General features: G+C 30.3%; 2 protein-coding genes across 4 annotated transcripts; one reads left to right on the top strand and one right to left on the bottom strand.

The window, feature by feature from the left end:
• The first annotated feature begins 6,732 nt into the window (after nt 1–6,732).
• On the top strand, nt 6,733–16,769 carry Sap30 (SIN3-associated polypeptide 30). 2 transcript variants are annotated; one of them, XM_043045927.3, is made up of 6 exons: nt 6,733–6,869; nt 8,755–8,935; nt 10,013–10,135; nt 11,743–11,841; nt 14,299–14,456; nt 16,204–16,769. In XM_043045927.3, exons 2-5 carry the CDS (start codon nt 8,768–8,770, stop codon nt 14,422–14,424), a joined length of 516 nt encoding a protein of 171 aa, XP_042901861.1. In that variant the 5' UTR covers nt 6,733–6,869; nt 8,755–8,767; the 3' UTR covers nt 14,425–14,456; nt 16,204–16,769. The 2 variants fall into 2 exon arrangements, with proteins under 2 accessions (XP_042901861.1, XP_015909445.1); XM_016053959.4 differs by having other exon boundaries at nt 14,299–16,769.
• A 4,476-nt stretch (nt 16,770–21,245) lies between these two features.
• LOC107440893 (calcitonin gene-related peptide type 1 receptor) lies at nt 21,246–100,762 on the bottom strand. Of its 2 annotated transcripts, none has more exons than XM_087165628.1 (15): nt 100,599–100,762; nt 53,316–53,463; nt 49,676–49,830; nt 48,265–48,452; nt 45,850–45,975; nt 42,301–42,395; nt 39,213–39,304; nt 36,961–37,111; nt 35,863–36,013; nt 34,912–34,972; nt 33,601–33,667; nt 28,896–28,981; nt 26,472–26,610; nt 24,943–24,984; nt 21,246–23,882 (listed from the first exon to the last, which is right to left on the bottom strand). In XM_087165628.1, exons 2-15 carry the CDS (start codon nt 53,346–53,348, stop codon nt 23,661–23,663), a joined length of 1,608 nt encoding a protein of 535 aa, XP_087021754.1. In that variant the 5' UTR covers nt 53,349–53,463; nt 100,599–100,762; the 3' UTR covers nt 21,246–23,660. The 2 variants fall into 2 exon arrangements, with proteins under 2 accessions (XP_087021754.1, XP_087021753.1); XM_087165627.1 differs by lacking the exon at nt 100,599–100,762 and adding an exon at nt 64,098–64,263.
• Nucleotides 100,763–101,512: the final 750 nt, after the last annotated feature.

The raw sequence follows: 101,512 nt of genomic DNA, 5'->3' as shown, positions 1-101,512 counted from the left end.
AAATAAACCATAAATTAGACTTTGTATTTTCTACAAAGTATAGCATCAAACTTTCCATTTAAATAGTAATTTTTTCTTTAAGCATACAGCAAGCAACAATTTTATGTGCAACATTTATATATAACAATGTATTTCTAACTTACAAAGCATTTCTAAGCACTTATGGATTTTTAAAAGAATGTATACTGCATTTTACGGCCCACCGTTACTCTTATAAACTGCAATAATAAAAGTATATATAATACTTCAATTTAGCAGCTTTCTGTAAACATACTTTTATGAATAAGACATTTATTACATGTTCAGCATATCGTAGATCATAGGAGTTAATCTGTCACAAAATTTATTACATTTCTAAAGAAATTATCCTGATATAAATTAGATAATATATGAGCTAGGCATTTTCGTAACTTGTTAAGAATATATAGAAGAGTTTTCTGATGTAGTTTATCATTTGTATGACAATCACGTTCATCAATTGTATATATGTATTTTTTATAGTTGTGATTTTTGTCACAATATTTATCCTTGTACAGATATGTAATTAGAATAATGCTTGGATACAAGTTTTGATTGCCGAGTGATAGTTGTTTAAGTATAAAAATAAAATACTTAGATTAAATGCATTTTGTTTTATTTAACTAAGCCTCTATTTTACATACTGTTTTCTTTCAAAGATGAAATCTCCCACAATTGTCATCTTTCTGCTTTGTGAATTCTCATAGAGGACAAATCTGAAGTTTGTCCATTTTCCCTTCACAAAATTTGAAAGGGTAGCAAAATAACTAAAGTTGAGAATATCAAGAGTTAGCATCATTGAGTAGAAAAATCACATATGTTTTTCAATAATCTAGGTATCTTTTGCTATCATAAAGTTAACCGAAGCTAATGGTATTTATCTTTGCATTATTTATTTTTAATTTTTTGAAGGTAATTAACTTCTCCCCCTAATATTATTTTCCTTTATTATTATTGAAAGTTGAAGAATTAAAACTTGAGTGTTTTAATAATTTTATGTAATATAAAGTAATCATAAAGGTAATAATAAAGTACTTTATATATTACCTTTTGCAACATTTTGTGATATATTTCGTTACTCCTACAATACAATTTTCAAACGATAAATAAGTTACATATCTTCTGCTGAAATATTCAATAATGCTCTTCATCTACCAAACATGGTTTTTAGGGAATTATTCCAGATTTTGAAAAATTCTAATAATTTAGTTAATAGATGTTGTTAGTATCCCACTGTTTTCCAATATTTGGAAATCTAATGTACTCTTTTTGCCTCTAATGAGGCTGCCAAAACAGTGAGTTCTTTCTAAATCTAGCAACCATGTCACCTTTTTTTTAACACTGCATCTATAAATAACTAAAACAAATTTTCACTTCAAATATGAGCTCAGAAATTATCTGTTTGAAAATATCGCCTCGTAGAATAAGCTGTAGTAAGCCACTGTATTCTTGCTGACCGTAAGTAGAGAAGATCAAGAGTTCGAGGTTGTTTACATTTATATTGAAATGTCAAACAAAAGAAGCAAATGTAGATTTTTAAAAATTAAAAAACTTTAAAAAGAGTAATAAAGACAGTTCCCTATTTTAAATTGTTATGTGTTTTCATCAGCAAGTAAAATTGCTTCCATTTATTTCTTATTGAGACATACAATCAAGAATTTACGTCATCAGTTTGGTTGATATGAAGTGAATTTAAAACTACCTCAAAATAAGATTAGGTATAAATAAAATGTGACTTTATACCCCTCCATAAATACCTCACTATCTTTAGTTGAAATAAGGAAAAAAAATTTATACCTCGTAAATACCTCACTCTCTTTAGTTGAAAAAAGCAAAAAAATTTTATACCTCATAAATACCTCTTTTGGTTACAAGTGCCAGGAAAACAATCTGGTATACCTTAGAAATCACCTCATCAGCAGGGGCGTACGCAAGGGGGGGTTTAGGGGTTTAAACCTCCCCCCCCCCTTGAGCTCAGACAAAGTGAATTTACAAAATAATGCAGACAGAAATAAAAATTTCAGTAGAAATTATGCTGGCTATTATTTTTTAAGACTATATATTTTTATTTGTCTTATGCCTACTTTTTTTCTCACGGTATTTCTCAGAATACTGAAAAAACATTTACTATTATAGGGTTGTACTTGTGAAACCAAATTCACGTGATACTGTTACGGGCGAGCTCCGATCGCTGGTTCCTTTCTGTCCTGCCAGTCGCGATAGTTTTCGACAGTGCCGTTCCTGGGGTGGCAAACGCCTGCGTGCAAGAATAATTTTGTGCGCCCCTATATACTATGTATATAGTTGAATTTGGCGCCCCTTAAATTGGGCGCCTACGTGCGGGGCATTCGCTGCATACCGCCAGGAACGGCACTGGTTTTCGAAACTGGCTGGCATTCGCGAGGTCTGGAATCCTAGACGTTCTGTCGTCTTTGAGACAATTCGAAAATTTTGTAGATGCGGTAAAAAAAATTATATGAAAGGGGGAACGGAGTACAGTGGAGTTAGTTAGTCAAACTAAGAGTTATCTCTGCCGATTGTCTGTCTTTCGGAGCTTGTATCTAAATCTGTTTTGTTTTGGAGACACTGTGCTCGTTGAAGTTATTCATTCCAGCTCGAAACTTTGAGATCGTAGCTTAGCGGATATTTCTGTGCCAATATATATGTATATGTTTTTGCTGTTCTTGGATCTTTAGGATGTCAAAACGCAAGAATTTAACAATTTTTAATTACTTTGAGAAAAAATCACGACCTGAAATTAGTGACGTGACAGCATCTAGTACCAATGTAAGTTTTTCTGTTGAACAGAAATGTAATACTTCCGTTGAAGAAAACGTTTCTAGCGTAACAGAATCTGATGAATGTGAAAGTGGCCCTTAAAGTGTTACTTCCCACCCATATGACATTAGACTTTTTTCAGAAGATAATACATGCGAGGATAAAAAACTGGATATACTTAAAAATGTTTGGGAACCCAATCCAGCATTTGTTTTTCCTGAAAAAGGAAAAAGAAAATTGAAATTTCAGTGCAAATGGCTTTATCGCTGGAAATGGCTTGCATATTCAGAGGCTAAGGGTGGTGCTTTTTGCAAACATTGTGTACTTTTCGCCCCAAGTGGTGCCGGTTCTGGAAAGCAACCTTTAGGCCAACTGTGCAATGTAAAATTTGACAACTGGAAAAATGCTGTAGAGCGATTTTCTGAACACGAGAAATGTCTTTATCACAAAAAATCGATCGAAACTGCTGGAACATTAAACGATATTTTACTTGGAAAGATGAAACCTGTGGATGAACAAGTTGACAGTGCAGCAAGCAGAAGAAAATTGGAAAATAGAAAAAACATTACTCCAATCATTGAAACCATCCTATTTTGTGGAAATCAAGGTCTCGCTCTAAGAGGACATAAGGATTCGGGAATAATTGCTGAACAACCAGGTGAAGAGAACGACGGAAATTTTCGGGCATTGCTTCGTTTCCGGAGTAAGAACGATTCGACTCTTAAGAACATTTTAGAGTCAAGCAGAAAAAATGCTCAATATACCAGCCCTCGATTTCAGAACGAAGTTATTGAGGTTTGCAATATTTTAATCCTGCAAAAACTAGTCAGCAAGATTAATGATGCAACTTGCTTTTCCATTCTTGCAGATGAAGCAACTGATATTGCAGGTATAGAGCAATTATCGTTATGCTTTCGATATGTCGATTTCCATGCAAATCCCTAGAATAACATGAAGACAGAGAAATCGCGATAATTTTCCCTCATCGACACCGGAAACATATTTCAGAGTTAGTATTTTTATTCCATTTATAGAAAATTTTATAACACAATTAGACTTAAGATTTGTATCGCATCGTGATATTTTGACAGGATTTCAGTGTCTTCTACCTGCTGATCCTTTCATTTGCCAACCTTCAAATATAAAGGCTTTTGAAGCATTAGTGGAATTTTACGCTCAAGATTTGGATACCTGTAAAGAAAGCCTTAAGTCTGAACTAAAACTCTGGTATAAAAGATTAAAAAGGATTAGTGAAGACGGAGGTAGTGTTCCAGAAACTGCGGCGGATGCTCTTGGAATGTGCAATAAAGATATAACACCAAACATTTTCAAACTCCTAGAAATATTGGTCGTTCTACCTGTTTCAACGAGTGCAAACGAAAGATCCTTTTCGACTTTACGCCGTTTGAAGACTTATTTACGCAACTCAACGGGAAATAATAGAATGAATGGATTGGCGCTCTTAAGCATTCATAGAAAATTTACCCAAGCTGTAGAAGACATTTTAAACGAACTTGCAAAAAACCCCGTCGTTTGGATATTACTATATAAATCAAGAAATTTTTAGCGTGTTTGTATACTGGTTTAATTCCCTATTTGTAGGTAAGTTATTTTTTGGTTAAATTCATTGATTTTCTATGGAATATTCACATTTATACGATTATTATTATTGTTACAGTATGAGTAGTTTTTTCTGGCTTGATTTATTCCTACTTCTTAATAAAAATAAAATATTTTACCTCTTATTATAAAAAAATTATATTCTTAAACTTAAAAAATAAAAACAAAATTTAACTAAACAATGCTGTCTAAATAAAAAGTCAAAATTGTCTAGCTGTCTAAATTAGGGAAATAATAGTGCTTTATTACATACTCAAATTTCTTTTAGTAATTTTTGAAAATTATGAACCCACCCCCCTTGAAAAAATTCTGCGTACGCCACTGCTCATCAGTCTATAGTTGACAAAAAGTTAATTTAAAACAACCTCAAAATGAGCTTAGGTATAAATAAAATTACTTCATACATCTCAATAAATACCCCACTCTCTTTAGTTGATATAAGGTAAATTTTTTTATACCTCAGATATACCTTTTTTGTTATAAGTATCAGAAAAACAACCTGTATACCTTGAAAATCACCTCATCAGTCTAGTTGATTTGAAGTGAATTCTAAACAACCTCAAAATGAGCTGACGTGTATGCGAAACAATTACATCCTTTACGAGGTATAATTTTTATGGTTGTTTTCTCAGCAACCTCAAATATACCTTAACTTTTCATGGGTACTCGAGCTCGGAGCTTTGCAGATTCCTTGAGAAAGGTTTGCTGGATTCCATTGGAGGAGGTTTACTGGAATCCCTTGGACGGGACTCTTTTGGACCTTCCTGTTGACGTTTGGGTTCATTTTTGGAGCTCACGAAGCGTTTGACTGAAGTGTCTCGAGCAATGTTCAATTTACGTTTTAACCGGCTCCGACTGTCTTGACCATGGGAATTCTTTGGGGTTTGACTCGATGAAGAGCCACCATGACGATAGAGCGAGGCTAAGGTTTCACGGACACTGGAGATTTGGCAGGAGGTGATGTTGGAGAGATGGGTTCAAACAATTGCTCCGTGAGCGACCGGGTCAGTGGAGAAATAGGTTGCGGCAGAGTGTACACATGGTGTTTGGAGACGGAGGTGCAGCAATGTCCATGTCAGTCAATTCTCATTCTTCATCAGAGGAGGAAGAGTTTTCAAAATCCAATAATTCAGACATGCCTGAATTGCTTCTCAAAAACTGGATGCTCTGACTTTGAATAGCAGCTCTTTATATACCGCTTGGGCTGGATATTACGTCATTCTGTCGTCATAAACTGGTTCTTTCGGAGATATACCATAATTTCTTTATTTTTATTGTTTTTGTTAAGTTACGTCGCACTAGAGCTGCACAATGGGCTATTGGCTACGGTCTGGGAAACATCCCGGAGGATGATCCGAAGACATGTCATCACAATTTTGATCCTCTACGGAGGGGATGGCAACTCCGCTTCGGTAGCCCAATGACCTGCGCGCGAAGTCGAGCACTTTACGGTAGCACAGTTTAACGAGGACCAATACCGCACACCCTCGGTCCCTACGCAGACTGACCACCCACCCGCACACTGACCGTAGCCAGTGATGCTTGACTTCGGTGATCTGCTGGGAACCGTGTCTTAACGATCAGTCCACTGCGGGACATTTCTTTATTAATATTTGAGTATAAAAAGTTAATTAATCATTAAAGTTGCGTGTAATGTTTGCGTTTGAAAAATGACAAAAAAGAGTTTTTCGATAAAAAGATAATTGAAAGCTTGAAAATGGACCTTGTTGACTGTTTTAATTCTTCAATTTAATAAATTTTCCCTGGAAAATTACAAAAACATGTCATTTGATAAACTGAAAATTTGAAAATTTGCATCCTACGTGTTGACTGGGAGTATTACAATTTTTCAGTTGCATTTATTTTTTAAATAATGGATTGTTATTTTCTGAACCCGCATGGAAAAATGTTTTTTCAAGTTTGTGAAAATTACAAAGCAAAATGAATCACTCGAGTGGGCACAGATGTAATGGGTAACAGCATGTGCGTGGTTCATTCATTTTTAGTCATTCATGTTTTGCGTTTGTGAGTTTTTTTTTTTTTTTTTTGAAGGGGTCATGGTGCTTAGATATTTTTTCTAGTGACTGTAGTTGACATTAGTGATCGCCAACGAGAGCATCTTATGCAAAAGATCTTACTACTCTTACTCTTTCAAAATTTCTCAGTGTGAGTTCAGTATCTGGCTCTGTTGACGCACCTGTAAAAATTTGCTCGACTATTTTTAAATGCAGTAAGAATATCCATTAAAAAATTTGCCATGAATACTTTTCGGCTACCGCAGTTCAGTACAATTTTTTCTGAAGTGAAGAGTAACAAATATTAACTGTGACCGTAGCAATTTTTGTTTATCCGATTTTTTTCTTATATTTTTTTGACAATCTTGTAAATAAATCGGTGAAATCAGGAAAGCTCTTCAAGTTCAGAGAGAATTATTGTATCTAGTCTTTATAGTTGTAAGTATATTTATTTCAATTGTTTAGTTTTGTAGTGTATTACTGAATGTGATTTTAAACGATATTTTTTTAAGTAAATTTGCAAATGACAGTTTATAACTTGAATTCTATATACGGAATGTCCCCTGCACTCTTTCATTTGATTTCTTTATCTTTGTAAGTTTAACGGTTTTACTTCGTAAATACGCAAGAATCATTTGTATTCAAGAATCTCAAGTTACATTTTCAAAATTATTTATATTATGATTATAAGACAAATGATGAAAATTTAAATCAGGTCAGTTAGCTAGATCTGCAAAAAAGATATTACATTATCAGTTTGAATTTAATATCGCAACTAATTTATTATTGGTAACTTATCTTTTGAATCTGCCTTTAATTCAGTGAGAAATCATATCCAAATTTAAGGCAGACTCGTCAAAAAGCTGTATATTTATTTACTCTAGTTTTTTATATTATGTCAAGTATAATATTAGGCATTTGTTTCAATTTTAAATCCTTTTAAAATGACATGAAATCGGTTTATTTTTTTTTATTTTGAATATTTTGTTTATGAATGACTTTTTTTTAAAAATATTGTTTTGCTGTCCAAATTTTGAATTGCTGTCCAAAGTGCTGAAATTTTGAAAATAGAAAAAGTTCGTAAATTCTGATTACGCATATTAGTAATAGATGATATATTCCCTACATATTAGAGCAATGATAATTAATATTTAAAATACGAAGATAAAGTTAAAACTAATTTTAAATCAGAGTAGGGGCATTAATTTTGTGTAGTATAGGTTGAAATAAATTAAGCACTATTATTTTGTTAAATTTTTTTTTTAAGATTTTGTTCTTTTAATCATAATTTTTATTTTTACAAATTACTAAGCTATTACACAATTATGAAATATCTTGATTACATTAGCATTCTTTATTTTTTATAAATGGTTAATTTCTACCATTTTACTATAATTATTTTTTTTTTGGATCCTAATTTTTATTCTGCTTTGAAAAATAAATTTTTCATGCTAATTATGTGCTAACCACACGTTTTAGTTCATGTGTATTTTGTTCCTAACTTTTTCATACTTTGCTTAACATATTAAAGCCTGTTATTTTTGTCTACTTCTTGTGCCAGACCTATTCCTAAGCTAAAGGTATCATGCCAAAGTTGGTGTTATCCTTTTAGTAGTAATCATAACTATTTATTTTAACTTTTATAAGATAACCTTAATAAAATTGGTACCTAAGGTATACATAAGGTATCTATCTATGGTCATACATAAGGTATCTATTACCACTTACTTATAGGTATACTTATTTCAATTTATTATTATCTATTAACACTTTAACAGTAGTTCAGTATGGATGGTGTTTTCAATATAAATGTAAACAACGTCAATCTTGAGCTCTTGATCTGCTCTACTTCCAGTTAGAAAGTACGCAGCTGCTTATTACAGCTTATTCTGCATTGCGATATTTTCAAACAGATAATTTAGTTTTTAATAAAAGAAGTAACTTATACAATTTCTTATCTCAAATCTGCTTTTTTTACAAATACATCTGTAACAAATACATCTATATAAGAAATACTACTCAAAAGAGTCTCAAATCACGATAATCACGTTTTGAGCCAAATGGCTTCATAACACACCAAAAACAGTAACCCGGAATTATAGGCCACAAAGAACTTGTTGCGCTCTCTAGTGTAGAAAACACTGTCCATTAACAAAACACCACAATTGATTAAAAAGTACTTTAAGTATTCATTAAATTAATTAAGTATTAATTAAAAGTACACAATTAATTAAAAGTACACATTTAATTAAAAGTAAATTTTTTACAGCCTCCATAAGAAATAAGTATTTTTTTGTAATGGAGTACATTTTTATTATTTTAGATGAATAGCTGAGATGAATGGTTTTAGTACTGAAGAGGAAACACCAAGCAGCCATAACCAAATTTGTTGCCTCTTAGATGAAGGGGACAGATGTACTCAGCCTGCTGGAAATGCAAGTTATAATAAAAGAATACAAAAAACTGTTGCACAGAAGAAGTTGAAATTAAGCATTGATCCAAATGTAAGACAGGCTGTGAACCCTTGGTTTGGACACTAAAAATCTTAACAGAATTAGTATTATAATAATATATTTAGAAATTAAATTGGCTTGTACTTAGTAAAAATATTCTTACATTCGCATAGTGGTAAAGTTTGAAATTTTCTCTTTCAAAATTGAAGTTTTACAATATTTTTATCTTAACTTAGTGTAAAAATATTATTAATTATGTTCAAGTAAATATTTTTTTATGTAATAATTGATGTTTATATTTGTATTCATAGCTTTTTAATGATTGCTTTTTCCATTTGTTAAGTTTTTTGTTTCTTTTTTTAAATTAGCCTTAAAGATTTTAATGTGCATAATGCCCAAGTTGCTGTTTTGAGTTATAAAGGAAAAGCTTGTGTCTTGGGAGATAATTTTAAAATATTCAGATAAAGATATATTAGTTATACCATATGATAGGATTGTTTCAGATATTATCTACTTATTTATTTTCTGAAAAACATTTAGTTGATATTTAACTCTTAGAAGATGTTTATTTACAAAACAGCTGTTCTGTTATCAAATTAAATTTTTCTATATAATATTTACTAAAAAAATTGCTCTTAGACACTTCTATAACATTTGGGAAAAAAAATTTAAAAATTATTTAATACTTTATGTTATAAATTTTCTTACTAGGAAATTTTTTATATTAAATTAGTTAATCATTTATTAAATTTTCTTTGATTTTGATTGTTTTTTTATTATGAAATGAAGCTAAATGAATTATAATTATATTATTAATTATGTATTTTAATCTCAAAGTAAAATTTTTCAACTTCTAAGTACTTTTGATAAAACTTGAAGTGTTTTCATAAACATTAAATTAAAAAACGGTTTAAATGTAAAAGTTTTAATTTGTTAACATTTAAAATTGACTTAGGTACATATAAAAAACTGTGAGAATTTATTACTATAAGCATAAGAATGTCGACAATAATTGTTGCATTTATTTAAACTGTGTAACTAGCAACCTGGTTATATTTTAAAACTTTTTAACTTTTATTCGATGCAACCAAGCTTTAATTATTATTATTTTTTCCCGTTTACTTTCAGGCTCGTCATATCTACATTTGTGAATACCATAAGAATGTCATCCAAAGTATTAGAAATAAACGGAAATCTATTAAAACTGAGGATGATGGTGCAATGAATGACCAAGATATGGACATACCAGAAGTAAGAAATGTGCTTATTTCTAAAAAAGAAAACTAATAAGATTTTGTGTTTTTTTATTTTATTATATCTTTAGAATTGTAAAATGTATAAAAAAAACTTAATTGAGCATCAGATGCTATTTAAGCTTGTTGTTAAGTTTATTTTTTTAGGTTAATTGCCGTGGTTTAAAATTAAAACATTCATCATGAGGTTTTCAGTAGCCTCAGTGCTTTAATTTTTTATAGAACTCAGTTTTTTTGTGTGAAGTGCTTAAACGAATTTTTTTTTTTGTGTTATAAATTATTTATGAACTGATCCAGCTTTTTAAATAATTTTAGCATTATAACGTAACTTTTAGTTCATTTGTAAAATTTTCTACTTAAAATAATTTCTTAGCAAGAAATCTAACTTTTTTTTCTTCAAAAAATTAATTGTTTTCAATAGCTTAAATAATTTAATAAAAAAGCCAAGTGTAGCTGTCATCAGTTTTTATAAGGAATTTATTTGTTAAAATTTATAGTTGTTTAACATAATTTATTTTTACATATAATCAATTTTTCAGTTAAGAATAATTTTTAAAGCAACAAAAAAGAATACTTAACATAATTTTAAGATTCTATTGGTTTAAAGATATCTTGATGATGCCTTCATATTGAGCTGATTAGGAAATTTTTTGTTTCTTTTCTTCTTGATAAATTTTGGTTGTATACCTATACCTGCACAGGTATGGGTAACAGTAGTAACATGCATATGTTATTGCTCTCTAACTACATTGAATACAAAAAATGTTAAAACTAATATGGAACCTATACTTATTCTGAAATTAACCATTATTGTCTTTGAAAATCTACATGAGAAACTCCAAAATAACTATCTTTCTAATTAAATATAAAAGATGCATAATTTATAATATGAACTTTACTAATGTATCTTTTTAATGAAAAGGAAATCAAGAATCAAATAAGAAATTGATAATCACCAAAGAAATTTTATTAACTGTCAACTTTCTGAAAATTTAAAGTTTTAAACAGTGAATTTAATTGTGAGCCATGTAGGTATTGCTAATTAGCAATACCTACATGAAATGTATCAAAAAAAAATAGTTTGATGTAAATAAAAAATTCTTTTCATGAAATTCCATATTTTTGAAAAGCAATCTATTGTTTATTATGAAATGTTTTATTTTGGTTAGATTTAGTCATCAAATATCAGTATAAACTAATATGCACCATACCTTATTTTCTTTTTTAACTGATATCAACTCTGTTTTTTTTTTTAAAAAAATGAAAGATTTTTTAATTTTTTTAAAAATTTCTCATTAATATGTGGATATAGTTTTTCACCCATAAAGAATTTTTAATTTGGTTTCAATAAAAGAATGCTCTAATATGTCGAATTTTACAAGCTATCTTTCTCTAAATTAGTAAGAATTCTATTGAATTTTTCTTTTAAAGGAATTTCAAAAAAGTTTCCTCTTCAATGAAATAAACATCATGTTTAACATTTATGTTGTAATTTTGTCAATTAAATGGAGAACTGTTTCAATGATATTTTAAACTAATTTCAAATAACTTGTACTGTGATAATTTAAAAATAATAAAATTTTGTTTCCATTATTACCAATGAAGGTTGATTTATATCAATTGCAAGTGAGTGCTCTTAGAAGATATAAAAGACATTATAAAATTCAAACTCGACAAGGAGTTAATAAAGCTCAGCTTGCAGAGGTAAGTTTTTATAGATTTTAATATTTTTATTGTATTATCTTTTATTTCAAATTCAAAATACTTTACTTATTTAAAGGTAAATAAATATTTGAAACTACAATGTAATTAAAATAGGAAACATGGTATGGAAGTAGAAATTATCAATTTGGTTTAAAACATCATTTTGAAAATTCCATCTTTTTTTGAAAAATTCCATCTTTTCATATTTTATAGGAACATGGAAAATTATAAGTATATTAGTAGCGTTACATCAGTTTTGGAAAATAATTTACTAAAAATTAATTAATTAATAAAATTTAAAAAAAAAAAATAAATTTGTTCATGTTTAAAGTAGTTCATGTTGTCATTTCAGAAATTTTTTTATACATGGAAAATTATAAGTATATTAGTAGCGTTACATCAGTTTTGGAAAATAATTTACTAAAAATTAATTAATTAATAAAATTTTAAAAAAATAATAAATTTGTTCATGTTTAAAGTAGTTCGTGTTGTCATTTCAGAAATTTTTTTATACATGGAAAATTATAAGTATATTAGTAGCGTTACATCAGTTTTGGAAAATAATTTACTAAAAATTAATTAATTAGTAAAATTTAAAAAAAATAATAAATTTGTTCATGTTTAAAGTAGTTCATGTTGTCATTTCAGAAATTTTTTTATACATGGAAAATTATAAGTATATTAGTAGCGTTACATCAGTTTTGGAAAATAATTTACTAAAAATTAATTAATTAATAAAATTTTAAAAAAATAATAAATTTGTTCATGTTTAAAGTAGTTCATGTTGTCATTTCAGAAATTTTTTTAATAAAAATTATACAATATACACATACATTTTCTATTATCTATATCTGTTATCTATTTGCATTTTCTAATCTTAAATTTTTGTTATGAATATGTAAATTTGTAACTTCTAAATATCTCATAATAAAAACAACTGATTAATTTAAAAAATAAAATAAAGTAATACGGAAAGAAATTTTTTAGTTTAGACGTTATTCAAAAAAGTATTCTTACTTTCGTTGTTCTATTTTTTATTATTTTTTAAATTCTGCGGATGATTGACCGTGTAAAGCTAGGCACAGATGGCGCTAGGAGGTAAAATTCATCTCAAGACTTCAGGGTTACTACTTCTGATTGATTTTTACACCTAAACTTTAAAAGGCATGCCATCTACTTTTATTATACTAATAATGTTTACAATATAATACATTCTTTCTATTTAAATTTCAACGAAAAAAACAGCAAATAAATTCGGAAGACTTCGCAAGCATGCAACCCAAAAATTATCAATCGGGGATATTCTACACAAATATATCATAATAAAGAATAACACTCAAAACATGGGAAATTTTACACTTTATTTTTGTTTTGATATTAACTTTTGTAAATTTACTTTAGGATCTCAACCAGTTAGAATTTGTAAATTACGAGAAACTCTTATGAATTGTAAAATTATATGTAAATTTAATCACAAATTGCAATTATAAAACAAATATTAAGCCTGTTCTTACATGGCCTCGTAAGTATACATCGGATGTTTTCTGTATTTCTTCCGTTTTTAGAAAGCGTGTTATTGCTTGCATTCAGTCAACCATTCGTTCAAGCAAACAAAAAATTGCTGAAAAGTAACTAACTAATGGGAAAAAACTGAGTTAGTGAACGAATAAGAGAAAATTCCTAACAAAATAATTGGTAATAGTTCACTGTTTTGGTTTCTTATTTTCATTTTCATTACAAAAGAATAAACAGTTTTAAGTTCTTTAAAAAGCATTCATCAGAGAAAAGTCAACAAAAGTATTTGCTTGTAAAATTTAGCAGCACACTTCTTCAACTGTTGAAATGCAAATAATATCAATTTCTTAGAACAACTTAAGAGAGTATTGAAGAAATAACTACCCATATTGAAAAAATATGAATATGGGTGATCTTTTCTCAGGAAAATATGCTTTTTTACATTCACACCCATGGGGTGAAGGAAAACTCCATTCAAATTAGGGTACAAAAGGGTTTATGTTATTTCTAGTAATGCCCCTCCCCCCCACTCAACATATTCAATTCTTTCATTTGACTGCTGTAATGTTGCAATTATCAACACTATAGCAAAACAAAAATCTGCGTTTTTTAATTTGTTCCGGTTTTTTGCAAAGTACTTCTTTTTCCACAAATTTTATGTTCCTGTATTATAAAATCTCATTTTAAACCTTTGCCTATTAAATTTAATATGTGTTACGTTTTTACTCAAAACATAAGTTTTATGGCTTGCTAAATTAAAAAAAAAAATGTTATAAAGATGTATTGTCATGTATAGCGAAAGATGTTATTTGGCATGTTGTTGAAATTTTCTTTTAAAACTTTGATAAAGTGGGAAAGCCAAGTGGAAGTCCTGTTTATGCCTTATTGCTAGATAAATTTTGTTATAAAAAAATTCAAAATTGATTTTTGTTTCTTTTTCAGACTCTTTCACGCCATTTCAAAACTATTCCTGTGATGGAAAAAGAAGCAATTACTTATTTTATTTACATGGTAAAGACTAATAAAAATAAACTGGATCAGAAAAATGGAGAATCTTCAGGAATTTAGTAGTCTCCCATCTATCAGGAACAGCATTTAAAGTTTGTCATTTTCATCAATGTTCTTCAACCTATTGTTTTTCTTTCCAGTTTATATTTATTTCACCTAACTCTGTTCACAAAATAAATCTTTCATCCATGAAGTTTAATCATTGTATTTAAAAAACGCATTTGCATTTTTTCGATTTCAGGTATTCAATGATTTAATGAAATTTATTGTGCAAGGATGAACCTATGTTATATTTAATAATGTGTGCTCTCGTTAATTAGAATTATAAGTGAAGCACATACAATGAGAAATATATTTAGAATTAATAGTCAAAATTATACATTTTAGTTTACCGTGTGATAAAATATTTGTTTATTTTTACTATTTAGTAAAATCACAAGAAACATACAGATTTTCTTCGAATAATGGCAAATTGAACATGTAACAACGACATAGAGTTAATTGGTAAAGACTGTATCAATAGAGTAAATTAAGTAAATATTCAGTCATAAATTTGATTTTAAGAATGTTTATTTTTTCTTTGTTGATAATTCTGGAATGTATTAGCATTAAATAGTTTTTGAAAACTGCAAAATTTTATTTCTGGACAAAAGATTTTATGTAATTATTTTTCACATATTTTTCTTAAAATAAATTCTTAGATATATTAACTCATAATTTTACAAATTTTTATTTTGCTATTACAGTGCAAAGAAAAAATATATACTGTTCCAAGAAAGTAACAATGTAAATAAGTTACTATTATTATTTATCAAATATTGATTTTTAAGCTAACTAATGCAGGTTCTTGTGCCAATTCCTTCCATTCTTTAAAAATTGCAATTCAAATAAATGCATGAATTAACATACTAAAGAATATCAATGAGTTCTATACTCTAGGATAAAAATATATTGGTAAGAAATTCTTATATATATATTTTTTAATATTAAATTTGATGTTTATTATGAAATTGCCCTCAACTGTGTAAAAATCTAATCATTACATCATAAGTTATCTAGAGGGATTAGTTCTTCATAATATATTCTTGTACGTAGTGTTTTTAAAATATTGCAAGATAAAGTTTATTATGACAATGGGAACAAAAAGCTTATAGTGACATTAAAATTTTACAATGGTATAAGTTTTAACGACAGAGATATAAAACTGACCCTACATATAAATTTGTAAACGGACATATTTTTTAATTAAAGTCATGTATAATTTTTTTTAAAATTAAAAATCTCCCCATATAGCTTTGATTGATGTCTGGGGGAAAAAAACCTTTCTTTTTTTTGACTGTTGACAGTCTACCCTACTTAAAAATGGCTATGATTTATATATGGTTTTGTACTCACAAATGCTAGTATTTAACTTAATGTTATAAATTTGGTTTTTATATTAGGTTTGCTCACAGCATTTTGATCATCAAATGTTTAGGTGCATATTTGTCAAAAGATAAATAAAAAAATTTAGGAAAAAACAACAACTATTAGAACTGAATAGGTTTAAATATTATTGACATTAATGTACAAAAATGCACTGTGAAATTACATATATATTACAGTGAAAAACTGTGCTGTATGACTTGTTATGACTTAAAATATTGTATTATGTTGAAATTTTTTTATCTTAGGTCTTGTGTGAGAACAATTGTCTTTTTTTAATTTTTTGATTAGGCACTGAACTTGTCTGATCTAGAAAATCATGTCTATAAAAATTCAATGACAAAATTTTCTTGCTCTTTTCCTGCTAGCAAATTTGTCTATGCTTACAGTAGTTATATATAGTGCGACTTTCAGGAGAACTCCTCCAGGCATAAGTCTCGCGTCGTGGCAAGTACCGTGGTTATGAGGAAAAGTCACTTCAAATAGGGGTGTGGTGTGAATAGTTTTGTCTTGATCAGTGTGAGTAAACTAATCAACACCTTCATTCCTCCATTAGAAATGTGCTCTCGCTTGTTACCATAGCAATAGGCATCACCAGATTTTTTGAGGAGTTCTCCTCAAGGCCGCACTGTATTTCACTCTTGAAATATTTTTTTTAATCATGTTTACAAACTTGAAATGAATTAGTTCATAATATAATATTTGTTTGTGTTGATCTTGTATTTAGAAGCTAACAATGTTTGATTATCAATTTAGTTACCAAGATAGACTATCATTGTTTAATCATATTGTGTAACATTTCTTATTACTTTAAGCAAAACATTGTTTAAAATTCTGATTACTTTACATTCAACTGTTTCAAAATGACAGATATTGTGTCATTTTGAAATCCTGTTTGTCGAACACTCTTTGATGCTTGTGAAGCGACTAGTTCTAGGATGAGTATTTTTTTACTCTTGATATCGTCAAAAATAAATAAATCAAAATAATCTGAATAAAGAAATATTTATTTTGTGTAAAGCAACATTTGATGCCTCCCATCATATGTTATGAACATGAAATATTCATAACATTAAATGAAATGTTATGAATGAATGTCACATTAAATGGTGTCTCATTCAAGTAATCAAATTAAAATTCTTTATGTCACTTTTCTTGCATCAATCATTAAGTACCACTGCAATTTTATTAAAATACAAGATATTAATGTGAAAATGTTTAAAATTTATTTAAATAATTGTATGTTATAACAGTTTCTTTTAAATAGGGGTGCACAACCTCTTATAGGAGAAGACCACAGAAATTTTTCTGGGGTCTCTGGGACTGCAGAGAATTTAATGTTTTAACAAGTAATCTAAGTTATTCATTATTATTCAGTCATTAAGTACCACTGCAATTTTGTTAAAATACAAGATATTAATGTTAAAACGTTTAAAACTTGTTTAAATAATTGTATATTCTAACTGTTTCTTCTAAATCGGATGCGCAACCTCTTATAGAAGAAAACCACAAAATTTTTTGGGCTCTCTGGGATTGTAAGGAATTTAGTATTTTAACAACTAATCTAAGTTATTACCTTAATATGGTTTGTCTTAAGGAATACAAGGCAGCACGTAACAAATTATATTTAATTTTTGAAAAGTATAATATTTTTTTAAGTTAAAATTTTATAAATGTGAAGGGGTTTACACTTTTTCTTTTATTTTTAATAAAAAATCAGTTAAGTTGCGGGAAGATTTTACCTTTCTTTGTAAAAAATTAATCTTATTATTTTTTAATTGTTTATAAATTTTTTATATCTTTAATTTTTAATAAGTTCTTAAATTACAGTTATTTTGAGTGTTTTTCAAATCTCGCCCCATCTAATTTCTTCTTTTTCGAACTAAATTCTGGTGGTGAAGTGAGAACATGAATCATTAAGGTTAGATACCTGGCTGTCATTACTGTAGCTCTTGTATGTGCTAACTACAGGGGAAAAAAATAATTTTAATTTTTTGAAGAAAATGTTCCCTATAAAAATTGAAAGATTTTTAAACCTTTTGACATCTTGAATTGTTTCCCCTACATTCTGTAGTTTTAATGCTATAATTATTATTATAGTTAACCACTTTAAGATCATAACTCTTAATATTATAACACGTGTCTTCAGTTTCTTGAAAATAGTTTGATAAAAAAGCAAGAAAGTTTAAAAGAAGCTTCTAATTATGTTGTATTTCATTTAAATTTCGAATTAAAGGGATCAACACTCTTGATAGCATGTTGTGCACCCCTACTTTTTAACAGACTTTTGTAAGAATAGGACATTCCAAAAACAACTGAGTAATTAAATATCATAATCTAACTGAAGTATTAAGTAATGGTCATTTTTACCTTCAGCTTTTGAAATTATTATCATCAAAGTAGCTGGTGTAAATTGACTGTCATAAAATTTAGTTATATTGCTCCCTTTTTAACATCTGAGCTGTTTTTTTTTTTTTTTTTTGGATTGCCTCATAACATGCATTTTAGTTTTTAATAAAAGTCATAGTAGAAACTTTAATTGCATGCTTTAATAATTATTTTTTAAGAGCTTTTATGATGCTTTGCATAGGAAAGAAAGGCAACTCTTTAAATTTTCTAAGACATCTGAATTGAAATTCACAAATACTTTTCTTTTAAGTGTAATTTTGAAAAATTTTATAGTTGATGATTCAGCTTTAATTTGCTTTATTTAGTTTCATGAAATTTTAAAATTGTATTTTTTTATAAGCTAATGTTTTGAATTTTATCCTTTGTCTCAGTATTTATGTTAAAAATATCAAATGCAAATGTAAGAAACTTATTCTATTTTATATATATCTACATAAATTAAAGCAGAAAAACTAAGAATTTTAAGTGTATATTAATTTCATTAGTTTTCTGCTAATTTATTTTGCTCCAAAAATTTTCGCTTATTTAAGCCTCTGCATTTGGTATTTCATCACCATTGCAAATCATTCATTAATCACTGTTGTATCTCAATATTTAATAACCAACCATTTCATTTCACGATTACCAGTCATTGTGTGGAAATTAAACATAAATTATGCTAAGTCTTTTAAATTTTTTAGTATTTATTCTTGTTTAATTTGCAGCTATTTAAAGTTCTAAGATCGCTTAATATTGACTTGCTATTATTTTTCTCCTTTCATTTGTAAATATTTAAGAAGAATTTTTAGTTGTATTAAAATATTCAATACATTCTCTTTATTGATAAATAAAAGAAGTGTTTCATATATTTTATTTCTTGAATGCATGTTTTTAAAATTTATTAATTATAAATTAATAAAATTATTAATTTATAAATTAATTAATAATTTTATTAATAATTAAAATATTACTTCTTTTATTTAATTGTTACCTCACAAATGTTTTGTTATGTGTGTATTGAACTAATTTTAAACTATTGTCACTATTACAACTTATGAAACTGTGCTGATTTTGTAAAACTACATTATTAAATTACTTTCATAAAATTATTGTCTATGTCTTATTTTTTATTATTAAAGCTAAATTTTCTGAAACAGGATAACTTATCCTTTTTTAGTGTTTCAATTTACCTTTAGTAATTGATCATTCTTTATTAAAAAACAACAACACTAGATTTGGTTTGTAGTTAAATTTATTTTTTATGTTTCTGCTTGATGGGTTGCATTACTCAGTATCAATCAGTATTCGATATCCGAATAAATAAATTACATCTGTATATCGAGTGAAAGATGATTCAGTATCAGTAAACATCCACAGAAGGGATTTAGATCGATAGGTTCTGAAGTCTTTCTTTTACCTATAAAAGCTTTATCCACTCCTAGAAGTTTAATTTGAAATTATTTGTTGTTATTATACAGTGTTTTAGTTAGTTACGTTTGTGTTGTGTGTTTTTACTTCTCAAATGTTGATCTTAAAGAAAATTGTGATTGCTGTCTGTCCTAACAAAAATTATTAATTAAAAACTTATTATTTTTATTTATAAGATTTTTTTTGTAAATTATTTTGCTGATTTTCGGATTATATATTAATATTCTGTTATTTTATTAGCAGTCAAATTCATCTGTTCATTTTTTTATTTCCTCGTTCCAGCCATTTACTATTTATTCATTTATTTACTCTACATTACTAACAATATTAGATATTGTTAGGTAAATTATATGACAGATGTCGTAATCACGACTGACTTACAAATCATTCATTGCTGAATAACCTTATGCATATTATTCATTAATAAAAAATGACATATTATTCATTAATGTCGATGACGTATTGTTCATCCTCTAATGCCGTAGAGAATGAAGTATTATTCATTAATGAAAAATATTAAACGTGTCTTGATGTAATCCATGATTTCTCCGAAGAGAACAATCTATGGATGGTTGGCCGTGTAAAGCTAAGTACAGGTGGCTCTCCGATTTATTTTAACGCTTAAACTTAAAAACACATTCTCAGTCAATATTAATATGTTGTAGTGTTTACAATATAACACGTTCTTTCATTTTAATTTTAGCTTAATCCGTTTAATTTTAGCAGAAAACGAATTAGGACCACAAATATGCTACGATGCTACCCAAATAATAGCGAACAACGATATTTTACACTAATATATCCAAATTTCACGCTTTATTTATGTTGTGATATTAGTTTTCCTAAATTTTTTTAAGGCTTGCCACATTTAAAAATTTATAAATTACTAATCGTCTATCTCTTAAGAATGGTAAAAATTACTCGTTAATTTAAACACAGATTAGAATAATGAAATTTCCTAGAACATCAAGCCTGTTAATGCATCGTCTCTTAAACGTAACATAAGCGGAGCGATACACCGGAAGTTTTCCATGTTTCTTCCGATTTTAGGAAGCTTGTTATTGTTTTTATTCAGTCGTCCATTGTTAAAAAAAAAAAAAAAAACATTACCACCATCTTTAAAATTTTTAGTTTTATATATTATGGAAGCAGCAAATTAAATTCGTGTTATTGTTTACAATTGGTTTATTGAAGATTATCCTGCTTTATTAAATGATGAAGTTCAAAAGTTAAGATAAAAATCGGATGTGTAAATGCGTGGCATTTTCTCAGTGGAATACTTTGCTATTTTAAACGAGAAAAGAAGAAATTTTTAATAATCTAATGAAAAATGCTGATAGAGGTACTATTTAAGTTTTTTTTTGTTTTTTTTTTTAAATATTGATAATATGTAGGCAAGTATTACGAAACACCTAGATATTTTACTTATTTTGAACAGGTATTTTGAACTTTTATTTTTGTATCATAGCGATTTTTTTCTCTCCAAAATAACAGTTCCAACCCAATAGTGAACTGATGGTTTATTATTAATTTTATTTAAGTAACATGCATGTTTGTTTTTAATTCTCATAAATTATTTTCCATCTAGTTTTGTTTTTGAAGTACAATATTTATTTACAAAAAGAATGTTGTGCAGAAACATAGAACAGTTTTCTTTATTCAAAAAATGAATTTACATTCTTATGAATATTATTGGTGATATACATCAGTAATAATAATGGTCCTGCAGAGTTAGTTCTAAGTCTGCTTTTCGATCAAATGGTAGCTGATAAATGGTTTTCTATATTCAAATAAAAAGAGAAAATAGCATACTTTTTTTTCAAAACTGAGAAAATAATTGTTTTGTTTTTTTCATGCATAAAAACAAATTTAATAGGCAATCAAATTTTTAACGCATCGTTTTGAATTGCATTTCTCATCTATAATGGTGCTTTTTTAATACATCTTTAATTAACAAATAAAATGACTAATGGAATTTTTGTTCTAAAAATAAGCTTCTTAGGCCTATTTCAAGTATGTTATAATAATCGGTGCTACCTTTGGATTAAATTACGATATTAAATTAAAATATTTATGAATAAATAGCCATATCCTTTTTTTCAATTTTTTTTTTTAACTCCAAAATATGGTCCTAATACTTCAATAAAAATAGCAAACAAAGGTTTTGATAATTATGCTTGCCATTTTTACATTTTGCGATTTTCACCGTAATTTGGAAACTAATAATTTCATTCAAATATTTTTCATCCTTTAAAACTGAATTACCTGAGGAATATTTCATAAAATTTTTTTTTAAAAAATGCTGGGTTCACTAAAATGGAAAGTGGACGAGCGTGATTGAGTTAGAAATATAGTAACGATATTGGCTAACTTTCGTGGTTATGAATGACAGTAAAAGAGTATAACTAATTAACAACTTCGCATGTGAGCATTTAAAGTGAAAATAAAGTCATGCTAAGAAGGATGCTTCCAGAACAGAGCAATGTGCGCTAATATGCTATTTAGTGACGGGATATGATGGTTACAGGTTTGTCAAATTTGTTGTCAAATGTTATATTCATGGTGAACACTGTTTGGGACAAATGTGGTATGAAATGAATTAGCCTAAATCAATTTTACATCAGCTAAGACTCATAGCAACTAAATGCCATTATTTCCCATACATTCATACCTGTCGTTGATGAAATGATTAGAGGTAATCGAAGATTTACGATTGGTAACACCTGTGTTGCACTTTGATATAAATAAAGGAAGTGTGCAATCACCTTTTCAAATTCGTATTATTTAACTTCGACGAGTTGGAGGTAAAGCTTAGTGGATTTCCTTTTATGGGCGGGGAAAGTTAAAACGCATGAAATATGAGAGCGAGTGAATTGGTGAAACTAATATGTAAAAAGTAGAAAAATGTTCATTTGGAAAAAACACAATTCCGTGGGAAGGGACGACGATGAAATGTTAAATAGGCTGTCTATATTTGCTTTCCCTCGATTCTCCGTTTCTTTCACTTCGACTTTCTTTATCTTCTGCCTCTGAATCGCTAGAACAAACTCTACGGGTGCGCTTGAGTCTCACTTTGTTGACGCCAACTCGTGATGGGAGATCTATACTATTTTTAGTTCCCGTGCTTCTCTTTCCTGATTCACCTTCTTAGTACGATTTTATATGCTCTCACGTGAACTGATTAATCTGTTACACACAAACCGAGATACTTTTAAGTTACTTTATAACGTGGAATGGTGGTGGTTTTATGGTTTCAGTATTTCTGATGCTTTGTCCACTTTTCGTTTGAACAACCCTTTTATAGTGATTATCATATGCATGTTATGTCGAACGAATCGTAACTGTAACCAAGAACATTTTTTTGAAAAAGACTTCTCTTACAGAGAGTCAAAGCCTAAAAGTAAGCAGAAAGTGTTTTTCATTTCACCATCACTAGAAATGAAAACGTTTTAAAAGATGTATGTTTACATTCTTTAGGCATCGTGGTGGTTAAAATAGCTTTGAATTAGACTTATCAAACTATGAATCAAATATTAAAACAAATATCCAGTTACCATAAGAAAAGAAAAAATAGTGTGACAACTGTGCTTTAACTCTCTGATTCTTGACCTCCTAACTCAGTCTGGAATATATTTTCACGCAAAACAACCGGATTTTTATACTATTCAATGGAGAAATACTGTTTTGTACAATTTTACTCAAGTAACTGGCAACGTATTTTATAACCATCCAGGGTGGTACTGTTATTGTACCGCAATTCATATCCTGCATTCTTTTTTTTTTCAAGACAAGATTTTTTACGCCAAATAATCTAATAGAATTTATAAAAATTAACACTAAATAGAAAAATCGGCATAGCAACCATTTTTCTATGAACAAGGTAATGACCTGTATTTTTAGTGTTATTACCACTTACATTGGTAAAAACATCCACCTGAAAGATAAGCAGTGACTTTTGCTTATGTTATTAGTAGTTCCATTATTAGAGTCACTGCAATGATATTGTAGCAGAATAATCTTTTGAAAAGTGCACAAAAAGATTTCGTAAAATAAAATCATTTTCTTCCGTTGTCCTGAGTTTCAATTCTGTTCCCTTTGTGGACGTCTCTCAATTTGTGCATCTCTCCATTTCGTATTTTGTGATGATTGTTGTGCTGACTGTCGTTAATGGACGAAACAGTTGTTGACCACCTTCTCGTATTCATGCTGTTTTTTCTCTGACGGAATTCATTGGTCAGTTTGTATCTAGCGTAAGTGCGCTTTATCAAAATTATAACCTGAAAAAAATTTAAAAAGATAACTTTACTTGAATGAAACTTTAAAATACGCCAAAACGCTAATATTGCTACCACTAAGAAAATTATTTCTCAATGGCCGTACAAGTTGGCAGCTATGCATATATATTTGAGCGATATATTAGTAACGCAAATCTTCTAATTTGGATCTGTAAATCATGGAATAATTTATCTGTCCAAAATTAGGTGGTTGCAATTATATGAACTTACCCACTTAATTTAAATTATGTACAATCAGTCCTTTTATTATAGAACTTATCACATGCCACTGCAATATTAAAATTTCGGGAATTAATAGGTTAACGAAATAATAATACTTAAGATACACTATATGCCAAGTTTCATCCCAAATTGAATTCCTCAAGTCGTGTCAGTTTCTTGCAAGGCAAATCTGAATAATTAAATCGAGTTACTACGACTATTTTTTTAAAATTTATTTAAAATGTAAACCGTAGAATTGACTTTAAAACTATATTAATATCCCTTCCTATACAGTTGGATGAAAGTTAAAAAAATTTCTAAAATTGTTCCGATAACTCCAAGGTTTTATAAATATTTTTGTTCGTGTCATTTTTTTATCTAGTGGTAGATTAAAACATTATATTTCTTTTTCGTCTTACAATATATGGATGCCAATCAATCCGCTTTCTGCAAATAATTCAATAAGGTAGTAGATTTAAAAGCTGAAGTTTGCTGAATTCAGATAAATTTCTACAAGATTCATTGCTGAAACAAAGTAGCATTTTGAGCATGAGTTCTTTCAATGAAGTAGTAAGCAAAATAACTTTAAATCAATTTTACTAATTCGAGAACCACACATGAAAGTATAAATTGTACAATTGTTGAAAAGATTTTCTCACAAAGTAGAACAAATTGACATCTCTGCAAACATATATATTTTTTCGGTAAGAAATAAAAAAAAAATTATCTAGTAGTTTTATAAAAATCTAAATATCGAACCTTTTGATAATGGCAACATGTGGTTACCACTGTTAACAGAAGAAGTGCTTAACAAAGGAAAGGTATTGAAATAAATACTTACTTCACCATTCATGAAACAAAATATAATCGACACCAGAAAACCCTGAAAGAGATATTTTATAAATTTCATTGGATACAAAATATAAAATAAATACTAGGAGGCTTCGCCCCCTGCTCGCTAGCGCTGGTGGTAGTAGATTGCATGGTTCCTATTTAATTTTTGGATTTATAAACTTAATTTAAAATAATTTTTACCAACACTGCAAAATATAATTTAAACATGTACGTCAAAATATGATAAACATACCCAAATGTGTTCTATCTGTTACAAACTAAAATATATATTTCTGTGAATGACTGCCATTCTATTTACAACCACCTGGAAAAATCATCCTCGAATAGTTTAGAAGTTGGTAGGTATGCTAACGGTTTAAACCAAATAGTTATTCATTTCCGAATTTGAATATTTTTTTTGAACACAAGTTTTGAAGGATGGAATTATGTGCTGTTTTAACGAAATTAAGGAACAAGTCTGTAAAACTTCGACAGTTATGAAAATATCGACAAAAAATATATATGAAACATATATATACGATATGCTGTTCTCTACTGAAACCTATACTGTATACCTTTTAAATAAAATAAAAAAAATCATTGTTTTTAATCGGAAATCTATGCTTTCTATCAAAAATAACTTCGTGAGCGAATTCGGAGCACCTTTAAGGATAGAATCTTAACACTAGGTTTACGGGAAGCGTCATTTTGACGCATTTCGAATTTTATAAGGAAAATTACAAAACCCGTTTGCAATTTTATTTTATCTCTTGTAATGACTTTTATCCATTGATCGAGGTAAATATATATTGAAGTCTATTTTCTTCAACAGAGTTGAAATATTGAAGTTCTCTTTGTGGTATACCTATCTCTACGGATATGCATCAATTAGACGCGATCGTAATTTAGACAAAATTTTGAGTAAATATGAAATTATCACATCAATAATAAAAAGGAATGTACCGACAATACTTCGATCCGTTATCTCAAATGAAACAAGCGGTAAACAACTGTTGCCGATAAGCAATAATAGAAAGAACAAAAGCACAATGTCAATTGGTGTCAGTTTTGAAGGTTTCAGTTGCTTAGTTCGGGTATTGAAAAATAAAATACTAGAATATTTCATAATTATATATCTCATATAATTACATTGCTTTCTAAGAGCAGAGATGCCAACTGCTCCGGACACGCTAAAAAATTAACAAAACGGTAAATAACTACTAAATAATCTTTGCAAATATAAAATGGTGAATTATATAAGCCTACGAATTATTTAGAAATAGTGGTGGATAAAAATCTACTGAATTGAATTTATTAAACCAAGAATCACAATTGATAAACTGCTACTTTAAAATATATATTTACTGTCCTGAGCAAGTTGGCATCTCTGTAAGTGCTGTTATATGTATTCGTTCATGCGTCAAATTGACGCGTGTTCGTAGAGATAGGTACATAAAAAACGTCCGTAAACCTAGTGTTAAGAAGCAGAGAGGTAACTTATACTTTTTTTGTGCGTATATATTCATAAATGTTCACCTGTAGTCCATCCATAGCGTTGTTAAAGAAGGTGTATGCTTGCAATAAAGCACAGTTACCATATTGTGGTCTGTAGACGATGAGACAGAAATGCAGTCCAAAAAGTGGGACTAGGACTAGAGTTGCCCGCACCGCTTTTCTAGAACAGGAATAAGAAAAATTTACGAACATTTAAATCAGTAAAACATAAAATTATGGTGGTAGAGTTTTTTGCAATTCAATCCTTTCCTCAGTTAAATTATTTTAGCTAGAAACAATATTTTTACGTCTTCTCTTTCGATTGGTCCAAAAATTACTAGAAATTTTTTGTCGCAATTTTACGCACAATTGAACTGCTCCGGACACGCCAAAATTATTAGAAAAACGGTAGATAACAACAATGTAAATTTTACAAATATTTAATCATTTTTGCTAGCTTTTCAAAAGGTATAGCATGACATAAGTATTAAAATCACGGTAAAATTTGCGACTTTAGAATAGAATTGTTCCCAAATTATTCAAGAGACAACAAAATTTTTTAAAATTCATTTTTTGCATATGATTCATAACATTTCTGACTACCACGAAGTTTATTCAAATTAAATAATTTATGTAAACTTCATGTTAGACACAACATTTGGGCTGTTAGCTTCGCTTGATGCATTTGATTTAAACTCCTGATTACCGTTGAGTGTTTCCTCGTTTGAGAACGGTTCTTTCTTTTTAAAATGATAAAAAGTATTAGCACAGAACTTTTTTTTTTGCTTATTTTTATCGTCGAGGCATAAAATATGCAAGGCTGCCAACTACGCTTGCGGCGTAATATTTGATAGAGTTGTAGACAATTAAAAGATAAAGCTTTCAGAATGTATGGTAATTTTGCCAACATTTTAAAAGTCACACCTTAAGAAAACTGGAAGACTGTTAAACTTCTAATTAAAAATTAATAGTTATTGTAAGTATGCGGTGCGTTTACTTATAAAAAGCAACAATAAACGCATGACTTAAATGTTACTAATTCATACTCCAATTTAGTCTGAGACTTTGGCAACACACGAGACAAATCTACATAAAGATTATACATTTATGCTGTGACAATTAACATAAATTGCATACTACATATAACTTACATTAAAAATATCGTTGTTGTCGTTGCCCATTAAGGCAGAAGAGTGCGATTGCTCTTGTTTTCCAGTGGTGCCATCTACGTACAAGAATTTAGATCCTGCCCCACCCATGCGTTATATTCATTTATAGGGCGGACCCATTCATACAATTCATTCATTCGTCCACAGAACGTAATTTTGACCTGAACCAGAAAATGATCGATTTCCAATTCAGTACCCCTAGAAGTATAACTTGTTATGGGAACATAGTGGACTTTGTGACCCGATAGATTTAACGTGCACCATTCAGCATTTACTACAAGGGGAGTCTTCGGCCGGCTGGATTCGAACCCCCGTTCTCACGAGCGTGAGTACAGCACCCTGCCACCCAGGCTATCTCGTCCAAAAATATCATTCTAGATAGATATTAAACTATTTATAATTTATTTTAACGCAATGCAATCGAGTTGCGTAAAAGTAATTTTTTTAAGTTTCTGTAATCCATACAAAAGTTTAAAAAGTGGTAGCAAAACTACTACGCTCCCGCTCTGTTTTTCAAAGAAATTAACCATTCGTGATCACCGCGAACATAAATGATTCAGTATATATGTCAAGTACTATAATCGTTCGTCGTAAATTGCTTTTTAAAACTGAAATTATAGCTATAGTGATAAGTTTGCTCAAACTTTTATGAAATCTAGCCTACCAGTTTTGAAAAATCTTTATCTATAACAGTTGTAACATTTTTTTGGAAAAGTTGCGTCATGCAATGCGTTAACTACATAACAGAAATGATTACGTGTAATATTTTATATTGATATGCATATAATGCTACATGTAAAATGGGAAGGTGATTGGCCCCTTTAGCCTTCAAATGTATTTCATAGGAGTTTTATAGTTTTTAGAAATTTTTTTTCTCTCTTTTTTAGGATTAACCCTTTCGCGCCGACTGTCACAAATACGTGACAGCAAAAAACCGTATCAATCAGGGTAAAAAGATAAAACTGGTAATCAAAGTATTTCTTTAGCAGTTTATTTGTGGGCGGAGTTATAATTTTTTGATTTATTTAATTCACCATTACTTTGTTCAAAATAAAACTATTTAGTTATACTTTGAATTAACATTGATTATATATATGATTAAACTAACAATAATTAAAATAAAAGCAAAGTAAGTCTGTCAAATTAGTAACGACTACATTTAAGTTACCGTTTTTTATTTAATTGCAACTTGATTCTGATTTTGTACGAATGCTTTTCTGAATCACCCGTCCCCAAGGGGTTAAAGCTGTAATACGATAGCTCAAATTTTACATAAAATAATTTTAAACAATCTTACCTATACTGACTGGGCTCTCGGGCATGTGTAGCACGTAATTTAGTCACCAATACTCTGATGATGTTGCAAAGGAACACGATATTTACCTAATTCAAAAGATTGTTTCAATCAGTTTTTGATAACTATGAGAACATAGAACAGCATAATACGATTTTCTTATGAAGGTCAAAATTATTCTTTTTAATCTAAGTATTTCCATAATTTTTTATTTTAATATAGACTCATAAAAATATTAGAGGAGAAGGTGTAAAAATGGGCACAGGTGTAAATATGGGCACCCCTCCCTAGTAGCTATGGGGGGTACTGAAGACTGGCGGCAAGGACTGTATATGGCGCCAGTTGCTAATATAAGATTGTACAGCGCAGTTGGAACCATTCTTTCAAGTAGTGTGGATGCAGCGTGAGTTATTGTGCAAATTGGTGTGTATTCTGGACTGCAAACTTTTGAGAGTTATGTGAAATCGTTTTCTTTTCATGTACTTATGTATAGTTAAAAATAATTTCACAGTTATATCCGGAAAGCGGAGATCTTAAGCTATTTTTTGAAGCACACCTTTAGTCACGCACGCTTTTAGGTTACATATGATAGTGGCCATCCTTCTTAGGTGGGGTTGGTGTAAATATGGGCCCCCATTTAAAGGGTGCCCATAATTACACCAACTTTTTTTAGTGGAGTTTAGCACATCAGGCTCTAGTTATGCCAATTGATAAGGCAGTTGAAATACCTCAATGTTCCCCGGGAACTTCAAGTGCAATTTCTTCGTTCGACATTATCTCCTGTTCCCAACATTAAGAAGAGAACCACTACTCGTGGACGCAAAGCAGCAAGGTCCAGCCTCATTACCGGATTACCATACAAGGATCAGTTGACCAAGATGCTTGACAAAAGTGCTCTCAAGAAGACGTCCTTGAGTTTTCCCGGGATAAGAGACCGGCCAGGGGGCAGGGTGGAAAGACGAAAGGCCTTTAAAAAAAGAAAATTCGGCCCACGCAACGATATGATTCATCATCGAACTCATCAGACTACGATGACCCTCCCCTTATCTACAGCGATGATGATACCAATGTAATAAATGTCAACGGTGGGGATAAACCAGACTCAAGCGATGTAACTTGCAGTTTTTGTGATGGAAAGTTCTCTGAAGACACTCGGGGAGAGGTGTGGGGGAGATGTGTTATGTGCCAAATGTGTGCACTGTGCCGGGACTGAAAGAGTCAGTTATGTTTGCGATTTCTGTAAATAATTTTTTTTTCAAGTAATAAATAAATTCTCTACCATTTTATATTGTTTTATCCTGTTTTTAAACTATTTTTGATGACTTTTTTGAAGAGGGCCCATATTTACACCCCATTTTTTCTGGTGCTTTTTTAAAAGATTTTTGAAAACCGTCATTTTTGAAATGAAATAATTGATGTTAATCATTGTTTTGCCTTCTCTCATTTAGGAAACTTGTTATAGTTGTTAATGAAAGATAAAAATCTTGAAATTTTCAAACTGAAAGTAACTTTATCAAAAAAACAAAAGAGGGTGCCCATATTTACACCTTTTCCTCTAATAAAGACACATTAAATTTTGATATTAAACACTTTGACCAATTTTAGAATAAGTAAAAAAAAAATTGAGCTTCGAAGTTTACATGTGTTTCAGATTAATAATCATTAACACGTTGAATACCATGGGGGGACCGCCGAAGCCAAGATTATTAGAAATAGATAATTCGAGTAAATTTTTCTATATTATTATCGTCACTAGAGTGGTTTGAAGAAATTAATGCAATATAGAACACACTTTTACTTTACTTTTATTTACAAAAATTGGGCACCTGGGCCTCTTAGCGGCCCCTATCCCATACATCTAGAAATTTACAGAAAATTTATAATAATAACATTTTGAATTTAGCAGTCGATGTGGTAGCCAATAGAAAAACAAGCACTTTGCTTGAGTAAATATAACATTTGAATATCTGATTCATCGAATCTAAGTTGACATATATAAATATAAACATAATTTGACATATATATACGTAAGTTGACATAAATAAATTTTAACATAAATTGATACATATTTCACTAATTAAATTTCAATATTTTAACTAGCACATATTTAATTATGACATACATTGAAGTTCATTCGAATACATTGTGGTAGCCATAAAAAAAAAATCAAGCCGTTCGCTTGTGAAATAATAAAACAATGAAAAATTCAAAATGACAAACTGACGTTTTTACATAACATTAGAAATATTGATTGTAGACTTTAATTTAAAATAAAGATATAACATGATTTGATATGTATAGAACACACACAAAAAAAGTTTTATTTATATACACAGAGATGCCAACTTGCTCCGGACAGCGAATAAATATTTTCAAGTGGTAGTTTATTAATTGTGATTCTTGGTTTAATAAATTCAATTTAGTAGATTTTTATCCCCCACTATTTCTAAATAATTCGTAGGCTTATATAATTCACCACTTTATACTACAGTACTTATGTAATGCTATACCTCTTAAAAAACAAGCAAAAATAGTCAAATATTTGCAAAATTTACTTTGTAATTATTTACTGTTTTTTTAAAATAATTTTGGCGTGTCCGGAGCAGTTGGCATCTCTGGTAGACTCGTAAAAACTAAACCTTTCGGAATTTTTTGTAATTTTGAGAAAAATTTTAAAGCCTCTCCAAAGTGACGTTTCATATTAACTTTTGAATCATTGACATGTAGTGGTATGGAAAATAACTTTAAATTAAATTTGCAAATCAAAGAATCATTCATTAAATTGAAAACTTAGCTACCACTAAAAAAATTTCCTTAAAAAGCGTGGAAAGTTGTAAGCCCTGCATTTCGGTGAATATCAAGATGTATTATTATATCAAAGTGTATTATTATATCACTATACCAAGCAAATTATGACAATGAAATAATTGCCTTCATGAAAAAGACACCTGTTACAAAAATTAACATTTCTATAGATTCTATTAACATGAAATAAGTTAAGTATTTTGCTTTTATTTAAAGTTTAAAATTTGAAGCTAAGTCATGAATAACATTTATGTTTTAATGCAATGAAGTAATTATGTGCTTATTTAACATAAACGCCATGAATATGTTTGAATTAACGAACGTTGATTTGAATTTAGCCACTGCGTCAGTTCACAAAATGAAACTCGATCTCTTTCAAAAGAAATAGTGCTTCAAAAGTAACTGAAATAATTGAAGTAACCAATAGAAAATTTTAAAGAAGAAAACAATTAAAATGTAAAAATGACAATCGAAGCTAACGTTGTCAGGGGGTACAAGCTCCGGTACTCATAAAAACACAAAACCTTTTCCATCGAGTGAGCACGATAAATGTCTAAAAATTGCTCTCTTTGTACCCCCAAAGGTTTTGTAAAAAGTTTGGGTAAAGATACAGTTTGGGTAAAGATTTTCAGAAAGTTGTTTGCTTTGGTTTGAAATAGGACTATTTTTAAGTAAGTTTTTTCAACAATGTTTTCCTTTTGTAATTAGTTTATGTAATTTACTTTTGTATTTTGTACTTCTTTTCCCTTTTCCTGGAATTTTTGCAAAACCTTTGGGGGTACAGAGAGAGTAATTTTTAGACACTTGTCGTGCTCTTTGATAGAAAAGGTTTTGTGTTTTGATGGATTTCGAAGCTGGTACCCCGTGACGACGTCAGCTACGGTTGTCATTTTTATATTTTCATTGTTTTCTTCTTTAAAATTTTCCATTGGCTTCAATTTTCGTATGGAATTTCTGCTGCATATTGCGCAACTTTCCTTTGGAATGGCAGTATTTATTGCTTTATACATGATTTTTGCCTTTTCTTTTTATTACTATAATTGATGTAAACTATAGAGTATGAACATTAACGTCAAATTTTCCAGAATTAGATCAGAGCTGCAAACCACTACGCTTTTTGAAAAATATTTATTTTAGATAGTGCTATACAATTTAAAAACAAAAAGCTTGTAGAACTTTTAGCATTTTACTAGTATTTGAATAGACTCACCATGTAAAATCTGGTATAAAGTGGAGTTTCATATGAGCTTTTTAATCATTTACATGTAATGGTGTGAAATATGATTTTAAATCAAATTTGCAAGACAAAGAATTATACATTAAAAAAAAACATAAACTTATCGACAACTAGAAGGTATTATCCCAAAAACAGTAGAAAAATCAGCAGCCCTGTAAATTTACCGTGATGTGCTAAAATTGTTCATTTTCCAGACTTTTTCTTATTAAAAGTGGTGGCAAAATGTTTGTTTTACTATTTTATCTTGGTTGAACAAATTTGATTTCTTATGATTTTGATCAGCACTACTTATAAATAGTTGAAATAAATATTTGAAAGTCTTAACAATAATCTTTTAAAATATTAAGTGCTTGAAAAATTTCAAAAATTCTTTGCACGCCTTGTATGGCTACTATTACAGAAATCTTAAACAGAAAGCACACACACACACAAAAAAAAAAAAAAAAAAAAAAGAAGAAAAACTGCAGCCGTGAATTAAGCTTCTGACATAGTGTGACGCAGAAAAACGAATAAACGTTATAATTCGTTACATATAGTAACAATTTTACTTTATTTTTTTAAAAAAAATCTAAGGAATATTCTTTTTTAAGTCACCTTTGTATAATTTTTTAATTAAAAACGCATCATTGAAATAATTTATTATTAAATGAACACAAGTGCGCTTACTATTAAACTGAGTAAATTTGGAGCATACATAATCCACTCATATGGCTCAGCATGCTGTATCCAACACCTGAAGTTAAAAAAAAAATGAAATTAATACATAAAAATTAAAATACAAAAAAACAGCAACATAATGTTAATAATTTAAGTAATTGTTTACACAACAATTAAAAATTTTATGAATAGCAGAGATAGTATTTTTATTTATAATCATTGTTTTTTTTTTATTTTTAGGACAGAACTTTAATGTTTAAAGGTCTAGCAGTCTAAAATTCTCAGTATATTTCTTTTAAATAAACAATATGTATTCGTGGTCATAAATATATTAAAATATCAATTTAGTTTGTTTAATTTCTGTCATCACTTTTTGCAATTTGTTTCCCCGGGAATGATTTTGCGATTTTTTTCTCAAACAATTTATTTCAGAGCTGCTAACGACTACACTTTTAGCAACATATTTTATAGAGTTGGTAAACAATTAAAAGCTAAAGCTTTCAGAATTTTGTCAAATTTCGGTAACATTTTTAAAGTTTAAATACTAAAGAACCGGTAGAAAGTATCTTTCTGTATGAATTTCTGAATCTCACATGTAGTGGTGTAGAAAAAAACTTCAAATTTACTAAACAAAGAATCATACATTTAAACATAAAATTTACCTCCAGAAGAAATTTTGCCTCAAAGTGTCGAAAGTTCGCAGTTCTAATGTAGTATAAGCCATAGCGTATTAATATAATTTGAGACAGATGTTTGATGTACTAGTATCGAAAGAGATATTTGGCATACTCCACTATATGTACGCTTAGGTATAAACCTACAGTGACCCTGAACTTAACATTTCAGTCTCCTTTCAGTTACAATTTTTGATTTTATTTTATAACTGTCGTTAAACAGCTGACAAACCTTTTTGTTTAAGACTATCGGTGTACAGCTCCGTAGCCTTGTAATTTTGAACCCAATCCAGAAGACAAGGGAACTGTGACTCAAGCATTGGGACAAACTAGCCTTTATGGAGAGCTATTTGATGGAACTAGATAGCATTTGCTTTACATAGTGAGGAAAATCCACGAAAACCCCTGACGGTTCACCCGACTTCAAGGTCCATGATCCATCAACCACAAAAGGGATTTTGCGTCAGTATTGCGGTCGGTTCGAACCGGGAGCAGAATTCATATCAACCAGCCACCGCTGGGATTCGAATCTTATTGGCAGGCGACAGCTCTATTCCCTGAGCCACAGCGTCTTTTTCGGTTGAAAATTTAGAATAATTAATTTAAAAGTTTAGGATGCAACAGATATTACTAGTTAAGTACTTACTTGTCATCTGCTAAAGTGGCACGTATTATGGCATAGATACCTACAGGAACAACTGGAAATACTGAAAATAAATAAAAACATAATTGGATAATGATGTTTGAATTTTTACATTAGAACTGTTTGTACACCGGAAAAAAGTTATAAAAATGATAATAAGATTCTTTTTCTTTACAGCTGTTTTCGCAAGGTACCTACGTCCATGATTATCAAGATCTCTTAACAATTATTTTCCATCTTAGGAAATAGACATGTATATGCAGAGCTGCCAACTACAACGCTTTTTGAGAAATATTTGACAGAGTGGTACTCAAACAAAAAATTTGCAGAATTTTTGGCATTTTGCCTACATTTTAATAATCTCACTATGAAAGAACTAGAACTTGAATTAAAGTTGATTACGGAGACCTTGTCCGCGAAGCGAACACCTTACTCCTCTTCATCTGAAATTTTGCCCATGGGCAGCTAAAATAATGGCTGTAAAAGTTGTAGAAGGTGTTGACTGGAGATGTGAGCAGTCATGGCGGAGGTGATGTGTTGCATCTAGGACTTGGTTTCAGGTACTAGAGATCGGAGTAGTTTCACTAGCTCCTGGTTCTTTCGTAACTCCTGCATCTCTCTAAAGATTTGCAGAAAATGATTGGCTGTGTCGGCGGCACTCCTGTGGCTGCCTTTTTTTCTCAGTAGGTTTCCTCTTGGATCTTGCATCACGAACCAAAACACAGGCTGGGTGCTCACTGCGGCAGTTGATACAGGTGATTGAGAAAACTAGTACAAAGTACAGTTTCATATGAACTTTTGAATCATACGCGTGAAACAAAAGTATAAACAATTTAAAAATAATAGTAAGCTACCCATGTTATTATGTAGTAATAAAGCTACCCATAAATCTTAAAAAAAAGCTTATAAGTTGGCTGTAATGTGAGACAGATTTAAAACTGAAACATAACAAACCCCATCCAATAATGTAGAACATGATGAAACTCTTCTGTTCAGCAAAAGTGGCTGCAATCAGTTTTTGCAAATAGAAACCTTCACAAAACATCCACATGTAGTTCGTTGAGCGGAAATACTTTGTTAAAGTGAATATGATTTTGCACAATGACTAAAAAGAAATACAACAATATATCAGTTTTTGGAAAAAAGGAAAAGTAGAAAAATAAATATTTCTGACATAGTATAAATTTTTTTTTTATCACATTGTATTAAACGCAGTGGAGAATTGACTGATTTCAAAATTAAAAATCTTGGAAACAATAAGGTGATAGAGAGATGAAACAAACGGTATGCTTATTGAGAGAGCCGTAAAAATTTTACGTAGAATTTTGTGATATTAAGTTTCTTATAGATAGCACAACGCTAACCAGACAGATTTAATTTTAGCGTTGAAATATGAAAAATTACCGTGCTTATTTGAACACTGTTAGATTACAGCCCTATAGCGTTTGTGTTCTTTTCAAGAACTTTGCCCTATGCATAGCGTCATTTGCTGCCTACTCACTAACACCATCTGCTGGTAACTAAATTACAAAATTGGAGTAATTATGACGATTTATGTTTAGATAATATTTAATGAAGATAGAGAATAATAATCAAAAGTGGAAAAAATACCATAGGCTCAATAACAAACCATTTTGCCAAATCACAAACAGTTTCCTCCAGGGTTAAAATCACCATAGGCCAAAACTGTTATCCGAAATTTGGAAAGTCTTTCAGAATATATTTAAATATTGACTCAATCTTTTTATTTAATAACTATTTAAAGATTCTTGAAAAAAAAATATATACATTAAACTTGATAAAAACATATTTCAAGCCTCGGGACGAGTTTTTTAAAAATGGCGCTGGACATAATTATCTCACTAAACCATATAGGAACAAAATAATTTTTTAATTGTTTTTCTGTGTTTTTCAACTGAACAAGGGCTTAAAACCCAGCTTTGTCATGAACACGCAAGCCTGCGTGTGTGTAATAAATCAAATAATATAATTGTTTTAATTATCGAAATGACTGCATAGAAAACAATGCTTAAAAAGTTTCATGATACTCACGCTGTTTTGTTCAATGTATGTTTCATATGAAGGACTCCTTTTCAATTCATCTTTCACGATGAGTAACTTGAATAAGATCATGAACAGAGCATTTAAAAGTTGAGAAAAGAAAAAGTGTTTATGCATTTTGATGCGAGGTACTTGAAGTTGTCTGCAAGAGAAACAATCAAACCTCTTAAAATATATATTAGAGCTTTTTACGAATGAGTATAAATTATGCGTTTATACTTTATGTATGAATTATTCTGTATAGATATAATTCGGTCCTCGTCTTCGATCTGACATTCCCCAAAATATTTGAATGCACAAAAAATGCTTCAGGTGATATATAAACTTTTTAATTAACCTTTTGAAATATTTTAGTAATTTTCATAAATTACAAAAGAGTTAAAATAATTTGATTGGAAAGAAATGCAATCGATTTCGGTGGTCAAATGCAACAAACACTTTGTATAGCTGGAAATGAGATTGCTGACAGTTTGGCCAAAGCAGGTACTGAAGAGGCCATTACGACTGTCGCTGCTCTTACTTACTCGGAGCTTTTTTCTAAATGTAAGGCAAAGAATATGGCCATTTGAATGGTCCCGCCAGTACACTCATGGTATCAGAGTAGGTGCCCAGGGGGCGCTATGGCTTGGGGCAGCAATAGACGAGAACAAACTGCCACTACTCGTTTCCTCAGTGGACATCTGTCATCAATGACATATAACGATGGTAATAAACACTTCGAAATCTGCACTAAGTGTTCTGCTGCCCAGGCCTCCCCTGACCACATTTTATCTTGTCTGGGACTTACCAGGCAGGACCTGGTTCAAGCTCCCCCGCTGTTGCTAGACTTTCTCAGAGTGAACGAGCTCATGGACCTGATCTAGCTCTGCTGGTCATGGGGATGAGAACAACAACAACAATACTTTGTTGCATTTGATCACCGAATTATGTATATATGCAGCCTATATTTATGAGTAAATATATTTTCTTATGACATACATTCTAAATAAATTCAGATGTCATTTAACTGAAAAAGTTTTAGTTTTTTTTTCGTTATGAGTTATTCTGCGAGAAAATGGACTTAAAAGTGATTGAACTGAAAAATGACAAAGAGGTTTGTGGGTTATGCATTTGCTTACGTTACATCACAAAAGCACTGGCTGCGGTCAGTAAGCGGGTGGGTGACCACTTTGATTAGTCTGCATAGGGCCCGAGAGTGCGTGGTATCGGTCCTCTTTTAACTGTTCTACCGTTAAGTGTTCGACTTCGCGCGCAGGTCGTCACGCTACCAAAGCAAAGGTGTCATCTCCTCTGCAGAGGATCAAAATTGCGATGGTATGTTTTCGGATCCTCCTCAGGGATGTTCCCCAGAGAGAGAAAAATACTTAAGACTTATTTCTATCACCACTGCTAATTTCAAAATAAAAGTTGCGCGAATGACCAATTCATAATAGATTTGTTATAATAAAATGTAAAAAAAAGTACTGTCATTGTCACCCACTCTGAACTGTCGATTTGCAGTCAGAGGCAGTAGATCTGCTCTCCGACACGGGGTTTTTAGAGTCCGTGATAACCATTTAAAAAAAGAACTGAAAAGTTTAATCGCTTTTCATCTTAACTGAGCAGTGGAGATATTCTTTCCTTCTTTTAAAGTTATAAATAAACAATTTTGAATAGAATTAAAATATTTTGAAAACAAACTTTTTATTTTGATACTAAACACCGACAATATTTCTGTCACTTTTTCATCAAAATAAAAATTCACATAAAATATACATTTAGAAACTGGGAATTTGATTGGTGCATTTAAACTAGAATGATCAAACCAAATTCAGACGGAATGTTTCTTAAGTTTGCAAAAATCGTGAATAGTTTTTTATTCTTCAAGATTTTAGCTTTTTTATTGTAGTTTAATTTTCTGAAGTAAATATTTAAAATATTGATAAAAAATTATTATTAAACGATTAACAACCGTAACGTAAAACAATGCACTTCTCAAAAGTTGAAGAAATTTGAAGTAAGCTCCAAAAGCTCTTCATCGCGGAACAAACCAAATGATGCATTTCTCGAACAACTGTTGTTTAGGAATTTATTGTTATAGATTTTTGAATACAGTATTTTGAGCCGCGATGGCTCAGGGGATAGAGCGTTCGCCTTCGAATGAGGTGAACTGGAGTTCGATCCTGGAGTACTGATTTAATAATTAATCTATAATATCAAAACTCATATTCAAATAAGTGAAAAATTAAATTATAAGAACTCACTTAAAAGTCATAAATACGATCAATGAGGGAACAATGGCAATCACTGAAATTATGTACATTGTGACGTGAAATTCTAAATGCATGGCATATTCCTAGAATTAAAGAGTATATAAATTACTTTTAAATGTATCAGGCATAATTTTAATGAAAAATTATTCTGTAAAAAGTCTGATGTATCTGATGAGTATCTGATGATGTATCTGAAAAGTCTGATGAGTACGAAATCTGATGAAAATTATTTAATTTTGGATAGTCATAAAAATAATAACAGTTCAAAAAATAAATGTTTAACAAGCTAGTTGAAAGCATATTTGAATTTCCCGTTCCCATATAGGTCTTCTTAATCAAGAATGTGCAACAGGGGAGAGTTGGACGAAATCAGGTAAAAGTATAAAACAGGGACTGGGTATTTTTGACTAAAACTGCTACTATATTTATCGGAAATCAAATGAGACTAGTTTAGGGAGAAAGCTTGACGAAGCAGCTTAGCTACTTGAACGTCAATAGATACATTAGATGAGAGGATTAACGTGTCAATCTCATGATCGACTGAACGGGGTCCGGAATTCACAAAATTTCCATCATTCCTGGAACCGGAGGATTCTCCTGCACACCGGTCGGACATTCTCTTGCACACCGGTCGGATATTTAGTTAATGATGTTTGGAGATGAATGAAAAACAGAGTAGGCTATCCGCTTGTCGATGTTAAAACAGGTTTTACACCACCCTTAAATTATGCTAAGCATTTTTTTCCCATGTCAAGTTGCACTATCGGATAAAACCTCAGATTTTTTACAGTTGGACATAATCAAGTACCCTATTTTATCCGATTCGGAAAATGTGCGACGAGGAGAATGGGTGTGAGAGAGATTTTCCTTGACTGCCGACAGGATTCAAACCTCTAGGACCCGTTGTCGGTCGTGAGAATTTCATGAAACTGAAAGGCCGCATGGCTGTGAGTGAAGTCACCATTCCAGTGCAGTTTGGATCCTGACGATGTAAACCCAGACGATTTGCTTGTCGTATCAAGTCGAATCGCGAAACTAGGCAAAGTAGTGCCAACTGTCAAGGAGTGAGGTAGTTTCGATGCCTGTTCGAGTGTCCGTAGTCACCCATGTGAAGGAGAGTGTGTAAGAGAGATGTTCGTTGGGGAAGGAACCTGAACTAACTAAGGACCTGTGGGCCGTAGAAGGATGCTCTAAACATCACGAAAAATGGGTGTTCACCTTCACCCATGGTGAATTAGGAAGCTTTATGTAATGGTCACTGCAAGTGTTCCTGACTTGTTGCATATTTGTTGTTTGAATAAAAATATAGATCAAGAGCCTCCGATTATAATGTATGAAATTATTAAGCACCCGAGTGTTAATATAAGAAAATGCAGGTCTTCATATTCGTTTTAATTCTAAACTTTTAAGCCAAATTTCTTTTACTTTTTTTCTATATCCATTTGTAATGTAATAAATTAATTTTTCTGCATTTTTTAAATTTAAAAATAATTTCGTATCCAAAGAGATTAATAATTTATATACACTACCGGTCAAAAGTTTGCGAAAATTTTGAAATCTACAAAAAAAAGTTCTAAATTCAAATGTTCATAGAACTGCGAAAAATCATTCAAATGGCATGAAAATTTGATATGTTCTAAGGTGAACTCTCTACAGTTAGTTACATATGATCAAATTGCAATACTTTGTTTTTTGCGAACTGAATCCAGCTTCTCATCATGAGTTGTTTCTATGGTGAAAAAAGTTGTTAAGTTTGAACACTTGCCAAACTTGCAAAAAAAATTTTTTTTGTACTTTCTGTTAATAGAAAATAGTTATTTGAACAGTTCTATGTAAGTCCTGAAAATTTCAAATCGATTTGATTTTTTTTGACGAAGTTATAGAATTTTGAAAAACATGTGTACTTTTCTCGATTTTTAAGCATTCCACATTTGCGGTCCTTTGGTCTATACATCTTCGACCAAAGAACTTTTTAATTTTAATGTTTTCTATATTTTCAAATAATTAATATTGATTATAAAACAAATATTCTTATTTATTATTGTAATTATTGTTACTACAAGGAACTTATTATGAATATAATTAAAACAATATCTCATAGATGTCACATTTCATCTAAAATTTGTTTGTTCTTGCAAACGATGCTCTGATATTTGAATCGAAGTCAGTTATGGGACATTTTACAACAGGAATGGAACTCTATATCACTTGAAGTGATTAATGGTTTATTAGAACGAATGCTATGCATATGTAAGGCTATAATAAAAGCAAAAGGTGGATGGTTCGAGGAATCTAAGATTTAAATGTTAATTTATTTAATTACAAAATACGAATAAGAATATGTTAAATATTTGACCTGTTGTAAATAAAATAGTTTAATAAAAATGCAAATTTTTTATACTATTGTTATTATTTTTTTAGAATTATTTATGTAATTATTGTTATAACTTTTTAATTTAATGTAATATAAAGTAAAAATATCAGAACAAAACTAATACAGGTAAGCAATAAATATAAACAATAAATATAAACAATAATAATTACAATAATGAATAAGAGTATTTGTTTTATGATAAATATTAATTATTTGAAAATATAGAAACATAAAAATTAAAAAGTTCTTTGATAGAAGATGTATAGACCAGAAGACTGCATATGTGGAATGCTGAAAAATCGAGAGAAGTACACATGTTTTTCAAAATTCTATAACTTCGTTAAAAAAAATCGAATCGATTTGAAATTTTGAGGGCTTACATAGAACTGTTCAAATAACTATTTTCTATTAACAGAAAGTACAAAAAATATTTTTTGCAAGTTTGGCAAGTGTTCAAACTTAACAACTTTTTTCACCATAAAAACAATCCGTGATGAAAAGCTGGATTCAGTTCGCAAAAAACAAAGTATTGCAATTTGATCATATGTAACTAACAGTAGAGGGTTCACTTCAGAACATATCAAATTTTCATGCCATTTGAATGATTTTTCGCAGTTCTATGAACATTTGAATTTAGGCCTTTTCTTTGCAGATTTAAAAATTTTCGCAAACTTTTGACCGGTAGTGTATAAAAAAAATACGTACTCCCTTTTTGCTGCAAGTTTGAAAATTTGTCCATTCTCGAGAATGTTCATTCGTGTACCATGTTCCATTTCGTGAGCACTCCTTCAGAGCATATTCTGAAAAGAAAATATTCATTTTGAAACAAGGGAAAAGAAATTATTTTCTTATAAACAACAGTAAGACCTCAATTTTCGGAGTTAATTCAAATTGAAAAAATGTCGGCTAATCAAAATATATGACATTATTAGCATCTTTCATCAATCTATTTCCATCAATCAACACTGAAAAATCGAGTGTTTTTTAAAATATCAGTTCTATATATTCAAATTTAATTTTAATATGACCATTAGAAAATGTATATGGGCAGTTCTTAAATTGTATATTATAAAATGTATTTGGGGGGAGGGGCAAGAATGTTCACTACAGCTAATTTAAAAATGTTTCAAATTAAATTTGTGATAAGTTACAATTTAAATAATTATACATTTGAACTATCATTTTATTCAAGATAATTACAAATATTTGTCTAAAAAAATTTCATATCCTCAATCAAAGGACTACTTTTGACTAACCGAAGACGGAGTCCTCGTAATTTCTTCCTCTTGGTAAAAGGACACATGAAACGTCACATTATATGGCACCCATGCATTACAACCAATTTTACGAGTACTACATGAAAAGGTATGTCACTGTGAAATTGAGCAATGGGCAAGTTATATTTCAAATTAGACTTTGTTGCTTTATTGAAATCACTTACATTTGCGTCCCGCAGTGGACTGATCGTTAAGACACGGTTCCCAGCAGACATATTAATTCACTGTCGCCTCTAATCGAAAACAAAAATCTATTTATAACTTTTTATTCTAATTTTCCAACGGCTAAATGTTTCGGCTGCATGGTTATAATAATTCACATAAATTTGTTGGCGACTCGTGATCGCCAAGGTGTTCTTTTAAACCCATGTGGATATGCTAGTTGGCTTTGTTTTTGGCTATGATATATTATGATAAATCGCCAAATTTTGGATCTCCTACCCATACTTTCTGTCCGTTGAGAATAAATATTCACTTTTAATTGCAAATTTGTGGAGGCTGGGAGCCCTTTGGGGACTCCCAGCCTCAATTTTCTAACCGTCAGAAAGGATGTTCTGGCTTTATGATCTCTCAATAGAGAGTATTATTATTTCATCCCTTTAAGAGATTTCTTATTTTTTTTATGAAGAAATGGCCATTTTCTAATTCACAAATAATGCTTAATAAAATCTAAATTTACATTAAACGATTTGTACATTATTTCCTGGAAACTCAATTGTTCAATTCATTCATTAATGGCCTAAATGAACATTCATATATTACACTATACACCTATACGGCTAATGACGGGGAAGCAAAGCCTTCCCTCACAGGATGACCACTTGGATCAGCCTGCGTAGGGACCGAGAGTGTGCGGTATTGGTCCTCATTAAACTGTTCTACCGTAAAGTGCTCGACTTCGCGTGCAGGTCGTCGGGATACCGAAGCGGGGGTGCCATCCCCTCTGCAGAGGATCAAAATTGTGATGGCATGTCTTCGGATCATCCTCAGGGATGTTTCCCAGACCGTCGCCAATAGCCCATTGTGCAGCTCTAGTGCGACGTAAAATAACAACAACAACTACTTACATTTGCAGGCTTGTGAGCTCAATTTAGGCTTATAAACCGTTGTCAAGTAGAAGGAGCGAGGTAGAACGATTTAGAGAAGAATATCACAAAGAATGCATCCAGGGTTAGGGATTTGAACCCACCACCTTTTATGCTTCGCATAGTGTTTGGCGGACGATACCGCTTGGGCAGGGAGGATCCAATTTCAAATCAGGTAAATCGGTTAAAGAGTCACATGAAAAATAAGTGAAATTTAACGGTATGGCAGCAGCGAGCAAAATCAGGCGTTTGAGTGGTTTAAGCGCCTTAGAGATGGAAAGGAAGATGAAAACAATGATATAATGTCAGTGGCGACTGGAGGTGTTTGGATGCACCTAAAAAGAGGGTAATCACTGGTGGAGCGGAAACATAGAAGGACTTCTATTATTAAAGATCTTAATCTGTACTCTAAATTCATTTTTTATATTAAATATAAACGGGAAGCTAATTTACAATCCAACGGCCTTTAACGACTGATCCTATTTTTTGAAGATTTTCCTGTTGACTATAGTTTGTCACAATTATAACGAAAGCTTTTATTTCATTTATGTCTTGTTACTTGAACTCCAAAAAAAAGGTCAAAATTCATGTTTTTCCTTGTTTAAAAAAAGGCCAAACAATAGAGAGGGTCGTTAAAAGCCGCTGGATTGGAAAACAGCACACGGAAATTTTCTTGTAGAAGTTATTATTATTTCTTGTAGTTCTTGTATGACTTGTAAGTCAATAGTTATTACTTAAAAGTTATATTATTTATTAAAGTTATTATTCTCAACATAACATTCTTAAATTTTTCTTAAATGTTAGGAATATTTAAATTTAAAAAACAAAATATAGCTTAGATATCTGCCAAATTTGTGCATGCTCAGTGTGCATAAGAAAAGAATCAACTATGACTCCGAATTCAATGAAAAAGTTATAACAGATTTGGACAGCAAACAAGACGATTAAAATTCTTGTTTGATTAAACAATTTGTTATGAATCAATAATTACTTAATTATTTGTTTTTGAATAAAAAGATTTTTAATAAAATTTTTTTATAACAAAATTGTTTTTCTGTGTCTCTTTGATTGTTTTTTAAAAAAAAGCCAGGGGGTGCAAGTGCACCCCCTTGCACCCCACTGCCGGCGCCCTTGTTCGCTTGCATATCTGGTTTTCTTTATTTTATGAGATAGTTCACAAAACTTTTAGTTAAGATTAAGAGATAAAAAAATGGGTATTTACAGGTATTTATCCGTTAAAAATTTAATTTTATAATCAATATTGTAGTAATAGATTTAAAGATCTAGTGACCTTAGTCGTCGAATGTATGTTCCTTCTAGATGGATTGAATATTTAGGGGAGATATGACTTTGGTGCACACTTTTTGAGGTCCTAGACCAAGATGTAATGTGACAGGTAAAGGTCGAAATTTGCAAAGATATTAAGGCGAAACTTGCGAAGAGAGAAACTAAGTTAAATATATAATTGAGATTACTTATTTACGATTTTAATACTTCTTAATCTGTATAATAAATAAATTTTATTTATTTTAGTTTTTCGTACGTAGAGACTGAGCCTAACGGATGTTTGTAAATCAGCTTACCTTGAAAATGGTAAGAAAGCATCTGAAAACTTAAATCATGAACCCGAATACGTGTCGCTCGTTTAGCTTGAAGGTGCTCGTCTCTCCTTCGCTTCCCTTCGAGCGATATCGACAAGTGATATCGAAAGTAGTATTTTCTGACAGTTTTCAATTGCTGTGAAATTAATGTCAAAAGTAAATTACTGCTAATGGCATTTGCTTAGAACGCTAGTAAAATTACTTCGTTTGCATATCTTGTTTTCATTATTTTATGAGATAATTCACCGAACTTTTAGTTAAGATTAAGAGATAAAAAAAATGGGTATTTACTTGTGCAGAATGGTGGGTCTACTTCAAAATAAATATGATCAGGACATGGCTGTTCAGCAATCATTCCAGGTGAAGTATAAGTCCAACATTGCCAGCCATCCCAGGTTTGAGGACAAGCGGCGGCATCTGGAGAAAATTTTCATCTTAATTTCTTTATCTGGACATATCACTAAAAGAATACAAAACACAGCCTTCAGTTAGGTTTGTGTTTTGACTACAAACTTAGTATACAAACTAAGATTTATGTTCTATCAATTGGAGTTGCATGCAACTGATTATCTTTTCATGGTTCCTGAATTGAAGGAAACAATATCTATACTTTCTTGCTACAAGGATAAACTGCCGTACCTATCAATTTTCATAAGAGTGATAACAAAATGCATACGCTAGTAATGCGTACGCTATTTCTACATGAATTTTCTTCTTTTTTAAACCCTAAAAAAGCAAGAAAAAATCGTGAACATGAAATTTTTTCTTTGTGACACGCTTTAAATGACAAAATACCAATTTTAAATTTTTCCCAATTTTTTTCAATTTACGGACTTTGATTAAATTTTTTTATTTTTGTTTTTTATACTAAAATATATTCTTATAGTATGAAATCTCTATAAATACATTTTAGAGAGACATTATAATAATGTTATATTTATGTAAAAATCGTTTTATCTGAATAAATGGCTCAGATTTACCTGAGCCATTTTGCGTTAAATAATACTAGATTAGATTTATCTCAGCCATTTATTCAGATAAAACGATTTTTAAATAAATATAACATTATTATAATGTCTCTCTAAAATGTATTTATAGAGATTTCATACTATAACTTAACTTTCATACTTACTTAAAGTGTGTCACAAAGAAAAAATTTCATGGTCACGAGTTTTTCTTGCTTTTTTAGGGTGTAAAAAAGAAGAAAATTCATGTAGAAATAGCGTGCCCCCCCCCCCAATTTTTTTTTGGCTGCCTAATTGGCGTTTATTTGTTGAATTGCTCATATAAAAAATTTATGTCTGGTAGTCTTTAAAGCAAACAAAATATTTAGTTTTTAACTTTGACTTCATTTTTAAAATAATACTTTTAATATAGAATATAATAACTCAAGTACTTTAATATAGAATATAATAACTTAAGTACTTAAGTATCGAACATGCCCTGTTAATCATAATATCTCATTTCCCTCATTAGTTAGCGAAAAATATTAATTCAATAGCATTCATAACCGAGGGAGCTTTTTAGAAATCCAGGTAACAAAGGTTTCCTAACCATGGTTAACCTGTTCTTAACAAAGGTTAACCATGGATTCAATTAAGATAACCTAATCTAAAATTAAAACATCAACAAACGCAACATTTCTATTTTATAAGAAATACAAAATTAGCTATTAAAAATGTTTTTTTTTAATTAATTCCATGGTAATGTTATACCCTTTGCATCCAAATATGCAAATAAAGAGGGGCAAAAAACACACATTTGATAAATACTTAAATTTTGTTAATTAACCCAAATTTTTCTTAAAATCTCTTTTGCTTACTGAGTGAAATTTATTTAAATTTATGTTACTAAATCAAAGAAAGAATCGACTACTAGCTTTGATAAATCAGTTGCTACGAATTAAATATTTTTGGTGGACCAATCTGACCCTTGAAACTGGTGTATTTTCATTAACACGTTCACGCCGGGGAAAGTGAGAATACTGGTAGAAGAACTATTTCAATATTAGATAATATTATTAAGGAGTTAATCTATTCTCAACAGTAACAATTCACTGTAAGGAAATTTATCACGGGGAAGAAGCAATTCAATATAAAAATTGCATCCGTTAAAAACAATTGGTAGTTATGGATTTTTATTATTCCCGGAAAAAAACTAAAAAATGAAATAAATTGTTACCAGTTTTTACTCCGGTGCGCTACCAACATGAGAAAATCTAGCGTGACCCACCGGTGGGTCACCCCGGCGTGAACGTGTTAAAGTGAATCTGAACATTAGTCACCAGAATATGATGTTATAAGAACATTAGAATATCAGTTACCCTGATCTAACTTCATCTCATATCTAAACTGATAGCTATCGCCATTCTTAATCTCTTAGATATTTAGCTTATGCAAATGCAAATTACGAACGAATTTTAAATTGAAAGCGAGTATTAAACGTTTTACTTTCTTCAAAATTTTATTTCGTACTAATAATTCAAATTTAATTAGTCTTTATAATAACAAATAAATATTATTTTCTACAAAGAATTTAAATTATTCTGAAAAAATCTAATTAAGCTTAAAATCCGCTACTAATTTAAAAATTGTTCGTTGTTAAAGTAGAGAAACTTCTTAATTTTGTAATTTAGAATATTCTAATTAGTCAATATAATGAATAAGGAATTATTCATAAATAAGGAATTATTTAATGAAATATTACCGTCGGAATGATAGTTCTGCATTTTGATGCAACAATCTTTAGCTGCTCTGCAGCACTCAACCCATTTCTCCAAGAAGGATGGATTAGCAAATGTTTTTAGTATCTCTTGACTGATGTTGGAGGGATTGACAGCATAACTTTGGTTAGTTTCTAAATCACAGAGAACACCTGGTTTATCGAAGCGGTACCTGAAATATTTCTTACTCATTACCTTGAATAGTACGGAGAATTTTTTTATGGTACACAAGTTTCTATAAGATTAGGATTTATATATCATAAGTGGTTTAAAAATGACCAGCTCAATTATTTGATAATAAATCTGTTTTGAATCTTCGAAAGTACTTTTTACGTGACTTTGTGGCATTCATAAAGTTATTCTTTATAAATGCCCCAATTTTGGAATAAAATAGCTGAATATCTGAAAATGAATAAATGTTGACCGTTTGCTTGGCTATTTACGGGGGTCAGATTTAATAATATGGATAATATTACTTTATAATATTACTTTAATAATATTACTTTGATCAGCCTTTTCAAAGAGTTTATATGTAAGAAATTAAAAATATTTTCTGGTGTAAAAAATTAGACAATTAGACTCAAACAATATATTTTTCATTTGTCCTATGTCCATTGAAACCAAAGTCCTATTGCGAAACTTATGAACATAAGTAAATAAATAAATAATAAATGAAAAATTAATAAATGAAATAAAATAAATAAGAACTCCAAAAATTGTTATTTTTTCTCTTATCTCTAAAAGTAGGGGGAAAATGTAAAGTTATTTTTTAACTACGAAATTGTCAAAGCCAATTCAGCCTATTGAAAACTTGAAATGTATGAATAAAAATTCAGTCTATGAGAAGTATAATACAGAAGTTAAGTAAAATAATATGAACATTTCAATATTAACTCCAAGGAAACAATTTTCCTTCTATAGACGCACTTGTTTCGGAAAATTTCACATAACAAAAAAACTGCTAGCACAAAATCTTTATTAACATTTTTGTTACCACTTTAAGAAAAAATTCCAGATCGTTGGAACATTGGCGGTATTTTCAAAAAAGGCAAAATACATGAAATGACCGCGTTCTCCGCTGATGATACTGCGGTGTCATGCAGCAAGGTGTCCAAATCTTGCAATCAGTAAATTCAAAGACATTGACGGGAAAACCGTCTTAAATGCAGAAAATCACAACTGATGCTCATAAGAAAATATAAGAGAAAAACCACCATAACAGAAATTGTCCATCTAATTCAATAGGTAGAGAAATGCCGCAAATGCCTACAAATTACTCAGATTCAAAAACAAAATAATGTGAACCTAGTTCACTCAAGGCCCAGCTTTTTTGAACTTACAAGTAAGCGAGATACAAATATATTAACTATTATTTTATAGTTAATTAATATTCACCTTAGTTTCGATACGAAAGCCACTGATGGCATATACTTATAGCACCTAGCACATGAATCGGCAGTGAATTCTTCATATGGGAGAAATTCACCATCATTGTTCCTACAACGTTTAGTTTGGTTTTCATATACTTCAGCACCTCCTCTTAAAAATATCTGTAATGTAAAAGTTAGATCAGGAAACACAAAGGAGTTAACAATTCACTTTTTTTAAGTTAGAATAAAGTAAGAGTTTAAGTTAAGTTAGAGCAAGTTAGAATATATAATCAGCGGTCGGTCGTGCATCCTATTTTATAGCCGTCGTTGAACAGCCGATCCAATTTTGGGTTTATAGGAACAACTTTTTGGTTCATTAACAATTTTGGGAAATGTACCTTCATAGAGGACTTTTTTTATGAAATAAACCCGCATTTGCGTTTCATGGGGAGGAAAACCATGAAAACCTCCCACGGTTAGCCTGACGGCAAGAGGACTGCAACCTATGATCCGTCAACCAATGAGGATATTTTACGTCAGCACTGTGGTCAGTGCTAGCTGGGTGCGGAATTCGTAACAATCAGCTATCGCTGGGATTCGAACCCGGTTCTCCTCATTGGAAGGTGAACACTCTATTTCCTGAGCCACCATGGATTCGTGCATCCTATTAAAATTTAAAAAAATAATATATTTTGGGGTGAGACAAAATATGGTTTGACTATTAGGTAATGTTAATAATTCAATCCATTCTCCGCTGACGTTGTGTTTTTGCACTTCTTTGTAGCGATGTATAAAAACCTTAAAACTTTTTTTAAAAATCCTATTACTTTTTCAAAAAAAAGTGATAAGGGTTAGTGCTTATAATTTAAGTTGATAATTTCTACAATTCAGTTTTAAAATATTGCAAATGTATAATATGAGACTAAAAAATATAAATATGTATAAAATTAATTTAATTTGCTAAAAACAGCGACTTATTTCTTCTCGATAAATTTCAAAAATGTTATAACAGAGCTACCAGTCTTTATAACTCTGAAAAAAAAAAGTTAACGACGAAGAAAGATAGTTACGGCTGTTATTAGGTTGAGTGATTATAAATATTTCCAAAATTGAACAAGTATTTTATTTTTAAAGTACAGAAAAATTTAAATATTTCAATAAAATAAATTTCAAAATTTAAAATTAAATTTAAATGAATCACTGTTTTGTTTTCTTAGATTTACCATAATATTGTTCCATTTTATGCAATATAATGCATAGCTTTTAACTTTAACTCTTTTTAGCCAGCCATAAGAAAACGACAGGTCCAGCCCAAACGGAAGCAAGACCTATATGTTATACAAGGCTACCAACCCAGCAGTCCTAACTTCCTAGAATATTTGAAGCGATAATCCAATAAAAATTTAACTTAATTTGTTTAATCTAGTCCGCACTTAAGAACTTCTTGGCACCAATAAAGATTTTATATATATATTGTAAATTTATTTTAATAAATCAGTGATAATATATAAAAATGCAGGATTATTGTCTCAGTATCACTATTAAAATAAGCAAGTCATGTAACAGTCGCAGTCGACATGTTTCTAGCGCTCAAAAATAGGCGTCCTTTTTCAAGACTTGCCAGACGTGAATGAGAAGAGACAAAAGTAATTTGAAAACGTGATGTTTCCAACGAAGAACTGTGCCTGACTTTTGATCGACTGTACATGTCGACTGTTATCTCCAATGTGCATATTTTTTAATAAAGCTGTATCTTACCAATTCAGTTTATTTGGATTATTTATTTAAATTTTTTTAGCTTCATTTCGATGCTGCATATTGGGGTTATCTCGGCGTTTGGAGCGAAGCGCCACTAACCGATTCATCGATTCTGTTTTGTCGCATTCTAGGAGGTCCTAAATATTTTTAGCTTCATATCACAGGATTGCTATACTTGTATAAGAATGCTTTTAAAATTTTTGCGGTATTATAAATTGAAAAGAAAAAAGGTTTTAATTTCCTATGCTCATTTTTTCCCAATGCCCACCTGTGTTAACATCCGTCAATTCAGGCATTTACAGGGCGATTTCGTAGGCCTCTCTTTCAGGGGCACCAACGTCGCTTCCGCAGTGAGGACAGAGAAGGAAAGAACATCCATGGCGGGATTCGAACCCAGAACCTTTCTGATGCAAGGACAGCCCTCTACACAAGCCGATCGGCCTCATTTCGGTCGATGTGAAATTTTGAATGGGTAAAAAGAACACAATTTCTAAAAATTCCAAGCATGGTTTTTTAAAATGTGCCAACAGTTTTGCCACATAAAATATTCTTAAACATTTAATGCTAAAAGAAAGATTGTTTACATAGAATTTGTATAAAAGTGGTTCCAAATTTATGTTCTACCCTATGTATTGTAATTTATGTTTGCTGACATAACTGAAAACATTTAATTAAAATTTTGTAATAACGATTATGGCTGAAAGTAAAACTACGAAAAGGAAACTCTAGTAATACATCGATTCATTTCTAGCTGAGATTTGGGGAGAAATATGCATAAATAACTATATCCACTGTATTTATTAACAGTTAAACCATGTATATCGGACTATTTCCTACCTTGGAAAACGGATATAAGAAAAAAGCTCATTATTAAGAATAGTAAAAGGTAAATGATTTTATTTTCACTTTATGCGTTTTAAAAAAAAATCACGTCTGTTGGACTTTTCGCTCGTACACTGTCAAAATATCAAACACGGAACTTTACAAAGCATGTAAAGAACATTAAATTTATCAAAATTCAAAGGATTAAATGAGCAGGCCACATTATAAGAATGGAGGATAGCAGGACAACCAAAAACGTTTTCAGTGCCAGGCCAACAGGTACAAGAAAAAGAGGACGGCCAAACCTATGATTTTTAGACTGCCTTGAAAGTTTTAAAGATAATAAACTGGAGAACCTTGGCTAAGGGAAGAATGTCTTGGTATAGGCTTGTTGAGAAGGTCAAGGCCCATCCTGGGCTGTCGTGCCAATGAGAAGAAGAAGAAGAAACTGTCATAAGCGTTGGCAGTCACTAATATCTCATACCTCTTGAAAACCAATAAGTTTACTATTAGAGTTTTATCTTCTCTTTTTATGCTTCCTTTAATAAGTTGTAATGATTTAAATTGTTTAATTACAGATTTTCATAAATTAAACTTTTTTGTGAATAAATTACTTTTTCTTCAATTAACAGCAACGTTCTTTTTATTATGATGAAGCACTATAAAATATTAATGAGTAGATATTTCTACAACGAAAATAAAGAATGCAATATTTTTTATATTTAAAAATAGTGAACAGTGTTATATTTCTCTTAATATACATACTTTAATATGTTGTAATGATTTAATTACACATTGTCATAAATTAAACATTTTTTTGGATTAAATTACTTTTTCTTTAATTGATAGCAATTTCCATTTCATTATGATGAAACAAAATAAAAAATTTAACGCATAGATATCCCTACAAAGAAAATATAGAATGCAATATTTTTATATTTAAAAAATTGTTTTCAAAATTAATTTCTTTTTTCTAACTAAAAGTATAATTTGAAAAATACTCTTTTAAAACTGAGCATATAAGTGATTGCTATAACAGAGCTCATAATTTCTAGATGTAAATTTTAAAGATGAGTCATATTTACCTCAAAATATACTAAAGCTATGAGTACACGCATTCTGATGTCTTTATTCACATTTATGAAATGAAACTCGCTGATTCCATACTCCAAATGATATTCAATGCTGTAATAGCAGCCTAAGCGGCCTCTAAGCTTCGGTACTATCTCATATCTATAAATAAAGTAATCATTGACGAAAATAATGAGATTAAATCTAAATATTATTATTAGGAAGAAAAAAAAGATTTGATACCGAGAAGAAATAGTTTATACTTTATACTTGTGATATATTTTCCTCATGAAATTTTAAAATTTCTACAGGCTGAGCAAACGCCTCCTAGAGCTGAAGGCCTCCACACGGTTTTTTGTAGGTAGTCCGATCAGACCACTATGATGGTAAACCAATCAGTGAAAGAACCATTTAATCGGAAATCTATGAAAAATTAGAAAGTGGTAGCAAATATGTGTCTAAAAATTTGTTTAATTTGCGAATATAGTTGCTTTGTTTTATTTACTTGTCAACCACTACAGATTCAATTCTCAAATATATGAGATAAATTTCTCTCAAGTACTTTTAAAATAGAATTTGGGATCATGCGCACAAGTGGTTCGCTTTTTAAATAATCTGCGCAGACTACTTATACGAAACCGTGTGGAGGCTTTCTGATGTGGGAGGTGATGGCTGAGCTGATTGTATACTGGAAAAGAGCAGAAACTGATAGTATAAAAGGAGTTAATAGCAGGGATACTACGGGAAACTAAAAATGCAAAAAGTGGTAAAAATTCAATTTTTTAATTTATTTACTTTTGCTACCCCCATTAGTTTCGTGGCAAATTATTAATATTTAAAACGAAAACTTACATTAGCGAGCTGAAAGAAATATTCAAGAAAAAACTTCAAATTTTAGGCTCTTTTGTGGATTTTTGCTTATTATAAGTCACCACTTCTTACATTTTCAGTTGCACGTGATATTGAGATGCCAACTTGCCCTGCTTTGGAAAGATGTATTTTCTGGTGGTAACGAAATTCAAATTATTTTTTAGATGAGTATTTTTCAATTGAAGTAATTTTTCAACCACTATATATCAAAAATTGGATGTATTATATTAAATGCAACATTATTGCGTTTATCTCTCAAAAACCAGACCAATCAATCACTTTCTCATGAGAAATGTAATTCTATCTAAAAAAATTTTAATTAATTCTTAACTTTATAATTCCCGAACTGAAATTCTAAAAAGCCTTTTTTTAAGGCCAAATATTTCACCAATTCGAATTATAAGAGGACTTTCTTAGGGCCAAATATTTCAACTTATTGTCACTATGGCGTTGTTTTGACTTTTTTTATAATTATTTAATAGGTGTGGCTAACACTATTGTGGAACTACAGTCAGGTATTTTATTTTATTTTATAACTGTCGTTGAACAGCCGACCAAATTGTGGGTTTACGGCTACTAATGCTCAATTCCGTAGCCTTTTAATTTTGAACCAATCCAGAAGACAAGGAAACTCCAGGATCAGTACCCCCAGAGGTATGATTTGATATGGGAACATGGAGAACTTCGTGACTCAACAGATTTAACGTGCATTAGTCACCATTTACTTCACGGGGAGACTTCGGCCGGCGGGGATCAAACCCACGACCTCTTGGACATGGGCCCGGTGCCCGCAGTTAGGTATTGTAATAAAATGCAGTTTGTTTACTAATCCTCGTTACGTTTGGTAAGACGTACGAAGTCTGAGGCAGTCTGCTGCTATGAAAACAAGAATAGCCCACTTCAGGGAGGGTATCTTCTTTTCACTCTAGGGCTAACACAATAGATCGAAGAAAAAGATTCCTTTTCTCTCACTGGCCCTTAGCTTATCCTGACCTACGCAATGACCCCACACCCCTACTTGAAATAGTTATACCTCTTTACCATAGTTATCACTATGGATCCAGGCGAATGGGTAGGGGAGTTCTTACTTTATACAAACTATATTTCAGCATCTATTCATGACTCTAAAAGTAATCTTTTCTTTTCTCCAACTTTCTTTATAACTCATAAAATTTCTAAATTCATGATCGTTTAATTTCAAGATGGAGAGGTAAGAGGCCCCTCCTGGGTCTAAAGGCCTTGTACAATCCTTATGACTATGCATTTATCTCGCGGTGATACGTTTAAATAGTAGGCGTAATTATCCTTTTTCAAGAAGGTTTACTTTTTAATTCGCTACCAATTTATAAAAGCTTTCGCTGAATGAGGAGCAGGTTGGCATCCCTGTAGCTGCCGATTTTCTGAAGAAATTAAATATTTCTGACTACCAAACCTCATTACAAGTACAGGGCTATTCATAATTCCCTCCGCCTGTAAACGCCATTTTTCTTTACTACAACAGGCTTCAGTGACACATGTTACTGCCATCTACCGGCAACTGCTTAAATTAAAACTTGAATACTTTCGGAAAAATTTCATACGTTCTTTTTTGCCATATTCGTCTTCGTTTTTTTACTATAACGCTTCGAAACCCCGGAGGGAATTATGAATAACCCTGTATAATATTAGATAGAGGAATGTTTTTTATCTGAAATTAATTGTATCGTGGTTGATTCATTATTGGAAATGGTAAAAGCTTTCACTTTATTTAAAAAAGTTTGAAATAAGAAGATTTATTTGCCAATTTTTTATCTTTTCCGGGATATAAACAGCCCTAAACAGGGCTCGGGGAAAAAAATTAAAATTGGTGATAATTTTGTTCTTCTGAAGCACTTTTCACTACACTATATTATAAAAGCATTAATCGGTTAAAATATGTAAATATTTATTTTCATCGGCAAATTACTTATAGTTTTAAATATTAATCGCATGAATTCAGATTCATAAAAATCTTATACATGCTTGAGGAGAATTTACTGTGAATACATTTTGCGATCTTTGAAAAAAATTGCTTGACCACCATTTGTCTTTTTTCAATAATGTAGTTGTTCTCAAACACTAGTACTGGTTGCTAAATCTTACATAAATTGAAAGCTTCAAGTGTTTAAAACGGAAAAAAAGCATCACTTTAACAATAAAATTATTTTTTCGGAACTAAACCTGATTCGTGCCATTGAGTTTAAATTCAATAACCAGCATTTATTTGAAAGTATCATATTTTTTTAAAATTAATTAATGCATACGAATTATTTTGAAGTTAACGGAAACGAACGTGTCCAACTTCAGGCTTCTTATCTAATTAAAAAATTTAAGAAGCTCTGAAAATTTTCTAAAATCCTATAATTACACTTATAGTAATGTGATATAGTAAAGGTATACAAATAATACATTTTTCAACTAGTGAATTTTTTAAAATTTTTTTATAAAATGAAGAACTTTATTGTCTTGTTATTGTTTTTAGCTGATTACAAGATTAACTGCCACAAAGATCATTGTTAATAGTCATTGTTAATAATCATTGTTTTATAATTCAAAAATCCATCGCTAGAATTATACTCACATAACCTGGGCTATGAGAAATAGGGGAGATGGCAGATATTGTCCATCTAAAGTTAATCAATTTTGTTGGTCTATCCGCCGAGTACACCGATCCTGTTTAACATTCAGAGTTTTTCATTTCAAACCGATTGGAGTACGAACAAGACGTAGGCCCAGTCAGTAGGTTGACAGCATTAAGGAATTTTTTTTTTTTTAAGGCTCCACTTTTTTTTTTTTTTTTTTTTTTTGAAATGATGCTTTTTTGCCAATAATATGGTATTTTCATAACTGCTGTGAGTTTACAACAGTTACTCATAACTGTTAAGTCAAGTTCAGTCATCTAAAGCCAGCGTTGCCTATGCTTATGGCGTGCAAAACGTCGATATGGAAAAAAGTCACAGTTTTAAGAAAATGAAAAGCGTTTGTGGCCTAATTTTTTAATATTTATAAACTTACTTCAATGCTGTATTATCTGGGGTCATAAAAATTTTCAAAAACTGAAAGAAAGGCAGGGATTTTGATAATTTTCCTCTCGATGGAAAAATGACGCCTAATTGGCGATTTTATAAAAAAAAGTTTAATAACTTTTAAACTATTAAAGTTATTTGTTCTAAAGCCCAGATAGTTCTTCACAGCAAGATTATGTATATAGTTTAAAATCATCGCTTTGCTTCGAAAGCAAGGAACTTAAACTGTGGTCTTCTTATTTTCTTTGGCAAAAGATCTTCGAAAAACCATGTTAACGAATATTTCAAAGTACCAAAAGTGAAAAACTGGAAAAACCCTGGCGAGTAAAGGAACCGAATGGGAAAAGATCCCTAAGAAGGCCTTAGTTCACAAAGTGCTGTCGAGTCAATAAAATAGAAAAAGATAAATAATAATACTATTATTGGATGTATAGAATTAAAAAAATATAAAATATTAGAAGAAATAAAAAAAATGATAGAGCAAATAAAGAGTAGGTGTAATGGAAACTCATTTTAAAAATTCGTACCAGGACTATTTAGGCTTAAAATTGTCGTATTTTGTCATTAAAAAGGGAGTCACGTTTATGTTTAAGTTCATGCTTCATCCAAAAATAGATAAAGAATGAAAGCATTTTGCCATAACTTTTTTCCCTCAAGGATATTTAAAAAAATTTAAAATATCTGCTATTAATTGTCTTGAGTACTTTTATAAGCAACATCCAATCAGTGAAATCAAATTACAGCTATAATTGGAATCTTAAAAATATATTTGATTTTCAGAAAGTATTTTGGTGAGGAATTTATCGGATTAAAATTACTATGTTTGCGATGAACTTCAGATAACAGCGTAAAAAGTGAGAAAAAGATTTCAACAACACCTAAAAATTTCTTGGAATATTACTAAACATAAATCATCTAGTAAAGCAAAATATCTTTGAAGGAAATATATACTTGTTGCATGTTTGAAAGATGAAAATTAATTTGTGTTGAATGATTCATAGATGCTTGCGTAAGCAACTGTTAAAAGTATCTAATCCAAATATTTACATTTTTCATCATTTCGGCTCACCATTTGCTTTCAAATATTCTAACGAAAATTTTGTTATAGACAGCTTTAATTTACTTTCCGTATTAATTGATCATTTTAATCATTCGGAATATCATATGCTTTGAAACTGATTACATTTTAGCATGTTCCATAAATTTTATAGTAACTTTATCAATCCGTTTTACGATGTAAAACATACGCACAACTCTAAAAAATCATTTTATTTTATAACCGTCGTTAAACAACTGACCCATTTTTTTGGGTTTACGACTACTAACGTACAACTCCGTAGCCTTGTAATTTTGAACCAATCCAGGCGACGAGGACACTTCTGGATCAGTACCCCCAGAGATATAATTTGTTATGGGAACATGGAGAGCTTTGTGACTCGACAGATTTAACGTGCATCTTTCACCATTTACTAAACGGGTAGTCTTCGGCCGGCAGGGATCGAACCCACGACCTCTTGAACATTGACCCAATGCCCTACCATCCAGGTTATCCCGGCCTAGTAAAAATCATTAGGTTAGTCAGAAAAGTTCCTAATAAAAAATTTTATTACTGTAAAATATTTAGGATAAATGAAGGGTGTCGCGTCAATTCGTCGCTCACAATTCGTCATAGGCACAATTCGTTGCAAGTGCAATTCTTCAAAAGCACAAATCGACGTGAGCTCAAATCATCGCAGGCACAACTCGTCTTAGCGACAATTCGTCACACGAGCAAATTTCTTGCGGTTTCGATGAAATACATCTATTTACGAAGACAAAAACTCTTGCATGGTCTATAAAGGCTAACAAATATTTAATTTGTATCCGTTTTAAAATTACAAACACACTTCAGGGTTGTGTTTTGTTACTAATAATGTGAGGAGTTGTAGGGGCGAAGCTTGCACAAAACACTTAATTAAAAATTATTGTTGTGGCTAGTTCTTAGCCTGCAGTCTAATAATTCCATTAAAAAGATGTATATTTATTGTAATATATTTTTTTAATTAGTATTCATATTCGCTGAGCAAAGTATTTGTATTAGTCATAACATATTTGTTTCAAAAAATATATTTCACGCATCGCCTTTGTTGCTGAAACTATTCAAGAAAGTGCAAATTTAAATTTCTAATCTTAATAATTCTCTGAAACACATTTTAAGTTATTATTATTTTTGTTCTTTTATGTTTTATTCATTTAATTTCAGTTTTAGAAACGAAATTTTTTGTATTAAACAAAAAGAAAAAGCTACTTAATTTAGCTACCCCATTACGAATATTAAAAACTTTTATAACAAATGCTCATTGCGTCTCTAAGCGAAATATTCACCATTCATTTGCGCTTCGGCGATTTATTATTTAATCCCACTCTGATGAATAAGTTAGAGCCCCTGGCGGGGTTGATGCTAAGATAACCACCACATATGAGTATGAGTCTAACAAGGGAAACTAGGGAAGTGTGACTCGCCAAACTAGTCGGATGTATGCCTTATGAAGAATAATTTTAGGGTACAACATTCGTTTCGGCCCATAGAAGGTCCTATGAGAGATAAAAAATAATTCAATAGATAGAAAAAGCGGTATTTTATTACTTCAATGCAGACTATTAGTTATTGTAATTGTCTCATACTCCAATTAATTTTGTGGTACTTCCACGTACTATATAATGCATATTTATTGCCGAAATTGATTTCGAAAATTTTATATATCGGTAGTTTTTCAGAAAAGCCTGTTAGGTTAATTTAAAAAAAAAAAATTGACAAGAAATTTTTTAAATTTTTTTCTTTAAAAAGCTTTCTAAATTAATTGGAATATGTAATTGCAAATCAATTAATAATTAATTAACAATTAATTAATAATTAATTTTCTAATTGATTTATAAATTAGCAAATTAATTAATTATCCAATTAATTACAAATTAATTGGATTATGAGACAATTGCAATAACCATTAGTCTGCATTGAAGTAATGAAATACCGATTTTTCTACATATTGAATTATTTTTTATCTCTCACAGGACCTTCTATGGGCCAAAACGAATGTTAATTAATTTATTAATTAGCAAATTAATTAATTATCCAATTAATTACAAATTAATTGGAGTATGAGATAATTACAATAACTAATAGCCTGCATTGAAGTAATAAAATACAGCTTTTTCTATCCATTGAATTATTTTTTATCTCTCATAGGACCTTCTATGGGCCGAAACGAATGTTGTACCCTAAAATTATTCCTCATAAGGCATACATCCGACTAGTTTATTTCAAAATTGGCGAGTCACACTTCCCTAGTTTCCCTTGTAAGCGAAATCTGTGACATTCAGAATATAAAACCAGTAAAAGTTTTAATCAAAAGCATTTTCAAACAAACAATGGAATGTTCTAGAATTTATTTTGAGCTATAGATGGGATTTTTATGCACTAATGTGCTATCTCAGTGATTCTTGAGGCAAACTTTAAATTAAGCTAATTAAACTCTGCAGGAGATAGATAAATTATGAAATCTCAAGAAGGCATGCAGTAAAAGCTCGGTATAACGAGTACGGCATACGACGATAAATTCACTTTCACGACAAAATTTCTAATGATCGCCAAAATCCTAACAATAAAAATCAGGGTTCCTGCGATCTTTGAAAAATTTTAGTAGTGGTAGTATATTAAGGTTATAGATAAGTATATAAGGTTAAGGTTCGTTCCATAAGAGCTGGGCATCTGAGGCCTAATTGGCTCTTTTCCCATCCATCTTGTATTAACCATAAAAGGGGGACATACGTAGTATTGTGGCGTAACTACCACTACAAATATTAAATACCAAATCACTAGTATGTAAGACATGTTAAATCGATTTTATCTTGCTACCTTAATGCTGCATAATTCAAAATGTTTTTAATACAACTTGTAAATACTTCATGACGTATGGGTTAGGGGCCGCTGCACGGCCCAGGCACCCAATTTTTTCTTAATAAGCGTAAACGGTTCTATCTTAAGGTACCTTTTGATCGATAAAAGTTGACATAGTCTATAATTGAATTCCCTCATTGGTGACATGCGAACGGACTTGAAATATTGATGGATGATCCACATTAAACAGTTGATTTGCTTAAATATATACTGCTCCAAAAAAATCCGGTGAAGTAAATAAAGTCTCCCGATCAATAAACAATATTGAAGAAGAAAAAAATATAATGAGCGAAAATGATATAAATATATAAACAGCATTAATCAACTAGTGGTAATCGTTCATCGAATTCTATCACAGATAACCTATTGCTTTAATAAAGTAATGACTGTACGTCCACCGGGTAATTTATCTTCCCAATAAAAAAAAAATTCTATTGCTATTTTTAAAATTACTGCCGTGTACTTGAAAAAAATGCACTTTTTGTTGACTACAGATCTATCACGTTATCTTATTTCCCTAAATTACAACTTACTATTGAAATTAATACTTTCTGTTTTCAATGGCGTCAAAAGTTATCGCACATTATTTTATCTTCTTATTACAAAAACTTATTATAATTTGGAAACTTATTGCTCAAACATATCTGTTCTAGAAATTTCTGTCTTTTATTAAGAACAGAAGAACTACATTATTCAATATACATTCTGTAGACAAAAATAGAGGTTCGTTATTTCGGACTTTCATTGTATATTTTCTCGAGAAACACGTATATTTTTTTAAAAAAAGATGGATTAATATTTTTGTCTCAAATTATAAGGAGAGCTACAAAAATGTGGTCCATATAGTGTAACTACGGAAAGCATTCGAGTTAATTTTACTGTTTGAATTTTACTGGAAGCATTGTTTGCAAAGAATATTCTAACACTAAAGTGAAGGAAACCAATCTTGAGACAATCTCACGAATAACGTAGAAGACATGAGGGCTGCTAACGATGCCTCACTTGTCTGTTTGGATGTTAGATTGTTTCTCCCCTCAAATCGCCTCCATTTCCCTCAAATAAGAGAGAAGCGTACAGAAGAGAGTATTTAGTTTTCAGGTATTCTGACAAAAGAGAAAAAAAAATTCGGTGCTAATTTTCCCGAAAAAACACCTTTTTAAATGCGATAATTGGTCAGCATTTAAAAAAGTTTCTTTTTCGTGATTTTTTTAGTTTCTTGCAGTTGTAATTAAATACAACTGGACTAAGTTGTAATTCACCGTTAAGAAGTGTTGAGCAAAAAATAGTTTTTTAAAAAAAAAACATACACACAGCGGTATTGATATATTTAGAATTTTATAAAATTTTGTCAGTGCTTAACACTACACCAAATGATTATGAGACTTTTTTTTCTCATAGTTTTAAAGAGTTGTTAGATATCATGGTAGCCATGTAGCGCACATACATATCTATCAATTTTTTTTTTTAAAAAAGACTTTTTTAAAATATATATTTCAAAATTTGCCTTTCTCGTCAAGCAAGTGTGTTTTAGGGGCCGTTCAAAAAGTACATACACAAAAATGGAGAAATTTTAACACCCCCCTTCGTACATTACCGTACATAAGGTCATACTCCCCCCCCCCAGAGTACGTACATTTTATTAGTCTTCCCCCTTTTTCATAAAAATTAAAATAATTATATAATTAAATAAAATTAAATATTTATTTAAAATAATTTATTCATCAAAGTCAAATTTAAATTTGATGTATGCTTATAATATACGTAGTTTATATAATACCTCCCCCCTTCCTATCGTACCAAACCGTACAAAATAACAAATCCCCTCCCCCCTTCGGGATGTACGTACTTTTTGAACGGCCCCTTAAAACGATTTGTCTCACAACAACATATAAAACATTTACTTGTATACATGGCTGCCAACTACTGTGCTTTTTGAAAAAACATTTTAAAGAGTGGTAGGTAATTAAAAAGTGAACCTTTCAAAAATTTTGGCAATTTTGCCAATCTTTTAAAAACCTTATCACGAGAGAGCTGGAACAGAGGGGAGTTACACGTGATGTTTTGAATAATTTACATATTGTTTAGTGAAAAATAACTCTAAATAAAATTTAGAAAACAAAGAATTATTCATTAAAATATAAATTTAGCTACCATAAGAAGAAATTTTTCGAAAAGGAGTTGAAAGTTGGCTGCTCCGTTTATATAAATGTATAAATACCAGATACAAGGGTACCAACTGCTCCGCTTTCGGCAAAATTGATAGCGAATCGAATAGTAAAACTTGCAGTATAAGTATGCCTACTTTTTAAGAGACAAATGCCATTAAGTTGCATTTCGAAACTTTGAATTTTTGATATGTAGTGGTGAAAAGATGACTTATGAAAAATACTGAACTTAAAATAACTTGAATTTCGTTACCACTAGAAAATATTTATTTTAAAAATCGGAGAAAGTTGGCATCTCTGCAGTTAGTTACGCGACAACCTGTTTGGTGAATAAAATATTCATTAATAATAATTTTTGATACTATTAAAATAAAATATTTCTTTTAATAACCACTTTAAATGCATAAAAATGTTAAAATAACACCGGGCTGTGTCGTACCTGGAAAAATAAATACAATTGGTTTTAATAATATTTATTATCTAATTTTATTTTAACAAAGAATTTAGATTAAAGTCCACTTTAGAAATTTCGTGTAAATAATTATTTTTGAGGCTGCCAATAATTTTTGGTAGTCATAAACTAAACTAAAATGAGCTAGAAGTAAAATGGTTTTAATTCCAGTTTTTTTTTTCAATTTTCCGACCATGTGATGCATCTCTGATTGAATCAGAGCATTTGGAAATTTCGTAAAAATATTATGCAGGTATGAGGTATATAAATTATTCAAATGATCTCATATATTAATAGCTTTGATCAAAGTAAAAAAAAAAGTTACTTACATGATTAAGTTCGTTAGCTTCAAAATAGAATTGCGGAATAATACAACGAACATTCAATACCTAGAACTAACATTATATCAACAATAATATGCTTCATTTTACTTTCCTTAAATGTAAATCATTTTTATCTTTTTCAAAAAGTGTGTATGGATTGCTTAAATAACGACATGAATCAAAGGTATTTTGTAACGTTGAACTTCTTACTCATAAAACCAATGTAGAATTCTAAGAAGGCTTCTAAAAATGAAGGTCACACATAGAGGCTGCTGCCATACCGATTAGAAGAAATATTTATGCCAAAAATCGTTTGCTTCTGTTTTTATTCCGAAAAAAAATATAATTAAGAAATTGAACATTTTTATTCCTTACGAAAGCATTTAACCTCACACAGTGTCTTTTATGCGAATAGTGTGACCTGCACTTAGCGTCAGAGTAAAGTTAAGATAAGCTTGATGAAAAATAGGAAGATGGAAAAAATAAACTTTTCTTTATAAACACCGTGTTATCGAACTGGAAGTTCTTTAAGAAAACTCGGAAGTTCTGACTACGGAAGCTTTGAGAAACAATGAATTCTTCTGTAACGGTATTTAAGAGTGTTTTTAAGTTTCTTAAATATATGATAATTTGAACAGGCTCTTCGTCATATTTATAGAAAATATAACTGTTTTTAGAAAAAAGCGATCAAAAACAATGTTTTTCTTAATTGCTTTTGATTTCCTATTGCTATGAAAAACAAGTATCAGTTATCCGATAGTTACATTTTAAGCTCTTAGTAACAGACGAATTTTAAAAATAAATATGGCACAGAAAAATTGTATATTCTTTTTTTAGAAAAAAAACTAATTACCAATTATTAGTTTCCGCAGAACACTTAGCAATAGCGCAACTTTAGGTGAAGAGACGGAGTTTTAACCCTATAGTTAATAATATGGCTGGAAATAAGGGTCATAGTAGATAAATTTGCCTAGTGGTAGAAATATTTATGCTTTATTGCATGAAATGTGGTTTTTAAAAATTTAAAAAAAGGGGTGGGTCCTTATTAGGACAAATTTACACATATGTATATTTTCCCACTTTTAGAGTTTTTTAAATTTATAATTAAAGGGACAGTGAATTTCATGCCAAGCTTTGATATTTTATTCTTAATTTGAAATGTTGCCCTTCCCGATACAAAATGAATTTAAACAGGTATATATAATACCACAGATAATCATTTTTGAATGGTTTTAGGGGCTGTTTGAAACTTCACTTACAAATAATTATAGAAATGTTATTATACTGTAGCTAGAAAAATAATTCTTCAAAAAGTGTAAATGTTATTGGTTATGCTTAGGAATAATAGACAGTAATCAATCTGTTAGACACATGCTTTCAAATGTTGACGAAGTAACTTAATTTTAGACGATCCCGTCCCCTCCTCGCTACTCTCGCCAACCCCTGAGCTCAGTAATGCTTTCGCAGCTCCCTTCAACTTGCTTCAACTCGAACTCTCTTCACTTACTCATAGGAAATCAAACCATGTGCTGTGTATAATTAGGTCGATACTTTATTTACGACACACTTGATTTGCATAATGGGCTATTGGCGACGGTCATGAGGATGATCCGAAGACATACCATCGGAATTTTGATCCTCTGCAGAGTGGATGGATTCCCAGCTTTGGTAGACCAACGACCTGCACGCAAAGTCGAGCACTTCATGGTAGAACATTCTAACGACGAATGCCGACCGATACCGCGCACCCTCGGTCCCTAAGCAGGCTGATCAAAGTGGTCACCCAGCTGCTTACAGACCGCAGTCAGCGATGATTGACTGCGGTGTTTTACTGGGAACCGTGTCTTTACTATTAGTCCACTGCTGGACCAGTGGGCTGATCGAACCCTCTTTTTAATTCGTATGATTAGCTGCAGAAATTTCGATAATTGCTGTTTGGAATTAAATATCTCTAATAGGGGGAAATGATATACACTACCCTACTAAAATGGAAGAAAAACTTTTAGCTTTTGACATTTTTTAAAATTTTCCAAGAAATACTTAAACTATTTTGTAACTCTAGAGGTGTTTAGTTCCGACTATGAGACCGACAATCAATTACGAAAAAAAAAAGTTTTTTAAAAATCTTTTATGCCTGCAAATTAAGCTATAATCTTGTAACTTGCATCGATTACTTTGGTTGCTATTTGCAATAACTGCATAAATTTTCGTAAACTTTGCAGAAATACTTATAGAGATGCGGATATTTTTATAAAATAATAACTTTTTGCCATAGTTTTTGCTTGCTATAACTTTAAAAATATTTAATAAAGTTAAATAAATATTTGGAGCAATTTGAAACTAATTAAAAACAATTGTTTGAAAATTTGAAAAAATTCTTTAAAAACTGCGCTTGATATGAGCATTTAAAATAATTCTTTTATACTGCACATGTGCAGGGAAAAATTTAAATTTCTAATTTCATCATTTTGTAGTAAAACGCAATTGGCAGTTAATAAAAAAAGTTTAATTTGAATGTCTTAAAAATCTAAAATGTTTCAAGCAATTAAGTAGCTTTTGTACTTTTTAAAAGAAAGCTCAAAATGATCAGGGATTTTCCACAAATTTTATTTTGTAACATTGCAATTTTAAATCTTCTTTATTAGCCAGACAGCAAGATAAAAGAAAAATGATATGAGATAAAGCTATGCAAATAACAAATTAATTGATATAAGTTACAAGTTTATTGTTTGATTTTCTGGCTTAGGGTGCTCAAAAATACTAGCTTTCTTTCGTTATTTATATCCGGTCCCTCAAACCTTTGAAAGCTTTAAACCTTATTGCTAAGAATGAAAAATCGCATGAACAAAACACCTCTAAAGTAACAAAATAATCTAAGTATTTCTTGAGAAATGTAAAAAGCTAAAAGTGTTTCTTCGATTATTGTAGAGTAGTGTATTTTGGCTGATCAGACAAAACAACAATTCAACAATGATTATGTTAGTAACTCTTATAAATTGTTATAACTAAACAAATGCCAGACAATTGACCATTAAATGATTAGGCATGGAGCTCTTTTACATTTTCTAACAAAACAAAGTCATTAAGTGTGCAACGCTCATTCAGATGAGTATCAATCATGGCTTAACCACAATCACACTTGACATAATTAGGTGAATAAGCCACACTAAAACAAAACAAATACAGGGTTGCCAGCTTTCTGAAAAATAGACTGGTAGAAAATGATTGAGGAAACAAAAGGTTTTCATTAATTTCCACAGACTATAAAAATATTTGTGAATTAAATATTAATACAACTGAATTCTCAAAATTGCCAAAAAAAGGAAAGAAAAAAAAGCTTACAAATTTACGCTAGTTTCATGAAACATTTGTCCCCACTTTTTAAATTTTATCAGATAGTGGTTAACCTGAAATAAGTATTTTAACTATATTTCAGGACTGCCAATTACTACGCTTTTGGCAAATTATTTCATAGGTGGGCAATTAAAAACTAATGATTTCGAAATATTCGGTATATTGCCAACTTTTCTATTGCCTCATTGTGTGAACTTGAAGACCAACTGACATATAATATGAACTTTTAACTCATTTAAGTGTAGTGGTGTAGAAAATAATTTTAAATCAAGTTAACAAAACAATGGATCACATACAGGTATTAAAACATAAACTTAGCAGTAGAAGAAGTTTTCCCCCAAAATGTAGAAATTTGGCAGCCTTGTACATTGTTACCGGAAATGCCAACTTTGTCCGGATAATGGATAAATATTCGGGTATCAGTCTTTTAATTAATTATTTTTGGTTTAATAAATGCTATTTTTAACTAAAAAACTATTACTTTTGGGAAAGTTCTAGCGCAAAGAAGAAACCTAACATTTTTGCGCACCTACTATTTTCTACTATCAGAGATCGCAACGTTTTATTTATTAAAAAATTAATAAATAAATAAAAATTGGTGGCCAATGTATCTTTAACTCTTTTTAGCACTCAAGATTCTTTCTACATTAAAAAACAACCACCTAAAATTAAAAAAAAAGAGAACCCACAATTACCATACATAACACCTGTAGATGTAACCATTAAATAAAGTGGTTACTAAATATTAAAGTGTAGAAATTTTAACATGCAAAAAATTAGATAATTTATGGTGCCAGAAGAACCAGAGTGTGCAAAAGGGATAGCTTTTTAATAGTTTAAATATTTAACATGCTTTGGTAATTATATCACATTTTCCCAAAAAAATTAACGAAAAATTTATAATTATTCTACCACTATTTTTTTTCTTATAAGACGTCGCGACCACTATCTTTGTAGACTACGACATGGAAAATGAAGAAAAGAAGTAGCTTAAGTTTCTCAAGGCTACTGCAAAATATTTATATTTAGCTTCCATGACAGGTCGAAACGAATAAATTCAAACACCTTTCTGATTTTATTACCCCTTTAAAACATTTTCCAGAAGGTAGCAACCTTGATAACTGGACTAGGTTCCTCACGCTTTAATCTGGTTTAAGGTGGTTATGTTTAAGGGCAGAGAAATATCAGGTTGGTGCGCTTTTGCACTAGATTATGTAGGGATGATACACGCGCCTGAAGAGGGGATCGATAAAAAGAAAAAAAATATATTAAAATTTACAACACTTCTTGGAAAAAATTTCAATTTATTAATAAAGTTGGATGATAGTTATATATATATATATATATATATATATATATATATATATATATATATATATATATATATATATATATATATATATATATATATATATATATATATATATATATATATATATATATATATATATATATATATATATATATGTGTGTGTGTGTGTGTGTGTGTGTAATGTTAAAACAATTATATATTAAATATAATCCATAAATAGAGCATTTATCTAACGCGCAAACGTTTAAAAACTTTTCCCACAAGAAAGTAATAATATTGATCTAATTATCTCAAAAAATGTGATGATGTGGCTTTAGCAGCTTGGGAAATTGATCAGTCCCACGCTACTGAGACCTATTAACATTTAAATATATTGTCCAGAAAGATACAAAAACCCTCTTTCCAAGGTCAAATGTGCTATTCTCTACCTATCCACCATTATGTAAGGTTGTCATTCTGGGGCTCTGGCCCTTACTTTAATAAAATTATATTATGATTCCTCCATTTTCCTGTATCTTTTTCAAGAAGCACCCGCCACACTACGAACTTACAATGCTTAGGCTTTCAAAGCGTAACATATATATATATATATATATATATATATATATATATATATATATATATATATATATATATATATATATATATATATATATATATATATATATATACAAGAAAACACGAAGAAAGTTAAGAAAAACAATGAGTTTCATTTATTGCGCTTAAGCTGCAAGTAAACAGAACTCATTAGATAAGTTCAAAATGAAAAATGAAACAAAGAAAAATTATAGACATATAAAAAGAAGGGGGGGGGATAATAAGTAAAAAAATAACAAACAATAGTTTATATATAAAAAAAAAAAAAAAAAAAAAAAAAAAAGATATAATCTTTTCTTCAGCTCACACGATTATATCCGCAAAACAGAGTGCTTAAAGAGTTATAAGAGATATAATCTTTTTTTATTTTTACTTATTTTTACTTTTTGTGATCTATTTTATTTATTGTTATTTTTATAAAACATCTTTTTGAGTGCTCCTCACACTATTGTATTAATATATTTTGCTTTGGCTTTATTGATACAATATCAGAAAGCACTCTGTTTTGCGGATGTAATCGTGTGGGCTGAAGAAAAGATTATATCTTTTTTTTTCTTCTTCCGGTTTCTTAAATAAAATTTCATTCGTATATTTTTATTTTTGTTTATTATTTTTTATTTTTTTAATTTATATATATATAAGCTGCTGTTAGTTATTTTTTTACTTATTATTCCCCCCCCTTTTTTTTCCATATGTCTATAATTTTTCTTTGTTTTTTTCTTCATTTTGAACTTATATATATATATATATATATATATATATATATATATATATATATATATATATATATATATATATATATATATATATATATATATATAATAAGAAAGTAAATGAGGATGAAATTTTTTAAGTTTTGGGAAATTGGAAAAAAACAACAACCTGCTATCAAATATTAGTACAAAAACCGTAAAAGTTGGCAGGCATTTTAAACACACAGGGATTGAAAGAAAATATGAAAACACTTCTATACTAACCCTATATAAGCAATTTTTCTTTTAGAAAACTGGATCAACATAGTATGAACGGAAAAAACTAGCGGGTTATATAGACTTTATTTATTATGTAGTGGTGATGGAAATAACTATATCAAATATATTAAAAAGAAATTCAGACATTGAAGCATAAATTTTGCTCCCACAAATAATTTGTCCACAGAGTAAAGCAAATTTCCATCTCTGATACAGGATTCTCACAGCACTTAAAAATTTAAAAAAAAATCGCAACAATAAGAGGAAGAACCTTGAGCATTTCATGCGTCTGTCACCACATCTTTGTGAAATTTTTCAACTGAAATATAGGTTATAAAAATTTTTCCTAACCAGAACTTTAAATCTTAAAAAGGTGTCTTAAAAAAAATAAATTCTTAAATTAACTACATCTTTAAGGCCCTTAGGAACCCTGTGATATAGTGTAGCTGTTCTCAAGAGATGTTCCACCGAACCTTAGACTTCCGTAGAAGAGTCACAAGGGTTCCGATAGTTGGAACATTATTTTTGACCAGTAATAATTGTGATTTTTATGTTAAAGCAATAATCCGTAATTTATTAAATATTTCGAGTCTTTACGTAAAATACCAATAAAAAAACGAAGTATCAAAATTTAAAAAACATTTTTTTCAATGACAATATATTGAATAAAATATGAAAAGAATATGCATTCCAAAAATTCCTTAAGTATTTATCATGGAGATTTTCAATTTAAAGTAAAACAACTAAATTAAAGAATTAAGTTTCTCTGATTACTTTTCTCGATGTCTATAATAGCTCTTTTTTGAAAACCATAATTCACCTGATTTCATTCCTTTTCAGCACATGCATAAATTTTTGTAATTCATTCTTCACATTAAATGTTTTCAAAATAATTACTAGTCTTTCTTTTTCTTCTTAGGTCAGTATATTCACAGCTGCGAATGAACCGTTTTCTTCATAATGCCGAGGCTACAGCGAAAGGCCATCATTTAGGGTTCCTTAACCGGAAAAAAAATTGAGAACCGCTAATCTTGGAGTTTTTCGTACGAAGACCACTCTTTGTTACTCAGTGTTTCCTAAACTTATGACTTTTGTGTACCCTTTCTAAATTTTTCTTAACCCTGTGTACCACTAATAAAAAAATGAATGTATTTTTTACTATAAAAAATTGCAAAAGAGTTAAAAATCACAACTGGCTGTTGACACCGCTAATTATTAACTGTTAACTCTGCAAAAAATAGCCAATAGCAAAATACGTAATCGAAAATCTTCATGGCTAGATTTGTTTTTAAATAGAATTTTTTGAAATTTTCGTTTGTGGCAAGATATTTCGCATAAGAACGCGTACCCCCGCTAATCTGTTCCCGTACCCCTGGGGGTACGTGTACCACACATTGGGAAACACTGGTTTAGATGGTTAAAATCAAAAATATCAAGAGAATTTTACAAATTTGAAATTAAGGTATTGGATTATAATTTAACAGAGTTAGCGTCTTTAATTCACTAACGTGCTTATACCATGAACTCTTTTTTACAAGAGTTCTTTTTTTTTTGAAGTGATACTTCTTACGCGACTTCCAACAAGGTTGCGTTAAGCGTTTAACGCTACATTTTTATTGGCCGGGAAATCACGTGGTAGGATCCAGTTTTCCCTCATTCATTTCCATATTGTTTTGGTTCTCACTCCCATAAAAATAATAAAAGTCATAAAAGTATTGTTTTTCTATAAATATTTTAGTTTGATTTGATACACATATAATTTAATAGGGTAGTATTTTTTATTTTCAAACTTAGTAGATAACAATTGTAAAAAATGAGTGAAAACAATCCCACGGACAATACGACGGATAAGGTTATGCCAAGGTACGTCTCTTGTGAATATCAATTGATTGTTAGGTTTTTCTCTTTTCTAATTGCCATTTATATTTCACCAAATGCATCCATGAGGGATATTAAATTATTTATTGCAAAATCTTTACTGCCACTATCTACTGCGGGTTCACAAGCTCTGGCAGACGTTACTGGTGAAGAAATTGATTATTGTGAGCGGCCTGTGATCCTTGCAGGAGATTTTAATGTGAATTTCTCGTTACCTGAAGCTGAAACATTATTAACCTTCCTTAAAGACAAATTTCGATTGGAAATGATAAATGGTAGGAATGAACCAACAGGGGTAACTACCATTGATGCAGTTTTTGCAAGAAATATTGAAAAATAGAACTCAAACATTTCGTATCTAACTTTAGTTATCATAATCCCATTGTAAATGTTATAGATTTGGATATTTCTCCACTCGAAAATGATAATTAAAAGATGCGATCAATTGTGAATTGTAAGCATTGTTAATAAAGTTTGTCTTAAAGAAACAATATGATTTCACTAAAAATCAATTTCTATCCCTTCCTATTTTCATTTCCACAAGTTTCACTTCTTTTTTTCCGCGCGAAGGGACTCCGCGCGCTATTTATTTTTTTTTTTTTTTGCTAAGATAATATATTTCAAAAACAGATAGAGAGAGAGCTATAAACTTAAATTTGCAGATATTGGTGACTTCTTAAAACGCTCAATACGGCGCAACTGTAACAAAGTGGCGTGTCACATAAGCCATTGAAGAAGCACTTAGAAGCAGTGGTGAGTTAAAATTCTATAAATCGAATTTACTAAACCAAGAATTGTACATTGAAAGATTACCATTCGAAAATATTTATTCGCTGTCCGGAGAGAGTTGGCCTCTCTGGCACCAGTTCATTAGAAAATAAACTATGAACACTTTAAACTCCTACCAAATTTTACGTTTCTCGCGACATATTTGCTTAAATTTGTATTGAAATATCATTCAGTCATAATTATTTGATGACTTATTTAAATATTGGTGAAATTTTATTTAGTTTATTTCTACTTTTTAATACTTCTACTTCATTTTACTATCACTGGAAAAACTTCTTGCACCGAAGGATAAAATTCGCCTGCCAGCAGGCAGTACCTTCAAAAAATTCCATTTTGCACCCCAAACTTTATTTTTGTCAAGTATGTTTCTTAGTCTAATTTCAGGATGAATGGGAAAAGGGCCGTAAGGCCTCAAACGCCCAGTTCCACTACAACGAACGAACAGTACCTTCAAAACAAATTAACGAGTTCTAAAAAACGCATTTGTTATTCTATTCTTGATTCTAACAAAAAGAATCTTTTTCTATTCTCAAAGAAGATAATTTGCTCCTACTACACTAACAAATTGGCTTCCTTATTGACCCTCATTGACACGGGGGAATTCAAGAACGTCATTTTGTTGACCCACCCTCATATTTTTCTGCAAGCATAAAGTTAAACGTTTCTTGTAACTCACTGACATCTAGATTTGTATTAAATTTCGTTCTCGGCATGGTATTCATACTTGATTTATCAACTGTTCTTAACGCATTGTTGATCTGGAACCTCATATGATGTCCTTCATTAACCAAATGTAATTGACGAGGCATTATACAAATTATGGTTATCGTTAATTTAAATGTCTACTACTCTATAAATATTTTGGCATTTTTTTTATTATTCAAGTTACATTTAACCACCACTTCATACGGGCCTTCTGCGTGGCCCAGGAGCCCAATTTTTTATAAATAAATAAAGAAAGAAACCACCACTTCCGAAAATAACTATGGAAACGGCAAAGAGGTTGGCAGCTAAGAAGCTTTTAAGGAAGTGATATGCTGTTAAATTATTTTAACAAATGCTGGGATGCCACAGGGCAACTAAAAATGTAAAAAAGTAGTAAAAACCCTATAAATTTTTTTTTTAATAATATCCTTAATTTTTCAATCGTAACTACCACTATGACTTACATGGCAAATTATTCATATTTTATTCAAGGACATCATTCGCATATGGGGCCTCCCTGGCCGAGCGGTATCGCCGGTCCAAACGCTCTGTTAACCGTGGAGGTAGCGGGTTCGAATCCCGCCGTAACACTGGATGTATTCTTTGTGATGTCTTTCTCTGAATTGTTCTATCTGTATTTTCTACTTGACAATGACTTATATAAGCCTATATTGAGCACACAAGTCAGCAAATGTATGTAATTTCAATAAATAAATCATTCGCATTTTCTTTTAACAGTAAACTGAAAAAAATATGTTAGAAAACTTAGCTAATTTCGATGTTTTTTAAGAAAATTTTGAAGTTTATTAGCCTGTGGCAACTCTGCATTTGAGCAAAGCTCTTAAAAAAGTTGTTTATGCCCTTAACCCTTTAACGGGCCCATTATTTCTAGTAAAGGTAAATTAAAGTATTTTTGGAATTGAAATTGTTTTAAGAACAGTAATTGATATAAAAAAGAAAAAACTCATTTAGTTTATAAAAATATTATTTTTTTGGTGGTAAATATATTTAACATGACCTATTAGGAACTTACTGACTTTTATTTTTCTTTATTTATAAAATAAATTCCTTAAATGCTACAAACTTCAAAAGGAATTACGTATTTTATAATTTTATACGTTTTTTAAAAGTGACAAATGGTTACCAATTTTATTCAAACTCACTTCAAGAAAGCGAAAGTTATTGAAAAATGGAAACCAAAATTAAAAGTGGTAAAACGTGGTGGTAAGATACTTACCACTGCCTTCAAAAGGGTTAAGATTGACCTTGCGTAGTTGTGCGGGTTAAATATCATATTTATGTATAAAAAGCTGTAATATATGCAGAAATGTCAACTGCTCCGCATTCTAGAAAATATTTTAAAAAAAAAAAGGTAGCTGGCTGCCAACTAAATTAGCAGATTTTTTCGGCTAATTTTACTAAAATTTTAAAAGGCTCAATACGAAATAACTAGGTATGTGGGAAATAAAGCGAACCTCAGTGCATTAACTGATTCATCGAAATTTGGTAATCGATAATAGAGGATTGGAGATCAGGGGGTAAATTGGAAAATGAGAGGGGGGTGCCAAGGGCACTAATTTAAAGTTTAGAAATCGAAATAGCAAAAGTAGTCTTTACTAAATAAAATAGAACAATTAATAAAAATAGCGATGGGTACACGAAATTGAAATCAAGAAAATACGAGATTAAAAACGAGGGAGTCTAGGATAGAATAAATATTTACAAAATTATATACATATTAACATTAAATTAACCAAGAACCCAAGAAGGGCTGCTCGTCTACCTCGGTTCCAATAAATTCACGAGTCTAAATTCACGAGTCTACTAAGAGATCATAAAAGGTAGGGAGGGGAATAATAAAGAGGGCAACGCAATATCACGTAAAAAGAAAGTTGTGATGTGACTGTAGTTAGTGTTGTCATCCATTAATTCGACAAAATAACTAACAAAGTGACTTTTTATATAAGTTTTTGAATTATTTAGATGTTGTGGGTGGGTAAAAATTCTATAAACCTAATTTACTAAAAGGAGAATAATACATTAATTGCTACCATTTGAAACTATTTTTCAGCAATGCGGAGCTCGTTGGCATGTATGAGTTTTAAACTAAGTTTAAAACATGTGTAAAATTTCTCCTCTTAGCAACCATTTTAATATTTAAAATATTCTAGCTTTTTTCATTACAAACATAAAAATTGGTTTAAAAATTATCAATCTATTCCAGTGGGCATGTTTTATTATTTTTTTTTTTGATTAATGCGAGTTACAAAATAACTTACATCACTTTTTTATGTTTTAAGTTTTTTTCATACGAGCGAAATGAATAATTTCGAAATACATCCACTCTCAAAGGTTTTTATTTATATAAGGAATTTGAAAAAATCGCCGGCCACGAGTGCTAATTCTTAATTTAATTTTTTTTAAAAAAGCGGTGAATAATGAGCAAAATATAATAAGTGGTAGCGCAAAAGTATTTCTTTTTATAACAAAAAAAAAACGTTAGATCTGCTACCGTTGTTTTAGGTAATCATATTTACGTTAAATTTCGTTTTACTGAGCAGAAATTAAAGGACTTTAAAATTTGAGAACAATAAGGTATGCAGAAAAATGCATAAAAGAAGTACGAGAGAACAAAAAATTGTAACATTGAACAATCAGTTTGAAAGTCATTAAATGTTAAACTTGCAGCAAAAATATGTAACACGAACTGCTCTGCAGCCTGTAGAAATGCAACCACAAAGTAAAAATTTGACTTGCTGAAAGAGCCCGTTTTATTTGTAAACAGTACGTGAGTTTTTTTCCTAAGTTATTGCTATTTTAAATGTGTGCAGATATGTATAAACCACTGAAATTGTAATAGTTTTTTATTAATTAAATCTGCAATTTTTATTCAACCACTTTCTGTTTTAAGCAATATAAAGGTAAATATTATTACGTCATTGTGGATATGCATACAAGGCTGACAATTACTAAGTTTTCTGCAAAATAATTTATAGTGTAGCAGATAATCAAAAACTAAATTATTCAGTATTTTGTTAACTTCCACCACAAAGTATAGTTTCGCAACAATATATGAATTTTTGAATCATTCACATGTAGTGGTATTGAAATTCATGGAACACAAAATTATACACTAAAACACAGAGATGCCAACTTGCTCCGGACAGCAAATAAATATTTTCGAGTGGTAGGTTATTAATGTATGATTCTTGGTTCGAAAAGTTCAATTTATTAGGTTTTTATCTAAATAATTCGAAAGCTTATATAATCCGCCACTTTGTGTAACTTTAAACGTGCTAAACCGTCTAAAAATAAGTAAAATTCGATATTTATTTGCAAATATTAGTTTGTAGTTGTTTACCGTTTTTTAAATATTTATGGCTCGGCATGTCTCTGCAGTTGGCATGTCTGTAAAACATACAATTTGTTACCAATAAAAGAATTTATTTCTCTATAAAGCATAGAAAGTTTATAGTACAGCGATGACCGCAATTCTCTGTGCTCTTCTTCACTTAATTTTTTGATTGAAGGAAATTACTAAGATTTATTATCATAGAAAGCCTAAAAACACTGCGCACTAACAAAACCCATCACTCAGTTTGAATTCGCATTATTTCTTTTCCATCTCAGTATAAAACCAATTGCTAAAGAATTATTGGAACTATTAAAGATTTTAAAAAAATTTATTTTTTGTGGGGAAGTGCTTAATCATAAACAATCGATTTCGGTAAACATATAAAACTATTTTCCCATACTATGCGATACTTCACACGCTTTTGTCAATAAATTTTCTTCCGCCTTATTGCCTTTGCTTTAAAAAAATAATCATAAATAAATAAGGTATTAAGAAAACTAGGTTTACTGTGTTAGAAAAAAAGAAAGGATGGATTTATCATCTCCAGTTGCAGCAGCGTTATGAAAATAATAATATTATTAATAATAAAAATGAAAGAAAAAAATGCCTTGCATTCGTTCATTTAGTAGAAATATTATATATTTATATGGGAAAGAAAGATTTATTTGAAATTGTTCATGATTTTAAGAGCTTTTTGGAAACAAGTAGTGAAATATACAGAAATGCCAACTGCTCCGGATTTCACAACTTATTTTTAAAAATGGAAGAGAACTATAAATTAAAAATTCACTCTTTACGGTTAGTTTTGCAAATTTTTTAATAGACTAAACATGGTTTAACTGTAATAAAGCCCTACATAACCCTTTAAACTATTTCGAAGTAGCGATGATTAAAAACCCTATAAATCGAATTCACTAAACCACAAATCACACATTAACACGTTGAATGCCACGCTAATTTTACATGGTTTGCTCGTCAGGCCACAACGGTAAATAATTACAAACTAAATTTGCAAATATAGACAGATTTTGTTAGTTTATAAAAGGTTTAGCATGACATACATGAAAAAAGTGGTGAATTATATATGCCTACGAATTGTTTAAAAATAGTGGTGGATAAAAATCTACTTAATTGAATTTATTAAACCAAGAATCACAATAATTAAGTAAATTTTGAGTAAATTTTCTGCAATTCCATAAAAGAGTGTAAATTTTATAGTTCTGTATCATGTTATACGCTGTCAGCCAGCTGTTTTTCGCGGCCTATAATAAAGGTTTGCGTCAGCAAGCGGTGGCAGACGCAGCCTAAATGTAATTTCAGTGTCAGCCACCGGTGGTTGACGCGGCCTAAATGGAGAGTCCAGTGTCAGACACCGATGTCTGACGCAGCGCTCAACGTGTTAAAAGACTCGAAAATACTTATTCACTGTCTGGAACAAGTTGCCATAGATGAATACATTAATTTCAAAGAAAATATCCTGTCTTTTCAGAGGTTTCACAAAGGGAAAAAAATGTAGAGACAAAGTACTTATGATAGCTAGAGTTAATTTTTATGTTATTTTATCTTTTATCAATTACGTCAAAAAATAAATAAATAAATAAAAAGCAAATTTCATCTTAATAATGGGGCATTTGCAGAGATGCCAACTTCCTCCGGGCAACGAATAAATATTTTCAACTGGTAGTTTATTAATTGTGATTCTTGGTTTAATAAATTCAATTCAGTAGATTTTTATCCATCACTATTTCTAAACAATTCGTAGGCTTATATAATTCATCACTTTTATCAGATAAGTCATGTTAAACCTTTTAAAAAATTAGCAAAATATGTCTAATATTTGCAAATTTAGTTCGTAGTTATTTACCGTTTGGCCAGACGGGCAAGTCATGTAAAATTAGCATGGCATTCAATGTGTTAAAAATACCTCTACTTGCCTCTTTATCTTCAGGCTTTCGCATTTTATTTCTGATTCAATAAATTTGATTTACGTTGTTTTTGACCAAGTAAGTGCTTGATATTTAGTAAAAAAAATTAAGTTAACTTTATTTATTGCAGTCATGTGTACTCTGCAATAACAATGTCATTTATGATTATAATAAGAAGATCTGAAAACTGTGTGAATATTCCTGTTTAAAATTAACTTCACTAACTAACTAATCAATTTTTTTCAGAGTACCTATCCATGTATGGATATCTGCTCTTTCATCTAAATTGGATAATATGTGGTGGATGGGAAGGGAGGTGCTGCGTTAACATTAAGTTAAATCTCAGAATGAACAATAATTGATAAAATCAAGTCTGAGTCATACATAAAAAAAATCGCAAGTTGATACATAATAAAGGGAACAAATTGAAGATAAAGATAAAGAAAGAATATTTACACTATTTACAAATTTACAAAAGGGGGAAGACTCCTTTGTGCACTCTCTCGCCTCCCACCGGTATAGCCGGGCTAAAATTAACTTCATGAATTTTGAAAGACGCATGTATGGCAACCTATTAATAGGAAAGTGGTTGTAACAAATTTTCGAGTAATGGAGAATATCTTTAACCAAATAATTTTGATTATTTAAGAATTCATATGACCTAGTCCTAGTGTTTTGATTTTATTGGGCACCTGGGCCGCGAAGCGGCCCCTATCCCATTCATCTGGAATTTTAGAACAGTTTTGGTTGAGCAATGAGGTAAGCAGGCAATGGAGTTGCTTTTATGAATGTTTCAAGCTCTTTGCTTGAATAACTAAAAAGGAATCAAAAATAAATTGAGCAGCTTGCTCTAAACTGTGTTTGTTTGATTTTGGAGTTGTTCAGAAGTGTATCAGCATGAGTAAACGTTATTTTCAGAAAGGTTGATGAAATTATTTGTTTTGATAGTTATGATATGAGGCGTCGGAGGTGAAATGTGCAGCTATTGGTTTGTAGTTTTTATCTTTGATATAATTTTCAAATTTAAAGATTTCATTAAAATTTGCTGTTTTACATTCTATGGCTTTATCGAAAAAATATGCGTTTAGCTTGTATATATGCTGTGATAGAGTTGATATTTTGAGGTCTGCATGTTTGGTATTCCGGATGAACCATCTTGCACAGGTTATTTTTCTAAGGATCTTGTTTTGGCATTGGTTTAATTTCTTCAGTAGATGTTGAGGTATCGTTGTCCAGGCAGGTGAGGCATAGGTAAGTATTGGGCGGATCATTGCTGTATATAGTAGCTTCTTTAGTTTAAGTGACATATTCTGATTATAAATTAATGGTTGTATGGCTATTATTGCTGCATTTGCTTTATGTATTGTGCTTTTGATGTGATCATTCCAGGTGAGTTTGCTATTGATTATAAGGCCAAGATAATTTGCTTTTTTAACTATTGGTATTGGTATGTTGAACATTTTTGGTTGAAGTTGTGGAAGTATTTTAATTCTTCTTTTTTGTATAATTAATGTTTGTGATTTTCCAGCATTTACTGCAGTTTTCCATTTTAAGCACCAGTCTTCTATTTCGTCTATATGGTCTTGTAGTTTTTGAAGAGCATGATTTGGGTTTCTGGATTTAATAATAATACCGGTATCGTCTGCGTAATAGGTTGTTATGCTGTTATAATCGGCTTTGTTTATAGGAAAATCATAAGTGTATAATATGTATAATATCGGTCCCAGAATGCTGCCCTGTGGTACTCCGGCTGTGATGTTTCTCTTTGTGGATTTTTTGTTTTTGATGGTGATTTGAAATGTTCTATTAGAAAGATAGCAGGATAGGAGTTTGATTATGCCGGGTGGAAAATTCAGCTGTATGAGAATTCATATGCCAGAGCTGCCAAACGTTAAACACTTTATGGGAAAACATTTCCGAGTGGTAATAAATTTTTTATTTAAATCTGATTCTATGTTATCTCTTACAGCACTTTATGTGATAATTACTTTATTTTCATAGTTCGTATAAAAAGTCACTTTTTATTAGTTCTTTCGTATTGATGATTTTAAAATTTATGAAAATATTTGAAAGCAATAGTTTCTGGTTGTCTCCCACCATGTAAAATGTTTCGCAAAAGGCGTATTAGTTGGCTGCCCGAATATTGTGAGAATGTTTGTATATTGGAAAAACATTTAATAGTTTGTAATTAAATGTAAACAAATAGAACTCTTACGAGCCTTGAATGTTGTTAAAAGAGATTAAAAAATAAAATTGAGTTTTTAATGTATGAGTAGTTCCTTTCATATATTTTTTAAAGGAAATATGTTTCTATAAGAATTGCACCCTAGAATTCTCTAAATATTAAAATTATATTTCGAAGAAATAAATTTCTACTAGCATTAATTTGAACTTTTTACCACTATTAAAAACCTCTCTTAATCAACAAAAACCATCTTTATAATTTTACTTTTTAAAAAGACATACGAATAAAGAGATTTTATCCATAAATTATTTATACACGTTTTAGAAAAAACCCGTGCAGGATTTCTCAATATTAAACAGACTTTTTGAAAATGACTTAGGAATTTTACTACCAGTTTTTCACATCGTTCCGGGTTTGCAGTGGAAATTATCCACAAGCTTTGATAAAATTTTTATAGTACATAGTTGCAGTTTCATGCCTGCCAACTCTTTCGGATTTTCCCCGAAGATTTTATTTTCATATTTAAAGTGGTAGTAATTATATACTATTTTTTCTTTTATAGTCTTAATTTTTGAATGATATTGATCACCACTATTCTTACAAAAATTAAGCACATTGTTATATTAATATGCGTTACTGTCATGGTTGTCAACTTAAGTTTTCTCAAATACAACGTATTTTTTTGCTTAAAATTGAAGTTTTAATTCCATTTTTATACCACTGGGAAAAATAATAATAGAAGGGATTAAAAGTTGGCAGGTATGAAATATGAATGCTCAAAGGAATATCTTTTTTCATTTATGATACCTTTTCATCATTTAGGGCAGGGGTGGCGAACCTTTATGCACCAATGTGCCAATTTTTCTAAAAAAAATTGTTTAATGAGGTCATAGACGTGCCGACGAATAGTTTTGACTTCGTGATTATTGGGTAAATAATAATACTAAATACTATCAACTGAAAACTCTTTGCTTACTACGAAAAATTTTTTTTTTGCAATGTCTCAGTTATAAGCGTAATTGCACAGAAAGTAACATCTGTGTGACTTCTGTTGTTGCAGATTAGATGACAAATAACTTATATTAAGGTTATAAGACGTTAGTTTAAGCAGAACTGTTAATTTTTTATGCTAGTTATTCATTGTTAGCTTGGGTTTTTTATTGTTATTAATTGCTTTCTTGGCATTAATTGTTAATTTTTTCTGTTAATTTTTTGTGAATTTTAATTTAATTGTTAATATGCTTCATAGTGAACTTTGTGATCGGTGGCGTGCCCAAAATATTGTGTCGGGTGCCACAAATGGCACGTGTGCCATTGGTTCGCCATCCCTGATTTAGGGTATAAAACTATATTCATGCATGTACTCATTGAGAGTAATAATAAGTATATTAATAAGTTATTAAAATATGGACGTTTGTTTCGTTTTCTTAGGAGAATCCTTCTAACAGTCTTTGGTTAAGTCATAGTAAATAAATAAAAAGTAAAAAATAACTACCAATTTAAAATTAGTAAAAAAGTTATTACAATTTTTAATTTTTTCTGATCTTAATATTTATTATCAAAACTGTTTACAAACTTGAATACTCCATAGCTTTAATAGTGAGCTGGTGGAAATTACTGTATTATGGGAACTGTAAGAATCGTGGTTCAGTACTCTCCCTATTAAAAATGTTTTTTTTATCACAAGTGTTTCGTTACTCGACATATAAATGAGAAAACCTTTGTATTCGTAGTCGAAGTGCGCGACATTTTCAGTGGTATATATTAATCAGGGAAAATAAGATTTTAGTGGTTAATGCATCAGAATTTTTTTTCCTTCACTTATAATGACAAAACGAATTCACATTAATTTTGAGTATTCTTGCTTGACTTTTATATCGATTTAGGCAGTACTAATTAAAATAAGGCAAGCAATCATTATCTTCAGCTTCTAGTAAATCTACAATAAAATAATTCAGATACCATTGTTTCCTTTTACCCTGATTTTTACCTACTTGGAAAATGTCACTGCAACAATTAGGTTAAAAATACAATTTGTACCGTAAGGATTTTCAAAATAAAAAAAAACATTTATTTTTTGTTTTCCAAAATAACCTTCGTTTTAACTTAAACGTTTGTATAAAAAGGCAAGATAATTATTTCAGATTGTGTTACAGTTCTTAACACATAGCTGACCGGCAACTTTTCTGAAAACTTTCCAATGTGACCCGCTATTGTTTTTGAAACCGGATGTGGAAGTAAAACAATATAAATAAATTCTTAACATGGTAGAATGGTAGAAATCATATAAATCTCGGTGCGCTGCCGCGAAGCGGCATTAACCGATTCATCTGTAGTAGTAATTCGATGATGAGGAGTAGTGAGGTGGAATGGAGATGGGGGGAAGAGGTGGTGCTTAGCACCAAAAATCGAGAGTGTATTTCGTGTGCTAGGGCAACGTCATATCCCTAAGGAAAAAGGCAGTGATTGGGCTAAATTTAGTGTTGTCGTCAATTAATTCAATATCTAGGAGTGAGTTAAAATTGCTGGTGGTACAGGTTTTTGCTTCATCGTAGAATAAATTCTTAACATTTCTTTTTCGTGTGATAAATAGTATAATAATCACCTACATGTACTGGTACACTTTACTTTACTTTATTTAAAAACAACTGGGCACCTGGGCCGCGCAGCGGCCCCTATCCCATTCATCATGAAATTACAACAATGAGTTAGAAACATTTTGAATATAAGCTGTCGTTGTGGTAGCTTTACAATAATATTACCATGATTAGAGAATGTACTGGTACACCAAAAGTTTTGCAAATTTATCAGGTTTCGTAAAATTATAATAAATTGGTAGAGAAATAAATAGTAAAACTTGAAAAGTAAGGAAAATTACGCCCACTTTTTAAAATAGTCACCACGAGATCACTGCTAACATGATTACTATGACTGTAACCGGTCATCAACGCTTGGCCACAAAAACACGCGCAAACTCGTGACCGGTCAGCAAAGTGTTACACAGACTTTTTGAAAATAACTTAGCAACGCGGTTATTTTTCTTTCAGCTTTTCACATCGTAATGAAAATTATCCACAAGTTTTGATAAAATTTTTATAGTAGTTGCAGTTATATATATGAATGCTCAAAGGAATATCTTGTTTAATCTATACATCTATACATAATAATAAACGCGGCTGTGTGTGTGTGTGTCTGTAATCACAATATATCGCCCCAGAAGCCTCGCCCAGGCACGAAACTCGGCACATAATTGTGTTTTGACATAATGAAGAAGTATTTTTTTTCTTTTTCAAAAATTTGGATTAGTTTCTTAGTTATCAGTCATTTTGTAAGAAAATCTATGCTTTTTCGTCTTCAAAGAGCCATATTAAAAAAACTATTAAAAATGCATATACGTTTCTCCACTCTTATAAATGTATGCTAATGCGAACCTTACAAATGAAATATTAATTTTCGACAGCTTAAACCAATAATATACGAAGGAATTAATTATTTAATTGTAAGTTTCGCATTAGTTTACTTTTAGCAAAGTGGAGAAGAGTTTGACTTTTGTATTAAAAATGTGGCAACATATTCGATACGTAAATAGAACGCTTCGCTTTGATATATTTGTCGCTGTTCATAATTGTTATAATAAGTTTTCTTCTTCTTTCCACGCTCTATTTTTTTCATAAGCGAAGACGATAGTTTTTGTAGCAATATAGAAATAGAAATTGATACCATAAAAAATTAATTCGTTTTCGTGTTCTTTTCATGTATTTAGCATTTTAGTTTTTTTCTTTTCTTAAGCGTTGTAGCTATATAATATATAAAATAGGAATTTAATTGTTTTCGAAGGAACGATCACACTTACCTTGGATCTCTTTGGTTTTTCTATTCTTTATTTTAACAGTTTTTATTAAATGTAATTAGTTATTTTCAGAAAGTTTCAGTTTGCAGGTAAGCACTTGGATTTTAATATTGAAGTTTCATGATTTGCTTTCATAGTAATTGTTGTTCTAAAGTATTCGTTGACTTTTTAAAAACCCGATTACTGACATGGCAGGACCACCTTCCAAAAAACTTTGTATTTTGTCAAAGAAAAAGATATTAAGAGATTCTCAAAGGAGATGAAAGGCCCAAGAAACGTCTGTGGAACGTCAAAGAAGGATGGAACATGACCGAATTTCGACAAGCAATTCTAGAGCCCAAGAAGTATCAGAGAAACGTCAAAGAAGATTAGAAGAGGTTTTCAGCTTTCAGCTATTGGCCAATGATGATTTCGAAAGCAACTTTTGTATGCTTTTACAATTTCTGAGGCCTTTTTTTAAAAAAAATTAAAAAAAACAAGTCTCCACCTGATAGATATATTATAGGTTAGGTTACCATAGGCCTTAGGTTACCATAGCAAAGTTACATCTTCAAACATCCTCAAGAGCTATAACACATCTGCAGCAGAACTGGATATAAAGACAAAATTGCAGGACAGGAACACTTTATTTGTCCACTAATCTTCAGATTTCCTGCCATGTTTTAAAAAACTTTATTTGTGAAAACCTTTAGCGTGGCGGACAGCTGGCCGCATTTGGCGGCTAGTTTATTAATAAGTTATTAAAATATGGACGTTTGTTTCGTTTTCTTAGGAGAATTCTTCTAACAGTCTTTGGTTAAGTCATAGTAAATAATAAATAAGTAAAAAATAGCTACCAATTGAAAATTAGTAAAAAAGTAATTAAATTTTTTAATATTTTAAGTTCAAACTCATGAATGCCAAATAGTCAAAAAACTTAAAAAATCCCTAGCTTTAATAATGTTGTGGTGGATATAATTGTTAATGTGATTAATATGGTAGCTGTAAGAATCTTGGTTCAGCACTCTCCCTAAAAAAATGTTTTTTTATTACAAGTATTTCGTTATTCGACATATTAATGATAAAACATTTGTATCCGCAATCGAAGTGCGTGGCATTTTCAGTGGTATATATTAATCAGGAAAAATAAGATTTTAGTGGTTAATGTATCAGAAATTTTTTTCCTTCACTTTTAATGACAAAACGAATTCACATTAATTTTGAGTATGCTTGCTTGACTTTTATATCGATTTAGGTAGTGCTAAATAAAATAAGGCAACAATCTTTATATTCAGCTTCTAGTAAATCTACAATAAAATAATTCAGATACCATTGTTTCTTTTTACCCTGATTTTTACCTACTTGGAAAATGTCACAGCAATAATTAGGTAAAGAATAAAATTTGTACCCTAAGGATTTTCAAAATAAAATTTTTATTTATTTATTTTTTGTTTTCCAAAGAAACCTTCATTTTAACTTAAACGTTTGTATAAAAAGGCAAGATAATTATTTTATATTGTGTTACAGTTCTTAACATATAGTTGACCGGCAACTTTTCTGAAAATTTTCCAAAGTGCCCGGCTATTGCTTTTGAAAGTGAATGTGGAAGTAAAGCAATATAAATAACCTTTAATTCTTTTTATTTATTATTCAACTCTTAACATTTCTTTTTCGTGTGATAAAAGGTATAATAATCATCTACGTTGCTGCCAACTCTTCCGGTTTTCCCGGCAGATTTTATTTTCATATTTAAAGTGCTAGCAAAATTCATGTTATTTCATTAAACTTTTTGAATTATATTAATAATTATAAATGAGTTTGACTACCACTACATATAAATAATTACAAATATATTAAGAGCATATAAGTTATCTCAATGGCGAATTTCAACCTGGTTAAAATATAAATATCTTTTTGAGTAAAACTGTTATTCGGTAATTTTTAACTACCACTTGGAAAATCCATTCTCGAAAAGAACGAATGTTGGCAGGTATGCATCTATGTGTACTTGTACACCTAGCTAGATCATGTATTTTGGCAAGGTACCTGCCCGCGCAAGCGGGCACTAGACCTCTGATCTGTGATATGCCCTAGGGCGATTGAGACTAATGACATTGGACTTGTACACCACAAGTTTTGCAAATTTATCAGGTTTCGTAAAATTATAATAAATTGGTAGAGAAATAAATAGTAAAACTTGAAAAGTAAGGAAAATTACGCCCACTTTTTAAAATAGTCACCACGAGATCACTGCTAACCTGATTGCTATGACTCGTAACCGGTCATCAACGCTTAGCCTCGAAAACACGAGTTAACTCGTGACCGGTCAGCAAAGTGTTACACAGACTTTTTGAAAATAACTTAGGAACACGGTTATTTTTCTATCAACTTTTCACATCGTTCCGGGTTTGTAATGGAAATTATCCACAAGCTTTGATGAAATTTTTATAATAGTTGCAGTAATATATATGAATGCTCAAAGGAATATTTTATCTTGTTTCATTTACTAATAAGTTATTAAAATATGGATATTTTTTTCGCTTTCTTAGGAAAATCCATCTAACAGTCTTTGGTTAAATCATAGTAAATAATAAATAAATAAAAAATAGCTACCAATTTAAAATTAGTAAAAAAGTAATGAAATTTTTCAATTTTTCAGTTCTACATATAAATTTTTTTTCGAAGAACAAAGATCTTGAGTAATCCCTAGCTTTACTCATGTGCTGGTGGATATGATTGTGAATAATATGGTATCTGTAAGAATCGTGGTTCAGTACTCTCCCTAAAAAAATTTTTTTTTTTTTTATTACAATTGTTTCGTTGTTCGACATATTAATGATAAAACATTTGAATCCTTAGTCGAAGTGCTTGACATTTTCAGTGGTATACATTAATCAGGGAATATAAGATTTTAGTGATTAATATATCAAATTTTTTTTCTTCTTAACTTTAACGACAAAACGAATCCACACTAATTTTGAGTATGCTTGCTTGACTTTTATATCAATTTAGGTAATGCTAAATAAAATAAGGCTAACAATCATAATCTTCAGCTTCTAGTAAATCTACAATAAAATAATTCAGATAGCATTGTTTCTTTTTACCCTCATTATAGCTACTTGGAAAATGCCACTGTAATAATTAGGTTAAAAATACAATTTGTATCCTAAGGATTTTCAAAATAAAAAAAAGACATTATTAAATATTACTTATTTATTGTTTTCCAAAAAACCTTCGTTTTAACTTAAAAGTTTGTATAAAAAGGCAAGATAATTATTTTATATTGTGTTACAGTTCTTAATAACTCGGGACGCTTTTCTAGTGAAGCTTATCTTAGTCTCTTGTACTTAAGAGTTCGTAAAACTTTTTACTTGCGAAAGTTTCTTATTTAGCAACCACTGCAAACTATACTAAAAAACCAGTGGTAAGCATGGGTGAAAGCCTTTATATAGAAAGACGGAAAAGAGAAAAACCTGGTACGTAAAACATTTCATTTCAGCATTTTTTTCGAAAAAAATGAAATATCTGTATCTATCAAGATTTCTTTTATAATTCTGGCATATATATAAAACTGCGTCTTTTCCAAGATAAAGTAGATATTGTTGAAAAATTAAAAAAAAGAATAAGTTAACTCCTCCCCAAAACTAACTATAACTGAAATGGTTTTACTACCAGCCTTTCCTCTTTTCCGTCTCGCTTTCACCCCTGGTGGTAAGTAGTATATTGTTAAAAAACAGCTACCAGTTTAAATTTGCTATAAAAGTAATCATTATTTCAATTTTTATATAATTCTTTTAAAAACAATAGTGTAACCGAAAAATATTAATGAGTCAATATCAGAAATCTGCTTGTTATTAATTACTATGGTTAACTACTTTTCGAGAAAATATAAAAATATCTTGTACAGAAAATAATTTTTTTTTTTATCCTTTTACAGTCAGATAAAACAACTATCTGTAGATACTATTTAATTTTCTCAACAGTAAAAATTAGATTTTTTTTCTATACATAAACATTAATTGCCTCTTTAACACTAGGCTTACAGCCGTTTCTTATCTACCTATCTTTAGGAACATGCGTCATTTACTCATATGTGGTGGTTATCTTAGCATCATCCCCGCCAGGGGTGAACGGCACTTACAGAGATGCCAACTTGCTCCGGACCACAAATATATATTTTAAAGTGGCAGCAAATATAGATTATCAATTGTGATTCTTGGTTTAATAAATTCAATTCAGTAGATTTTTATCCATCACTATTTCTAAACAATTCGTAGGCTTATATAATTCATCACTTTTTAAAAGTTAGCAAAATATATCTAATATTTGCTAATTTAGTTTGTCGTTACTTACCGTTTGGCCAGACGGGCAAGTCATGTAAAATTAGAGTGGCATTGAACGTGTTAAAAATACAGATAAATCCCTTTATCTTTAGGCTTTCGCATTTTATTTCTGATTTGCACAGTCATGTGTACTCTGCGATACCAATGTCATTTATGATTATAATAAAAAGATCTGAAAACTGTGTGAATATTACTGTCTAAAGTTAACTTTATGAACTTTGAAAGACGCATGTATGACAACCCATTAATAGGAAAGTGGTTGTAACAAATTTTCGAGTAATGGAGAATATCGTTAACCAAATAATTTTGATTATTTAAGAATTCATATGCCAGAGCTGCCTAACTTTCAACACTTTATGGGAAAACATTTCCGAGTAGTAATAAATTTTTATTTAAATCTGATTCTATGTTAACTCTTGTTGTTGACGTATGCCTATTTAGGCAGAGGGGGTGCATCTATGGCCAAGAATTCGATTTCTGCCAATTCGTAATTTTGACCTGAATCAGAGAACGATCGATCTCCAATCCAGTACCGCTAGAGGTTTTGATTTGTTATGGGAACATGGAGGACTTTTGCGACCCGACAGATTTAACGTGCATCAGTCACTTTACTACAGTTTTCGGCCGGTGGGGTTCGAGCCGACGTACTCTCGGACATGGGCCCGGCGCCCTACCGACCAGGCTATCCCTGCCCATGTTATCTCTTACACCACTTTATGTGATAATTATTTTATTTTCATAGTTCGCATAAAAAGTCACTTTTTATCAGTTCTTTCGATGTGATGATTTTAAAATTTATGAAAATATTTGAAAGCAATAGTTTCTGGTTGTCCCCCACTATGTAAAATGTTTTGCAAAAGGCGTAGTAGTTGGCTGCCCTAATATATGCAAGAATGCTTGTTCATTGGAAAAACAGTTAATAGTTTATAATTAAATGTAAACAAATAGAACTGTTACGAGCCTTGAATGTTTTTAAAAGAGATTAAAAAATAAAATTTAGTTTTTAATGTATGAGTAGTTCCTTTCATATATTTTTTTAAAGGAAATATGTTTGTATAAGAATTGCACCCTAGAATTCTCTAAATATTAAAATTATATTTCGAAAAAATAAATTTCTACTAGCATTAATTTGAACTTTTTACCACTATTAAAAACCTTTCTCAATCAACAAGGAACCCCCTTTTATAATTTTAATTTTTAAAAAGGCATACGAATAAAGAGATTTTATTCATAAATTATTTATACACGTTTTAGAAAAAACCCGTGCAGGATTTCTCAATATTAAACAGACTTTTTGAAAATAACTTAGGAATTTTGCTACCAGTTTTTCATATCGTTCGGGGTTTTCAATGGAAAATATCCACAAGCTTTGATAAAATTTTTATAGTAGTTGCAGTTCTATACATGAATACTCAAAGGAATATCTTGTTTCATTTATGATACCTTTTCATCATTTAGGGTATTTAACTACCATATTCATGCATGTACTGATTGAGAAATAATATTAATAAATTATTAAAAATATGGACGTTAGTTGCGTTTTCTTAGGTGAATCCTTCTAACTGTCTTTGGTTAAGTCATAGTAAATAATAAATGAGTAAAAAATAGCTACCAATTTAAAATTAGTAAAAAAGTAATTATATTTTTTAATTTTTCTCATTACATTACAACTAGGACTGGGCTATAAATCGATATATCGCGACATATCGATTTAACGCCTATATCGGCAAACCGATACAGCAACTTTCATTCCAAGCGATGCATCAGAAATCTGATTTAAGCCGTCGAGCGACGAAGACGATATAACGATATAGCGATACACGCAAGGACTTTCTCTTTCGTTCCGATGCCAACTCGCGCTGTGGAAGACGATATTGTTTCGTTATGTTGAGACGGCCTTGACTGATGAGCGGTAGAATCAGAATCACTTTTGAGACCTTATATCGTTATATCACATGTTCGTTTTCGCACCTTCGCGATTTGAAATCGTTTCTTGTAGATTATTTTCAATGGGATTAACTTCGTGATCGCCGTCGTAACCTTGTTCTGAACGCAATCTATTATTGAAAAGAATTTATAAAGAAAAGTTTCTTCATTAATTAGGTAAGTTTTTTATTTATTTTCTGACAAAACTTTTTTTATATTTTTAAATGTGAAAATTATCGGAAATCTAATTTAAGGCACCCATAAGGAATTAAATTACAAAGTAAATAAATTTGTTAGGTTATTTTTTTACTTTCTTTTAATTTATTAAAAACCTTTCGGATAAAACTTCTAATAATTTAATGGGCTTCTATTACTGATTTTAAATTTATAAATCTTGAGTTGTTTTTATTTTTAGAAATAAAGTTAAAACAAAACTTATTTTTTTGGCATAAGTCAATAAACTTTATTTGTTCAAAAGAATTTGAAAAGTTTGCGAATTTTATTCATTTCTTTTTTTTTATCAATTACTACTTCGTTTTATTAGAGAGTAAAATCATTTTTTTTTTTTTTTAATTTTCGTTTTATATTATTAGTTAATTAGCTAAATATATTACCGAATATCACAATTCTTTTGTTTTTATTTTTAAGAATTTAATTAAGAAACTTTGCCTTACTTTGTTTTTCGTTCATAATTCGGTCATTATTTAATTTAATTTAATTATTTATATGAAATAATAATAAAAATAGTGTTTAAGAAGCATTTTTTTTCTAAAATTTATTTAGCTCTTTGTTTTAAGCATACAAATAATTTTTTAACGAGCTTATTTTTTAAATTTTGTTCCTATGCTGTTAGGTAAATATATTGATAAATTTCACTTTTATTTATTTTTTTATTTTTAAACTAAGAAATCTTTTGTTATTTGCGTGATCATTTTTAGAAAATATAACAAAACTTGTGTTTACTTCTTCATTAAGAATTTGAACATTACGATCGAACTTAATAATTCTGTAATTATTTACGCATAATAGTACAAGCAAATATTGATTTGTTAAAAAAGTTTCTTTTTTTAAAAAAAAAAAAAATTTTAACACTTTGTTTTAAGTGTATAATGAATTTCTTAACAAACTTTTTTTTAAATTTTTTAAATTTTCTTTCAATAATTTCAGCTAGATATCTTTATAAAATTCCTTCAGCTAGATATCTTTATAAACTGAGAAATCTTTCAGAGAACGAAAATTTTAAGAAATTATTACAAATCTTATGTTTACTTTTTAGTTTAAAATTCGAACATTTTTAATTTTAAACTTCGGCTTTTAGTCAATCTAACTTTTATTTTAATTAAAATATATTTTGAAATTTTAAAATCAGCTTTTGTTTAATAACAATATTTTTTTTCATTAAGGGTGTTTTAGGGGTTAACTTAAATTAAGACTGCTTATACCTTATAAACGATAAAGAAGTGCAAATATTTCATTCTGTATCTACACACATTTTTTCAATAAATATTTTAAGTAAGATTTGTTCATCTTAGTCAATTTATTTAATATCTTTCTTTAGCAAAACATATATATTTTCAAATTTATAAATTGATTTAAATCAATATGCGTATGAAGTCTTGATAGAAATCTGACTTTCTGTGCCTTACAAGTAAATGAAATTAAATAATACTATATCGCGATACATCGCTATATCGCGATGCAAAACTGACGATATATCACGATATATAATTTCTAATATCGCCCAGTCCTAATTACAACCATAAACAATTAAGATTAAAAAATTAAATAATCCCTAGCTTTAATGATGTGCTGGTGGATATAATTGTTAATATGAATAATATGGTGACTGTAAGAATGGTTTTAATAAATTCAATTTAGTAGATTTTCATCCATTAATATTTCTAAATGATTCGTAGGCTTATACAATTCAGCATTTTATATTTTCAAAACTTACATATCAGTTATTTACCGTTTTTTTAAAATTATTTTTGCGTGTCCGGAGCAGTTGGCATCTCTGCACTTAGAGAGCTATGTAATTATATGCTATAAGAAAAAAGAATGAAAATATCATACATATATTTATGAAATATTCTTGTATTTTACTTTTCAATACCCGAACTAAGCAACTGAAATCTTCAAAATCTGACATCAATTGACATTCTGGGTTTGTTCTTTCGATTATTGCTTATTGCAGCAGTTGTTTCATTTGAGATAACGATATCGGGTAACGGATTGAAGTATTGTTGGTACATTCCTATTTATTATTGATGTGATAATTGCATATTTACTCAAAATTTTGTCTAAATTTCGATCGCGTCAAATTGACGCATATCCGTAGAGATAGGTATACCACAAAGAGAATTTCAATATTTAAACGCTTTTGAAGAAAATAGACTTCAATTTTTACTTGCCTCGATCAACGGATAAAAGTCATTACAAGAGATAAATAAAAATTCGAACGGGTTTTGTAATTTTTCTTGCAAAACTCGAAATGCGTCAAAATGCCGCGTCCCGTAAACCTAGTGTTAAATAAAGTAGGGAATTCCTACCTCTTCACGAAGCTCTGAAAAACTTAGTATGAAGAACTAAGAGTTCTTCTAGTAGTAAAGTTCGAGAACCTCTGCTTCAGAATCATTCCCTCATACCTCACTTTCGAATCTTTTTTTTTTTTAAACATTAGTGAAGATATTACAAGCTTATTAAAATTCAAAAATAGTAGTTAGGCTTTATTGATTTTTGAAATCAATCACGTACAAATTTATTTCAAAAAGAGCTATTTTATTATACAGTCGTCCCCAATTAATCGCCTATCGGATAATTGAATAACCCGTTTAGACGAATAAAATTTAATGGAACCAAATCATCTAATATGAAACTAATGTTAAACTTCCCCGTTTGAACGGATATTTGTCGTTTCTTGTCCCCGCCTAATTGCATAAAGAAGAGGTACTGAAATGAGAAAAAAAAAATTTATTTTTGAAAATTGTTGTTTCTAATCCCAAAGAATTCCATCCCAATTAGAATAATCCATAAGTACAAAAATGTCCAAAAAGTCTAAAAACAGATGAGGTTTTGAAAAAACCTCGCCGATCTTAAAATCGATACAGTTAAGAATATGCTCGGGCGAAGCCTGAGCCGTCCTACATTTAGTGCAAAGTTCGCCCCTGAACATACGAGAGATACCTGAAGTGACCACTTGCAAAGCGAGAGTAACAAGTCTGCTGGCTTCTAGGTCCCTCAAAGAGCAAGTATGCGGAGGAGGTACCATCCAGAGGTCCATAATATTTTTTTTTTTTTTCGTTGAAAAATGTTTCACCAGCTGAATGGAATTTCTGTTTTTCAGGATACAATATATGATCCCTTCAATAGGGGCTTTCTGTTCATTAGTTGGTCTTAGCTGGTTAGGGGTAAAATTGCAAAATTAATCAAATCTTGCTGCCAGTTATACATTGAAGTAAACGAAGGAGGCTTTCTCCCCTTTTTGACTTACTTCACTCATACATAATTTGGAATGTAAAAAAAAAAGAAAAAGGTACAGAGTGATTTGTTTTGTGGTCAAGAATTGTGGTCCCCTCTTGGTGTGCTATTGGCTTTGATAAGAAAAAGTTTTAAAAACCTAACACAGTAGTGTGCAGTGTGTCTTTCTTTTAAGTAGAATAATCATTGCTTAATCCATTAAATAACTCAGAGTTAGTTGCAAGTTGAGTGCGAAAAGGATTGATTTGAATTAATCGAGAAAAAACAAACAAACAAACAAAAAAGAAAAAAAACAAGGAATCTTTGACACAATAAATTTTAAAAATTCCCAAGCTAAAATAGCTCATTAATTTGAAATTTCTAAAGTTTCAAGGATTGGAAAAAATTAGTGAACATAAAAAAATTCTGAATATATTTGAAAGGAATACGCAAGTCATGAAAGTCTTAGTAGAAACTCCAATTTTAATAATTTGAGGAATTAAACGGGTATGAAAACAATCTTCAATTATAGATTTTTTCGGAAGGATCAAATTATATTTTAGTACCCATATTTATACTTTTCCATAACATTGATTTATTTTTATGTAACTTTAAATGAAATTAATATTTTATGAAACTAACAGACAGTTTTAATTATAATTGTTTATCGATCATAAAACTGAGTGTATTTAATCAAAACGCTATACTATGCATTAAATACCATAAAAAAATAAAAAATCGCAACAATTTAGAATTTAAGATTGAATATTGCTCTCCCCTTTAAATGGAAAAACCCGCTTAGTTGCATAGATTTGTCTGGGACCGATGGTAATTCCTTAAGCGGGGTTGACTTTATTTTACTATTAAAAAAATATGAGTGAATGTTTAAAGTAAAAAATATTAATTAATTTAATGTATTTCATAGGCTAAACTTTAATTAAATGAAGAAGAAAACATGCTGTTCTACGTTGTAAATCTTGACGATTCGTATATAATGAAATTTTTTTTTTAATTCTGTGGCGATTTAGGAAGATTAATATAGTATACCTGTCAACTTTTTATCCCTCAAACTGCAGAATCACATATTCTTAAATAAGTTTAATTTTTTTAAAAATAGTGGTTGTCAAAATCATTATAAATTAAGTATATAAATGCTAGGAATATATAGAAAAAGAATACATTTTACTACTACTTTAAATATAATAATCAAATTTTACGCCAAATGCTTAAAAGTTGGTACGTACTATATTATAGTGTTCTGAAAGAATGATGCAATACATTAGTCTTATGTTTTAAAATAATAATGCGACAATGTATATTCAACTGAAATTGAATTTATATCTGACTTTTTGAATTCTATATTTCAATACTCTGAGATTGTAGACCCATTTCATACATGACAACTTTTAAATCATCATCATCGAAATATATCTGGACTCATAGGGCCGTTAGCGGCATTTTTCCCATTTGCCTTGTATTGTGGTCTTTAAGGTTGTTCTTTCATGTAATTGGAATGCAATTGGAATAAAAGGAAATTAAATATTTTGTATTTTAGTTAAAATTACATCACTACAAAAATGAGCTGCCATCGGTCTGAGGTTTATGTCTTCTCTTAAGTTTTCAAAAGTAAAAATTTCATTGAATCCAGCGGTGTCACAATTTATGGTCTTTTCGAAAAATTTGAAATTTAACTTTGCAATATAATGATCTAAAAAATCTATGTTGAGGTCGCGATGTATGTTTTTATTGCGGATAAACCATCTTGCTTTTGTTATTTTCCTGAGGATTTTATTCTGGCATATTTTGAGTTTTTTAAGGAGTGATGTGGAGATGTTGCACCAAGCTGGAGATGCATAAGTTAGGATGGGACGGATCATCGAGATGAAGAGCAAACGTTTAAATCTGAGTTCCATTTTAGGGTTCTGAAGAAGGATTTGTAATCTGTGACAGGCTGTTTGTGCTTTGTTGATAACTGTTTTGACGTGATCTTTCCAATTGAATTTGCTGTTTATGACCAGACCAAGATATTTTACGTTTTTGACTATGGGTATCTATAGTTTCGTTAAAGAGAACAACTTGATTTTTTGGGAGGATAGTTTTTCTTTTATGTTGGATGATTATTAGTTTCGATTTTGCCCGTTGACTTTAAACTTCAAGTCTAGACGCCAGGTTTGTATTTCCGTTAGCTTTTCTTGGAGTTTCTGTAGGGCAATGTTGGGATTTTTGGACTTCACGACAATTCCTGTGCCATCTGAGAAAAGTGCTGTGATGCTATTAAAGTCTTGTCTGTCGATGGAAAAGTCGTAAGTAAATAATATGAATTGTATGGGCCCAAGGATGCTTCCTTGAGGAACTCCTGCTGCTATTTTTCTGTTTGTTGATTTCATGTTTTTAAAATTAACTTGAAAGTTTCGATTATGTAAGTAGGCCTGTAATAAAATGCTTAGCTATGCTAAAGAACTCCGCTGTCTGATCAATTTGCTCACAAGCCTCCACTCATTTTTGTATATGAATCATAAATTATACTCTTTTTGTCCCAAATTAGTTACTACATTTGTATACTTTTGTACTGATTATTTTATGATTTTGTTTGATTATTTTCCAGAGATTTTAAGGTATAGCACCTTAAAATCTCTGAAAATAATCAAGCAAAATCATAAAATAATCAGTACAAAAGTATCAACAACAACATTCAACAACAATCAACAACATTTACTTCAGACTAGAATTGGGGGGAGAGGGGTTGCCAAGCACCAAATATAAAGTCATGAGTGGGAAACCAGTTGGTTGAACATATGATGAAGTCGATGGGAAATTAAACATATTTCAGATTTAACAATATTAGAATATAATAATATTTACAGGGGTCAGAATAATATTAACATTTAGGCAGGTGTAATAAAATAGAAAATAATAGAAAAAATATATGCAACTATTTACATATTTACACGAGATTGACAAAAATCTGTCAACGACAAAGGAAAGGTTACAGCCACGATGGCTCAGGGGATAGAGCGTTCGCCTTCCAATGAGGTGAACCGGGTTCGAATCCCGACGATGGCTGATTTAGGAGATCCTTTGTCTCCTGGATTGCGCTCAAAATTACTAAAATTACTAGGCTGAGGAGTTTAACATTGATTGTCGTAAACCCAAAATATTGGGTCAGCTGTTCAACGACGGTTATAAAATAAAATATAAATGTCAATGATTTAGAAGATATGTAATCAGTACTGCAATTACTTAGCGTAGTAAATTTTTGATAGATATACAAACAAGGATGCTCCAGCTTTGTTAATATCTTTGTTAATATCCCTCATTCATTTACATTTTAACTGTTAAAACATGAACTGAAGAGAAAAGAGGATAAGAAGGGTCTATAAAGAGTCATAAAATTAATTACAGTTATTATTTACTAGTAAAATTCGTTAACACAAATACTGAAACAAAGACATAAAAGAACAATAAAAGTATTACAATAAGAACTATGCTCAACCTGGTAATTACCACTCGTAACGGGTTGATCGTCTTACTCTTTTAGTGGCTCGCCCGGTTGGGGCCCTATAAGGATGCTTCTCGGGTCAGCCACGGCAGGAAATGTAACAACTGTGTGAATGTTTCGTATTTTTAAACTATTTGGACGATATAGAACATGCGACATCAAGAAATTTACGGGATTAAAAGTTATCACTAAAGATTTCGAAGTTATTACTAAAAATTTGATTGAAATTACCAGCTTAACAATTTTAAATGTTATATTTACTATATTTATTTATGTCAACCTATGAATATATATTTCAAATTATGTTTATATTTATATATGTCAATATGTGTCAATTTAGATTCGATATTCAAATGTTTTTTTCCCCCAATGGCAGGCACTGAATTTGAATCTTTGCCTATCCTATGCCAGAATTGTTGCTCGTTTCGCGTTACCCAGTGGACACCTGTGAACCAAAGTCACGGAAGCCAGCAACATTGCCCACACCGCACTGCTACAAACCCGTTTATAGGGTGGGCCACATTCACACATCATACATACAACAGAGGACAGCATAAAGAGAGAGAGAGAGAGAGAGAGAGAAACATCCATGCCCAGAGCGGGATTCGAACCCGCAGCCTATGGCTTCGCAGTCAGGCACGCTAACCGCTCGGCCACCTGGCCGCCGGCCGGCGGTATATTCAAATGTTATATCTACTATATTTATCTATGTCAACCTATGTATATATATTTCAAATTATGTTTATATTTATATGTTTATATCTATATGTGTAAATTTAGTTTCGATATTCGAATGTTTATTTACCCAAGCTAAGTGCTCGTAATTTTGTATTAGCAACCACATCGACTGCTAAATTCAAAATGTTATTGCTTTAAACTTATGTAAATTTCTAGATGTATGGGATAGGGGTCGCTGCGCGGCCCAGGTGTCCAATTTTTTATAAATAAAGTAAAGTAAAGCTTAAAAATTTTGTGCATCATTATAAAATTTCGTTTTGAACTTTATGGTATATCAATATGAAAATCTTTTCTAAGAAGTCTGCTGCTGATGGCTTTGGGGGCTCTTACCATTCATTAAAGAATTTTCCCTTCAGTTTTAGCTAAGTTATCTTTGAAACTATTACTGATCGTCGTGAAGGGAAGGCAAATGAATGTATGCTGAACATCGATTCATTCTGACTCTGAAGACTTCCTCTCGAGATAAAGTTGAGCTTGTAGCGTTTCATACATAAGTTTCAATTTTATATTCAAGCATGCTATTGGTGAATGAAATTTTGAGTTTCACTGAATGAAATATACTAATTCAAATATAAAAACATAAACTTTGCTACCAGTAAAATAATTTTTTCACATAAAATGGAGAAAACTGGCATATTTGCTTAGAATACTCTTACTACTTCAATCATTTCTTTACTGCCAGATGCAGAAGTAAAACCTTATTTAGCAACCTTACAAGTTGGCAGTTGTGAATTTAAAACAATAAACTATATTTCTTGAAAAAATTATTGCAAAAGTTATACATGTTAAGAAAAATTGTACATTCGTTAATGTATATGTCTATTTAAAGTATTACCTGGTGATGTTGCCTTTGCGCATAACTTTGTAATAACGTAAAAAATTCTTTTTCTTTAGGCAAAAAAATAAACGGCAGAGAATTTTCGTTTAAGCTAAGCTGATAATTTCTAATACAATTGTCATTTAGTTTTAAAAAATATCGCAGGACGTTTATTAATAAACGAAAGGTTTAGTCGCTGGTCCGAATGACTAGTAACAAACAGATATTAATAGTCAATATACATTTTTATTGGTCCGTTTTTCGTGTCTTTATTAGAGTTTTTTATTATTTTTTAACTGATAGAATGAATTTAAATGAAAAGTTACAAAGCAGGGAGCGTGTAATGTTTATAACTGCGATGAAACATGCTATTTTATAACGAACACGAAGGCGAAAATCAAGACATGAAACAGCATACCACCCCTTTACATCGATTGCTAGTCGGGGAAGCCACTAATAATTATTTAATGGTGATCCGAGATAAACTTTAGTGGTCCCAAACCAACGGACCACCATTAATTTTGAGCCCTCTGCTCTTTATTACTATACATTTTGGTGAAAACGCAGTCTTTGTATCCTCGAAATAAATTTAAAAAGGTAATAATTAAATAAACAGTTATCTTTTTGAAGGAAAAGAAGTTTACACTATTGAGTACGAGAGTTGGGAGTTTAATGGGTTAATTTAAAAGCGTATGAATGTTTAAAAGAGATAAGTAGAATGTTCTTGAAATTCTACTTAGCACACTTATCTTTCAATCTGTCATAAATAAAACAAGATTCACGTTTATAATTCATTTTGAAAACTAATTAGTGAAGTAGAATACTTACAATGGTAGCTGTCTTAATGAGTTGACTCGACCAAGTTATGAATCAATTTGGAATGCGATTGATTCATCGAAATACCACAAAAGACGATACCAAACTTATCGGCACGTTCGACATTAGAAAAATGATTCTTCACTTCAAGTGTGAAAGCTTCCTTCTCCACCCCTCCTCTTCCTCTCACTCTTTTATTTTTTCATACTATCCAATCAACCGATGACAGTTTGAAAAATAAATTTATGGTGATAAAGTCTTCTTTAAAAAAAATGCTCCTGGTAGAAAAAATAACTTTTAATAAACTGTTCCGCTTCCAAAAAAATTGATGTAGTGATATTTTTAAGTGATTCTTGATGGATTCTGGAATTATTTTTCCTATTCTTTTTTTAAACTACAAATAATTAATTATTTGTTAATTATTAATAATCGAGTGAAATTGAACAGTTAGTATGAATGAAACTATAAGACTGTATGAATGACAATCGCAAATTTGAGATTGAATTCCAGGCCAATTAACACGTTGAATGCCACGCTAATTTTACATGGTTTGCTCGTCTGGCCACACAGTAAATAACTACAAACTAAATTTGCAAATGTAGACAGATTTTGCTAGTTTATAAAAGGTTGAACAAAATTATCTAAAAAAAAGCGGTGAATTATATAAGCCTACGAATTGTTTGAAAATAGTGGTGGATAAAAATCTACTAAATTGAATTTATTAAACCAAGAATCACAATAATTAAGTAAATTTTGAATAAATTTTCTGCAATTCCATAAAAGAGTGTAAATTTATAGTTTTATATCATGTTACACGCTGTCAGCCAGCTGTTTTTCGCGGCCTATGTGAAAGGTCAGTGTCAGCAAGCGGTGGCAGACGCAGCCTAATTGTAATTTCAGTGTCAGCCACCGATGGCTGACGCGGC

Source organism: Parasteatoda tepidariorum, chromosome 6, assembly GCF_982258835.1.
Source record: "Parasteatoda tepidariorum strain Cologne lab strain chromosome 6, Ptep-v5.0, whole genome shotgun sequence".
Taxonomy (NCBI): domain Eukaryota; kingdom Metazoa; phylum Arthropoda; class Arachnida; order Araneae; family Theridiidae; genus Parasteatoda; species Parasteatoda tepidariorum.
The sequence above is the reverse complement of the archived record's forward strand: the minus strand, read 5'-3'. Positions and strand labels throughout refer to the sequence as shown.

What these genes read in the sequence shown, in the direction of transcription:
- Sap30 (XM_043045927.3), top strand. Translation starts at nt 8,768, where the DNA reads ATGAATGGTTTTAGTACTGAAGAGGAAACACCAAGCAGCCATAACCAA. An exon ending in AAGATATGGACATACCAGAA is followed by an intron (nt 10,136 to 11,742) that starts GTAAGAAATGTG and finishes TTACCAATGAAG; the next exon opens with GTTGATTTATATCAATTGCA. An exon ending in ATAAAGCTCAGCTTGCAGAG is followed by an intron (nt 11,842 to 14,298) that starts GTAAGTTTTTAT and finishes TTTCTTTTTCAG; the next exon opens with ACTCTTTCACGCCATTTCAA.
- LOC107440893 (XM_087165627.1), bottom strand. Translation starts at nt 64,150, where the DNA reads ATGTTCGTTGTATTATTCCGCAATTCTATTTTGAAGCTAACGAACTTA. An exon ending in GCCACTTTAGCAGATGACAA is followed by an intron (nt 33,668 to 34,911) that starts GTAAGTACTTAA and finishes TTTTAACTTCAG; the next exon opens with GTGTTGGATACAGCATGCTG. An exon ending in TTTGTTTCATGAATGGTGAA is followed by an intron (nt 23,883 to 24,942) that starts GTAAGTATTTAT and finishes AATTTTTTTCAG; the next exon opens with GTTATAATTTTGATAAAGCG.